This window comes from Xiphias gladius, chromosome 10 (assembly GCF_016859285.1).
Source record: "Xiphias gladius isolate SHS-SW01 ecotype Sanya breed wild chromosome 10, ASM1685928v1, whole genome shotgun sequence".
In the NCBI taxonomy this organism is placed as follows: domain Eukaryota; kingdom Metazoa; phylum Chordata; class Actinopteri; order Istiophoriformes; family Xiphiidae; genus Xiphias; species Xiphias gladius.
Window position 1 is genome coordinate 27,679,898 of NC_053409.1, and position 130,200 is coordinate 27,810,097.

General features: G+C 40.8%; 3 protein-coding genes across 6 annotated transcripts in view; 1 reads left to right on the forward strand and 2 right to left on the reverse strand.

Moving 5' to 3' along the window:
- The window catches only part of foxa1 (forkhead box A1), a 6,384-nt gene extending 2,108 nt beyond the window's left edge, over positions 1 to 4,276 (forward strand). Inside the window, exon 2 of the mRNA XM_040137843.1 lies at positions 3,110 to 4,276. Coding sequence (XP_039993777.1) covers positions 3,110 to 4,276 — 1,167 coding nt within the window. The remainder of the gene's footprint in view (positions 1 to 3,109) is intronic.
- A 20,639-nt stretch (positions 4,277 to 24,915) lies between these two features.
- mipol1 (mirror-image polydactyly 1) lies at positions 24,916 to 110,361 on the reverse strand. 4 transcript variants are annotated; one of them, XM_040137210.1, is made up of 16 exons: positions 110,014 to 110,361; positions 97,029 to 97,081; positions 92,164 to 92,255; positions 80,890 to 80,986; positions 79,633 to 79,676; positions 79,140 to 79,419; positions 72,003 to 72,108; positions 69,561 to 69,666; positions 69,161 to 69,214; positions 68,624 to 68,750; positions 61,837 to 61,870; positions 61,574 to 61,744; positions 50,896 to 50,949; positions 43,239 to 43,333; positions 30,036 to 30,233; positions 24,916 to 25,410 (listed from the first exon to the last, which is right to left on the reverse strand). In XM_040137210.1, exons 3-16 carry the CDS (start codon positions 92,207 to 92,209, stop codon positions 25,344 to 25,346), a joined length of 1,479 nt encoding a protein of 492 aa, XP_039993144.1. In that variant the 5' UTR covers positions 92,210 to 92,255; positions 97,029 to 97,081; positions 110,014 to 110,361; the 3' UTR covers positions 24,916 to 25,343. The 4 variants fall into 4 exon arrangements, with proteins under 4 accessions (XP_039993144.1, XP_039993145.1, XP_039993147.1 ...); XM_040137211.1 differs by lacking the exon at positions 97,029 to 97,081; XM_040137213.1 differs by lacking the exon at positions 69,161 to 69,214 and having other exon boundaries at positions 24,927 to 25,410; positions 68,624 to 68,747.
- A 2,659-nt stretch (positions 110,362 to 113,020) lies between these two features.
- Positions 113,021 to 129,180, reverse strand: traf3 (TNF receptor-associated factor 3). Its single transcript, XM_040137249.1, has 14 exons — positions 128,838 to 129,180; positions 119,128 to 119,290; positions 118,858 to 119,023; positions 118,072 to 118,123; positions 117,871 to 117,975; positions 117,479 to 117,643; positions 117,101 to 117,181; positions 116,894 to 116,968; positions 116,663 to 116,755; positions 116,408 to 116,548; positions 115,768 to 115,945; positions 115,308 to 115,651; positions 114,897 to 115,088; positions 113,021 to 114,775 (listed from the first exon to the last, which is right to left on the reverse strand). Exons 2-14 carry the CDS (start codon positions 119,285 to 119,287, stop codon positions 114,740 to 114,742), a joined length of 1,788 nt encoding a protein of 595 aa, XP_039993183.1. The 5' UTR covers positions 119,288 to 119,290; positions 128,838 to 129,180; the 3' UTR covers positions 113,021 to 114,739.
- Positions 129,181 to 130,200: the final 1,020 nt, after the last annotated feature.

Here is a 130,200-nt window from a genome sequence, read left to right on the forward strand (position 1 = left end):
TGAATTGAAGGGGTGAAGATTAAAGTAACCAAAGTCACTTCTTTCAAGCCATTTTGTTTTTACCTTAAAATGTAATTAATTTACCCGTTAATCCTGTTGTAATTCATTTATTTTAAACGGGATTTTAAAGGGATAATAAATGACATTATATGAAATTATTTTCCATGGGTTACAGCAACACATTAAAATGTACCAAATATATTAAAGCCACTTGTTAACTTAGAGCCTTTAAACAGGCCATGATATTGTAATTAAGTTAGTTCATGTGTTTTCAGGGTAAATTCAGGATTAGTTTAGGAGAAGTTTCTTGTGATCATTTAATAACAACTTCGACTGATAATTAGAGGGAAACTCATGAACCCTGTCAAATTTGCTTCATTCTTCAGTTATGTTCATTTAAAAACTCACCTTTAATTGATCATTGTTAGATAATTATCAGATGTTTCAAATTGTGTAAATTATAAGGATTAAAATTAAAATTTACTCCTTTAATTCTGACTTCATCTGTTATTTAAAGGATTTATTTTAAATGGTGTGTTCTCATTATTGCAACACCAAACACCATCATTTCCACAAAATGATTATTAGAATATATTATTTACACTCAGCGAACACTTTATTAGGAACACCTGTATACCTGCATCTTCAGGCCATGATCCAGTCAGCCGATCATGCGGCAGCAGTTCGCTGCATAAAATCCTGCAGATACAGGTCAGGGGGTGGAGGAACTACAACAGCAGACGACCATGTCTGGTTACAGTCCCGTCAGCCAAGAACAGAAATATGAGGCTACAGTGGACACAGACTCACCAACAGTGGACAGTTGAAGACTGGAAAGACGTAGCCTGGTCTGATGAATCTGGATTTCTGCTGAGGTAGCAGACTGTATGGTCAGAATTAGGCAACAACAGCATGAATCCATGGACCCAACCTGCCTGGTGGTCTAATGGTGTGGGGGATTTTTTCTTGGCTCCACTTTAGGCCCCTTAATACCAATCAATCATGGTTTGAATGACAGCGGCATAATGTACCATGTCACAAAGCAAAAGTCGTCTCAAACTGGTTTCATGAACATGACAATGAGTTGAGTGAACTTCAGGGGCCTCCCCAGTCACCAGATCTGGATCCAGTAGAACACCTTTGGGATGTGGTAGAACAGGAGAATGACAGCGTGAATGTGACGCTGACAAATCTGCAGAGATGATGTGATGCAATCATGTCAACACGGACCAGACTCTCAAAGGAAAGTTTCCAATATCTGGTGAATCCAGGCCACGAAGACCTGGGGCTGTTTTGGACCAGTTTCATCAGGACATCCTTGGTGAATTTTACTGTGTTTTTACTCCTTAAAAATTATTTGACTGAGCACAAAACCTTCATAAATAACTTAATATAAAGGATCAAGTATTAACTCTTGGTGTTGACGGGGATTTCTATCGGTGATGATCAATCTGTGTCTGTGACATGTTAAATGTGACATGTTTTCAGGATGTAAACGTGTTGCTGCACCACATTTCACTCACAGCTGAAATAATACGAATTCTACTGTGTGTAGTCAAATATTGATCCATGATCATGAAGGAAATATTGATCCTGAGGTTTGAAGTTGTTGTCGTGCTCTTTTACTGATCAATCAATCAATCAATCAATCAGATCTGCTTAATCAATAAACAAATACATAAATAAATAAATGTATAAAATATGACTTTATCAGTTTGATAACTCACTGTCAGCTGTAATGGTGCTTTCAGTCCACACCTTCTGGAGTCTGTAATCACAGGTCAGAGGTCAGAGGTAAAAAGACAAACCTGAAAGAACAAATAAAAACTAAAATCCATCAGCATCAAACTGCACAGACAAAAACTGAACCATTTCTGACAAATAAACAACAACAACCTCACCAGTTTAAAGACCAGACCAGTTTAAATCAATTCAGAATGATATTGGTCTGACTGGTTTTATTCCCATTTATGTGAGAAAGAAAACACATTAGGATGTCCTGGTGAAACTGGTCCAACTGTCTCTTTTTTTGTCTAACTGGTTCTGGGTTTGGTCTAATTGTTTTTAATCTGGACTAAATGTCTTTGGTCTGGTCTAAACTTTGGTCTAATTGGTTAGACTGCTCCAGAACCAGAAACAATTAGACATCTGATTTAACTGATCTGATCTAACTGGCGGTGGTCTAAGTGGCCTTGTCTAACTTTCTCTAATTTGGTCAAACTGGGCCTGGTCTAGTCTGATTACTTTTCGTCTTGCCCAACTGGTTCTAAACTGGTCTTAATGGTCCTGCTCTAACTTCTGGTTCCGCTCTGGCCTGGTCTAACTTGCTCTGGTTTTGGTCTAACTGGTACTCTCTTTAGATCTACTCTCCAATGGTGGATAGTTGGATAGGTTCTGGTTTCACTGATTCTGGTTCTAACTGGGTCTGTTCTAACTGTTTTTAATCTGGACTACCTATCTTTGGTCTGGTCTAAAGTCTGCTTTGGTGTATGTGATACTGGTTTTTGGAACTGTCTAACCAATTAGACCAGACCAGACCAGGTACAAATGGTTCTGGTTCTACTCTAAATTGTTCTGATCTGCTCTAAATGGTCTAGTTTAAATATCTGACTTGGTCTATCTGGTTCCTTAACTGGTTATGACTAATTCTGTGATCTGATTCAACTTGCTCTGCTTGGACTCACTGGTCTGGTCTAATTTGTTTTGACATTGTTCAGCTCTGGCCTAAGAAGTTCTGGTCCTGCTTTAACTTGCTCTAAACAGGTCTAACTGGTTCTGCTCCAACTGGTCTAACTAGTTCTGGTTTTGGTCTCTCTGCAGGTGTTCTTTGCAATGGTGGGCGGTGTGATGGGTTCGTGTCTAACTGGTTCTGGTCTAACTGGTTCTGCTTTTAGCTAAAATCTGGTCAAAGTGATTTTGGTCCATCTCTAACTGATTCTAACAGTCTCTGGTCTCTCTGCAGGTGTACTCTCCAATGGCGGGCGGTGGGATGGGTTCTGGTCTAACTGGTTCTGGATGAAAGTGGTTGTGGTTCTGACCTAATTGTTTCTGGGTCAGGTCTAATTGGTTCTGGTTTAACAGTTTCTAACTGGTTCTGGTCTCTCTGCAGGTGTACTCTCCAATGGCAGGCGGTGGGATGGGTTCTGGTCTTGGGATGGGCTCCATGTCTGGCTACATGTCAGGCAGCGGGACCACGTCGGGCTCCTTCAACATGTCATATGGCGGGACCGGTCTGAGTCCCACACCAGTGGGGGGGATGGGTGGTCCGACTCCAGCAGCCATGTCGGGTCTGGGCGGGGGCGTGGCCTCAATGGGTGGGGCCCTGAGCCCATCCAGTATGAGCTCGGTGTCGGCCCAGCAGGCCTCCATGGGCCTAAACCCATATGGGGGCATGAGTCCCACCATGAGCCCTGGTATGGCATACGGTGGCGGTGGACTGAACCGAGCCCGTGACAACAAGGCTTTCAGACGGAGCTACCCGCATGCCAAACCGCCCTACTCCTACATCTCGCTAATCACCATGGCGATCCAGCAGGCGCCCAGCAAGATGCTGACTCTGAGCGAGATCTACCAGTGGATCATGGACCTGTTCCCATACTACCGGCAGAACCAGCAGCGCTGGCAGAACTCCATTCGGCACTCGCTGTCCTTCAACGACTGCTTTGTCAAGGTTTCGCGCTCGCCGGACAAACCGGGGAAGGGCTCGTACTGGACCCTGCACCCAGACTCTGGGAACATGTTCGAGAACGGCTGCTACCTGCGTCGCCAGAAGAGGTTCAAGTGTGAGAAGAAGATGTCAGCGAAATCAGACGGGAGGAAGGAGCAGGGGGGAGGAGGCGGGGGAGGAGGATCATCTCCTGCCGGGGACTCCATAAAACCTCCAGGACTCCTGGACTCCTCCCTACCCTCCTCCAGCCAGGCAGCTTCGCCTCCTGGCCTGGACCTGCGGGGAGGTGTTGGCGGGGCATCGGACCTGAAGGTGTCCGGCTCCCAGCTCCTGTCACCCCTGACATTGCCCCCCCACTCCATGGCGCATGAGTCCCAGCTGCACATCAAAGGAGATCCTCACTACTCCTTCAACCATCCATTCTCCATCAACAACTTAATGTCGTCCTCAGAGCAGCAGCACAAACTGGACCTGAAGGCCTACGAGGCGCTGCAGTACTCCTCCTACAGCACTGGCGGGGCGTCCGGCCTCGGGGGGAGGACCATGGAGCCTCTGGAGGCCTCCTACTACCAGGGGGTCTATCCCAGACCGCTCCTCAACACCTCGTAGTACGCACTGCACATCTTGTTTGGACTCTGACTCTCTGCATGCAGCCGTCCTGGACTTCCTGTCTGACTGTGATGATGCTGAACCGGATCGACTGCTGCTGGTCTGCTGGTTTCTGAACTCCTGCACTGTGATCAAACCAGGACACAAACAGACATGTAAACTCTGATCCCAGGTCTGTTTTCTCCTTTTACACACTGAGTCACAAACAGCTAAAGTTCATGTTTTTAAGAGTCAGGATCTCAACAGGCCGATTACTGAATTACTTAAACACATTATCCTCAGATCAGACCAGGATCATCAATAAGTCCAGAATCCAGGAGGTTTGTTCATGCAGGTGGATTCTGCAGCTTATAATTTAGTGTTTCCTTTATGTCAGTGGTTCCCAACCTGGAAGTCCAGACCCCCGACGGGTCACAAGGGCTAATGAGATATTTAACAAGATGATAAATAAGAAAAAAAAAAACATTTCAGTGACAATCATGTTGATTTTTATGGCTTTTTGTCCAATATTTGCATCTTGTTGTCAGGCACAGGATAGTTTCTCTTCCACAGGCGTCTCAAATCTGAGTAGGGAGAGTCACTCTTTGGCTGAACTGCTCAGAGATCAGATATATGCAGCCTGCGACAAATACACAGCCAGGGTTCATCCAGATGTAGTGAACATTTCAAATTAATTTTCAGAAAATGTTCCAGATAAAACCTGAGTCCAGTCTCGCTTCGCTCCACTGCTGCTGTGTGAACGTGAGCTGATCGACAGCTGGTGGAGCCGATTCTCCGGTCGCTGCCGTTAAACCGCCACAGAAGAAGAGGACGCGGCGAGACCAGGTCACTAAAAGAGCTGCAGTCGAAGCTCAGACTCTGGGAAACCGTGTGGAGAACGTGATGGAACCTCACGTTTCTGTTGGTTCCATGTGTTGATGTGAGGAAGGTTCCAGTCTCCTCACGGCTCCTCACAGACCTGATGGTTTCCTCTCTTCATCAGCGTTTAGTCGCTCAGGCTGTTTTATCCACAGCTGCTGTTGCGCCGAACGCAACAGACACTTCTCACACTGGTTTTCGTGGGGTTTGCTCTCAGGTTTCGAAGACACACCGGCCTTTAGGGTTAGGGCAAGTACAACTTTTTGTTAACGCTAGGTAAGGATGGCGGTTACGCTTAATGAAACAAAGACTAACTGCAGCTGTGTGAACTCTCGGGCTCTGGTCTGCTGAATGAAAGTCAGACCTTCTCTCTTATAGTCCACTACGTCCTGTGCTGGTGCTGGACATTTGAACTGGAGGTAACTACCCGGTGATACTGAGCTGCACAGAAACATTTCTTACACTCGTGTGTAAGTGCAGTGTTGCAGTGGGTGTACTTACAGCGTGAAACACAGATCACAGACCCGCTCACCCGTTCAGAGAGTTTGTGTTGAGGTAACGGCTGATCACTGATCAGTGAGTCAGTGATCCCCGGATCTTTCTCACCATCTCCTTCTGGAAATTGTCTCCCTGCACCTCGTCATCGTGGAGCGGCACTTTGTGGTTTCTGGCGGTTTGATGAGCTTTGATGCGTTTGTTTTAAATTCGTAGCTCTGCACGATTAGCAAGCTGCTAATTATTTAAACCCTCTCATTTATTTTCTGCCCTTTAGGAGGCACGGCAGAATTTGTTCCCTGAGTTTATCCTTCAGACAACACTTCTCCCCAGGCTCAGTGTTCCAGGGTGATACACCTGTTGCCTTAAAGACCAAACTCAGGGATCAAAAGCTTCCCATATTCAGTGAGAGACTCTAACCTGAGTGGCTGCAGCTCGACCTTCAGGTCAGGCAGGTATAGATGCTGGTGATCAGACTGGTCTCACCTCTAAGCTTTCCAACAGTGAATCCACAGGACCCTTTAAACTGGTCTCAGAGCTACGGGCAGGTCCACCAGAAACACTCGTGTTTTCCTCTCACACTACCATCCGATATAGTAAGAGAAAAATCTGAAAGACCTAACGGTTTGAGCAGCATGTTGATGGTATTATTTCCTGTCTTGTCAATCACCTTGAGACCCCTCAGATTTATCCCGTAACCCCCCTGGGGGGTCCCAGCCCCCATTTTTGGAACCCCTTATCTAAGGTGAAGGAAGAAAAATCTTAGTTTAATGTTTAATGATCCAGAGGTTGTTATCTGTCCTGTTTGAGGCTTGATTCAGCAGGATGGGTTTTGTCTTGTAGAGGTCAAAGGTCATCTGGTAAGGACGATGACGTGGTTGCCATGGTGCCGCTGAGGAAGGAGCAGATGTTTGCAGAAACAAATTCAGCTTTGGATTATGAAGATTATAACTAATGTATTTGATCAGAGATTTGATGAGGATTTATACCTCCCACGACCCCGTCTGCCTCTCGGCTGACCTCGTGAGGTGTCGCGGCCCTCGGATTGAGGAACATAGATGAAAAGGCGTCTTATTTAAAGGGTCAGTTCACCCAAATGACTCAAGCACAGTTTTTCCCACCGCTCTGTGTGTCGTCTGTATCCGGGCGGATTTCTGATCAGCTTCCCAGCGTTCGGTCCACGCTCGTCTCTGTTTTCTGTCGTTTCTACTTTCAGTCTGTTTTTATCAGATTAGCTTGTTGACATTATAACACAAGTGAAAATCTTTTTTTTTTTTGTCTTTTGGATGGTGGAGTTAACTTTCATGGTATTTTTACTTGAATTTTGTCCATTTTTTGATATTTTGGTGAAGGATGAAAAACAAGTACAGATATTGATGTTCACTGACTGATCATCAGTTTTGGTCCCACATGTGTCTCCTCATTCTGATTTAAACAGGGAACTGTCTTAATCCGAGGTGAATCAGGAGAACTGGAACAGTCCACTGAAGGAGTCCGAAGACAAACTCTATAGGTAGAAATTCAAATAGCCGACTAACTCAGCTCGGCAGTGACTTTACTCCATCAGCCAACTCCTTCAGATGCAAAAAGATGTTTGAAATCGGGTGCATGAAGTAAATCAATAACTAATCATTTATTAATACAAAATATATTGATCATGTACTCTCTTAGGTAAACTCCCACTGCTGAAAGTTAAATGATGATATTAAAGACATTAACTTACTGATGGAGCGGTTTCAGCTTCAGATTATTAACAACAAAAAGGAAGAAGAAGGAAAAAACCTTTCTGCTGCACAAAATCCGGTTTGTTGTTTTTGATTTTAATCAAACCTCCGGACGGTTTAAGACCGACCTTCGGCTAAAACCTGTTCACATGAAACAATCGGAGCAGGAGGCTTCAGTGCTTGGTTGAGCTGCTCAGATTTAACCTGCGACACTGGAAACCAGCAGTCCACCGCGATTCCCTCCATCCTGTCTGAACCGATTAGAAACCGGACGACATGGCGATGACATGGTTTTGCAGCAGACACATGATCTGAACTGGTCTCTTTGTCCCGCAGGTTTGGGAATTCTCGTGCTCGGACCTGTCAACCACTTATCATTATTTTATCTGTTTAACTTTTCCTCTTACTTACTCACTGGTTTCCCGGAGCTTTCACACACAGCTTGTCAATACATATAAATTATGTCTGTTTTTTTTTTTGTTGTTGTTTTTTTTCACCAAATTATAATTTCTATTATTACAAATGATCTGAGCTGCTCCACAAACTTTCCATGTTCCCTCTGAAGCACAAATACTCCTGCTTGGAATCACTGATGTGAGCGATCTATAGCTGCAGATAATGATTATTAATATTATCGATTAATGTGTGGATTAATCATTTAATTTGTAAAATGTAATAAAACAGTAAAAATGCCTGATTGCCTGTAGACACTACTCAGGGCCCGATTACAGAGAAGACAGTAAAGAGGATACAGAGCAGTTTGTAGTAAAGATACAAATATAAAATTCTTGATTGTGTGTTTAAGACCCTGGCTGATTTTAAGTGCTTTAATAACACAGCATTTCTCATTTTTAACCACAACAAGCAGCTTTATTATCACTTGCTGGTTTGGATGTGTCGACTGGAACACTGACCACAGACCAGCTCACCTGCTCTCAGTACAACGCGTGTTGAGATCTGATCGCTGATCAATAACACCTTGTTGCTGCCGTCAGCATCGTCACTTTGTTTGATACAGATGAGCTGCTGATTATTTCAATGATCTCATTTACCCCAGGTCCCGACCCTGAGCCCCCCCCCCCAAAAAAAAGAAACACTGGAAACGTTCAACATCTGTAGGCCGGAACCACGGGACCTGAAAAGATTTTCACTTTAAAAAAAAAATCAAATGACTGATTCATCACTTGAGAAACGTATCGATTAATCGACTAATCGAGTTCTTCATTGATCCCGAGTATGCTTTTAAGGATCTTTGTTCGGTGACTCTCACTCTGTGTGTCAAAGGAGAAACCACTTCCTGTCTGCTTTCTGACTGTTGATGCGTCTGATGATAAAAATCCTCTCTGTGTATTTAAACTCTTCTGTCCACCACTGATTATTGATTATTGATTATTATGACCATGTGCATGAATGAAGTGGGAGGTCTTTTTCTTCTTCTTCTCTTTCCTGGAGAGAAACGAACACTGACACAGACGTCCTCCTCCTCTCAGCGTGAAAAGAAGGAAAGAAGGATGGAGGGATGGGAGGAGGATTAATGACCCCCCCAAAAAGACCCCCCCCCCGCTCGTCCTCGTTGTGTGTTTCTTCCTCGTTGGTTTTTGACTCTGCTGCATGTTCTTAACTTATTCTGTCATTTTCAAATAAAGCAAAGAAACACTGGACATTTATTGATTTATTGATTGGCTGTTTATTTTTGATAACTGTTTCCACACAGGCTCGCTGGTCTTTCTGCAGAATGGTCCGTTTATAGTTTATCATTGAATGTTTGGGGTTTTGAAGGCGGATTCCAATATTTTGGAAACACTTTCCAAAAAGTCACCTTTTACAAAGGAGCTGTAATTTATGGCATTATTAGTGATTAAGAATGACTTTTGTATTGGATCAGTTATAAGACGTTAATTATGAAAAAAAGACTTGCGATTTGATCAATTTAAATTCAATAGTTTCATTCGTTCGTTTGGTATTTTAACATTCTGTGGTTTTTAAAAAGCGGATTAAAATATTTTCAGGCGGCTTCCTGACAGGTCGCAGGTTTTCTAATGAGCCAACAACAAAAGTTAATGTTCCATCTGGAATAATAAATGTTCATCAGCGATTAATAAAGAGGAGCTTGCACTGACCACTGACCTACCAAGCTGCAAATATTGTTGTCATATTATTTAAATATGAGACAAGAGGTTGTTTGTGTTTGCGTCCCGATGAGCTGAAGTGACACTCAAATGAAATGTGATGCTGAGCAGAAGCAGCAGCAGCAGCAGCAGCCGTTGGTCCTGTGCCATAACTGACCTCTCTCGTTTTAATGAAGCGCAGAGGGAGTCACTGACCAACTCTGATGTTAAATTCACAAAGAAGTTTACAGCAGCTGAACCAATGAAACCAGCTCCGATCCTCGATTTTTATTATTATTAACAGACGTTGATCGTTACTGACGAGACGCAGACAGAAAACATCTGTTCAAAGACAAAAATCCCTTTTTGTTTCCTTGCATTAGATCTTCCTGTTTTTCACGTAAACCTCCTTTGACTGAGCGCAAGTATTTTCGGAGGTTTCATCTTCCGGCTCCTCGGGATCCCACAAACCCTTCACGTCAGTTGAGTAAATTCTACTTGCTCGTTGTCTCAGAACCTGACATCGTCACATTTGAGGGTGGAGATACGAGTTTTCCACCTGAAATCAGACGTTAAATGAGCAGATGTGATTAATAAATGACGCTGGCGCGAGTCTGATGGTTTTTACTTTCTGCTTGTTTGATGCTTTATTCGTGTTTTCACCGAAGCTTTTGGAGGAAAAACAGCAGCTGCTGATTCGAGCCCTACTTTCTGCTTCTTTCCCTCTTTTCATTTGTGCTTTCTCTCTCTCTCTCTCTCTCTCTCCTCGGGTCGTGGCCATGGTTCTCCTTCTTTTCCCGCCCCTGTTTTTTCCTGGCGTAGTGAAGTCGCTTTGGTCTTTTTGTTTTGTTCTTCTCTGTCGTCTTTTCATGGCGTTTTGTTCTTCTTGTCCTCCGCGCGGTTTTCTTCCTCGCCGTCTCCGCGCGTCGCCATCGAGGACTTTCTCTTGCCGCGCCAGTCTTGTCTCGGTCCGGATCTCTGTCGGTCTCAGTACTCGGATGCGGGACTTGGGTTCAGCCGGCGGCCGCGGGCTCTGCTGCGGCTCTGCCTCGGCCCTCCTCCTCCTCCTCCTCCTCCCCCGACACGCTGGAGAACAAGGCGAACACGGTGAACCTCCCGCGGCCTCAAAGCGCCGCCGCTGTAGCCGGATTTCGTGTGTCTTTGTGGGCCGTAACCTCCGCCGCCGCTCCGTGAACCTGAACACATCCCGACAGATTTCGCTTTGATCTGGAGCTTTTTCACACATTTTGGCCGCAGAGCCGCGAAATGTCTCTAATGATCCTGTAATTATCCGCTAATTACCCGCCAACGTGATCCCGAAGCGGCAGCGCGGAGACGCCGACACGGAGCCGAGAGGCGCCGAGCGGCTCCGAGAGGCGGCTGGATGTTTTTAATACCAATAAAATCAAATGTTCCGCTGAAATGACAGAAAAACACACAAACACTGCGAGAGGGAGACCAGTGGAAATAAAGGAGAACCCACAAAAGCCTCGTTCAATAATCGAAATCAAAATCAAAGGCTTCGAACGAAAACCGAGATATTTTATTTTAACGTTGTTTTTTCATGTAAACTAAAACGGAACATTGTTCCAATTTTTAGCCTTAAAACAACAACAATGACAATAAATACAAGATATTTCATTTTAAGTTTGCCTTTTGTTCATTAACGAAAATAAATACACGCATCCACTTCATTTTATTCGCAGCATTTTTCTATTTTTGTTCCCTGTAAGTTAAAAAAAAGAACATAAAAATCAACTAAAATACATTTCAGTACGGGTCCAGTTTGTTCTTCTTCCCAAACTTAAAAGAGGTTAAAAAAAAATCCAACAACGAATGAAGACGGCCCACTGTGTTTCCTGTTGAGACATCCAGTTCATTTGTTTTTTAATTAATTCAACCAAAAACCAAACACATTACCACATATTCAGACTCACCGGGTCTGGCTTGATTTTAAGTTGAACATGTTTATTTTTTCCCTGCTGAGGAAATTAAAATTGACCAGGATCGGTCAGAATATTTAAAGCAAAACAAAGAGAGTTGGATGGGTTCACTGACATTTGATAACAATAAATAATGACATTATGTGTAATATGAAAAGTGTGAAATGACATTTGATTTGTCTGCGGATCAGCTGCTCGTTGCCGTTTTACTGAATGTGACCTTCACGATTTAACCAAGCACAGAGAGGCTTTTATTGTGGAGGGTCAGAGCCGTCAGGCCTCTCATCACCGAAGAAAAAAAGACAGAAAAGAAACTGACCTCAGCTCAGTTTGTAGAAAAAAGCAAAACAAAACAGATTTAGCTTCGGTCAGTTTAAATGTTAAATATAAAATATAGTTGAATAGAAATGACCCAAGCAAATTTTGTGTTTGCATTGAAATATGTGTGTATAACACACACACACACGCACACACACACACACACACACACACACACACACACACACACACACACACACACACACACACACACACACAAGACCTTCTCATTTGTTTACTGTTGCAGTGAAAACCTTGTATCTCCATACAGAAGCTTGACTTTCTCGTCTCCGCAGGTCGAACCAGGATTTTACAAATAGTCAGGTCAGGAGTCCAAGTCCCCCTGTGAACCAGAACTTGTTTGTACAGGATACGGATCCCGCGCAAACTCCATAACAACCTGCGCAAAAAAGTCACAATAATTTGTGGAAACAAGAAATGTATCTTGAGTGAGCGAGGTGTTAACTAAAAATCTCATTTGAATAAAATAATAACGTGTGAACAAGATAATAACTTGCACGAACAAGTTAGATCCTGTGGATCGGGGTCATAACTTGTGCAAACAAATATAAAAAATATTAATACAAAAATATTGGACAAACAAAATCATAACTTATGCTGACGAAACACGGACCTTGCACCAGTGAGGCAACTTGTAAAGTATAAGACGTGGATGAAAATGATTTGTTTGAACAAGATAGAGATCTTGCGTGAACAAGATCATCACTTGTGTGAGCAGGATATAGATATTGTGTAAACACGACAATAATTTGTGCAAACAAAATATGGGTCTTGCACAAAGAGAGAACTTGTGTGAGCAAGATAACTTCTTCTTAAAAGAGGATGTGGACCTTGAACAAACAAGACAACCTGCGTGATCAGGATATAAATCGTGAGCGTACAAGACGATGAAGCCAAACAGGAACAGTAACAGAGTCACACAAAACAGAACCAACTGTGGAAAAAGGACTCAAATGTGAAAACGAGGAAAAATGTCGCTCAGCTCGGCTCGGAGCCGGATACATCTTTGAAAGCGACGCGGTTTAAACCGGCTCAAAACAAACGCGTCCGAACCAGAACTCAACATACTGGGAATCACCAAAAACCACTACAACAAACACACCAGCGGTTCGTCTGAACTGGAGCAGACGACCGTGTCGAGTCCTCGGAGCGCTACGATGCAGAGTTTGGAAATGTACCAAGTTTTATTTCACTCCTCACCCTCAAGTCTATAAGTTTGTGCCTTCTCTCTTCATCATCGACACACGAAGGCCTGTAGAGAAATCTCTCCTCGGCCGAAATAACTGACTCTTCTTTGTCTCTTTTTCCTCTCAAAGGTTTTTCTTTCTCTGAATCGAAGCTCGAGGGCAGAGAGGATCGTGTGTTGGACAGATTGTAAAAAAACAGCAACCAGAAAAGCTCCCGTAGTCATATTAACAACACAAGAGCGTTATTAACATGACCATTGTCTGGTTATCAGATTGTCAATATTACAGTGAGAGTGACCCTGAACATTTGTCACCTTAAATGATTTTAAACGTAAAGACTGAAAAGAGAATTTGGAAAATCCCATATAAATCTCTAAAATGCCACTTTTTGCGACGATGAATTTTATAGATAATAGTTATTAGGTTGAAGTTACAGGAGAATATCCCCAACTCCTATAGCAGCAGTTTATCTGAAAAATCCGTTTTTAGTTTTTTCAGGTGACATCATTTGAACACTTTGAGAAACTGAACGTTTCTGATGAATTCTGCAGGAAAAATATTACAGTTTGTGAGAAAAGGGCCGAGGCTCCGTCAGTTCTCTGAAATAATCCACCAACATTTCATCACTGGAGCCTTGGCCCACTGCAAATAAATCTGTTCATCTCATTATATCGCCAATGAGTGTGGATTAGGTTGTAATATATCTCTGTTTTATGTCTCATTTCCTTGTGTTTACTGAATCTGTTGTTCAGCCTGATGATGCGTTGATGTCAAGTTGTACAGTGTTGACTCTCTCTGTTTTTATTGTGTTTTTAATTCATGTTTATTGTGGGGAATCTTAATGTTTCTATCTGTTTAGATCTGAGATGATTGAAAGTAAATTAATCACCAACTATTATGATAATTTAATAATTATTTTAGGTTTTAAACTGTTGGTCGAACAAAACAAGATGTGAAGACATCACACTGGACTCTGAGAAACTGGGACCGACGTTTTCCTCTGTTTCATTTTACGATAAAACTGACAGATTTATATTTTTAATTCTCTTTTTTTTTTTTTAATCAATCGTGTACCAGGTAGATTCGAGTCACATCGGAAAATGATCCTGATCCAAAATCCATATTTTTCAAATCAAATACAAAAACAAATACCAGCTCCCAGGAAAACAAAATCCAAATCCAAGTGATGAAGTAAAACAAATACTTTACCTGAGAACAAATTTTACTTCTGATTTACTACATTTAATTAGGTTAATATTGTATTTTTTACTGCAGCACATTGATTTGACAGTTACAGTTACTTAACAATTTAAGATTCTACATATGAAACATATGATGAGTTTATAAAATATGATGCTTAAATTGATGCTTATTAAACTACGCAACTGGATCTAAAATAGATACAATAAACTCTACAACAGTAAATCACCGCATCAGTAATAAAGATCCAATAATAAAACCACACTCACAAGTCCTGTTTCTGGGCTCGGAGTACTTTTCCTTTTATGCTTGAAATACATTTTTGTGAAAATACTTCTGTACGTTTAGTAACATTTTCAATGCAGGCCCTTTACTTGGAACAGTGTGGTATTCATACTTTTACTTCAGTACAAGGAGTCTGAGAATTCTTGCATTAACACGATCTGCAGACTACTGCAGGAAATAATGGTCAGCTGCAGCCCGAACCTGGGTCTTCATTTAAAAAGAGGAGAATATTTCATATTTTGGTCCCAGTGTGTGTTAGAAGCGACAAACCGTGAACCTAACTGAACGGAAACCTAAAACAGGACGTGATATTTAAACGTCCGAGAATCTTTCTAGTCTAATAAATGTGAATTTTCCCTCTAACTGATCCCTCTGCCACCCAGTCTGCTGCTGTAATACGAGCCATATGTTCCCGGCGGGGCGGAGCGGGGCTGCTCAGGGCACTGTGGCGGTGACGGCGGCCCCGGGGCCCCCAGCATCATTTCACTAAAGCCCTCGGCCCCTTTTCTCTCTGCTCACGCCTTATGGAGGAAAATGTCGGCCACAATGCGACGGCCCTCGGCCCCTTTCTTCCCCTCGCCTTTCATTCTCCCCACTAGAAAGCCACGAACAGGGGCCCCGGGGCCACTAATGCCTTTTGATGGGGATTGGAATTAATTATCTCCAATAACACAATTGTGCTCGGCCAACGAAAAGAGCAAAGAAATCCCCTCCAGAATCAGAGAGAAGAAGAAGAAGAAGAAAAGGAGAGAGGGAGGAGGGCGATCAAAGGAGAGATAGAGAGGGCGAGAGACACAGAGAAAAGGAGAGAGAGAGCGAGAGAGCGAGCGAGCAGCTGCTTTTCCATTAAAAATGATACGGAGGAAGTTTATTAGAGCTTTGTGAGGTGGTAATATGGCTCAGCCGGGAGGTTGGTGGTCCTGGGGGGGGGCTTCATTACAGATCGTGGAGGGGTGGGGTGGGGGTGGGGGGGTGGGGGTAATTGGCAGAGATTTCATGGTTGTTGTGGTCAGACTGGTTCAGTGCAGTGAACGGAGAAGTTTAAAGCAGCTGAATTGATGTGATCTTCTCACACATCTCTGTGTTTATGTCAAAGAAAAGTTTCAGCTCATCAACAAACTCTGACTCCAACAAATACATTCACGCTGACGAATGTGCAGCCGTCAACACTTGTAGAGGGAAACATAACCCTGACTGGACAGATGCTCAGTCCAAGTTTAACCTGGTGATTTTAAAGGAAACTAGACCCTGAAGAAAATTGTTTATTTCTGGTGGTGTTCAGACTCTCCAGCTCTGTGTTCAGGTTCAGGAAAGATGGAGGTCTTTATGGTTCGACAAGTATGCTTACAGTGGCTTCAGAAAATATTCAGATCCCTTCACTTTATTGTGTCTTAGATTTAATAGTAAATGGACAAAACTGCCACACCCCCCGTCGGTCTCCACCCAATAACCAATAATGACAAAATTAAAACATGTTTTTAGACACGTTTGCAAGTTTATTAAAAATCAAAAACTGAAATCTCTCATGAATACTGAATGCTATTTGGAGCCACTGTAGATATATGTAGAGCCAGATCAGAAAGGCTGAATACGTCATGTAAAATGAAGAAGAAATAGTAAAGATTCTGCTCGATTTCTAGGTCAGCCATCAAATTTAAGCAAATTTAGCCCATCGAACAACTTAACTCCTTTGTACCAAAGGTCAGATTACTTTGAGTTGTATCCCTTCTATTGAAGCATGTGTTCGGATGAATTTGATCTACTCATCAGAGGCTCCTTCAGGTTACTCAACCAGCAGATCATTGCTTCTCAAGTAGCATTGTGATGGTGGGAAAAACGGCATCAGAACTAAGTGACGTTGTCAGAAGTCAAATTGTTATTCTAAGAAAAGAGGAGCTTTCTCAGCTTCAAATGATGTTCAGGCAAAAGGTTTCTTAGGGGGCAGTGCATGGAACTGGATCAGCTGTATCCAAAGCACGAGCAGGCAGACCAAAAGCCAACACCTTCGGAAGATCAGTACATCAAGTGTAGTTCCCTGAGAGATGGAAAAGCAACTTCATCACAGACACAGAATTTGCTAAATAAAAAAATGCAAGACTCAGCAAAAGAACTGTCGAGAGAAGGCTGTCTTGCAGTGGTCTCAGAGGACGAGTAGCAGTCTCTAAACCACCTCTCAGGAGGGGAAACAAGGCCAAACCCTTGGGGTGGGCTAAGAAACACCAGCACTTCACAGTGGATGACTGGAAAAAAGTCCTGTTTACTGATGAATCCAAGTGTGACGTTTTTGGCAGTAACAGAAGGTTGTATGTATGGAGACGAGGGAGGCCGAGGACTGGTGAGCATCAGAGCCACTGTCCAGGACGAAACAACCAACATGGCTCCCAAAGATGAACTGCTAAGTGAATAACTCAGGCAGCAGAAACCCGAGGGACATATCATGGAGGGACAAGCCTCTACACGGCACGTACCACCGACAGATAGAAGAAGTGGCTGATATCAAGAAATCCTACCTCCTAATCTTTTTTATTTTTATTTTATACATACATTTTATTTTGCTTGGTGCAGCAACGATTTGAAAAACTCAAGAAGATAAATGAAACACAAATTAAACAGACAGAAGAATAAATTGAAAAGAAAGAGGGAGAAGAGAATAATTTGAAATAATAATAATACATACCTGTGTATGTATAATAATACATGTACATGTACACACACCAGTCGTCATCGCGTTCATTCAGTGCTTTCTGACTCTCACTCCACACACACACACACACACACACACACACACACACACACACACACACACACACACACACACACACACACACACACACACACACACACACACACACACACACACACACACACACACACACACACACACACACAGAATGATGGTTAGGATAGTTTTTGTTCAGTGTCTGCGCAGTGAACAGAAACAACTTCATCTTCATCAATAAAAAACTGGACTGATGCCTATAAAACAAGTTACCTGGTTTTAATTGTAGCTCTGTGAGTCTCCTCCTGCTGCAGACTGAGAGCATCATGGACACCTGAGGTACTGTGGTAAAGTAACATAACCAGTAACCACCAGAAGCCAGACCACCATCCAGTCAGTCAGCTGTAACAACCTGGTCTCTAACCAGAACCACTGCAGTCACTGCAAGTGGATGTTGTGCTGTGTGATCAGATATTTTGGTGGAAAACAAACACGTTGTCTGTGAACATTGACTGACACCGTCAGTGTCAACATATCTGTGACTTGTCAGATACTTAAATTAACAAAATTCCCTCATTATGTCAACAGAAAACATAATGTGGTTGGGATTATGTTTCCTTCAGCTCCTGTCCTTTGCACCAAATCAGTCCTTTGACAGCTTCCAACAGCACTTGGGTTCCTTGGCTTCAAACTCAACATTGGTTTCCTGAAACCTCTGAGTCATTTTTGATCCCAATTCAACTTTCAGAAACATTTAAAATCAGTTGCTCAGTCATGCTATAAAGAAATACTCCCACACTGCGTCCCCTCTTATCCTTAGCTCGTCCACAGTTGCTCAAAAACTCTGTTGCAGACTTCACATCGTTGTCATATCACCCCCGTGCCGGTGTCATTAGACTGGCTTCCTGTTAACTTTAGGATTGATTTTAAACTCCTTTTAATTACTTTTAAGGCACTACACAGTTTGGGTGCACCATATATCAGTGAGCTGCTGATCCCTTACTGGTCCACCAGGCCTTTCAGGTCATCAGAACAAAGAGTCGTGGACTCGTGGGGACCGAGAATTTGCTGTCCCGGTTCCCAGACTTTGGATCAGTCTCCCTCTGGGGGTCAGATCAGCAAACTCTGCTGACTGTTTTAAGACTCTTCTCAAAACCTGTTTATTCTCAAAGGCCATTTCCTGGTTCTTATTTCAGTTTATAGCTTGTGTTTTTTGTATTTTGATTGTGTAATTTATCATTTTTTAGTGTCCCGGAAGCACTTTTTTAACCCTGGTATATGCTATACTGTATAAATAAAGTGTTCAGGCTGGGCAACAACTGTAAAACAGAAAGGTTCTCATGTTTTGACTTGATGTCTTTTTATTCTGATTATTTTATCCAAAAACAAAAACAAAACACTGACTCTACTCATGGATAATCGTCACTGAATGAGGGTCAAACAGTTTCTACGACAAAAAGGGTTTTTTAAGCTTTCTGATCCATTTCTTTTTAAAAAAAAAAAAGAAAATAAACTTTATTTTTGATTATTTACAGTCTCATAGGAAATAAATGTCTTCACATTCCCTGTCTTCCATTAATATTTATATAGAAATCAATAAAATCCATAAATTAAAAAATGGATACATTTAAATATGGGATTTAGAGGAATCTTAATCAAACCAAATCAAATGAAGTTGAGTTATGGCTAAGCTGCTAAACTAGTACGTTTTAGCAGGAGTTCTTCAAACTGATTCAATTATGCGATACAACAAACTGAATCCCAACATGTCAGCTTATCAAAACTGATATTTTTCATTACAGTAAAAATCAGTGAGTAAATATATGTAGTTTTAGCTCTAACTAAAGCTAGCGGTGCTAGTTCCGGTAACGTTTCAGCAGCTTCTTCACTTCACTGACTGCACTCTGGTTTTTAGCTCTGTCTGCACTTACTTCTAATTTAAAAAGCACATTTGTGCTGTAATAATTTTCTATTTAGTCAAACTCAGGCCAAGAAGTTTTGACCAAATATGTAGTCGCTCTGTTGAAAGTGCTGGGCAGTGTGGACGTCTTGCTCTAATTCTAAAACCTCAAACTTCAGCTGAATCATCACATACAGAGCTGATTCAGAAAAAACCTTTAACACGATTCACATGTTCATTAATATAGAGGGAGATGTCATTTTCTTCACTTATATAATCCGACCGTTCACTGGGATTTGGTATGGACTGGTTAAACTGATTCATTTCACTGTTTGTCAATAAAAAGTCTCTCTTTTACATCTTTCATTACCTCAATCATTAATTTCTTAGATGATGATGATAAAACAACATCATCTGCATACAAACGAATATTTATCATTTCACTATCAATATAAATGAAAACCACTGCTGCTCTGTTTAACACACTCAGTCTTTGTTAGTCTGGTGAAACAGTTTGTGGTTCGTAGTGCTCCTGTTACACTGTAAAGAGGAAGATGCATGTTACATCTAATACATGTCAAAACTAATAATACTTGTACACATACAGACGTGTGACAAATTAATATAGGAACCTGAACAATGGGAGGAGAAACAGGATGACAACTCCCCCGTCCACAGGGCAGGAGGGGTCACTGATTGGTTGGATGAGCATGAGGATGATGTGAATCACGTGCTGTGACCGTCGCAGTCACCGGATCTCAACCCAGTCGAACACCTGTGGGAGGTTCTGGACCCACGTGTTAGACAGCGCTCTCCGCCACCACCATCAAAACACCAGATGAGGGAACATCTTTGGGAAGAATGGAGTTCATCCCTCCAGTAGAGTTCCAGAGACTTGGAGGATCAATGATGAGGAGCACTGAAGCTGTTCTGGATCCTTTTGGTGGCCCAACACCTGACTGAGACACTTTATACTGGTAGTTCCTTTCATTTTTCACCTGTTTGCCCACAGTCAGAGTGGGAGACAACTACTACAACGTTCCTGAAATCAGAAAATCTTTTCACAAGTGTGTTGGATCAGAGGTTCTTTCTTTCTGCTGTGATCACAAGTATGATTTACAGAGAGCTGAAAGCCAATCAGAGAGCAGGATTTTCTGTTGTCGTGGTATAAATGTGTGTATAAACAACTAGACAAAGTGAATAAGAGTTCAGACTCTACTGAGACTCTAGTGGGAAGTTTCTCATGTAACCTGCAGACCAGACTCTGCTTTAACAAGATCAGAGAGATCAATACCACACGCACACACTCACAGACACTCACACAGACATGCACACACACTTTCTCTCACACACACACACACACACACACACACACACACACACACACACACACTCCCAGGTGGCGTCAGAAGTTGGAGCTCCAACAAACTGAGTCTTTCTTCAGAACAAGCAGATTAACGGCTGCAGGATTAAAACCAGGACACCCAAGTCGACCACGAGTGGTCTGCTGTAACCATGGTAACCTGGCCAGCAGGGTAGGTGGGGTGTGGGGGATGAACACACACACAAATATGTGTATATACCCTACAAATTACTGTTGTCAGGTGGAAACCTTGTATCTCGAAAAACATTGAAAAGTCTAATGTGGTTCAGTTGATGTGGCAGGATTTAAGTTTTCAGAGCCTGAATGGAGAATTCAACAGAAACATAAAATCCTTCATTAAAAAAAAATTGGAGATACAGGATTTTCAGAGGTTTCCCATCGAATGGCGATAAAAAAAAATTTGGAAAAAAAAAAACTGTAAGTCGATATCTTTAACAACCGCCTGTCTGACTGTTTTTAATCAGTCAGTTTTGTAAAGTTCTTCTTCTACTGTTTTCACACATCTCATACAAAGCTTAGTCTGAAGCTTTAAACCAGTATTTTATTTTGTTTAGAGGCTGGAAGAGGTACAACAAAATCAGCAAATGTCAGAAAAATTAACTCTATTTCATGGGTCTGTGATTTGGTACTTTGGAAATAGCTTAATTTAAATCAAAATAAATATTAATTTATTAATCATGTGTTATTGGAAAGTTTATTCTTCATATATTTTGGCTTATTTGTTTATATGTAGACTCATTCCACATCTGTTCATGTCCAGCTGACCTGCTGAGAAATGACTGGCTCACACAAACAAATAATGGGAATTAATTCATTGGACGTGTTTCTATTTTTTCCCTAATTATCACCAAATTACACAATTCTCTCCAGGAAACTTTCAATATAAATTAAATTAAAAAATATTTATTAATTAGAAACCAAACAACAGGTTGGGAACCATACCATTCAAGTCTTGTCATTTTATTCTCTGTTATTTTTTTCAGAAATTCTTGTTTCGTTTGCTTCCATATCAAAACATCATAAAGTTATAAAACATAAACTTTGTTTAAACTGTTCTGTAATCACAACAAGGATCAGCTGACAAACTGTAAATGATATTTTTTCTTTTATAACCCGCTCTTTAGCTTTACATTTGAATTAAAAAAAAACCTCGTGGTCCTTTTTACCCTCAGGCTGATCCTCTGGCAATAAAAACTGATTCTACTGTCTGATTCTCTGATTAGCTCTCACTTCAGTACATTTAAACATTTATTTGATGTGTTTAGTTTTGTCATGCTCTGATAACATATGGTGTAAATAGCGCTGTGCACTGTTCTACTATCACAGACTGTATACTGTATGTCTGAAGTCCTGTTTTTGCACATAGACTACATTGTGCACATAAAGAAGATTTATGTACACTGTCCTCAGGCCTTCTATAGTAAAAAACTTTCTATTTGATCCACTGAATACTTACCTCTACTTGCACTGTAACTGTGTATAGTTTTCATTTTATTTTGATTTATGGTGACTTTAATTTCTTATGCTCCCTTTTTCCGTTTCTGATGCTGCTGTAATTCCTTATTTCCACTGAGTCAATCAATAAAGTGTCATCTCATCTTACAATGACCCAGAATTCATTTAAAATATGTATGTATACAAAGCAAAAGCAGGCTAATACATTATTTTATTTAGTAAAAAAGAAAAAAATCCCTAACTGATCTTATTTGAGTTTAATTAATTTGTGTGTGTGTGTGTGTGTGTGTGTGTGTGTGTGTGTGTGTGTGTGTGTGTGGACTGCAGCAGAGGTCAACCAATCAGTTTGGTCCTCTTCATGTTTGGACAGTGTTAGTATGCAGCACAGAGTATGGTTTTTTGTGTGTGTGTGTGTGTGTGAGTGTGTGTGTTTGAATGTAAAGGGACTTTTTGTGAAACCTTGAGAAAACAGCAGCTTCAGCAGTTTGTTCAACATGGCCTCAGTCAAACACACATAAACACACGGCAGCAAAGTAACTCCAGTGCTGTACTTAGGTACAATTTGAGGTTCTCGTACTTTACTTGAGTATTTGCATTGTATCATTCATTATTCTTGTGCTGCACCACATTTATCTGAAAAATAAAGTTGTTAGTTACTTTTGAAATTATGACTTTACATACAAACAAACACTCACCAAGCACTTTATTAGGAACACCTGTACACCTGCATCTTCAGGCCATGATCCAGTCAGCCAATCATGCGGCAGCAGTTCGCTGCATGAAATCCTGCAGATACAGGTCAGGAGCTTCAGCTAATGGTTACTTCAAACATCAAAATGGGGATAAAATGTGATCTGTGACTTTGACCGTGACATGATTGTTGGTGCCACACTGGCTGGTTTGAGTGTTTCTGAAACTGCTGATCTCCTGGGACTTTCACACACAACAGTCTCTAGAGTTTTTACTCAGAATGGATCCAGAAACAAAAACCATCCAGTGAGCATCAGTTCATGTTGATGAGAAGGGTCAGAGGAGACTGGCCAGACTGGTTGGAGCTGACAGAAGAGCTACGGTAACTCAGAAAACCACTGTGGTGAGCAGAAAAGCAGCTCAGGATGAACAACACGTTGAACCTGGAGGTGGAGGAACTACAACAGCAGACGACCATGTCTGGTTACAGTCCCGTCAGCCAAGAACAGAAATATGAGGCTACAGTGGACACAGACTCACCAACAGTGGACAGTTGAAGACTGGAAAGACGTAGCCTGGTCTGATGAATCTGGATTTCTGCTGAGGTAGCAGACTGTATGGTCAGAATTAGGCAACAACAGCATGAATCCATGGACCCAACCTGCCTGGTGGTCTAATGGTGTGGGGGATTTTTTCTTGGCTCCACTTTAGGCCCCTTAATACCAATCAATCATGGTTTGAATGCCACAGCCTGTCTGAGTATTGCTGCCGACCATGTGCTTCCCTCTAAGGTCACAATTTAACCATCTTCTAATGGCTGCTTCCAGCAAGATAATGCTCCAAGTCACAAAGCAAAAGTCGTCTCTAACTCGTTTCATGAACATGACAATCAGTCCAGTGAACTTCAGGGGCCTCCCCAGTCTCCAGATCTGGACCTCTGAAATGTGGTAGAACAGGAGATTGACAGCGTGAATGTGCAGCTGTCATGTCAACATGGACCAGAAAGTTTCCAATATCTGGTGAATCCAGGCCACAAGGACCTGGGGCTGTTTGAGAGCAAAGGACGGCTCCACCCAGTATTAGTGTGGTGTTCCTAATAAAGCGCTCAGTGAGCGTATGATCAACAAAATATGTTCTGTTATCGATGAAAATGCCCTACAGTATATGAGGTAGTTAAAATTTTTTAGTTCAACCAGCTGTGACTTTAAAATGCTGTTTACTTGTTAAAGCATCAGTAATAATAATTTTCCAATAATATGATATATACTAGAATAAAACCAATTTTACTTGTGATGCAGGAAACAGCTCCTGACTTCTCACCATGTTTTTTGTTCTTTTCCTGTTTTAACCCTCTAACTGAACATTCGACATGATCTTATACCTGTTTGATTATCATCTGATCTCTGGGTACTTGAGCTGGACGAGTCTCTCCCCACTTTCAACTCGAGTTTTCGTTTTTGTTCGATGTTAAGTCTTCATTCCAATGTTTAGATTTCTGTGTTGGTGTTTAGTTGTTGCGTCTGGATTTACTCACTTGGTGTTTGGTTATGTTTGGTGTTGAGTTTTTGAGAAATCTGCTGAACAGACATGTTTCAGGGCAGAAACCAGACACCTGATGAAGCTACACCTGTTTCCTCTAAATCGACAGTTTGACCGAGTTATTCAAAGTTGTCAAAGTAAATTTTAATTTGAAGTTTTTAGGGAACATGAAGTCAGAGCGGCTTCCTCACATTTGTCACAGCGAACCTGTGAAATTAATCTGAGCAGCATTTCTGTTTAAAACAGGAGAGTTTAAGAGACGAACCTTAAATCAACAGACGAACTAAAAGGCAGACTGATCTTCAATTAGAGACATAGAGGAGGAGCGGGAGGAGGAGGGAGCCTTCACTGCTGAGACGCTGAAACGAGATGTAAACTGGGCTCAAAAAGAAGATTCATAATGTTCATCTTTTCTGTAACACAGAGTAAAACCTCTTCATTAAAACATTCATTATGTTGTAATATAATTAGATTTAGTTAACTGCAAATTCAGATGAGATTAAACCACATTTAACTCTTTTATTTTCTACTTTCTTACTGTAACAAAGCCACAACACTTCCAACTTCCAAAAACGCCGTCGGCAACAATGTCACTAAAACACATCGAACAGTTTTGTTCACTTTTGCTTGAATAAAACTCAGAAATCGTGCCAGATTCTGTTTCATGATTTGAGTCAACCAAAGTTACCATATCCACTCAGAAACCAACATGAACCGTGATTTGACAGGTGAGTTTTTTGTGTTGCAATATATGTAACTACAGAAATGAATGAAAATGATTAACATTTTATTTCAAGACCAAATAAAGAAAAAAATACATTTATCCATCAATTATACAATTGTGTTTAGTACAAAATATGATAAATGTACAGATAACAACAAAAAAACTAAGCAACAGCTGAGAATCAGTTCAATCATCTTATTAAAAATATTTCATGATTACACCTGAACCAAAAAAATTAACTAAAAATCAAAAACTTAAAACTTTAAGGCTGCAATTTTGTTTTTTTGGTTTTACAGTAGGTTAAGATACCAAACAAAAAAACCCATCAAAAGTCTTGGATAAAGAAATAAGGAGAAAATACTCTGTAGGCTTATAACAGTAGTGATATACATAACAGAGCTGCAGATCTTTTCACTAAAGAAAAACCTGAAGGAAGAAAATAAAAAAGAAAACTAGATAAAATAATCAGTGGTCAGTTTAGTGATATAAAAAGGATTAAAAGGATTAAGAAGACAGATCAGATGACGGCTCGGAGGCTTCCTGTCCCGACTTTCTTCCTCAAAACCTCGACCAGACGCTCCAACCTGAGGAGGAGGAAGAGGAGAAAAATGATTTCAGTCTGAAACTTCAGTGTCATAAACGCTAAGAAGACAAACTGAGCAAAAACCTGAACACATCAGGAGAATATAAGGAACGTCTGACGTTTACAGACAGATGCTTCTCCTGTCGTACAATATTATTCCACAGTGGGAATTAAACCAACAACCCTGCGGGACCTTTGTCAGTCTGTCTGAGGCCTGCGGTCTGATGGAGGGATGGGGGAGGAGGAGGAGGGAGGAGGGGTGAGAAAGCAGAGAAAGTAAACACACCGACAGGACAGTCGATTGTTGGAGTCGAGTGGCGGGAGGAAGAGGAGCGACATGAATATGTGAGGGGGGGCCAGAACACTCCCACAGTGTGGAGGTGCTAAATGTTTTTACAGGATAAAACCCATCAGTCCACGTCTGAACGTATGAACCGCCAGTCTCAGGTGGTCCGTCTGCAGTGCTGATGTTTAGACCTTGTCTCTGTCCACAGTGACCACACTTCTACCTACAGAGACCATGTTAAGCACGAGGATCTTCTACCTGCAGCGTAACTGCAGTGAATACACTTTAAGGTTTCTACTATGGCCACATTTCTGCCTGCAATAAGGATGCTTCTACCTACGTATCTACCTCCGCAGGTAGTTTCTACCTGCAGTGATGACATGAGATCATATTGCCACCTGCCGATGGCCCCTTTTCGGGGTTTCTGCAGTGACCACGTCTTTACCTGTGGTTATGTTCCTACCTGCAGTGCATTTCTACTAATGATGACACTACTTTTAACCCCAATGAACACATTTCTACCTCAAATGGCGACATTACTAGCTGCGCTTTGGCCATGGCGACATGCAGTGGCTACCTCTCTACGTTTCTACCTGCAGTGATGACGTTTAGACCACATTTCCGCCTGCGGAGGCTACTTCTCTAGGTTTTCAAATGCAGGGACTTATTTCCTACCTTGTCATGTTTCTAGTTGTTCCTGTTTTTACAAGTTGTTTTCCTACAGTGACCAGACATTTCTACATACTCTGAAATCAGTGAAGTTCTCTGGCTAACACAGAGAATATTTGACAGCTTGAGTGCAGAAAGAGAAGATGACAAAGCAGGAGACTGAAATGAAGCTGAAATGAAGAAGGGAGGAGTTGGAAAATTGACCCTGGATGACTTTCTAACACTCACTGAGGCTCACTCGCTCTCTCTCTCTCTCTCTCTCTCTCTCTCTCTCTCTGCAAACCAAATTAAACTTCCCGTCTCTAATAACCAGCAGATTTCTATCACCCCCCACCCCTCCAGAGAGCAAATATTCCTCTCTCCACTATTCAGAAACTTGGGTGGCTCTTCAGAGCCGGCCGCCCCCCCCGCTGGCAGCCAAATTAGAGCAGAAAGCTGCGGGTTTGAGCCCAGGAGGACGGCGCGGGACGCAGACGGACGACTTAAGCTGTTTTCATCATGAATCTCATCCCTTCATCTTCAGGCTGATGAGATGAGAAGCAGCAGAAGAAGAAGTCACGTTATTCAGCATCAGACCGTCATCCTGCATGAGCTGAAATCTGAAGGATTAATTCTTCCCGATCAACTCGCCGGCAGAGACACTCACACCGATGTCCGCTGAATATGAATCATCACAACCAAATCTCTTTAGTCCCACACGCTTAAACAGTCTTTGAACACACCCCAGAGTTTCTGGTGGCTGCTGTTAGATACAGCAACATGTTCCTGATGACAGGAAACGCCATCGATTCTCACGTATGTCGCTGATTTCCCAGGTTTTAAACCTGTTTGGTGTGTGACCTATATAACAGGTTGCGGCTAGTTGAGGACTCTTTAGAGGTCTGAGGTGCTCAAGTTATCCAGTAAGTCACAGGAAAAAAAGAACAATTACAAAAAAGTCTGAAACAAATAGACATAATCTTGTGTGGAAGAAAGGAGTTTAGTAAAATGTACCTTGTTTCTGCTGAATCCTTCATAAAAAACTTGAGTTGTGTTTTGGGAAGAACATTTTTTTGTGTCAGACTTGATTTGTAGAGTTTGAGAGACAAAGTTCTTTGTTTTGCAGTGTTTTGTCATATTTAAGCAGTTAAGTTATTTTTTAACAAATGCTTTACCACTGCAACAGTATATTTGGTGTCTAATAAGTCCACGTGGGTGGGACACTTGTATGTGAATGACTCAGTAAGCAACTACTGACTAACCATAAGTGTTTCGGTTTGGTAGGTCAGGGTGTTTGGAGGAACAAAGAGACATCACACAGTAAATAGGGTCTGTCTCATTATGGGCAAACTTTTTACTCATTACATAACTAACTGCCTACATCAGGAGAGGAGTGGACTGGACAAAACCAGAAAAGGTCAACCAGCCGGACAGCTACCGTCACCACTGGCTTTGTGGGACATACCCAGTCCAGTCTTGCAGCTACAGGTGAGTCAAACCTACCTATCCCAGGTATGACTCACCGGGGACAAACTTGCTCATTCTCTCGTCACACTGCAACATACGGGGCCATGCTGTGAGAGTGTGGGCACATTATGTGGAATTTAACCAGAAAAGAGTCGTACCTGTGGCATAAAACAACATATGATAGACCACAGAAAAGATGCCACAGAACAAGACCACATACTGATTTGTTTTTTCTCCTGCATATTCTGAATATTGTACACACTTTTATTACAAAAGAATTGCGAATATATTGCAGAAACGTAAACTAAAACAACCCGTATTACATGTCCTTAATGGGCTATGGTCCTGTTTGGACCAGCAACGGTCTTTTTCTGTACGCGGCAAGTTGATATTGGGCATTTTCTGTCATGTGATCTCCTGACTGTAAGAGGAGCTGTCATTTTTTTGTCTGTACATATTCAGCGTGTGTTTGTTCATAGATGTGCTGTCCACACGTCTGTGCCTAAAATCAAGAAACAAAGTAAATGGCACCTTAAACACCCCTCGAGCTGTCTGAGACCACAGAACGAAAGAGCGAGCTGCACTGGTCTTAACGAGACCAAGGTTTTACGCCAAAGTGTCTGTAGACAGAGGAGAGCACTGAGGTTCTGCAGCAATGATTTGAATTCAGAGTTCTTGCTGCAGAAAAACTCTTATGCTCAGTTCAGTGTAGTGTGGTCTTTAGGGACTGTTGGTAAAGGGGAAGGTGAAGTTTCAACATTGAATGTCAATTAGAAAATGCTCTGTTTGTTCATTACAGCACTTCCTGCTTCAGACGTTTGATGAGTCTGGTTTACTACTTTGGGCAATATAGCCAAAATATTAATTATTACCTCACTTTATTACCTCACCTTATTTTATTATCAATTTATCTACGGATCTTTTTCTAGATTAATGAATGATTCGATCAGTCTATAAACCATAAGATGACGATGAAAAATGTCAAATCACACAGTAAGTCCCTAGAGCCCATAGTGACTTCATTAAATGTCTTGTTTTGTCCAACCGACAGTCCAAAACCCAACAGTATTCAATGGAAGATGAGGAAAAGCAGAAAACTACTTAACATTTGAGAACGTTGAACCAACACCTGTTGAAAAACGACTTAAACCTTAAACCGATTATTAAAAGAGTTGCTGATTAGTTTTCGGACAATCGACTCGTCGATTAATCCATAACCCGATAACCAGACCCAAATGGCGGCGCACGCACGATGCGAGGCTCGGCATCTCTCCAGGTTCTGCGAATTAGTAGTTACCTGCCTATTTGTTTGAAGTCTTTTCACTCGGAACAGTCTTGCATGTGTCTCCTACAGCTGACAGAAACGTTTGAACGTCAGATCTTATAACCTGTGTCTTCCGGGCAGACAGAACAGCTGATGACTCCGGTAATACCGGAGGCGGGGATTGTGCATCTATGTGAACAAAGCTTGGTGCAAGGACACTACTACAATCGAGAGTCATTGCACACGGTAAAGTGTAGACCTTTCTATCTGCCCGGAGCGTTTACGTCGACTGTTAAAATTCCTACTTCCTGCCCAGTCCCGGGGGGGCGGGACTTAGCCTCAACGTATAAGGTCACCCCTGAACTAATAAGAGGTCTGGATCAGGCCCTTCTCTGCCTCTCCCTATGTTTGCTGCAGCATGTAGATCTGCATGTGATATTGCATATCTCCTTAAGTTGACTCTGCATCAGATGCATTATTTGAGTTATTGTTATTATTTATTACTCCTTTTTTACTGCCGGTTAGATGCATTTCGTTGTCTCAGTACTTGTGCTCTGTGCAATGAAAATAAATTTGAATCTAATCTAAAAAATCTAATCGCTGCAGCTCTAATTGTTCACATCAGATTTTTCTTTGGATTTCGTGTTCAGATCCACTGAAGCTACCGGTGACCTTTCCTTAAGTGGGAAAACCATTTTGCTATGAAGCTGTTTTGTGTCATGCTAAAACAGGAAAAGTCAAACACAAACTGCTGAAACAAAGCTGGAAGAAGATTATTCTCTGAAACATCACTGTATGCTGCAATTTTTAAATTTCACTTCACTAGAACCAAAGAGCCCAAACTAGAAGAAAACAGACCCAGAACAAAAGGACACTGATGGATGGAAATGACATATAAACCATATAAATGATTGTGTTAAAGTATAAAAAGCATGTTGACAGGTGTGAAGTACAATCTGACCTGCGGACTCTCTCACTGGCATCTCGCTCCGCCTCCTGACAGCGTTGAAGCTCTGCCTCCACGCTCTGCTTCTCCTTCGACAGCTGCTTGAGCTGGACCAGCAGGGGCGGGGCCGGACAGGACGGGACCTCCGATGAACTCCCTGGAGAGACACCGTCACCAGGCAACGAGGGAGAGGGGGCGAGAAGATCCTGAGAGCTGAGGGAGGATGAAGAGCAGAGGATGTTCATTACCACAAAAACATACTCTCTTTTCAAACCTGTTTGTCTGAAAATTGTTTAAACCCACAGAATCAGCAGCGTCTGTCAGTCTGTTTTACTGAAGCTGAGCCACTGAACTCGCATGTGACAGACTTCACCCTCTAAAGCAAATCCAACGCATCCTCTGCAGGAACATGTCGGTTGAAACTGTCAGCGATCTGTACACTGTTGTAAAATCCTAAAATACCATCAGAGCATCGTTGCCTCATCTAAGCTGCATCACAGAGTTATCACCGTGTCATCACAATACTATAATCTCCCGTAAACTGGTCCACAAACTCAACAACCTGGGATTTTCCACCTCACTCTTTTCATGGATTATGCACTTTCTCACTTACAGACCACAAAAGTAACCACACATCCTCAACCCTTATGCTGAAGACAGGTGTGCCACCGGGCTGCGTGCTCAGTCCAGCCCTCTTCACCCTCTTCAGCCCGTGATTGCACCCCCATTCACATCACTAACACTATAGTGAATCTTCCTGATGACACCACCATAGTGGGACTCAATGACGAGGAGGCATGCTAAAGAGAGGAGGTCCAACATTTGTCTGAGTGGTGTTTGCAAAATAATCTTTGGTCCTGAACACCACTAAAACCAAGGAGATTATTGTGGAGATCCAGGAAGACCACACACTCATCACTTCACATAAGCGGTGAATAGGTGGACATTGTTGACAACATCAAATTCCTCTGAATCCACATAACGAAAGACCTCACATAGTCCCTTAACACCACCTACCTGGTGAAGAAAGCCCAACAGAGGCTTTCCTTCCTCAGAAAACTCAAACAAGCGTGACTTCCCTCTCAGCTGCTGGTCAACTTCTGTAGAAGCAGCGTAGAAAGCATCCTCTGTCAATGTGTCACAGTATGGTATGTCAGCTGCACGGCAGAGAAGAGGAAGGACATGGCCCGGGTGGTAAAGACAGCACACAGGATTGTGTGAGCTGTGCTCCCAGACCCGGATGCTGTGTATGCTGGACTTCTACAAAGGAAAGCCAGCAACATCAGCAAAGACACAATCGACCAGGGACACCACCTGTTTGTCCCCTTGCAATCAGGGAAAAGATACCGCACCATCAAAAACCACACTGATAGACTGAGGAACATCTTTTTCCCCAGAGCTGGCCTCTTTTCCTTTGTTACGAATTTATTAAAAAGTAAAGCGTCCTAGAATGCACTGCACGCCAACCAGCGACAATGGCAAAGATTTTTAGCCAGGCTCAACGCTGTAACAATTTTCATCCTAGGACTGTTATTATATCACTTAAGTTTTAGTTTTGATTTTATTTTCAGCTGAGAAAGTAACCATTTAGATTTCGAATATGTGGTCAGTTTATCCAAATAATGCCTGTTTTTGAAACTTGCTCTGGCGTTTTCGGAGATTACCTCCTGAGATGACTAATCGGTCAATGTGCGCCGCCATCCCAGGGCTTGCAGACAGTTCTCCAGTCCTTGGGAGTCTAGAGTTTCTGAGTTGAACTTGCCAAGTTCGAACTCCAAAGTACAGGAGTCTGAACTTGGCGTACTCTGTATTGAGAGAGGCCTTATGACAGATGACTTGATCTGATCGGAAACACGGTGATTGGTGTCAGTATGTAGTAGATCGTCGCTGGTCCAACACACGCAGAGGAAACCTATGATCTGATCTGAGAGCAGCTCTGACCTCACTGTGACAGAGCTGATAGATGATCAATCAGCTGTGATATTGATAGGTGCTGGAGGGTATCCAGGTTAATTAAAGGTAAACAACGCAGACAGACAGCAGAGGACAGAACAAAGGACATAGTTCACCCAGTTCACTTCAGACCTGAGGAGACCGCTGAAGGTTCAGAACAAACGTCATTCCTTAATTTCTTCCCCATGTTAAGTACTTGAGCTTTTCAGAGGATTCTTGCTATGTGTGTGGACCATGACTCACTGATTCGCCAGTGGTTTCTCATGTTGTTACTCTCATTCACAAAAAATTAAGTTTAATGTCTCAGATTTTAGAAAGCAAAATAAATCCAGTCTGATTTTGCATGTTTTAAGCAGATAGAGTGATTTCCTGATGTAATGACTGACAACAGCTACAACAGGAGAACAGGTTTCCATGGATACATCAGAGTTTAATAATGCTGCCAACCTGCCAAATGTAGAGTTATCAAATGAGACCCACTGTCTCATTTTAAATGTGGGAAAAATTGAGGGGATGGTTCTTGACCCTAGGTCAGTGGGGGGTCATAGTCTAGTGGTTATACCTGATGAACCAATCAATCAGGTCTGCTCCTACAAGGACCTTGGCTTTCCCTTGGACAACACCTTTAGCTGGAAGGCCCGCGTTGAAAGTTTGTGTTCTCGTTTACGGCAGAGATCATCCTTCCTACACAGACTCGGGGTGTATGGGGTGGACCAGAGGATTGTGTTTTTATTCTACCAGGCTGTAGTAAAGAGCGTAGTCAGGTATGGGATGTCAGCATGGTACAGCAATCTCACTGTACAGTTTAAATCTAAGCTTGCTCGTCTGGTACAGCATACCATGAATGTCATGGGGAAGACTGAACACCGGTCCCTGCAGTCAATATATGAGCAGTCTGTTCTCAGGCAAGCGCAGAAAATATTGTCTGACCCGTCTCATGTTCTCCACCCTGAGTAAGAGCTCTGACCCTCTGGCAGATGACATAGAGTACCCCGATGTAAACTCAGCCATTTTAAAAACTCCTTTGTGCCTACCTCAATTAAAGTTTTAAATGATGTTGCTTGACGCTGCAGGGGTTTTGCGATAGCTTCATGGTCTTCTTATCACTTCTAATCACTGGTTGTGTAATATGTGCAATATGTGTCATTTGTGGCTGTGATTTGCTACAGTATGCGCTGCTTTGTTTATATGTTGTTATTTGTCATTTGTTTTTTATATAACTATGGAGGCGGTTACACGTGTGGAGCACTTGAGTCCAAGAAAAATCTCCCCATGGGGACAATAAAATGTATGGCATGTTATTGTATCATTTCATATTGTATCGTGTTGTACTTGGAATAAGACCAGTCAGGTGTCATAATCTGCATCTTTCTGATATGGACTGAAGTCTCAGGTTTGGACTGCTACATTTCCCAGGCACACTGTATCCTGATGTGTTATACAACCTCTGCTTTGCTCTGCGTCTGTTTGCCATCGACTGAATGAGATTCAAACAGAAACACTGTTTTAAACCATCAGCTACTGTTGTGTCAGTGAGGCAAATTGTGTGAAGATAAAAATAAAAAGAAGAAGAAAAAATGACCTAAATAAAACCAAACAAAGCTTCTGAATACTTCAGTTTCTTCTATTTATGGAAAGTGCCATTTCAGACTCTCGAATCCAAACATGCATCAGCATTAAATCAGGGACTAGACCCTGTACAGATCTGTTGTCAGAGAGAATCCATACTGACACATCTCTCCATCGTCCACTGACCATGTGTGTGGACCATTGTTGTCCTCTGAGCTCCTAAACCAACAGGCAGCAGGTCAGAGGTCAAAGGGGGGTCAATCTGTTCCTGACCTGCATCAATGAGGTTTCAGTCAGAAACAGATGTTTGATGTTAAAGAACCATCTGATCCACAGCTGTAAACCTGATGAGGGTCAGCTGAGATCCACTTGTAAACCATCAGACATCAGCTGAGATCCAGAGATCCACCTGTGACCAGGCAGATACTCGAGGATAGATTTAATCCAAATTGAAAATAGCAAAGGAGATCAGTTGAGATCCGGCACAGATCACCTTTCAACCACCAGAGATCCAGATCCACCAGAGATCAGCCGAGATCCTGCAGAGATCCAAACTAAATACAAAAAGATCCAGCTATAAACCTGCAAAGATCCAGCAGAGACCCAGTTGTTTATAAAACCACTGGGAAAGAGCAGGGGAGACCAGCTGAGATTCAGCAAAGATCAGCTGTAAGCCAGCAGCAATTTAGACAACCAGAGATGAGTTAAAATCCAGAAGAGACCTGCTGTATCCTAGCATAGATCCACCTAAGATCAACTGTGACCGGGCAGACACCAGAAGAGCATCTGTAAACCTGTAAAGATTCCAATAAAACCCAGAAGACATCCAGGTCCACCAAAGATCAGTCGAGATCCAGCAGAAATCAGAAATTTACGATCAGCTGTGACCAGGAAGAGATCCAGAAGAGATCAACTGAGATCCAGAAGAGATCCAGCTGTAAACCTGCGGAGATCTAAGATATCCACCAGATTTCTAGAAGAGCACCAGCAAAGATCCAGTAAAAACTACTTCCTGTCTGGAATTTGTTGACGGGAAGGGATGTGTTTTACATTTCTGGTTCGTTTGTCATCAACAGAATAAGAACAGTGGAGTTATTAAATTTGTACCAAACTCCAGTATGAATTTTCTAATTTATAGACGATCTGAATGTTCAACGAACATGTTGAAGATCTGCACAGGTCTGTAGTGTGTTTACCTTTAATTGTGGCAAAACAAAGATCAGTCAATAAATATGACTGAGTAGTGATTATGACAGATTGTATCAACAGAAATGATTCGAACCCCACAGTTACGGAGAATACAAACATTTTGGATTCAGCACAGAGTTCTTCTGATGACTTCACTGACCAGCTGCAGAAACTGACAGTCTTTGTGGTATCAAAAGAGAGAGAGAATGATGTTTATGTCCTGGTGTTTGTAAATAATAAATAATAATGGATAATAGATAAGAGTTTTAGAACCATGCGTGCGTGCGCACGCACACACGCACAAAAAGGGGTTATATGAAGTAAAATCTAACAAATCTCTTTGAAAAATGAAGAGAAATAACAGGAGAGAAGGAGACATGAGCTGTTATTCCCCAAAAAATGCTGAAATCAACCCCCCCCTCGTCTCTGCAGGCGTTCAGCATCAATCCGGATGATGTATGGAGACTCACAGTTTACACAGCACGACTCACTTGTTATCTTACCCAGTTCTGCTCTGTTTTATTCTTCCAGTTTGCGTCCCTACTGCAGGCCTCTCAACCTCTTTCACGCTAAAAATTGTTTGGTGTTCATTTTTGTGGGTAACTGCCAACCGAGATCAGGTTTTCTGCAGGTTCACCAAGTTCAATTTATGACTTTATACACAGAATGACATTTATACCTGTTTCTCAGTCATACCAGACAAAGTATGAAAAAAACCAGTGGGAATGATATGGATGAGAATTAGTTACCAAGTGCATTAATTTAATGACATTTGTATCACATTTCATAAGTACATCCCAGCTGTATATGGGTTTTGCTAAAATCACAAACAACATTTTATACCTATTGTTACAGCCTATGGCTAGAAAAAGAAACATTAAGACCTTTATAGAACCAACTTACAACTTTTCTACCTTTTACTGACTTTTTAGAGGAAAATTAAATCACTGCTTTTTAAGACTTTTCAAGACCTGCCGATATCCTGTGTAATTGTTCACATTGTTCGTTTGGTGTTTTTACTGCGTTTTTGTTTCACGTGTTTTTGTATTTCTGCCGCAAAAAGAATTTCCTTTTGTGGGAAAATAAAGATCTGAACTGAACTGAACAATATCTAGATCAGTATTCATAAACAGTTTTGCATTGATCATATGGTTAGCTGTGGGAGTGTAGTGGGTGGAATATGAGGCTTGTCCTTGGGTCCGATTTTCTAAGCTAATTGTGAAAGAGAAATTCCAGCAAAGACGTGCATATGAACAGTTTTATAAATCTGATTATTTTTTGGCGTAGCCCTTTTTTGGATCCAGCGCACGGATTTATAAATGAGGCCCCTGGACTGAGTCACCAGGTCATAGGTCAACAAGAGACACACACACACACACACACACACACACACACACACACACACACACACACACACACACAGTTTGTATTCTTACAGCTGTATGTTCAGTCTATGTTTACCTCTCTTTCTCCCTTTCACCTTATTGGTTTAAACTGAAGACAAAGGAGAGGAGGAGGAATCCTCTGAACAAACACACACACACACGTTTGTCTTTCTGTGTTTCAGGACCCTCAGAGACATAATGCATATCCTTCATAATGCATTCCCTAAGCTAAGGCTGTGTTCAGGCAGAGTTCAGGCCTGTGTGAAAAATGCAGCCCTCTCATTCACTTGGAGTCAGTCCATGGAGAAGGCGTAGGCGGCAACATAGGAGGCCTTGACAAAAGATCGCAGGGTCGTCTGGCACAAAAGTAGATCCTGACTCAGCTTTTGCTGGAACACGACATCATCCAGTAAGATGTCGCAGTGGACAGTCACATAGATGCAAACACACATTCCTGCTAGATAACTTTGTAACATGAAAACTGGATTTCTGCTGTTTATCTTGTGATTGTCAGGGTGAAAGATAAAATACTATAATAACTTTCCAGAGTTGAAAAATCCTGTCTGTGAGTTTTACAAACCTCCGTGAACGGTTCTGGTGTCTGATCATTTGACTGAACTTATATAGCGCTTTTCTAACCTTATCGACCACTCAAAGAGGGCTGGAGGAGACGGGGATCGAACCACCGACATTCTGGTTAGTGGATGACCTGCTCTACCTCCTGAGACGGAGCCGCCCTGTTTAACCTTTAAAGTCATGAATCTGTTACTCAAACTGGACAAACTGAATTAAATTTAATGTCTCACTGGTACCTTCAAAAACACAGCCCCCCGATGCTTTAATACAGGGCTGTTTTCCATCTGAATCCCCTGCATCCTAAGTTTAACCATCACATCCAATGCCTAACCCCAACCTAAACCTGATTCTGACCCAAACCTAAAACTAACACACTAACAGACATTTTGGCTGGTCATCAACGTGAAACGATGGTTTCTGACATTGTTCAACATCGAGATAGCAATGCAAGCACATGCGCACACACACACTTGTCTTACATTAGTTGTGAGGACACTAATTGACATAATGCATTCCCTAGCCCCTCACCATAACCCTAACCTAAACCTCGTTCTAACTTGAACCCAAAACCAGGTCTGAAGCCTAAAACGGCCCTTTGAAGGTGTAAGGACCAGTCAAAATGTCCTCGCAATACACAACCAGAAGTCTTCAGAGTTTAACAGCAGCTGAATATATTCAGATTCTCAGTTTGTTTACCTGCTCACAGGTCACATAGAAATCTCAGGTTACAATCTGACAACACCTTTACTTGCCCGGTAGTAACCTGGTTACTGTAAATCTGTTCACCTGTAGCAGCTCTGTAATCACATTTATCTTCGTCATGTTATTTCGGGAGCACTGCTGACTGATTTTACTGTATTTATTGATACAAGATTTTTATTTTATTTTATTGTCAGATTATTTTTCTGATGTCGCAGTGAAGTGAGAGGACATGAGGTCGTGAGTCCACACCACCACGCTCAGAAAATACTGACCAGAGACCATCCCTAAAATGTTTCAATTATTTGGAAATGTCCCCCTTTTTAAATATTTACTAAACTCTTCAAATGTATTTTCTTTAAATGGTATTTCCTAACATGAAAGTCTAAATTGTTAATTTTCTACACAACAGGAATAAACAGTCTGCATTACCGTTCTTTTTTGACTAAAGTAGTCAAAGATAGATCTATATTCCAACAATGAAGTACTAATATCAACGTACATTTTTTACAGTCTCATACTTACCTCCAGTTGCTAAGTTACGTTATGTTAATTTAACCCTGTCTCCTGGATATTACATTCGAATAACACTAAACTAATTTCTCAATTTCCATTGTGGTGGCAATCTCTAGCTGGATTATGTTCAGACGCAGCTCTTTTTTTTTGAATGAATGAATGAATGCATGGTAAGGTCTACAATTTTCTACGTGATGAGGGAACCCAACCGCCTTTTGGGAGACACCAGATCACTAACCAATCTGACAGTGACCTCCTTGGTGATTCTGCCTCCTCCTGAAACTACCATCATCCAACAGGGAGATGACACCAGTCGAAAAATGACCAACGAGGCAGACAAAGGGTAAAAAGGGGCGTGGAAAGGAGAAATCCGGATGCCAGGAACAGACCAAACACCTGCTAGCAGGCGAAAGCCCGGTGATTGACCTCTCAAGCAAGGTACTCACTACAGGTCAACTATCTCCCTTATCTAGAGGGTTAAGTTTTGTTCCTACTGCAGTTGCCTCTTTTGAAATCAAAATGGACTAATTCCTTTTTTTTTCAGAAAGATTAAACTGAAACATGTTTGGTAATTTTGAAACACAAGAGTCTAACAAACCTGTGTTTAAAATAGAAGTAAATTCAGTCCCTTTTGTTTGAATCCTTCCAACCAAACTTTCTGCAGAGTGGTTGAGAAAGAAATCCTGGACAAAGGCAAGACAAATTTCTCCCACTTGAACATGAATCACAATGAGAGATTGGCCATACAAGAACTCCCCAGAGACCCTGACATTATTATTAAACCTGCTGAGTCAGTGAGTCAAACTGGTGTCAGTGTTGTAATGTTCCAGTCCTGTGCAGCAGCGTGATGTTGGTGCCCGGTGCTCGGTGCCCTTGCATCCACCTTTTGTACAGAAGAATGGCCACTCACCGTAGCTGCTGGACCCGCAGTGCCGGCGTGCGTGGAGGCCAGCCAGGGAAGGGTGGCCGCAGAAGTACTAAAGTTTTCAGTCCACACACACAGCCATTATAGCTGAATTTAGTCCAGAATAACTCACAAAAACAACACGGTTGTAAAAAAGGAAGAAGTTGGGAGGTTTTTACCCGGGCCCAAATTTTCCACAGAGGTCTCCTCCACTCCAAAATAACAAAACCCGTAATTAAAACTGGTAAAAACACTTAACAATAAAAGTCACGTTAAAAGTCAGTGTTTGTCTGATGCTGTTCAGGGAGTGGCTACAAGCCGGGCTGCCAATCGCTTCAGATGTGTATGAGCTTCTAACTTTTTCTCTGACTGATCATTTTACAGGTAAATACACCTGAAATCACAGCACAGCCGTCGTCTTTAACTAATGTGTCTGGTGATTCTGTCAGACGACGTCGTGGTTGTAAAATCAGGATTTTAGCAGCAGAGCAGCAGCTTGAAGTGGCTGATGCTTAACATGAAGTTTTAATGGGCCAAGTTTCATACTTGTTCCGTCGTCTGACGACAGAAACGGTAAAACATGTAGATGAAAACAGCTTTTTTGGGAATTCCGCTGGATTCAATTACTGTATATGTGAGCACAGAGAGTGGGAGAGAAGTAAACAGATAAAAGGCTGAAACTGGCCGACACCAGGCAGACTGCAAATACGACACGATGATGTCATGAATAAGCTAATTAGTGTATTATGTCATCTAGCAACATTTAGCTACTTTTTGAGCAGGGTTTAGCTAATTTCCATTGAAGGTACTTGTTTACGGCGGTTTCACAACAGTTTTTAAACTACGTCCTCAATATCGCACGTTGACCATACACGGTCCAGACATAAACTAGGTTTAGAACTACTCTTGTTTTCAGAGTAGCACTGCTGAGGATCTGTAACAGCCTTTATGACATTGTTGGTGTGAACACACTTTGTAGAGAGCTGGAACAAGTTTGGCTGCTGTTGACGTGAACTGGCTGACTCGTATTGTAAAAGGCATCACAACAGAGTGAGTGGACTTCTCTCTAATTGTAGTGATTATGTCTGCAATTCATGTCTTTTACCAGAGCAAGAAAGGTCAGTTAACAGAAATTACATGAAAACATTATTCTCTCACTTCCCTCTAATCTGTCAAATTGAGTTTTGGTTTTATGTTTCAAGAGATATCTGTCTGTTTACCTTAGTCTGAAACCGAGTATATACCTGGGTGCTATGTCGAACGATCTGAAAGGGCGACAGCAGTTGGGTATTTGTACCTTTGGCTAGGAAAAATTAAGAGGAAAGTTCTGTTTAGCTGCCAACATCCCACTAAACTAGGACCCAATCGCCCTCATAAACATCACTGACCACTTTAACGATGCACGGCTACCAACTGGACAGTCTCTTGAAGACACACTTAGAGATCATAAAGTGTACCAAGGTACCAGCGTGGTTGTAGCCAAACTCTTACGTCCTGAACATACAGAGTTAAGGGTTATGTCTTTTAGACTCATTGATCCACAACAGCAATGGTTCGTTCTAATCTACTCTCCTCTCCCCATGTGGAATATCCCACAGATATCCCTCCAATATCCTTCAAATTATTCAGAGAAATGCTCTTCCATATTGGAGTGATTATACCTTTGTGTTTACAGTTGTATACGACCTGCCCAAACATACAAACAGAAACAGCCACAGTGCGCTGCTGGATGAAGAGCAGCAGATGACACACTCGTACGCCAGTAAACTCCCTTCGCCATTCACACCACGCCTTGCGTTGTTTGAATGGCATTTCACGGCTCAGCTCAGCAAGAGCACCCCCATCCCCAACCCCACCCCTCAATGCCGACAATGTTCCGGACATCCGCTGGTTTCCATTTATTTTCTGTTTGACTTCTGAAACCGGCTCGAGTTCTGTGATCCATCGCAGTGGAGATAAAACATGAGATCTATTTATAAGTGATGTAAAAAGAAAAACTCAGAGCAGCAGAGTGCTGAGTGTGACATCACTCTGTTTCTGTGCTGATCACATTTGTATTGTGGACATTACAATTAATTTACAATGATAAACAGCTACAGGTAATAATTTTTATTATTTGTTCAAGCAGACCACACCTAGAATTAAATACAAAAAAAAGAGGTGGCATTATTTAGAAATCAAGAACTTTTTTGGGCTATTTATTTCTTATATCTTATATCGGTAAATCTGAGTTTATATTTGGACATGAGAGGTGGTTTTTACTTGGAAAGGGTTGGTGCCCGGTGCATATAACGTAAAATAATAGAATATCTAAAAGGTCAGTCTGGGAAAAAGGAACTAAACAGGTGTGTCCCTTCACACCTCTGCTTTTACAGCTACTGTGACACTCAAAACATACACAGGAGTTCATCTGTATACACAGATGAACTCCTGTTGTATTTAACTCATTGATATATTGTGATATTTTAGAGACTAAATTCTAATCATCTGACACACACAAGTTACAATAATAACTTACATAATTTCATCTCTACTCGTGCCATGCGGCTACTGCATTTATTCTAATTGTCTACCGTATGTTAAAGGGTTATGCGTGTGATTCAGACGATCCTTTCACACATGCAGGTTTTCCCTCGCAACACTGCATAACACTGCATATGTTTAACTATAGCATAGTTTTATAAGCACATTTTTCAGATCTGAAGATTACACATACTTTTACTGTCCAGTTTTAAGGCTTTAACCCAGTAGTGGAAAAGGTTTCATGTTCCAAATAAAAACAGTAAATTTCAATCCAGTATTTGTTTAATCTGAATTCTTCAATAATATATTTAGTTTGATTTATTTGAAGCATGTAAAAAGAGTAAACTGTCTGAATGGAGAAGACCAGAGATCCCCCTGGTTTGTGTCAGTCAGTGAGCCTTTACATTTGTAATCTTGCACTAACAAACATAATAAAATCAAATGCTGTCAGTGATTTAAAAAGTGATGTGTGAAGGTTATATATGTTTTTGTCATGTTAGCCAGCCTTACGCAGTAGAAGCGTTTGATAATTGTGGCTGGGGGGTAGCTTAATTAGTAACAGCAGGGGCAAAAAGAGCAGATATAAAAAAGAAATAAATAACTAAATTTAACAAAAATAATTATGATATGTGAGTTGAGACTATGATGTGAGTTTTACTGCCATAGAAGGAGGATCTGGTGTTTCCCTTCTGAAGGCTCTGTGGTTTGTTTGTCTGCAGTAAAGAGACACTGACACTTCTGAGTATCTTTTCATATTTTCATATTTCTGATCTGATAGACTCATCACACTGCGGCTCCTGCATCTGCCTCACTGACTAAGAGGATACAGTGATGAGGTCAGAGGTGACAACGGCCCACGTAAATGACAATAATTCTTTATATCTGTAGGTGTTTTCTTGGCAGTTTTTGATCTGAGGTGCCAGAGTCAAGTCCGACAAAATTATGCAATCTGAACTTATCTGAGATTCACATAAGTCAAACCATGCAAATAACTATGCATAAACAATACATAATACTCAAGGTTGCAAGAAAGCACAATCATTTCTCAATCATCTCAACTAGAATTATTGAGACATGACTGGAAAATCGGTGGGAATGGAGAAAAGTGGGTACGAGGAACATAATTCAATGTGTGGACCTGTATAACTTTATATAGTCCAAACAGTCCAACACCAAACACCTGAGCCACCAATTCAGTTAAGTTCTCAATCAAAGATAAAAAAACTCAAAACTCCACTTTGGCTTTTATCACCAGTTTAAGCAAAGGAAGGGAAGAAAAAAACAGGAAACATTCAGTAAAACAAGCACTTATGAGTGAGGGTGGCCCTATTCTGACCACATTGCAGCCGAGTTATCATTGATGTCCATTGGTAGCTGTAGTTACAAAATAATCAGTTACTCTTTGATATTGTTATTAATAACCATCGTGTTGCTCTCAAGTGCAACACACACTAACACTGAGGGGTGTCATTTCATGCACCTCGATTTCCACCGTTAGCACATGCCCTAAACTGATAAACTAGACATGTAGACTTCTGAATGAATCTTTGGATGTGTCTGAAATGTCAAACACTAATCCCTGTGGACACTTACACTTTACTAAATAGTGAGCAGTACATTGAGATTTCAGACACTCACTAATTATCCTCACTCGTGTCATCACTGACGGCTCCAGGGTCACATGACTGTTAATTACACATTTATAAAATGTGACATATAGCACTGATTGTTAAAAGAATGGAATTTCTGAGAGCACTATATACAGCAATAATTTACATCAGAGTCCAGACGCTCAAATAAAATTAGTGAACTGTGACCTCACCACAGAGGAGAGAGAGCGTGACTTGGGATCTTATCTTCAACAAACACCAAGGCTGAGGTTTTGCTGCTTTTCAGTAGTCTGACCTGTGATTGGCTCGTAGTGCCAATAGCTCGGCCTCTAGCTGTCGCCTGTCGTCCAGAGCTCCATCTCTCTCTCTCTGAAGCCTCAGCAGCTCCTCCTGATCAGAAAAAACACAGGTCAATCACATTCACCCTCTGACTCTAAACACGTTTAACTCCGCATCCACAGTGTTACAGGCTGGCAGCAGACAGAGTAAATGACCTGTGTGAATGATGATGATGATAAAAGAAAGAGAGACACACTGTAAGGTCAGGCTGATGTTTTTCCACACAACATTCTTGAATTAGTTTGACTAATTTAAACAGAACAAGCTGTCTGTTGTCACAGCGTGTAAAGCTCCACTCTTATTGGTTATAAATCCTGTCAATCATAAACTTAAATATAATCCCTGATTCAACGTTAAGATCTAAAAACATTAAACTCAGACATTCTTAATTCCACTTGCATTTTTCAGCGCTGAGTTAATTGGCCATTGTGTTTGTTAATTGTGTCTGAACTGTGTTTGTTCTTTTGCTGTACATGTGCACAGGTCTCTACTGAAAAAGAGATCAAGATCTTGATCTCAGTGAGACTGCCTGTTTAAATAAAGGACTAATTAACTAATTGACTAATTAACTAATATGAGTGTCAACACACTTGATAATGAGGATTTGATTTTTATCAGCGTGTATTTAACTCCTGATTTATTAAGGCAGCAGCTCATTACACACCCAGCTCCTGGACTGAACCTGAGAATGAAACTCCAGGTGCATTCTGGGAATAAAAGGGCGCTCAGTGTAGTTCAGTGGTGGGATTTCTAAGTTTGTAAAATGAATAATACATTACAGTAAATTAATGATAATGCAGTGATATTTATTACAAAACATCTTTTGGCAGCGGTTCTTCTCCACTGGAGAAGATTTATAGACAATTTTGTCTAAAAACGTATTCAGTGGTAGGCACTGAACATTGTCATGGGATGTGAGAAGGAGATGGAGTGAAAAATGAAGAATAAAAGACACAAAATAAACACAACACAACTCAATGCAAACAGTGGAGAGCGAGAGGAAATGAGCAGCAGGTAGAGGTGGATATGGTGTTAATACGGAGGTCAATGCAGGACTACACTAACTGTAAAGGTCTTATTGAATGAGAGTAGTCATTACCCTGTAGTGAGCTAACTGACAGTTCAAACTCAAGTTAAACGAAAACAATCCACAGCACCTTATCAATTGTTAACTGGTAAGGTTAATAATCACCCCGACTGATAGCTGTTACAGAACAATACATTGTTGTGTTCATTAATAACTACCTCCCACCCACTGTTAGCTTGTATAAAACAGTCAGATATTGTGTTCATTGTTCAACATTCCAGTCTTATCACCAATATTAATGGTTATAAAGCAATCACATATTGTTTTCGATAATAATCTTCTCCATCTGTTGTTGTGGATATAATTGCATATTGTGGTCAATAATAACCATCCTTGTCCATACGGTCTCTCTTCCAGGTACCCATAAGGAGTCTGGCAGCGGCATTATGGACCAGAACTTGCAGGCGGGATAGAGACGACTGACTAATCCCAGTGTACAGAGAATTGAAATAGTCTAAGCCGGCGGAAATGAAAGCACGGATGTCTTTCTCAAGGTCTTTGAATGAGAGAAAAATAAACTTGATTTTGGCAATAGTAGGAAGCCGGAAAAAGCTTACTTTTACTAAATTTAACCTGCTTGTCAAACTTTAGGGCGGAATCAAGTACCACTACAAGGTTTTTAACCTAGGAATTAGCAAGGTTGGACAGGTTGACTAGGCTGCTGGTAACCGATTTGATAGAGTCAGAGGGGCCAAACAGGACAATTTCAGTCTTGCTTTCATTCAACTGCAGGAAAATTTTGTGCCCTCCAACGCTTAATGTCTTCAAGGCAATCCATACGACTGAATAGATTGCACTGGTTAGGTTTCGAGGAAGATACAACTAGGTGTCATCTGAAAAGTAGTGGAAGGAAATGTTATACTTCTGTTATTCCTCGACCAGGGAGCAGCATGTAGACAGAGAACAGAGATGATGATGGAACCATGTGAGACTCCACAGGAGACACTAGAGGAAAAATTGCCTATGTTGACAAAGAAACTTCTATTTCTGAGGCAGGACGTGAACCAGTTTAAGGCAGTGCCATTAACACCAACCCCGTACTGGAGACAATTGATTAAAATGTCATGGTCTACTGTATCAAATGCCGAACTGTGGTCAAGGAGGATTAGGACGGGACAATTGCTGCAGTTGACAGAGAGGATCAGGTCATTGAACACTCTCAGCAAGGTAGAGTCTGTGCTATGGTGGGCCCAAAAACCTGACTGGAATTTTTCCAAGCTGTTATTTTGGTGTACGCAGGGGAGGAATTGACAGAGAACTACCTTTTCAAGGATTTTTGACAAGAATGGGAGTTTAGAGCTTGGTCTGTAGTTACTAGGGTGGGGTCTATGTTGGGTTTTTGCAGGAGGGGCTAGACCACTACGTGCTTGAGACAGGTTGGATCAGTACCAGTGGCAAGAGAGCTATTGGTTATGGAGAGGATGCTGGGACCGATTATGTCACAGACATCTTTTAAGAGAGAAGTGGGAACAATAAAAAGGGGGCAGGTTGCAGATTTCAAGGTGGAAACATCTTTTTGAGGGACGGTAACGAGGTGGGTTGAAAGCTTTCCAAGGTGCACGAGCAGACCAGTGAGACAGCAAGGTCATGGATGGAGGGGGAAATGTTCACACACTTAGTTGGGGACACATCCAAGCTGGTACTGGGGGCGTGATAGAAGAAAGAGTTAATTGTTTTAGTTAGTGATGAGGTCAGAAAAGTATTTTGTTCTCGCTGCCTTTACTGCATCCTGATAACTCTTAGGCCAAGGCAAGCTTTCAGGGTTTAGGCTATTTGGACTTAAGGGGGGGGGGGCAACAGAGTCCAGAACAAAAAGGCAGGCGGTGTTTAATAAAGAAATAAGATCCTGAGGAGAAGCCTCAATACTGCAGGTACTCGGAGCAGCCATAACATCTTTTCGTTACAAAGCAGTAATATAATGCCTTCATAACTAAATTTACCAGTACACTGTAAGCGGTTACAAAATAATCACAGATGTAATAGTAATAAATACTGGCCCACTTTTCTCCTCATAAGAACAGTTTTTTAGTCATCTATAAGTCGATATTTCATTCAAATTTCTTTTCTCACCACAACCTCGCTAATGACTCGTATATATCCTATCTGCATTATTTTTGAATTTGTTTTTCAAAGCCTAACAAATTTTGTGCCTTACAGTCCTGGTTGAAATTATCGGCACTCCTGAATTTTAAGTACAGAATGTAGAAAATCTTCAGAAATAAATGCAAATTAACCTATTTTGAGATGGACTCCTAAAATACCTCCCATATCCAGACATATCTCCTGTCCCCTCACCTCCTATCACCTCCTGCCTCCCCCCTGCTCAGAGAGGTACTGGTACTGCTGCAGGGATTGAACCTGTGGGTTGACACTTACAGGACAGTGTATCTCAGTGTCTTTGGTCAAACTGTGCGGAGGCTAACTCCAGCAGGGATTACAGACCTGATCCTGACCTCCTCCTCTTCCTCCTCCTCTATGCTAATTAAAGCCCTCAAGGTCCCTGAGTTTAAAGTGAGACATCAAAAGAGAAACCAAACCCAGAGAGTCAATATGTGTCTTCTCCAGCCGGGCCGGAGGAGACGCTTCAAAAGAACCGCCCGAGTTATTAATCAGAATAATTTCCAAATGAGATGATCAGTAAGCAGGAGCGACGCCGAGGTGACCTTTAACATGAGGATTTAAGGTCAACGAAAGAGGAGGAGGGGGAGGAGCGGGGGTCGTTCAGGATGTGGCGGTGGGGAGAGTGTTGGTGACGAGTATGAGCAGAGGAAGAAATGAGGAGAAGCTTAAATTAGCAAAGGAGAGGAACAGGATGATGGGAGAGGACAGGAGGTGTCCTCTAAGGAGGAGTAAATGAAAGGAACCTAATCGGACCTTTTAACATCAGCAGTAAAAGTCAGCGGAGGAGCGAGAGGTCGAGGACGAGGACGCCGAGGAGGCGGCGGGTTACAAATGGTGGGTTAGGATGTGTGGATGGGAGTGGCAGAGGGGTAAGGCTGAGGAGGACAGGAGGAAATGATGGGGACCTTTAATTAATACAGAAGAGGAACAGGGCAATGGGGGAATAGAGGAGGTGTCCTTTAGGTGGAGGTGAGAGTAGCAGAAGGGTGAGGAGGACAGGAGGACAGGAGGAGAGGAGGAGTAAATGAAAGGAACCTCCTCTGACCTTTAACATGAGCAGTTAAAGGGGCAGTTCACAACAAATTAGCACCCAAACTCAGCCCCCTAGTCAGCTTCAGTCTATTGAAGTTGGTGTTTGATCATGTTCCTCAGACTGTTTCACTCATTTAACTAATCCATACAGTTTTCAACGCAGCGTACCGCGTAGCCCTTATTTTAACATTTCTGAAAAAACATTTTGACCAATCAGATGGTACTACTGCTGTTTCAAACTACTACTCACAGTACTAACAGTACTATGTGACAACCACTACTGCTGTTAGTCCTACAGCTGCTGCTACAACCACTGATATTACTACCCGACTCCTATCACTACTGCTACTACTGCTTTTACCACTACCTCTAATACTTCTGACAATCAACAACTTGTAGTGCTTATTGTCCAGCTGGAACTTAACCTCCTTTAAGAGTTACACGTTAATTGAAACTCCAACTTCCACTGATATTTCAGACTCATTTTAGCACTTAAACTTGATACTTTGCCTTCAGAGCTTACACTTCAGGTCGTCCTGCAGCGTACACTTCGGTACACTTCAACTCTTCTCATTGCTTACATTACAGAGCAACACCTTTCACTTTTTACATTTGCAGACACTTGAAGACACACCAATCCGTTATCGGACTTAAGTGTAAACTTACTTGCACTCCAGCTGGTACTTCAGCTTCACTCAGTATTTATAGTTAAACTCAGACTTCAACTTAACTCAGGCTTCCAGCACTTTGATTTTGAAGGATTTTTAAAACCCTTTCAGTAATTCTGTTTCATCAGTTCTTCAACTACAGGTACCAAGGCATTTATTTTAATCTGTTCACTTTCAAACATCGCTGCAACACAAAGACATTTCAAAAGTTCCAAAGAATCAAAATCTCAGGACACGGAAACTGTTTCAAATATTTTAACGGTGAGCAGATGTGGATCTGGGGAAGTTTTAACAGTATTTTGGTTTGGTGTTATGGTTTGGTTAAAAGTTCTGGTTTAAAGTTCTTGTTCAACGGTCTGGTCTAAAGGTCTGGTTTCAGCTCGGGGGTTTTCGGTAGCTCTCTGACTGTCTCTCAGTTAATTTAATGGCAGCTGTTGGTGTTTCTGTGTGAAATTAAAAACCTCTCCAGGCTGTAATCCCCCTGGAGCCCTCCAGCCTAATTAACAGACTTCACGTAGAAAAGAAGAGTGAGAGTGCTACATTAATAACAAAATTTAATATATTTCAGCAGAAGAAAACAGATGCAGTCAGAGCTGCAGGAGGAAGGCAGAGAGGACGGAGAACAAAACAACTGATTCCGCTGAGGATCTGATATCCTGCTGAATCTGTCAGCATCAGTCAATAATAGAATTATTGACAGAAGGAATAAATGATAACTGAATAAAACATTCATGTATCAATTAATGATGGACCATCTAATGAAAGAAGTAACAATCTATCAATAGATTAATTAATATTGGACCAACTAGGGTTGAATGCCGGGAACTGACGTACAGGTATTTCTCTGGACTTCTGATTCTGTTTTCTGTATTTTTATTATGTGTGAGCTCCACAAGAGCATCGTGGAACAAAGACGTCTTCTCCAAACCTCATTAACACAGACTGACTGAAAACTGCAGTTATTGCACTGAAATATCAGATCAACTTTTCACATTAAAAAACACTATAAAGTTCAGCTGTGTGGTGAGATATTTTTAGAACAAGTGTTTCATTTGTCTATCAAACACTGGTTGCTGACATGGTGTGTGTGTTGTACTGCTGTGTGTAACTTTGCATTATGTGTCCTGTCCTGTTTAAAGTTGTTCTTTCTCTGTGCATGTGTTTTATTTGAACTGCCAACAGACTGTTGAACAAAATCCTCGAGTAGTCAAAGCATCACAGTAAAGGTACTTCCTGTAGTTCCAGTATCACAGTAAAAGTACTTCCTGTAGTTCCAGTATCACAGTAAAAGTACTTCATATCGTTAAAGCATCACAGTAAAAGTACTTCCTGTAGTTCCAGTATCACAGTAAAAGTACTTCCTGTATCACAGTAAAGGTACTTCCTGTAGTTCCAGTATCACAGTAAAAGTACTTCCTGTATCACAGTAAAGGTACTTCCTGTAGTTCCAGTATCACAGTAAAAGTACTTCCTGTATCACAGTAAAGGTACTTCCTGTAGTTCCAGTATCACAGTAAAAGTACCTCCTGTAGTCCCAGTATCACAGTAAAAGTACTCCATTGTGCAGTGACCTCTCTCCTGTGACTGGCCTCTGATTCTCAGATCATTGATCCTGAGTCACGGAGGCTTCGGCTGCGTTTTACTGGTGGAGCTGCTTTTAACTACGTCACAGACAGGGAGAGAGTTCAGTCCACTGGTTCCCAACCTGGGGGTCGGGCCCCTCCAGAGGGTCACCAAGTGAACCTGAGAGGTCATCGGATGATTCACGGGAGAAGACAGAAGAAGAAACAAGGTTCTGATACACACACAGTAACACACCGAAACATGTTGGTCTTTCAATAGTAGTGAGGACACTGTAACCTAAACCTGATTCTAACCTGAACCAGCAGAACAACGATGGTTTCAAACCAACATTTGTCCACACAGGTACACACACACGCACGCACGCACGCACGCACGCACCACACACACACACACACACACACACACACACACACACACACACACACACACACACACACACACACACACACACACACACACACACACACACACAAACACACACACACACACACACACACACACACACACACACACACACACACACACACACACACACACACACACACACACACACACACACACACACACACACACACACACACATACACACACACGCACGCACACACACACGTTGATCTCTATCACTTTTGGAGACATTACATAGACTTACATTAATTTCCTGGAGTCCTACCATAACCCTGACCTTAACCACTAACCCAAAAATCAGCTCTTTCCCAAATGGGGACATGACTTTTGTCCCCAAATTGGACAAGCCGTCCCGTCCCCAATTAACTAGTCTTTAATCTGAAATTTGTCCCAAAAAGTAGCCCATGACAGAGACACGCACACACACACACACACACACAGTAACAACATGCACACACGCGCGCACGAAAAAAACACACACACGCACACACACACACACACAAAGTAACAACACACACACGCGCGCACGTAAAAACACACACACGCACATGCACACGCGCACACAGCGAGTCTGTTAGAATAACAAGTTGTTGGCAAACAAATGCCGCAGTGTCTCCACGGCAGGTTGCCATGACGATGGAGAAGACATCCCACCATCACCATTCAACACAGAGATACCAGTTACTATGCAAGAGAAAGAGAGTGTGTGTGTTTACCTGGGTCACCCTCTGCTCTCTCTCCTGTATCAGATCCTGTTCCAGAGATTTACACTGCAGAGAAACACAATCAGGATTATTGAGCCGATTAGTTTGATCAGCAGAACGTAAACCATATATCTCCCACGCGTTTACACACACGATGACCTGCAGAGTGACGACGGGAAGTCACACCTGCTGACAGGACTGATGATGTCATCACCACAGGGGAAACACCTGAAATCGGCTGTTTAGTGCAAAGATTCTACATTAAAGATAAAATATATAAATACAATACATTTTATATGGCAACAGTTAGTGCAGCTGTGATCATAATTCAGCGTTTATTAATGTCTTCGTTAACAACTCTAATTCCTCCTGTGGACACACATCAGTGGAGGCTAGAGCATGTGTGTGTGTGTGTGAATGTGATGTATGAATGTGTGTGAGAATGGGGGAATGTGGCGTGTAGTGTAAAGCGCTTTGAGTGGTTAATAAGACTAGAAAAATGCCATATAAGTGCAGTCCATTTACTTTACATAACTAGAAACTGTAATAACTCAATTGTCATGATGAAAGATATTTAACACATCGTGAAAAATTCAAATGCAAATGAATGAAATCAATTGAATCGCTCAGCCCCAGAGGAAGCTGACTGAACTGGGTGTAGTGTAGTGGGTTTTCAGAGAGAGCTCTGGCTCTGTAGATGTTAATGAGGCTGCTTTACTTTTTGTTAAGCAAGTTGTGTAGAACAACATGAACATGCTACACAGACACACACCACAGGACACTTCACGTCTGTTTTCTTCTGCTTTCTAACAATAGCGCTCAGATGGCCTACGCTTAACCCTCTTCCTGAACGCATCCTGCTTGACACCGACAGACGGCTAATGCTCCTGTCATTACACTGTCTGAATAAACATGCAGGTTTGAGAAGCTGCTGCAGGTCTGGATTCAGGTCTGTTCTGGACTCAGCAGGTCTGAGGGGAGTGATGAGGGAGAGATGGAAGAGAGTGATGGAGGGAGTCAACCACTGGAACATGTTTTACTTTACAAATGACTGATATGTAACTGTCTTTTCTGCTCTTTTTTTGTGTGCGTGATTGTCTTTTCATGAGGTCTCCCTGCACTGGAAGCACTTTATGCTCCTTGCTAGAAACATGGTATACAAATAAAATTATGATGCTGCTTATCTTTGTTTATAGGATCCAAAAGTGAAACCCTCTGCAGAGCAGTCTAAGGCAGTTAGGAGCTGGTCCAGCTCAAGCAGTGGAGAAGAATCAAAACTGAAGACAAAGCTTGCAGCACACCACAAAAGCTCAGCTCTGTACCAGCTGAAATATCATTCAAGTATTTTCTTCAAGCGGGAGAGTGAGCAACATGCCAGTGGTCTGCCTCACCAGACCCCATGTGTTTATAAATAATGCATTCATTCTTTTATTATGTTAATGTGACACAGTGAGTATCAGTGTGTGTTTATTTGTTCTATGAATATTATGTCACACACACTTTCGTATACATTTCAGTTTGAGTATGAAAGGTGAAGCACGAGGATGCTTGAAGGTAACTTTCCGGTCCCTGAAGAGGTGGGCTCGTGCTGCTGCTTCAGTTGGCAGTTGTCTAGCCACTGAGGGCCAGCCAGCGCATCATTTTTCATTCATTCTTTCAGGTGGGAAAAGTCGAAAAGCACTTCACCTCTTACTAATTTAGTCGTAATGTCTGTGTAGATCTGCTCCGTATGTAGTCAGGTTGTATTGTTACGGTTAGTCTACGTTAATCGTCGTAAGATAAGACAAGTAACAGCACTCTCCCTAGTCCTAGTGAAAAAGCACCAAACCAATAGGAACAGGACTTTCCCAGGACTGTGGCTTAGGCTCCTAAGCATTTCCCAGACTGATGCTTGTGTTACATCTTGGAATCCATCAGAACGAGTTAACAGTTCACAAATATTTTTTTGTATTTGAGGAAGGTTTTTTATATTTACAGATTACAAATTTACAACCAGATTGTCGATGTGTTCACACAATTAATACTGATACAAATCTACGCCCATAGAGGCCTCCCTCTGCTGGAGTTGTTGAACCACAGAAATGAGTTAATTCCCTGTGGAGATTACGGTCTTGAATGACTGAACCTAACTGTTGACCTCGGTCATTAACACTAGAATCTGAATTTGAAATTAATTCATGAGTTTGTGGTTGTGTGAACAATTTTGTACATTCCTGTTTTTAGTTTTTATTTAATATCAGTAAAATTAATGACAAAATAAAGATGAATCTATAGAAATTACTCGCAAACTACGGAATCTGTGAATTTTAGTGTTACAGTTGTCCAGCTGTGTCTGTCCCCTCAGAAAATTAACTCAAATGTGTCTAGAAACAGCAGGATGGTCCTTTAACAGGGTTTCTGCAAACTCACCAAATTGAATTTAAGACTTTTTAATTTGACACAGCATGTAATTCAACACCTTCTCACAGTCATACCAATTGAAGAATGACAGAAAATAAACAATAAGGTCTACAGTTATTATTGATTAAGTGCATGAATTTGTTGACATCTATGTCATGTTTTCATTATGTATACAGCAATAATTCACAGTGATGTAATTTATTCATTAACGTGACCTCATAATCCATCTATGCCTGGACCCAAATAAGAGGCAGAAAACTGATGGACCAATTAACCAATTAACAAATAAATAATTAAATTGGTGACTGTTTTTGTCCATTCTGAGTGGATAAGCTTCCTAACAACTGTCTCTTGACAGTAAAAGTCAGAGAGCAGATCTCCACCATGGCCAATGTAAAACAACATACCCCAGACTTCAGAGAAAAAATTTCAAATTCATAGTAAATGATCTGGATCCCCCCTCCGAAATGTAATGGGTTCTTCCCTGGTCCAGGCCCCATCCCTCCACCAAGTTCGGTGCAAATCGGTTCAGTAGTTTTTTGTTTGATCCTGCTCACAAATAAAACAAACAAATCAACAGACAGACACGGGTGAAAACATCACCCCCTTGGCAGCAGTAACTAATGTTACTGTCGACAGCAGGAGAGAAAATACATCATGTAGATGAAATTTTACAGGACCTGTAGACACCCTGTTTAAAGAGGTACCTGCCTGTGGGAATCAAACCGACAACCTCCCTGTGAGCGCTGCCTTAAGAGTGCATGGAGTCAGGCTGGTCCAGGGGAGCTTTAATAACCTGTAATTACCTTAAATTAACTCAATAAAAAGCAAAAACCTGCAGCTTTCATATGAGATGGCCAGAGACAGAGAGAGGGAGAGAGACGTAGAGAATGACCAGGAGACATCCCCCCTTTTCTAATATTTCCCAGAAGTCCCAGCTGTGGCGGGAGATAATCCCTGAGAGATGAGGAGAGGGAGTGAGGGATCGTTGAGCGGCGGGTGGGGGGGTGGAATTCTCCAGCGTGGAGTGCTCTCTCTCTTCTCCTTCTCCTCCGAGGATTACAGCGGCATTTGAAACATATTTCAGCGCAGCGCAGCGGCAGAGCGAGGGCGGGATTAAGGTGTTATCGTGGAGGGGTGGTGTTAACGCAGAGGGGCGGGGTGTTAAAAGATGGAGGAGCAGCAATATTGGTGGGGGTTAGTGACAGAGGGCTGGGTGATACTGAATAGATACGAATACAGCTGTGAGGATGGAGGGGTTAATGGGGGGGGGTTACAGGGGCAGGGGCATTGGAGGAGAGGGGGGTGGGTTCGTGTTGCAGGGAGGGTGGGAGGGGAGAAAACGTACGGCTGGAGGTGTGTTAGACTCATGCAGGTATCATCACCTCAAGTATTGCTTCATCACTGCAGGCACTGCTTGTCTTTATCGCAGGTACGATTTTGAATTTACAAGCACTGCTTCATCACCTGTACAGGTACCACTTCTTGCAGAGTTACAGCTGCACTTGTAAAGTGCCATTACATTCCTCCTCCTCTGCTTCTCTAACTACTGTTGCTGTGGTTACCAGTGTTCAGTCGTGCTGCTGCAGGTCTGTTGCCATGGTGACAGCAGTATGTCAGTCACAGTTAGGGACCAGATAAGAGGTTTCTGATCTGATCTGATGGTTTTTTTTTCCCATCAGGAGGAGGAGGAGCTTCTGAGCCTGCCACCTGCCGCAAAGCATGCTGGGAGCTCCACCCTCTCTTTCTCTGTCATCCCTCCATCAGTCAGATCTCTCATCTTTTTTCATTTCTACTCGTTCTGCTCTCTCAGGCCATCCCCCCATCCTCCCACAGAGAGCGGTATATGAATCCAGACGAATTGTGGGTAATAAATCCAGCACTCTGCAGGTTCTTGTAATAAACTCTGTGAACTGAACTTCGATAATAATCAGCCTCCAGAGGAGAGACAGGGAGAGGAAAGTCTGGATTTTCTTCTTCAGACTTAAACTTTTTAATAAGCCCCTGAATCTTCTTCACTTACTGATTATTTATTTGACACTTTATCCTGCTTCTGGTTTTTATCAAAGACTCAAATCAGACGAAAACAGTTTCAACCAAAGAGACCTGGAAGAAAATTTCTGCTCTATAAATCGAGGCTGACTGATAAAACACGAGAGCATATCATGTAGAAAATGGTCAAAGAACGTATAAAAAAAACTATTTATCAACAGGACACCATCAGCATATTAACACACAAAAGTGGTTCAAAGCATTAATTTAAAATAATCAATTTTAACAGTCAATAGGTTTTTCTTTCTTTCAAAGGAATGAATCTCCGGTCTCATCTCTTAAGCCAATGTGGATGAAAAGTTCTTAAGAGTGCTCAGAAAAATGAAAACTTGAGCATTTACAATTCAGTAACAACTGTGCAACACTCTGTTGATGAAGACCATGTGATATGATCCAAAGCTCAAGAACAACAACAGCGTGGACCTGATTTTGCATGTATCGCTCAATTGATAAGGAGCAAGAAACTGCTGTAAAGAAATGCCAAAGAACTATGTTGAAAGGATGTCAAAAATTGATATGATGTTTATTTATGTTGATATTTTTTGTCCTGTATAGATCTGTTTAGTTTTTAAAACTACAGGCTGCATTTTAAATATATTTTAAATATTTTTCTTTTTTGTAGTTTAATAGGTTTTTTTTAGAATTTGTGTTTGTTCATAGTTCTTTGTGATACAAATTTATTTCCATTAATTTATGCTACATTCACTGTTGTATTTGCTGTTAGTGGTGTTATGTTATTGACAAGTTTATCTCTCAACTGTAGCACGTCCTGATCAATGTCTCATTCACCACTGGATCACATGAAGGCCCAGCTGGAACTGAAAGCATTTAATAAAACCCATTCTGTCTGAATACATTTCTGCTCTTGAGTCAGTGTGCAGGTTTTACCCTTTTAACTGATGTTTTGTAATTACCTCACATCCACTTACCTGTCGTAACTGTAACTACACTACTGCTTGATATCTGCTGCTCAGCTCTTTCTTTTAAGTTAAGAGGTCTTTCTCTAAAATGTTATGCTCTGTGTTTGTATTTAAATGAACATCAGCTGATATTGTTAACGGATTTCCTTTTAATCTTTCATATGAAAATGTTCAGCAGTGGGACTGCCCTAGGGGCCTACAGGTTTAAGGCGTCTAGTCCCTGAGTCCAGCCAGAGGCTTAAAATGCCCAAAAAATCCTTGGCCAGGTAAGACAAATAAAAGATCAGGCGTCAGTCAGGCTGTATCTGAACCATTTTCCAACCCCATTTATCTGACCCTTCAGGTGATGTCGTCCAGGTGGAACAAAGAGGCTGTTTCTCTGATCAGGAAACACACCTGCAGAGTATCTGTCTGTCTGTCTGATTTAAATATCTGTGTGTCCATGAGCAGCTCCTCTGTCTCCATATGCAAATATTCAGCAGAGAGATTACATTCAAATAACACACACACATAGAGGCAGTATGAGTACTGCACACACACACACAGGTGTGAGCAGACAAATAGGTGTATAAACAGCGGGTGTTCAACAAACATCAGCCTCCATGTCAGCTTTGTCAGGTCGACTCAATATTTGTCTCCACACCACTTTGTTTTCACACCATTCAAAATATTCATGTTCAGATTGAAACCGCAAATATTTGAGGTTTGGGCTGCCGGGGCTGCCGTAACCCAGCCGCCACAGCGAGCGCTGCGCTGCGCTGCACAAGCCGGGTTAAACAGACGACTTAGAGACGGGGTTTCCTGCAGACAGACTGAACTCTGAGGTTCAGACTGACTGCAGGAATAACACAACAGGACTGATGTCAGATATTAAACTAACTCAATAAAAACTATATCATCAGACTGTGCTGAGATCTCAGGGACAACGGAAGAAACCATAAAGACAGGAGTCCCTCTAGAATTCAAGAACCAGCTCCTGTATTTATCCTGATTGTACCAACAGCTCAGATGCTTCAGATAACTTTTACACTTCTTCTTACTTCTTTGGGGCTTCAAGACTTCTAGTTTTTGTCCTAGTCACAAGGTTCTGAAAGCTACAGTAGTAGTGAACTAGTGGAGCAGCATACTGATCAGATACTGAACAGACTTCATAGAGCAGCAGACAGCTGGCCTCTGTATGTCCTCAGATACATGAGGAGGAGGCCACACTCATCTTCGATGAAATTTAAGAATTTCCCAAACTGTAAAACATCTGAGGAAGTCTGTGTGGGTCTGCGTCTTTTTATGTTCTTTGTTTGTTTTTTTGTTTCTCCTGGACCTCACGAAACAGTTGCTTTTTGTCGGTCCTTGCTGTTTTCTGAGAAGCTCTCTGTCACTGAGCTTTGTCAATTGAAATTATCCATTTCATTCAGTTCATTTTTCAAACTGGCAAGGATTGCTGAAAAATGTCTAAACTTATTTAAAGACAAACTTTACTGAGTGGCGAGACAAGTGTTCATTAGTGAAACTCGCTAACGTCACCATTTGGTGACACGAGCGGCGACCTGCAGCAGGTGTTTGTGTACCTGATGTTTTTCGGCGTCTTTATTATTTTTAGCATACCGCACATTTTAGCTGCTGGGTTCATCCAACCATCATCTCTGAGAACTCTGGGAGCAGTGGAGCTTCTTCAATATGTTTGGTGATTTTTGTAACTTGGCCCTGAGTGAACTCTTGAGGCTTAAGTTTCAACTTGGACTTCAGTTTTATGACTCAGTTTTGGACAATAAAATAGACAATGTGGCTGAGTGCTGACTGCATCATCCTGAACGCAACCAGTTTCATGATCATGCTGAATACCAGGGAGCAGCTGTCAAAGGTACTGAGGAAAACCAAGGGATGAGGGGTATGCCTGGACATAAACCAAAGACTGTGTATGAATGTCTCAGTATGGGAGATTCTTTGTTTACGTAACAATGAACTTCTTTCTGTCTCTTTGAGGGCTTTCTATCTTCCAAGAGAGTATCTACAGTTAAAGACTGCTATTGACAATACTGTCAGTATAGTTTATAACTTGCAATCATTCAGGTGCCCAATATAATTTTGGAAAGATCTGAATCAGTCCCTTATGTCTCAGTTTAGAGACTGAGCAGTTTTTATCAGCTGTCTTGTAACAACTAATGTAACTTGTTAAACTTGACGGAATAAAATCCTTCCTCACTGCTATGGATCCATTAAAGACAATTCATAATATTGTGTACAAGTGATCACCGTCGTGCCAACTAGTTGTTTTAGTAGTAAAGGAGTTGACTGGTCAGTGTAATCTGGTGAAACCTCTATATATTATCCAGTAGTTTTCTCTGGGCTCCTGCCTAAGCTGACCATTGATGACAAATAGCCGCATGTTATCATTCAACCTCTGGCTGTCAAGGTGGTGTCCAGCAAACAACGTGGGCTTTGTAGATAACTGGCGGACTTTCTGGGGAAGACCTTGTCTGATCAGGAGAGACGGCATAGATCCCACTTTGGATGGAGCAGCTCTCATATCTAGAAATCTGACTGAGTTTATTAGTAGAACAAAACCATGACAACCCAGACCTGAGACCAGGAGGCAGAGTTGCAGTCCTACACGCTTCTCTGTGCTTCCATTACAGCAGACACCCACCCAAACCCCCATACAGACTGTTTCTGCCCGGCGACCACCTAAATTAATTAACTCAGAAATAAAACAGAAGAGGAGGAGTACAACAAAAAACCTGGCTGTGTCATGATCAGTATGGTAGCCTAAATGAATCCACTCCCCCGAGTCATATCAATACTCACATTTTTCCAGGCACTGGCTGAGGAGGTGGAGTTGCAGCCATTTTCAAATTAAGCCTAATAATCAAGCCTAAACCTAAACTCATTATAACTCATTAGAAAGTCTGGTTCTTAGTCTATCACATCCGTCATGGAAAACTTTAAAGCCTGTTCTGTTGTTATAGTCTACCACACCCTGGACCTCGTTCTGACTTATGGCATCGAAATTGAACATTTAATAGTCTTTCCACAGAATCCTCTTTTATCGGACCGTTGTTTGGTAACTTTTCTGGAAGAATCCCGCTCAGCCTGGCATTATAGTCTTAAAACATATAAGAAGGCGTCTGTAATGCCGGAGCAGTCTATTACTCATCTCTAATACAGGGAAAATAAAAACAACCCTCGGTTTCTTTCCAGCACTGTAGCCAGGCTGACAGAGAGTCATAGCTCCATTGATCCATGTATTCCTATAGCTCTCAGTAGTGAAGATTTCAAGAGCTTCTAACTATTAGAGTCAAAATCACCACCCCCTGCCCTCAACAGGCACCGATTTATCTTCAAAAACAGGAACCTTAGAAACAGCTGTAAAACCTGATTTATATTTACAGTTTCTCTCCCATCGACCTTCGCCAACTAACTTCAACAATATCTTCATCTAAACCATCATCTTGTCTCTTAGACCCCATCCCAACTAGGCTGCTTAAGGAAGTTTTATCCTTAGTTAGCACCTCTCTACTAGAAATATTCAATATGTCTTTATTAACAGGCTATGCACCACAATCGTTTAAAACAGCTGTAATTAAACCTCTTCTTAAAAAGCCTACTCTTAATCCAGATGTTTTAGCCGACTATAGACCCATGTCAAACCTCCCCTTTCTCTCTAAGATCCTTGAGAAACCCGACTGAGGATTTTCATTCACGATTTAGAGCTCATCATAGGACAGAGACAGCACTGGTAAAAGTTACAAATGACCTAAGTGGCTTAAGTCCTATTTAACAAATCGATTTCAGTTTGTGCACGTTAACGATAAATTCTCCATATACTCAATCGTTAGTCACGGAGTTCCACAAGGTTCTGTGCTTGGACCAGTTCTATTCACCTTATATAGGCTTTCTTTAGGAAGAAATATTAGGTAACACTCCATAAACTTCAATTGTTATGCTGATGATACCCAATTGTACTTGTCAATGAAGCTTGGTGAAACCAATCAGTTGGCTAAACTTCAAGCATTCCTTGAGGAAATAAAGACCTGGATGACCAGCAACTTTCTGCTCTTAAACTCAGACAAAACTGAAGTTATGCTGCTTGGCCCGCAACACCTCAGAAACACAATATCTAATGATATAGTTACTCTAAATGGCTCTGCCCTGGCCTCCAGCACCACTGTTAGGAATGTGGGAGTTCTCTTTGATCAGGATATGTCCTTTAATTCCCAGACAAAACAAACTTCAAGGCCTACCTTTTTTCACCTACGTAACACTGCAAAAATCAAGCACATCCTGTGTCAAAACGATGAAGAAAAAAATAGTCCATGCTTTTGTTACCTTTAGACTGGATTATTGTAATTCCTTATTATCAGGTTGTCCCAGCAAGTCTCTAAATACTCTACTGTGGAACCATCTTCCAGTTTAGGTCCGGGAGGCAGACACCCTCTCCACATTTAAGAGTAGGCTTAAAACTTTCCTTTTTGATAAAACTTATAGTCAGGACTGGTAAAATAGGTTTGAATTTAATTGAATTTTCTCACCTGATACTGATACATCAGTGACAAGAAAAAAATTAGTGGGTAATGTCCCGTCAATTTGGCTACAGACTTTCAGGAATCAGGCTGCTTTATAAAGATTTTCACTGATCCAGGTTGTAACATTTGTTTTTACATTAAATTAATAAAGGCAATTCTAGGGCGGCCCCCAACCCCACACCACTCTCCTATACATGACTCTCATGTTTTACCTCAAAACTCCTGTTTTGTTCATTATGTAGGATGTAAAAACATCACATTTACACGCAGTCAGAGAAAGTAGAAGTTTGCATCTTTGTCACAGCTCATTTATGAAATCCTACCACACTGCAGAGTGTCTCACCTGTCGGGCTGCTGACAGCACCATCAGCCAGACACTGGAGCTGAGAGTATCGGAGCAGCTGACGGACGCCAGTAGCCCTGCCTCATGCTGTCCAGCATCATGCTGCCGTTTATTTCCATCACCCTTCTCTACTTCCATCACAGTTAGTTTGTGGTTTGGCCATTTAAGACAAGACTCGGTTTGTAAATTTTACAGCTTGCCACACCGTTGCTCCTGCACTGCTCTGTGTACTGTGAGTTGACACAAAGTGCGGCTTGACTCAAGGTCTTCTCGACTGATACAACGACTAAGGGGACAGCCCCATCAAAAACATCTCGCTTCCATATCCAAAACCCACATATTTAGTAAAAACAGTACTACTTCATGTCAGAGTATTAATGACGTGTCCCAAGTGAATACACTTACAGTATGTCCTGGACAGGTGAAAAGACAGTTAGACAGGTAAGTGGACTCACCTTGGCAACAGAGCCATCTCTCTCCTCCATCACAGCCTTCATCTCCTGAGCAGTGATGTCATTCCGTCGTTGCCATGCCAACCGCAGACGCTGAACCAGAACTGAACCAAACTGTTCAACTTCTTGGACAGAGTCGGTGTCACAGACACACTGAAGGAGCTCATCCACATCCTGATAATAAAAAACAGGGAAGTGATCAGATTATTATTACTATAACCTCTAAAACTGCTAACTACAACAAAACACTGTATAGATGTTTTTACCATGTCAGTGTCCTCCAGGCTAATGTTCTCCAAACTGAAAACAGACAAATACAGACAGTTTGTCAGATAGTGTTGTCGGTAAGACACAGTATGTGTTTGTATATATGTGTGCGTTTATATTAACATGTCTTATTGATTCTCTACTTACTATCGGCAGGAAAACAACAATTAAACACCACAAACAGATCTAAACCAGTAGTGACAGCCCCAACTAAAACCACCCACATCCCCGACTGAAAACTAATTACTTCTCGGACTGAAAACTACCTACATCTTGACTGAGAATCACCTACATTCTGACTGAAAACTACCAACATTCAAACTGAAAACAAACTATATCCCAGATGAAAATGAACTATATCCTGAATGAAAATTACCTACATCCCAGATGAAAACTACCTCCATCCCCAGAAACTTTCCATAGAGAAAACTAACCACATCCCAAATTGTAAACTACCTACTCCCAAGAGTGAAAAGTACCTACATCTCGACTGAAAACCACCTACATCCCCAATGAAAACTAACTATATCCCAACTGAAAACTACCTTCATCTTGACTTAAAACCACCAACATCCCAACTGAAAACCATCTACATTCTGACTGAAAACTACCAATATCCAAACTGAAAACTACCAACATCCCAAACTGAAAACTAATTATATCCAAAACTGTAAACTACCTACATCTCGACTGAAAACTACCAACATACCGAACTGAAAACTACCTACTTCTCAGATTGAAAACTACCTACATCCAATTTACTATATCCTGACTGAAAACTAACTACATCCCCAAATGGAGCCCTGTGTCAAATACAATTTCAATACATAAAAATCCGACTGAAAACTACCAACATACCAAACTGAAAACTACCTACTTCCCAGATTGAAAACCACCTACATTCCAATTAAAAACTACCTACTCCCCAGAGTGAAGAGTACCTACATCTCAACTGAAAACCACCAACATTCCGACTGAAAACTACCAACATCCAAACTGAAAACTACCAACATCCCAAACTGAAAACTAACTATATCCCAAACTGTAAACTACCTACATCCCAGATGAAAACTAACTATATCCCAACTGAAAACTACCTTCATTATGACTGAAAACCACCAACATGCCAACTGAAAACTACCGACATCCCAAATTAAAACCACCTACATCCCCGACTGAAAATGACCAACATACCGAACTGAAAACTACCTACTTCCCAGATTGAAAACAACCTACATCCAATTTACTTTATCCTGACTGAAAACTAACTACATCCCCAAATGGAGCCCTGTGTCAAATACCATTTCAATACATAAAAATCTAAATGAAAACAATTTTAAAGGATCCCGCTCAGTGTGTGATCAATAACACAAACATCTGTGGTTTTTTTCTTTCTGACTATAGGTTCATCTTACAGTTTTCCTTTGTTTTGCAGTTTACATTGTATAAAGAGTCTTTTTTGCTTTTTCAACCGCTTAATATATAAATTTTAGATTTTCGGTTGATATTATGTTTACATGGTTCATTTTATTTAAAAAAGGTGCATTTATAAATTGGGGACCACGGGGTCAGGAGGGTGAATCAGAGACTCCTATATTTTAATCCAGTCATGCTCAGACCCCCTCCCCCCAATGTTCCTGTTGCTGACCAAATTAAACCAGGACCTCTGCAGCAGCCTGTTAGATGACCTGAGCGTCGCGGCTCGAGCAGCTGTGTAGTAATTTTGTCCTGCAGTCCCTTAAGTCCACCTGAAACTCTTCATCATTTTAAAACCATTATAAAACTGTGAGGGCGTTGCCCGAGTGGACTCCTCTCTGTTCAGGAGTTTATTTCTCCTTCTGACAGCAGTTATAATGGTGGACGTGGAGCTGGTAACTAGCTGATCTCCTGCCTCTCCTCCTGGGAAGCTCTTTTCATTTAGCCTGCTGCTGTTTTGCTGTAATAAACTGTAATAAGGTGGCCGAGGCGGCTCCGCTCTGCAGGGAACAGCAGGTAATGAAAGACCGGCCGCCTCCAATAAAGCTCCTCTAACACCCTGCTTACAACCCATCCAGCCCGGCTCAGCTAAGCTCAGCTCGGCTCGGCTCACTCCACAGCAATCATTAACACTCCCACTCACAACTCGTCTCAACAGAAACTCCGCTGCCACATGCCATTAGTGGGATCAAATGATCTGAATGAGAATAAAATCTTCATTCATCGTTTCTGAATAGTTTCCCATTAGACTGAATATTTCACATCTGAAGTCGACAAACTTCATGATAAAGTCTTGATGATAAATGTACAGAGATGAGACATGCCCGCAGCACTGATTTTTTCTTTTTGACTTAATTTATTCTCAAGATTCCAGATATAACTGTTTTAAACAATTCTTGACACTGGGCACAGAGTTACCAGAAAAAACCTCGGCATAGAGACAAAAAAGGTACGACGTCCTTTTAGAGCAGTGGTTGCCAACCTGAGAGTTAGGATCACTGCAATGGGTCATTAGATTAATCTGAGGGGTCACAGGATGATTATTAGGATAGAACAGAAGAAAAAAACACTGGTCCGCTGCACAAAGTTGAATTGATTTTTGCAGTTATTTGCTTTTTTGGAAAATAATGGATAGCTAGACTTCTTCACGCATCTAATAAATAGGTTTTGAGTGGGGGAAAAAAAAAAAAAAAAAAAATCACTGGTGGATAAATACAGGCTGTGACAAAGGACAGACACTGCTTCATTTTAAGCAGCTGTAACAGGTTTAGAGTCGCTGTTTTAGAGACCTTGGCTATATTAAAGAAAAGAGAGAAAAAAACATTACTGGGGATAAAAAAGAAGAACAGTGAGGAGTAAAAATATTCATGAGAAGCATTAAAGACTGCAAAAACTAAAATAAGATCCATTGCATGTCCAAAAGTGTGTGGACAGCTGAACATATGAGAAGTTCATTAATTAGCTGCTCTAACAGCAGCTGGTTTCCCTTGTGGTTTCTGTCTTTCAACCAGATGCTGAACCTGCTGCCTGGATCTGAACCCATTCAGACTCCAGAACATCAGTTAGGTCCAACACTGATGTGGCTCACAGTCAGTGCTCCAGTTAATCCCAAAGCTGAACTATATGTCTTCACAGGTCTACTCAGTTTCGAGGAACTGAGACCCAACACAGGACCTGGGTCAATCTGGGTCCAAATGATAATCTAATCTAACCAGGTCTGTTTGTTGTTGTCTGTATTGCTGCAGGTCACATGTCTCTAATACCTGAGAGGATCCAAGTTGACTCTCTCTATCAGCACATGGTCGTCATCATCATCATCATCATTACCACTACCACAGGAGAAAATGTGATGTTTGAGGCAGACAGAGTGTGAACTATGAAGATCAGGAAAAATGTTCAGGTCGAACACATTCTGGATCAGCGCTAATTAAAATCAGGTCTATTTCAGATTAGGTCTCTTTTGTCTGAAATTAATTGATGCAGGTTTGGTTAGCGTACGTTTTCTACAGGTTAGTTTCAGATGAGGTCTAACATTTTGGATCCGTGAAGACCTCCAGTGTTAAGTTTCTTTATGAAGCTGCTTTGTGCACGAGGGTATTGTCAAGTTGAAAGAGGAAAGAAACCATCACAATCTGCCGACGGGAGGTTGATAGAGCACTATGGTCTAAAATCTCATTGTATATTAAGATTTCCCTTCATTGGAACTTGAGAGGCGTAAACCAGGAAAGACAGAACTGAAAAAAGTACACTAAAATCTGTGGAGATGGCTGCAGATCAGGACCAGGTGTCAAAGTCCTATTGTTGGTTTAGACACTAAAATTTTAGTTTGGTGGATATGTTGAAATTGCAGTCCAGAAAGCATCACATTTCTATGAAAAGTATTTCTGTTGCAAGGAGACATATAAACAAGGCTCTAGCAGACAGGGTTGGAATATTCATGCAAAGCATTATAGACTGAAATAATTAAAACAAAACAAATTTCATGAATTTGAGAGTTAAAATGAAAAACTGCTAACAAAAACCGCAAACTGACAACAAATGAGTCTGTTTCAAGCTGGATTCACATCTGTGTTCACATCAACTTAAGAAACAAGTCTGTAGTGGAAATGATTGATGGACTGAAAATCGACCACAATTTTGATAATTTAACTATTGATGGAAGAATCTCTGTCTGTCTGTCCGTCCTTTGATTTTCTCATCAACCGCTCCTCCGACCGACTTCAAACTTCAAGTGTGTATTGTTGAAGACCCAAGGAAGTGCAGTGTCGACTGTGAAGATTTTTGAATGAGCAGTTCTTGAGAAACATGAAAACAGAAACATTAAACGACAGTAGCAGCGACTCATCCATGAAGCCGACGTCATCGATAACGACAACGGCGCATTGCAGAGATATCTCTGCCCGGTCAAAGCGTGGATTCCCCAGGAAACAAGCTGCAGGTACAAAACCAGGATCATCTAAAGTGTGGGACTACTCTAGACAGAGACCCAAGCAATGCAAACTAAATGGCTCATGACAGCAGAACAACTGCTATGCATGGTCACTTGAGGCAAAAGCATCCCGGAGTGCTTTGTTTAAGACGCTGCGACAGCAAGACAGCACCGTTCTGTTTGATTTTAATCCCCACCCAAGCATGATACATTAGGATTATTAACAGGAGGAACAAGTCATTTATGCACTGCTGCTGTTATGGTGACGTAACGTTACACCATGCGTCATCTAATGATGTTATTCGGCCGTTGTATATTTTCTATGTTTCCTGTTTCCTCTGTTTTCCAAGATTCCCTTCCTCAAACATTTGAAGATGTCACCTTGTACTCTAAGAAATTGTAACAGGCATTTTCCCCTTTTTTATGAAAATTTATAGACCAATCACTTGATTAATGGAGAAAATAATTGGCAAATTATTTGATAAAGAAAATAATTATTACTTGCAGCACTAAAGCACATTTCAACGTGGCTGATTCTTTCATTGTAAATAAGTGAACTCTCTGACCAAAAAGAAAATGAAAATGATAACGTCACTTTTTAATATGAGTAAAGATAACGAGTTTTACGGACAAAACAATGAATCGATCAATTGAGGAAAGAATCACCAGATTAATTGATTAAGTAATTGTTAAATGCAGTGTTAAATGTCCCTGTTTGATGAAAGTAGATCTTTGCTGTTTGATGAATAAAATGTCGATAAGGAGAGAAAAACAAACAGTAACAGCAGCAGCCTCACATTATTCATACACACACTTCAGCCGAAAACATACAAAAACACACACATTTACAGAGGTATTACAGGCCGCTCTTTCCATTAGGAAAACACACACACACACACACACACACACACACACACACACACACACACACACACACACACACACACACACACACACACTCTCAGTCCTGACAGATGGAACATGGTCTTCCATATTCTGTACCTCATAAAAAGAATTGTGGCCGCCAATATCAATTACCCTCTCATCCTAGTGTGTGTGTGTGTGTGTGTGTGTGTGTGTGTGTGTGTGTGGGGTTGGTTGGTTGGTGGGAGGGAGTATTATCTCTAATTAGATTTTCTGGTCTATTTGGCGGCTCCTCGAAGAGGCCGAGAGCTCGTTTCACAGCTCTTAACGAGACTGAGGAAGTGAATAATGAAGAGGGAGGAGGGGAGGAGGAGGAGAGGAGAGAAGGGGAGGAGAGGAGGAGTAGTGTGTTGTTTTCCTCCTCCAGGTAAACACAGTTAACATCTTTCACATGTAAATAAGTGAATAAACATGTCATTGGTTTCAGTTTCTCTCAGAGGAAACAACAAACTCACCCTGTTTATACAACAAACAAACAAACAACCTGTTGCCTCCTCAACATGAACCTGCAGCTCATCTCAACAGTCCTCCACAGTTTTACCATCTCACTCCTGTCACACCGTCAGACTCATGATGGACACTTACTAAATAAGGATGAAAATCGCTTTCATTCCGTTCTTCTCTGGGCAAAACCTGCCTCCTACATTACCCACAATGCACCTGGACCTCTTACAGTTTAGTGTTATGCTAGTAGGTGCTTATGAGCAGCTGATATGGGGGGGGGGGGTCTCTGGGCCAGGGCCCCAGTTTGAACTAAGTGATTGATTTCATGACAAAAAGAGACACAAAATCTCCACAAAATTGATCAAGCCAATACGGGGCTCTTTGTCAGTTCACAGTATGTGCTTCTTCGCAGCATAGGCTACGAACAGGGTCCAATCAGGATCCAAGAGTCCACATCCCAAGCTTCTCCAGGATGTGGGAGAAGTTCCTCCCTCAGATGGAAACCAGTCCAACCTCACTACATGTTTCAGGCCTACCGGTCCTGTCAGGTTCAGGTAGGTTTTCCACGGGCCGGTTTTCGGATCAGGTCTAAAATGTCAGTTTAAGAGCAGCTGCTCCAACCGACCTTTCTCAGTCCTCTTTGCAATCGGACTCAGAGTAGATGTGCTCAGTGATGTAGTTATGATACGCTCACAGCTGCTGCTGACAGACCGGATTTCACACTACAGCAGAGTTCAGCGTGTGAATGCAGCCACGGTGACAGCTGTGTACCTCTGTGTTACTTATTCTGTTGTATGAAAAGATGGCAGACACTCTGTAGATCAAAGGTCAGCAGTAACGATCAATATAATTATTGATCATCAATCTGTCTGCAGCAAAAACAATATATTTAACATCTCATCCTCTAATACTGATGTTGTCCTGTCTGGACCAATCAGAGGCCAGTGTGTATGTGTGCCTGTGTGTGTGTGCGCGTGTGTGTGTGTGTGTGCGTGCGTGCGTGCGAGACGTACTCGGCGGCCTGCTGCAGTCGGCGTACGCGAAGCAGGGCCTCGTCTCTCTCCTCATTGGCCAGCAGGAGTCGTGACATCATAGCCTGATCTCTGTCCTTCTGAGCCGCCAACACCTCCTCCAACACTGCTGAAGAGAGAAGGGGACAGGGAGAGGAGGAGAGGAGGAGGTAGAGGAGAGGAGAGGCTTTGGGTTCTTAACGTCGCTCGTTTCATTCGAGAACAGATTTTCTTCGCTCGCTCCAACTAGTGACTAAGCAGCAGGTGTGATAGTGCGACTGGTTCTTACATCACATCTCTGTTAATGCAGCTGTGGTCACGTGATCAGTCAGTTTTTCATATTTCAGTTATAGCTTTTATATGCACATCACTGACTATTACTGGACTAGATTCATTTAATTTCCCCACCAGATCGATAAAGTTAATCCGATTTTATCAGTTCACCAACTTCTGCGCCTCAGACAATATAATTTAATATTTAAGTTTTTTGTCTTCACTTCTGTTGTTTTTATTCAGGTTTTTATAGAAACAAAATCAAACCGAAGTTAAATGGATGGAGATTTTCTGTTTCCGTGATAATCCTGTAGGATAAAACTGACACGCGCACACACACACACACACACACACACACACACACACACACACACACACACACACACAGCTCAGTTAAATCAATATTACAGCTGAGTGTGATTACTGGGTTAAACACACACACATACACACACTGTTCTGTTAAACTAACAGTTGCCTTGTTAACTGTCACCTCTTTACCACTGCTGTTGTTTTAATTACAGTGTGTGTGTGTGTCTGTCTGTCTGTTGGTATTACACAGTGTGCATGAAAAATATTCAAATATTTAAGAAGTTGAGGTTGAACCAGATCTGATTAAGAGGAGAGTAAACTCTAACATACACCTCCTCCTCCTTCTCACCCTCCTCACCTGCAGGTCTCTCCCAGCCTCGGGCCTCCCTCTGCTCCTCCCTCAGCTCCTCCTCTATCTCCCTCCTCTGCAGCTCCTTCTCCTTCTGAACCAGCTGGTCTTGCAGCTGAAACACAGTCAGGTGTTAGTATACCTTTGAGGACCTCCCTCGTGGTCCTGCTGCCGGTCTCTACTGCGGGAACCTGTAATCGGAACCTGAACCTTTAAGAACGTCCTGAGTTGTTGTTACAGGGTTCTTCTTGTGTTTTACAACACAGGATGCCTCACACATACTGTACGTCACGGAGGAGATGACAGTGGAACAGACGTCATCATGAAGGTGTGTGAGACAACAAAGGAAGAAGCAGCCAGATTTGTCACCAGTGTTGTGTCAAAGTCTGTTTAAGAGCTTCAAGTAACAATTATATCCATTATCAAATACTCCGCTGAGCTTATTACCAATTAACAGACTAAATCTTTAGTTTATAAAATGTCAGAAAAAAGTGGAAAATGCCTGATGCTGTTTCTCAGACTCTAGTGTGACGTCTGCAAATGTCTTGTTTTATCTGAACAACAAGAGACTCAGTTTACTCTCACATAAGACCAAGAAAAACATCAAATATTCACATTAGAGAAACTGGAATCTGAGAATCGATAGCATTTATGCTTAAACTGATTTAAATGATTCATCTTTAATTGATATAGTTGCTGATTATTTTTTTACTGATCAATTAGTTCACTAATCTTTCAGCTCGTGTGTTTTGCGGAACGGTTACACAAACACAGTTACATACAGAGACTGTTTCGTCGTTCAGGTGGATGATGAAGTTTGACTAGTGTGTATGATTTGTACGTGTTATTTTTTTAGCAAGATGAAGATACAAAATACAGATCTGGAAAAACCCAACAATGGATCTCAGAAAAAGACAACAAAGACACACAGCAGTCTGCAGCTGTAGGAACAAACAGAACATAGATACAGGTCTATAAGTATTTGGACAGTGACGCAGTTTCTGTAATTTTGCCCCTTTACTCTACCACAGTGGATTTGAAACGAAGCCATCAAGATGTGATTGAAGTGCAGACTTTCAGCTTTAATTCAAGGGGTTTAACAAAAATATTGCATTTTTATTCATAGTACATCATTTTCAAAGGCTCAAAAGTAATTGGACAGTTGACTGACAATCAGTTTCATGGCCAGGTGTGGCTTGCTCCATTGTTATTTCATGACAAATTAAGCAGATAAAAGGTCTGGAGTTGATTCCAAGTGTTGAATTTGCATTTGGTAGTTGTTCATGGGAACTCTCGATATCTGGTCCAAAGACATGTCGATGCAAATGAAGGAGGCCATCATTAGGCTGAAAACACAAAACAAACCTATCAGACCGATAGCAGAAAGTTTGGTAGTGACCAAATGTACAATTTGGTTCATTCTTAAAAAGAAGGAATGCACTGGTGAGCTCAGCAACACCAAAAGACCTAGAAGACCACAGAAGACAACTAAAGTGGATGATCGCAGAATTATTTCCTTGGTGAAGAAGAACCCTTCACAACATCCAACCAGGTCAAGAGCACTCTGGAGGAGGAAGGCGTATCATTGTCAAAGTCTACAATCAAGAGACGCCTTCATGAATGTAAATACAGAGGGTTTAACACAAGGTGCAAACCCTTAGTAACTCTCAAGAAAAGAGAGAGAGAAACCAAGATCAACTCTTACCAGAATGATGGGGAGAGAAGAGTATGGAGAAGGAAAGAAACGGCTCATGATCCAAAGCCAACACATCCCGTCAAACATGGTGGAGGCAGCGTTATAGCATGGGCATGTCTGGCTGCCAATGGAACTGGGTCACTGGTGTTTATTGATGGTGTAACTGCTGATAGAAGTGTCAGGGTTGAATACTGATGTGTATAGTTCTATACTATCTGCTCAGATTCAGCCAAATGCTGCAAAACTGATAGGACAGAGCTTCACATTACAACGGGATTATGACCTAAATATACTGCGAAAGTAACCCTAGAGCTTCTCAAGGCAAAGAAATGGGATATTCTTCAATGGCTAAGTCAGTCACATGACCTCAACCGAACTGAGCATGCGTCTCACTTCCTGAAGACAAAACTGAGGCCAGAAAGACCCACAAACACACAGCAACTGAAGGCATTGACTGCAAAGGATTTTCGAAAAAATAATCCTCATGTTTATAATTATGTTGTTTTGTCCAATTACTTTTCAGCCTCTGAAAATGAGGGACTATGTATAAAAATGGCTGTAAACAGTTAGTGATATTTTTGTTAAACCCCTTGAATTAAAGCTGAAAGTCTGCACTTCAATCATATCTTGATGGCTTCATTTCAAATGCATCCTGGTGATGTAAAGAGGCAAAATTACAAAAATTGTGTCACTGTCCAAATACTTATGGATGTAAGTGTATTTGTGTGTGTCTACATATGTGTATGTATATTTACCTTCTTGTTGATTTCTCTCAGGGCATCGAGCTCCTTCAGTAGAAACGAGACGTTTTTGTCTCGATCAAAAGTCTTTACTCGACCAAATGAGACGTCCTGATGAAAACTGAGGAGACGACAGGATCCAGTTAGAAACCAGACTAAAGCTGGATTTATAGTCGACACGAAAGTCCCTCTGAAGATACCTACAGTGTAGCTTTTCATTTCCAGCTGAAAGTTAGATTTCACCACCACAACACTACACACGTGTATCCTACATGATCACGCCGCATTGACTTTTAATTCTGTTCTGTATTCTATCCACCAGGTTTCACTGTTGTAATGCTATCTTATCTGGTCTAAACAAAACAAGTTATAAATCAGTTCCAGCTGATCCAGAGTACAGACCAGGACCAGAAGGAGAGAACAACATCACATACATACATTACCGATCAGTTTTATGTGCTCATTGTAAAATTATTTGACTTGTTTTTAAGCTCTTCAGGTCTGTTAGCCTTTTTGTCTGACATGTTGTTAATGTGTGAACCTGGACCCTCAGGCTCTCTGTCTATTTTATTTATTTAATTATTGGATTATTTAACAGGGAGAGTGCATATTAATAAACATCTGTTTTTCATCTGAAGTCTCTGGACAGATGTTATGCAGTCACTTTAAAAACAGAATATTAAGAATGTACGCTTGAAAGTAGAAAAGGCAATAATAAAAAATGAATATTAATGTTAGTAGTAAACATCATACAGGACACTGTTATAATACAGTCAACTGTCAGGTACTAATTAAAACATACCACAGAAGCTCCGAATAAAAGACAAACAAAGCAACGAAATGTTGAATATCAACGTTACTAAAGTTAGGTACGTAAGTATTTGGACAGTGACACAATTTCATAATTTTGCCTCTTTATTCCACCACAGTAGATTTGAAATGAAGCCATCAAGATATGATTGAAGTGCAGACTTTCAGCTTTAATTCAAGGGGTTTAACAAAAATATCAATAACTGTTTACAGCCATTTTTATACATAGTCCCTCATTTTCAGAGGCTGAAAAGTAATTGGACAAAACAACATATTTATAAACATGAGGATTATTTTTTTGAAAATCCTTTGCTGTCAATGACTGGCTGAAGTCTGGAACCCGTGGACGTCACAAAATGCTGAGTTTCCTCCCTTGAGATGCTTTGCCAGGCCTCTGCTGCAGCTGCCTTAGGTTGCTTTGTGTTTGTGGGTCTTTCTGGCCTCAGTTTTTGTCTTCACACCATCAATAAACACCAGTGACCCAGTTCCATTGGCAGCCAGACATGCCCATGCTATAACGCTGCCTCCACCATGTTTGACGGGATGTGTTGGCTTTGGATCATGAGCCGTTTCTTTCCTTCTCTATACTCTTCTCTTCCCATCATTCTGGTACAAGTTCTTGTTCCAGAACTGGGCAGGTGTTTTTAGATGTTCTCTGGCAAAGTCTGGTCTGGCCTCTCTTGAGAGTTACTAAGGGTTTGCACCTTGTGTTAAACCCTCTGTATTTACATTCATGAAGGCGTCTCTTGATTGTAGACTTTGACAATGATACGCCTTCCTCCTCCAGAGTGCTCTTGACCTGGTTGGATGTTGTGAAGGGTTCTTCTTCACCAAGGAAATAATTCTGCGATCATCCACTTTAGTTGTCTTCTGTGGTCTTCTAGGTCTTTTGGTGTTGCTGAGCTCACCAGTGCATTCCTTCCATTCCTTTCAAGAATGAACCAAATTGTTGATTTGGTCACTCCTAAAGTTTCTGCCATCTGTTTTGATAGGTTTGTTTTGTGTTTTCAGCCTAATGATGGCCTCCTTCATTTGCATCGACATGTCTTTGGCCCAGATATCGAGAGTTCCCATGAACAACTACCAAATGCAAATTCAACACTTGGAATCAACTCCAAACCTTTTTAACTGCTTAATTTGTTACAAAATAACAATGGAGCAGGCCACACCTGGCCATGAAACTGATTGTCAGTCAACTGTCCAATTACTTTTGAGCCTTTGAAAATTACGGACTATGTATAAAAATGGCTGTAATGTGATATTTAAACCCCTTGTATTAAAGCTGAAACTCTGCACTTCAATCACATCTTGATGGCTTTGTTTCAAATCCACTGTGGTAGAGTAAAGAGGCAAAATTACAGAAACTGCGTCACTGTCCAAATACTTATGGACCTAACTGTACATACAAGCACACGAAAGCACTTTTGCTGTTTTTTTTTTGTTTGTACAATTTGACACTAAAATCAATTTAAAGTCCACCAGAGCTGCAACACTCAGTCAATTAATCATTTGTCATTTTTCCAAAGCATAAATGTCAAAAACATTCTCTGGTTTCATCTTCTCAGATGTGAGGATTTGTTAATTTCTCTGTAATATACGCCGGTTAAATTTGAACAAGCTTACCGACTACATCGCAGTGGGCAAAACATTTTATAGACCGAACGATTTATTGAGAAATTAATCGGCAGATTAATGGATAATTAAAATAATTATTAGTCCCAGCCCTAAAGTCAATTATCAGTAATTACAGACATTTCTATAGATTGATAGTGTATCTCAGACTTGTGCAGTTGAATTAATCCGTGCATGAACTGAGGTTCTGTACAAGGGATTTTTAACTGCAGAAACTGTTGGTTGTGACAGAAACAATTCACTTCTGGTTTAAAAGCTGCATTTTCCCTCTCGCTGTGTTGTTATGGAGAGAGCATTCTGTCTTTTCCATCCCACACAAGTTCTGTCAAAAATGAGTTAATGTTTGCCAGAACAGTATCTTTTACTGAGCTCAAAGTGATCAATGAACACCTCTTTCCCCAGAACATCTCAGTGTGACCTCCATCTGCAGCTCAGATAAACTTAACTGTTACATGATTTTACTTCTAGTCCTAAAAGTAGAACCAAACATTTGTTACCCTGAGAAGCTTTGTTTTAAACTAAAGCTGAACTGAGGATCATTGATGTCCTGCTCTATGACGACTTTAGTGTCCGTTAACATATGAACTGTGTTTCAAAATCGACTTTTTACCACGTATCTTGCCTGCAGCTGTACTGAAGTAAGGAACAGATTTTAAGATTCTTGTTTTTAAAGTTCTACATGAACTGACACCAGGTTACATCTCTGACCTCATCAGCTCTACTGACCAATCACTGCTCTTCGCTCCAGCTCCCAGGTAAAATCCAAAGGTGACTGGTCATTTTTTGTTGTGGAACAGTTTGGCTCTCACCATTAGACCTTCCTCTTCCACTGACATCTTTAAAACTCCTCTCTTTTCTTCAGTCTTTTAAAATTCCTCATGAAGACATGACTGTGCACATTCTGTTTCTTATTTGTGTTTTATTCATTTGATCTCTATCCAGATGTGCTGTAATTTTATTCATTTACTTATGTCATAATTATGTGTTTTCTGGGATTTCATCATCTCATCTCTTGGTAAACACTTCAGTGTTTGTTGTTTTTTATTGAGCTCTATATAGAAACTAACTTAACTAAAGAATGTCACAAAAATGAGAGGCTGCCTGTCCAAATGGGACCTGGAGTGTAGTTTTAATGCTTTTATAAGCCTTAACATTAACAGCTGTAATGTCCTGCTCTCTGGTCTCAGTAAACTGTGGTGCTGCAGTCATTCAGAAAGAGCACATCAAACTTCCAACCACTACACTGGCTCTGTCTGAATGCTCCTACAGTGTGTTGGTTTAAAAGCTCTGACCCAGTCAGACCTCTCAGATCATCTGGTTCTAATGTTCCTTCTGCACAAAGAGTCAGTTCACAGTCCGGTGAAACTGCTCTTAGTTTTGGACCAGCTGAGATCTGCTCAGTCTCTCATTTCTCTCTGAAAATTCTTCTTTTTACTGTTGTCTTTCAGTAATGTGGACTACACCCCTTGTATGTGAATAATCTACATGGGAGTCCTCCTGTATACTTGCTGTCAATGTTTGCTATCGTTATTATTACTGTTGGTATTGACATCATCTGAATAATAAGTATTTTTCTTCTTGTTTTAATTCTCTCTTCTTGTCCCTTCTCTTTCTTTTCTTCTTAATCTTCATGTAAAGCTCATTATGTTTCCCCTGTCATGAAATGTGATAAAACATTTTAAAATCATTTAGAAAAACAAAGGAATTGCCCTTGCTCACACTCACTTAAAGTGACAGGCAGTTACAGTGGAGCCCGAATGAGAATCAGGTCAGGTCCAGTCTACCACAGATCATGTCCTGAGTCTTTTGGGGGCATTTATAAACCTGTCAGTATAAGGTGTGGACATATGCCAGGATAATATTCACTAGCTAATTTTTATTTTTAAATTTGGGTCTCACATCCTGTGTATTTGGAAAATTTTTTTAGAAATAATATAAAGTCAGTGTCTATGTCCTACAAACATGATGAATGATATCTGCAGCAGGTGAGCAGGTGGTCAGTGAGGCTGTGATTGGTTAGGACTCCTGTGACATCATCTCAGTGTTTGTTTCATTAGAGTTTCACCTGTGTGTAGTCAGGTCAGGTGTTTTAACCTGAGGTTGTGGCCTCACATTATCAGATATGAGGCACAGAAATGAAGGCAGCAGATTATGAGGCGTTGCTTTAATAAGCACTGAGTGATGTTTGCCTGTAATTCTCTCATATCACCTTAAAGGTCAGGCTGCTTCTTAGCGTAATAAAGCGAGTAAATAAGACACTGGAATAAGGCTGACACTTACTTCTGTAATTGAGTGTTTCTCACTTCATATTATCAACTGCTTCTAATCAACTTCTCTCTCTTCCCAACTCGATTTCTTTTACTATCTTTCTATTCCTGTCCCGCTCTCTAACACTTCCACTAATCAAATCAAATCTAAATTTAATAGGTCACATTTCAAACAGTGATGCAACTCAATCTTCTCCACAAATCTCATTTGAAAATACATCAAGAGATGAAAGAAGCAGAAAAAACACACAAATTACAGAATCTAAAGAAAGCTGAGGAAGTTTAATGAAAAGCAATAAACTTTTTAATAAATCTGCTCACTGTAGACAAGCTCCAAACATATCAGATTAAACATTTCAAAAAACACTCAAAAACAGTATGGAATATCCAATATCAATAGTAAGATTATTATTTAAATGTGTAATAATCTATAGCTCTGATACATCATGTCTTTGTTCTTTGTCATTTATTTTGGAAACATTAAAGTCAGTAAAACTTCCACAGCTGAGACGTTGAATTCTTTAAGTATCAGAGAGTGACAGACTTTAAACATTGCAGATCTAATTTAAAAAACTGTCACTCAGCTGACTTACGCTGATTCTGTTGGTCAGCATTAACACTACTGAGTCTGTTTGATTAATTATAACACTGATGAATTATTTGTTATTAATGATCTTTACGCCACTGATGTTATACTCTCTAGTTGTGAACCAGTGTGTCTGTTTTATTCCGACTGTAATATTGATGTTTGATCATCTTTGTTATAAAGGTGAAATGTTTAATTCAACTCAAACGTTAAATTTTCTTACTGTGTCAGCCTGTTCATCATTGTCAACCTCCACCCAGAGACTACAGAGGAAAACAAACTTTCCGCTTTATCTGGTACGGCAAATATCATGTGCTTTGTCTCTGTTAAATAACATAAAATAAACATTTAAACAAACATTGAATTAATCTTTAAAATAATGACATGAACTTTTGCACTATATGAGGCACTATATGAACATATTTATGTGTATGTTTTGGTTTAATTTTATAATAAAGATTTTTTTAAAGTGCTAAATAAATAAACATTATCACTGTTTCTACTCCAGTTTTCATTTTGTTTGTTTGTTTGTTTTTTTGAAAAACATAGTTTACACACCCTGACTAAGAAAACGGCTAACTAAGTATTACTAGGTTTGTTATGATGAAGATTCATAATAATAGTAGTAATAGTAATAATAATAATAATAATAATACACAAACACAGAGTAAACCTCAGAAACTGTCCAGAAAACAATAGCTGCTACCCAAGAACTACTTTCACTTTTTGAGTCTGTACAGTGCATACACCCCTACTGACCCTTCAGCTTCAGACACTTCATTACCTTTCAGCACTTTAACATTAGCACTTTCAACCAACCCTTGAATTGCCTTTAGCACTGTAACATTTTATGTCCTTTCACTGCTTCCATAACTGCAGACTCGTCATATCTTTACAGTACCTGCACTTCAAATGACGCTTCAACCTCTTTTAGAACTCATACTTGAACTGACATTAACTTCAGTGATTCCACCTCTATGGACGCTGCAATTTCTTTCAGCGCTTGCAGCTAAACTAACACTTCAACTCCTTAAAGTACTTCCACTTCAAATGACATGTCAAGTAATTTGAGCATTTTTTCCTCAACTGACATTTCAGCTCCTTTCAGTGCTTCCAACTCTGTGGACACTTTGAACCCTTTCACCACTTTCATTTAAAATGACAATTCAACTCCTTTCATAACTTTCACTTGAACTGACATGGACTCTTTTTACTACTTACACTTCAACAAACTTAATTTTTTCCTCAGTGCTACCACCTCAACTGATATGCCAACTCCTTTCACTATTTTTACTTCAACTGACCCTTTAACTCCTTTCAGTGCTTCCACCTCTATGGACACTTAAATTCATTTAAGCACTTTTACTTCAGCTATCACTTTCACTGCTTTCAGCTCATTCACTGTGACCGACACTTTAGCTCCTTTCAGTACCTACACCTGAAAGGACATGTCAACTCATTTGACCACTTTAACTTCCACTCACATTACAGCTCTTTTCAGTGTTTCCATCTCTGTGGACACTTGAATTCCTTTTAGTACATTCACTTTCAACTCCTTCCATCACTTACCTCTGACTCTTCATCTCTCTCTTTCACTTCAGCTGACATTTCCATTCCTGTTAGTGCTTCCCCCTCGACCTACCGACACTTCAGCTCCTTTCATTACTTTAAATTCATTTGCCACTTCAGTTTTCACAGCTTCAGATAGTACTCCTATGCAAATACATTTCAAAAGCTCCAAATAATCTAAACTTTTTAAGACATTTAGGTACATTTTCTCCAGGACATTATTACTAATACTTATTTTAGAATTAGTAACAGTAGTAGTAGCAGTAGTAGTAGTATCCCCTTTCTCACCTGTCGACAGCAGGGACCAACTGTCTTCCAAGGGCGGGACTTCCAGGACCTCTGGGTGCTCCTTCTCCATCATGGTCATCTCCGCAGCTCTCCACCTGGGGAGAAGGACCTCTGCTGGGGGAAAGGTCCATCTCCATTTCCCCTGCACCTCCTGGAGGCCTGGAAGACAATGGAGAGACAGACCTCCTGTGGAAGAGGGGCGAGACAGGAGAGCAAGACCTCCTGTGAGACAGAGGGGAGGGGGAGCAGGAGCTCGAAGGCTCCTGGAGGTGCTGAGGGCCTGAGAAACACACAGACAGACACTAGTCAATGTGGCTGCAGAGAAAATATTTAATTTGCAGATAAATATGACGGATATTTCAGTGGAGATTTGTACTAAAAACAAGATCAGCTAGGGATGCTTCAAACACTTGCTATTGAGAGATCATGACTTATTGGACAGATGAATGAGTGAGTGAGTGGATGGATGGGTGGATGGATGGATGGATCTTACCCTGAGGCAACTCGATGTGGTCCAGGCTCAGAATGGTTCCTGATCTGTAAAACACAACAGAAACAAACAGGAACTGAAAGAAAAACTGGAATCACAGGCGACTGAGAGATCATAGACTGAAGTTAACCAGACTCTAAGAAACTAAACGGGACACATTTCTGTCCCATTAGAGGCAGAGCCTAACGAGGGAGGTGTCTGTCTATCTTGAAAACATGATGATTCTCAGCCAAGTTCTGCACCCTCTTTTTTCTCTGATTTATAAGTGGATTTCTGTCTGGTAAGATCTGAGTAATGCCTGAGAAGAAGGAGTGCGATTTGATGGAGGAACACATGAAATTTTGTCACCGCTAACAGTGGACATGGTGTTACGAGTTGAGCTTGTTAAGTTTGAATCTGAACTTCATGTTCACTGAACTGTGCAATCACAACAGTGTTTAACACCACCTCACCTCCGGCTGCCGGTTCATTAAACTAAAAATACTATTGAAGAGACTGTACTATAGTAATTAGTACAGTCTCCTATTAGACATTTTTTCTGATGAAGAGTTTACCTGTAGTTACAGTAAATGTCGTAGAGGCGAGGTAATTTATTTTCTGAACTTAATGATCTCTGATTAATGCCACCTCTGAAAGTCACCTGTCTCACTCCCGGAACACACCTGGAGTTTCAGTCCATTTGGATTTGACTGCATAAAGAGCTGCATTCTCAGTAAACCAGGGGCTTTGTGCTCAACGTTAGATACCTATCTGGACGGAGCCTTCAGTCCACACTTTGCATTCATTTCACCTATATTTGTGCACAGTTTCTTAAAGTTTATGGATACGGACAGAATGGAGCAGTACCCCCGGAAATCGTGGGGGTAGTGTAGCCAATAGTTCTCGACGAGACAAGACCTTAGGACATGACAAAGAAATTTTAAAAATGGCAGAGCTTTTTGAAGAGTGGTAATGCGTTATATATATGTTATGTTACTTTGTCCGGGCACAGGGACTAACAGGTACAGTATTGTTGTTGTGAGAAATTTTTTATTCTGAGCTGCCCTCTAGTGGATGTATTTTTTAACATCCATGCCAAGTACAGGAAGCATGTAAGTATGTGGGCAGTGAAGGTTACATTGTTTGAAATGGACGTATCTATTTTCGTAAGTAAAGGGAGCATAAATGAGCCTTAACACTTTCATAATGTAGCTGCAATGAACACTGCAGCCTGTAGGGGGCACTAATAGGGCGTCAGACAGTTGGAGGCGATGTTCATACCTGTCGGGGATGCTGAGTTGCTGTGTTGCGTCGCTGAGTTGCTGTCTGGCAGGTGAGGGCAGACGCTGTCGCAGCTCCACGTTCACTCTGGGATTAGCTGAAAAACAGAAAAACAGATTCAGCTGAAACAAACTGTTACCCCAGTGTTTACAGAACTTCACTGTCTGTCTCTCACCTGTCTCTCTCTCTTTGTCTGTATCAGTCTTTAATGAGCAGTAAACCAGTCTGTCAAATTCAAATGTGCTTTGGCATTAAAGTTCCAAAACAACAATGTTGCCATCGCATCTAAACATAATTGTCTCTCTCTCCGTCTGTGTCGGTCTTCAATGAGCAGTAATCCTGTCTGTCTCTCTACAACACACAGTAACACACATGCTGTCTGTTTAATTGCTATGGGTGTGAATGATCTGTGTGTTTTGTTGCTTACTTTTGACTTAACAGCCGTTTATCATGAGATCTGCCACCGTTTTAATTACACCTGAAGAACTGCAATCTGATTGGTGGCTTCTATAACGAGAGCCATTAACTGTCCTTAATAAGGCCTTAACGAAATACTGAGACTGTGTTTGCTCTGGTGATGAGCTGCAAGTATTTAGAAAGCTCAAGATGAAGGCAGGATTACTGCTCGTTAAGGACTGATACAGACGGAGAGAGAGAGACAGGTGAGAGACAGACAGGTGAGCAGCAGTTACTGTCGTGACCTAAAAAAAAAAATCACTAAATCAGAGGTTTAAAAGACTTCACCATTTACAGACTTACGTTGACTTAGTTAGAACTGAACATCTGTATTTTTCCAGACAGAGACTGAAAGCATGTTTGAAGAGAGAGGAGGTGAACCTGAGGCCTCATAACAAGCTCCACCACACATTCCAGAGGCAAGAAACTGTAGAAATATTGGCAAAAAATATTGGGTGATTGATAGGTGATTGACAGGTGATTGGCAGGCGATTAGAGCCAGTGTCATTCATACATTACCAGTTTGCTTTTGAATTGCTCCACCTCATAATAGTTTGAGCAGAACAGAAAAAAAAACTGTCTTAGTTGAATCAATTAAAAGTCTTGGTGCTGAAACGGTTGATTACTGATTATTGTTGAATGTCTAACAAATCCTCTGGATGGAGTCTTGGGTGTTCGGTGAAGCAGAGAAACAAAATAAAGGAATTACTGTCACAGGTCCACTCTCAGGTCAACTTCTTTTCCAGACAAATACAGAAACATTCGTCTTCAGTAACAACAGTAACTGATCATCCACAGTGAAATCATACACCTGTCGTCAGGTGAACATACATAGTCTAAAGAACAGATCACAGAACAGTTTTGACTAGCAAATATTCTTACATGTAACTTTCTTGGTGTCCTGACCGCTCTACACTTTTACACTTTGTGGTAACCTGATCAAACGTTCACACCTCTGACTGACTTCTTCTCCACAGTAACAGCATGTGAGGCGCATGGGTATAGCAGTATTTTCCAAGAGCCAGAAAGATCCTGATCTGAACTGTTGTCAGAACATAAAGAACATTTGGGAACATTCGAAGCTCCTCACAATTCATGACTATTTGCTTTGTCTCAAGATTTTTATTTCCTGTCACATTCTTCTCTCTTCACCAATAATATCTAATTTTTATTCTAAAATTTAATCTAAAAATCAAAGCAATTGCAGTTTTCCTCATGGTTTGCTATGATAATGTGCACGTGTCTTCCCATAATAATTTGTCTGGATTAATCTGTTGTGGCACAAGGTTTAGACAGGATCCAGGATCCAACTTGGATGAATTACTAAATGTCCATTGCAACTTTCGAACCAGCAGCAGCAGTTTAGGTCTCATCGTGATGCCGGCAACGTTTTCCTCCTAATGACTAAAGAACATTTCTTGAAACTTCAAGTCTGTTCAGTTGATCAATGAGGTCCCATGTCAGAAAAATAGAGTCTGGTCCTGGTTCTGGTTCTAAGATGGAGTTCTGTTGTGTGCTCAGTGAACAGGTTTCAATCATGTATATGGGCGTTACCTCTATCACTGAGTCTGGTGTCCGGTTTTTAAAATACATCCATGAAATTCACTACATGTACGTTACTGGTCCTGGTGCAGCTGGTTGTGTGTCCACTGTTAAAGACCGGACTGTCGTCCATGTTGGGGGTAAACACATCTGATGTATATCGCCCTTTTAAGTTGTAAAGGACAAACCTGTCAGCCAACAGCTGCTTATTGACATTTCTCACACGTCTCAGGGAGGACAGTGGTCGTAGAAAATTCAAAATCAGATTGAACCAGTTTACATCCTTTAATGATCAGAGTCTCACCTGTTGATTGTTTTAGCAACTAAAACACTGGTTCAAGTTAGTAAAAGGTGATTTTGGTTAATAAAGTCAACACATCCTGACTTGTGACTTTTTTAATAATGAAGAATAAAGATGTCAATCTGTCCTCTACCTGTACCACAACCAGAAAAAAACAGTTTCATCAGGGTTTAGCTGCTGCTGTATTCTACTGTCAGGAAAACAAATGAAACATGTCAGTGAACATTTTACTGTTCAGATTAACATTTGTCTGACAAGTTAATTAGCAACATTTCCTCATCATGCTCTTAAAACCTCTGCAAAGCATCTGTTGTTGCAGATTAGTTTTATATAAATATGCTGTCAAGGAGAAAGAGCTGTTCATCAAGACGATGACAGACAGAGTCCAGGTCAGAAACAGTGTCTGGTCCTGGTTCTGGTTGTGCTGTTTTACAGTTACTGAATAATTTCCTCTTTGAGCATTTTCACTTTGAAACTTTTCTCATTTCCTGTCGTCCTCTGCCTCCCCCCGTCCTCCCCCCTGTCTCTGATCTTCTTGTGGACTCAGAGCTAATTGAGCACGGCGGCGCTCCTTATTATTCATGTACAATTACAGATGTGATAATGTGCTTAAATCCTTCTAAATGACCGTTCATGCCTCGCGCTCACTTTGAAGTCTAGTCAAAGATGGAAAAATCTGCAGAAAAAAGGGAAAACACAAAGGCCAATCAGAGGACCAATCTACGTTAACCAATGAAGAGAGGAGGGGGGAGGCGGGGGAGGCGTGCCCCTCCTCTTCCCCCCTTCTTCTTCATGTAATATAAACTAAAGTCCATTAATTTTTTAAGCTGTATTTAATACATTTTGTGCAGAAAGTTTGGTGCAGTGAGTGTGGGGGGTTCCAGCTGACTACATGAATATTAATGACGGTGTTACGATGATTAAAGAGGCTTCAGCTCAAATCCAACACAATCCGCCTGTGATCCGGTCCGCCGACACCACGCCGCCACCACGCCGCACATGAATTTAGATACCGACATTAAGCCGAGGAGAGACGCAACTTATACAGGACACACACACACAGATTATATATTAATACAGAGGGACGTACAGTAAATACTGATGTACAACATACATCTACACAAACAGTCCCGCACCACAGAGGACAGTCAATCTAAGCTTTTATGAAACAGGTTTCACCCACATAAAGTTGGTTTTATTAAAGCAGAACGATTAATCAGGAGCTATTTTGATTTAACTGATTAATTGTTTGAGCCAAAATCTGACTGGTCCCAGCCTCTAAAATTTGACAATTTACTAATTTTCTTTATTATATGCAACAGTAAACTGAATGTGTTTAGATTTTGAAGTGTTGTTCAGACAAGCTTTAGGACATTAGAACTTTTTCTTCCTTATTTTCTGGTATTTTAAAGACCAAACAACTAGAAGTTTTTTACAGTTTTGACACACAAAGTGGAGTGGACACTCAGGTATACAGAGTGTACACACCTGTGGTCAGGAGGATTCGCTGTAAGTCATCATTTCTTATACAGTCAAAATATCTTTGCTCATCTAAAACCAAGTTATAGGCCTGTTTAGGAACCACAATGACAAAAAAAAGCTCATCACATGGTCTGTTTCTAATGTCACCTACAGGATGGTGCTGCTGTTGTGTTTTCAGACCTGTATTTTTTAGTTGTCTTAGTTTCCATTTAGTCAAACTGTCTCCATTAAAAGGTGCTGTCCGGATGGATGGATTGATGCAAAGCTGTTTGCTGTGTAGCCACGGATGTACAGACAACTACCACTGGATCACTGTGATATTGAAGTAAACTTAAAAAAACAAGAAGATTCTGAATGAAGTTCTGCAGCCTCTTTTTCCTCTGGTTTCTAAGTGGATTTCTGGAGCTTTATTCTGGAGGGACATCAGAGATGATGATAGCCTCAGGAAGTGGACGTCACACCTAATCATATCAACACGTGTTTCATGTCTGCGTTCAGATCTGACTCAGTCAGGACTCTGAGAACGAGGACGTTTTTTTTTTTTCTAACTCAACTCACACAGTATCTATGCCCCCCCTTTCAGCTCTGCAGCGCCCCCCCCCAGGGGATGCTTTAGTGTTTCTGTTTATCTTTGTCTCGCCGAATGTCCAAGTCTGTTACACACCAGATCCTGTCATTTCACCAGGGTTAAAATGTCATCCAGCACCATGAGTTAAATTACTGAGGAACCCCCGCATGATGTTCATCCTGTCTAAATGGAGCTGAAACCTGTTTCCATCTCCACCAACTTTTACACCTCAGACAACAGGAAACACTTTTTACACCGATTTTGACTTTTGATTTTCCACTCAGATTTTTTTATGTGCAAAGTGAAAATGTTGATTAAAAACATGTGGAAACACAGTTAGAAATGGTAAAAGTTCTGGTCTGTTCAATCAGTGTGCAGCAGAAACTAACCAGAACCAACCACATTTAGACGTCTGCAGAACACACACATGTAGCTGCTGCAGAGAACACACAAACTAACACACATTCCTACACAGAGACATGAATAGCAGCTACTTCAGTCTGTTCAAACAAACCAGAGTCTGCAGCCCACCCTCAACAGTGTGTGTGTGTGTGTGTGTGTGTATGTGTGTAGACCACCCACTCTGCAGATTAAACACAGTTCACACGACTGCCTCCTCCCCCTCTCTCTCTCCTCATTCACTCTCAGCCTCACTCTGCCTTTGTCTTCTTCATCTGTCTTTAGATTAATCTACTGACCACAGTGTGCGTGTGCGTGTGTGTATGTGTGTGTGTTTTTGTTACCTCTTTGGGAACTTTTCCGGTATAAGAACTACTGGTCCTGATTAGGTCGGGACCAGTAGTCCAGTAGTTAAAGATGGAAAATAGTCCTGGAGACCAAAGCCCGGTCCTAATGTGGCAAAACGTTTCTGAGGTCGTGGTTAAGGTTTGGGTTAGGCTGTCCAAAGTGAATGGAAGTCAATGAAATGTCCTAACAAGGATAGCTGTGCAAAACAGTGTGTGAACGTGTGTCTGTGTGCAGCAGCTGCTCAGCGATCAGTTACTGTTTGTTTAGATAAAACTTCGATCAGTGACTCTATATCAATAAAGTTTATTCAGTTATTTAAAAGATAATTCCAGTTTTATTCTAATTCTGGTTTTATTTGCTTTTCAGGAAAGACTGAAAGTTATTCTAAAAAACAAGTGGAACTACATGTAAAAACATGCTTCTATGTTACTGTGTCCTCTTTATCAAGCACACCTGTACAGTCTGATACAACCCAATACAATAGCTCTGCCAGAACATCTGTATTTACAAAGTTTATGATGTTCAGTGTTTATTGTTGATTGACTTCAGCGTTTTATCAGTCATGGTATTGTAGTGCACTGCTTTATATTCATGAGGTGTTCCTGATATTCTGACTCCTCAGGTGTGTGAACAGAAACAATAGCAGCTTTAAAAGTGGCAATTGACAGTTCTTCTGCTTTACTTATCATTGTGAATTAACTGTTGATTGTACAAATGTTATAGGTTTAGGATGGCTTCTAGATTGGTTCCCCATAAGCCTCGTTTTCACTATGCCATTCTGTCTGCCACCAGGTACGAAATCCCCTGAGAAAATGAAGGTTTGATTTACGGCACAAAACAAGTGTGTCTGCCATTGCACAACCAAAACAGAAAGAGGATAGCGCTTTTGTTTTTCCCAGTAGGTATGAGTAGCTTTCCCGTGGTAGCGGAAATGGCGGACGGTGGAACAACCAGAGTAACTGTGAAAGCTTTGCCCGGCAAAAGAAAAAGAGCCCCATTGTCGGAGGAGGCGAGGAAGGTGAAGACGGAGAGGGAAAGAAACTGAGGTAAAACAAGAGTGAACCTCGGACAGGCATTGACTCGATGGAGAGAGCTCCGAGACTTGAGAGGGTTCAAGACGGACATTCAGTTGGCATTATTATCAGTAAGTAACAAAACCTGCCAACTTATTAATACAACCGGGTGTTTTACTTTGCCTTTATCATAACACCGCCATAGTTACTTGTTTGCGCGCAGTAATACTCAAACTATGTTATTACTCTATATAAAATTATGACAATTTCACTTTACCTCTTCAGTGAACATGCTTTTTTCTTCTCTCTTATTTCCAAAGTGGCGTTGATCGATTCACGTCCTATGTTGTTGGTAGTTATTAGGCTCTGAGGAAAATAGAAAGCGCCACCAGTAATACCACTTGGAAGCAAGGGGGGGGGGGGAGTTGTCTACTGCCACTTTAAACTTTAAAAAACAGGTGTTGTGTTGGACAGTATCAGACTGTACAGGTGTACCCAATACAGTTGTACCTGATAAAGTGGACACTGAGTGTATTTTGGTAGTATTGTCCATCATTTGTCTGTAACAACAGCCCTGACCAAAATCTTAAAAATGTTCCATGTTTCAAAGGTTAGAAGATGTTGAATTCATATTAAACGAGAAACGTAAACTGTTGTCAGTGTGTTTGTGACGAGCACAAATTTATTTTAAAGAGTGAGGAGAGAATCTAAACAAATTACTGATAAGAACTTCAACTGGGAAAAAATTGATTTTGTTTGTGAACTCAGTTTGAATCAGAGTGTATTGTTTATTAACAATCAGATTTATCACTGTTTGATTAATAGTCATGTTGTTTAGGTTGATACAAACTCCTCTGATCTCATGAACTTCAAGTACTGAGAAAACTGATTCCTAAGATTCACAGAGGTTCTGATCAGAAACCTTCTCTTTGTATGTGTCTGCTTTTTATATAAATATACGTTCATAACTCTTTCTCTCCATTATCTTTCAGTAACTTCTTCAAATGTGATTCTCTAATTTAGTCTGATAAAAGCAGACAGGTCGACGTCTTCGTCTTTGTTTTAATGAAACCAAACCCGTTCAGTGTTGCCTTAGATATCATCACATACATGTTTACACGGTATCAACAGCTCTCTGTGTTTTCCACATTTTAAACAGAAATGATCATGATGTCCAATTACTTCTTGATGAAGCCCAGCTCTTTTTTTTCTGTACTTAGATATCTTTTGTTTGATTATTATCAGCTGATTTGAACTCTTCTGTTCGTTTCGTTTTTCTTATTGTTGTTTGTTTTCTGTCTATTTTGTTAAATCATGTTTTATTTATTAGTTTACTATTTTTCCCTTTTATTCTTAAGTTGAGCCGGGTTGTTATATAAGTCTGATATATTTCTGTTTAGAGCTGCATTGTAAAACAATACTTATAATCAAATAATCATTATATTTTAAGCAAAAATGCCAAAAATGTGCTGCTTCCAGTTTCTCAAATGTAAGGATTTGATGCTATCCTTCGACATACATGACATAAAGCTGAATCTCTGGGTTTGAACTGCTGATCGAATAAAACAAGACATTCGAAGACATCACCTTGAAATCACCTTGGATTTCGTATTTTTCATCAGCAGATTAAAGGAGGATAAAAACAATGGTTAGCTGCAGCTCTAGGTCAGCTAGCTGGTTTTTATAATGTTGTGTATGTGTGCTAATATAAAAACTAAACTAAAAAACTTAGTCCATTTTTACGAGACACAGTGTATGGCACCTGACTATACATACATATGTGCACATTTGTGCACATATGTGTCATTTGTATAAACTGAGAGCTCCCTGCGCTCATCTGCGGACAGACTGAATTCATTTTAATTCTCAGAGGAAATAGGGTTTTAAAATTTACTTAGAGCAGAAAAATGTGTCGTGTCCGTACACATCAATCAAGATGTTCAGGTACATTTCTTATGTTGCACAAAATATATGATGTTTCATGGTGTTGTAGAGCTGCTCTGACTGTTTCTGACGCCGGCCGACTGTGTGCTGGAAGTATCAGTGTAGTAGAACTGTAGTACTATGTCGTAACATGACACATTATTCCTGAATATCCAAGTAGTTCTGACACTGACAGGACCACAGCAGAGTTTCTACTTGTCTTCCGGAGGATAAAAAGAGGAGACACTGGCACCACAGAAAAAGAGAGACAGAAATAAACAGAGGACACATGGGAGTCATCTGAGTCTGGCTCTGCTGACTGAGAAACTGAATACTGTGTTTCCTTCACAACTGTTTCATATGGTGTGTTTGATCTTGGCGAGAGACACCGACAGATGATGGATTATCACTGAGGCGAGAGAGAGAGACAGACAAATTAATAAAAAACTGTTAATTCAATTTCTTCTACTGTCACACGAACTGCAGTTTTTGGAGATTCAGGGGGAGATTCTCAGGGGGTAAAAAAAAATAGAGAGGTGGGCAGATCCCCAAAGTATCAGTATTTCAAATACTAGTCTGGTTTTAGGTATCAGGACAAGGATCTATAGGATAAACACTTTAACAATGGATCCAGCAGATCACATTGTGGGAATATGAAGAGTGCTGCTGTTGTTTTCAGTGAACACCCCCCACCCCTACCCACTCCCTTTTCAGAAGTAGTCACTTAGTGATTCATTCAGCTGATAAATCAAGGCTCATTTGCACACCCTGCATGATGTTACGAGAGCTGCTTTTAATAATGAAATGATCAATATCAGTAACAATATCATTGATTCTGGCTCCTGGTATTTCTTGGTATCAGATCAAATCTCATTTTGTGGTATCACCGACCCCCAGTGACAAATCGCCATTCGGGATTAATTTTTCATGTTCAATTTCAAACTGTGCATCTTTCAGGATCAGAGCGAGTCTCACCTTCAGCTCAGAAGTTAAAAAACACAGAGCGGATAACCGCCACCAGAAAAAGGAAATAAAACCTCTGATATGATACAGTTTCAAACACACGACACTCGATTGAAAAATAAACCAGAAACCTCCTCAGGTGTCCTGGTGGTCTGGTTTGCATCTCACAGGGACCTTTGTTCCATGTTGTTTACCTCATTTCCTGCCATCTCTCTACTGTCAGCCATTTAAGGGAGGCATGAACACCAAAGAATAATTTACAACCGTAGGACTGTACCACTGTAGGGAGGGACCGCTCCCTTACTGCCAAGCTTGGTCAGGATCCAGTGAATCAGAGCGCGCTCACCTTTCAGCTCAGCCTGCAGCAAGGTTCAGATTTATCAGACCACGCTGGCCTACTGGGATATCTCCCAGTATTCCTAGTTGCCAATACATCCCTGGAGGATTTAAGAGATAGAAAGAACAAACTCAGAAGTAGGTTAGGCCTGGCCTTTTCAGTTCGTGTTCAAACTGACAGCAACACAAATGGCAGCCTCCACCTTTACTTCAACCAAACCTCAGAGTCAAAGCAGGGTCCTAACTCAAAGGCTGCTACAAAATAATGTCCGACGACGTTACAGATGCAAAACAAAGTGAGTGCATCCAATTCGTAACGTGTAACCCTAACCCAATCAGACATACAGTATATGAGATCGTATTCCTGACAGATGACTGTATAAAATGACCGTGTAACTCTACTGTTTACCTGTATATTGTAGAAACAAGATAAAATGACTGTTGCTATGGTAACTAATAATAATCATGTCTGTCATTGATCTCCAGCAGGTTTCATCCTCTGTGTTAACATCCAGCCTCTCAGCTTGACGTTTCACTGCAAACATGTTTAATGAAGCAGAAAGTCAAACTCCAAATATACCGATGTCCTCCAGACGGATTTACACAGCAGATTACAGAGGACGCACTCCGCCATGGTGGAGGACCCAGTATCATCAGATTACTATCAGAAGACAGACGCTCGTTCACACCTGTTTAACTGTTTAACCAAGGGAACTGTTCATATCTGTGTAACTGAGGGAACTGTTCACACGTTTAAATGAAGGAACTGACTGACTTTTTCTTCTCCACAGGGACCTGCCCCATCACCCTTCAGCCAATAACATTTGATTATTTATTACTGATAATTAATGTTTGTGTAGTGTTATAGTGTTGTATTTATCAGTTCGGTTCGGGTTCGTACTTTCATTTTTCAGTGTGATTAATAAATAAAAGTGTATTATTATCGGAGAACTAAAAAATGTTATACTTAAAATGTAAAAAATATATTCACCTGTACTAAACCTGATTTATTTAATGCCTTCTGTTTAGTTCAAGGATACTAGAACACAAATGATCATTCAGATAGTTTAATTATTTCATTTTCAAGGGCAGACACTAGACTTATTATCATTAGTAGAAGTAGTATTCCTGTGTGTGAGCTGTGACCTTTGACCTCCTCTCCATGCTTCTGTTGATCAGTGTTAATCTGTGTGTTGGATCATAGCTCCACCTGGTGGACAAAGCAACTCATTACACCTCCTCACTGATATTGTGATTTTGTGATTAAACTGATGATCACGTGGGGGAAAATAGTTTGAAATGTTACAGCCCACTTGATGTTAGCCCACTTACTCTAAATCTAACTACTGTTTCAACATAGAACTTATTCCTTTTTAACCTCTAAACACAAAGCTCAGGTCTGCGTTTAAAGGTTGAACAGTTCAAAGACCAGATGACATCTTGTCTATATCATTCATTTTATTCAGCAAAGACTTCATCTTCCTTCAATTCCCCAGAGTGAAAATCCTTTTTCTGATGTTTTTCCTTGAAAAAGTCCATCGAGTTTTTATCCAAGGTATCACTGATAGTATGGATTAACACAGACCGAAGGATAAAGACATTAGGTTCATGTCTCGGTAACTTGATGGTGCAGCAGATGTTTGAGTTTATCAGCAGAGCAGACTTGGTGTTTTCTGTGACAGTAATCACAGACCTGATGGTGACATCAGTATGTTTCAGTACAGTTTCCAGTAAAACCCCCAAAACCTGCACATCCTCACTCCCTAACAAAAGAATGATGTCTTTGTGACTGTGTAGTAGTATTCACCACTGTGGGTGTAGTTGCATTTCCCTCTGTACATGTGTTCTTGTAGTAGTAGTAGTAGTAGTAAAAGTAATATTTGTAGTAGTAGTATTTAACACTGTACTTGTATTGTAGTAGTAGCAGTAGTAATAGTATTTACCTCTGTACATGTCCACCAGAGAGTCACTGAGCTCCTTGCTGGGCATCCATGTTGACAGACTTGTCTCCCCTGGACTCTCTGAACTGGTTTCCCTGGAAATATGAAACACGTCAGAAACAGTCATCCTGGATCAGTTTATTAAACACACAGAACACCGGGAGGATTCAGACCTCTTCATCCACACAGACCTCATAATCAGCATCATCATCATCGGAGTGACAGATATACAGAAGAATAAATCCAGTAAAATAGATAAAGGACAGATTGAAGACAGTTGTAGATGTTGCAGAACAGCACAGGGCTGCTGGAGACCAGAACAGTTTTGAAGAATCAGTCAAACTCACTTGATCTCTGGGCAGTCTATACATCTGATCACATGACCTGCAGGTCACATGGTTCCTGCATCTTATTGGCTGTTTAATCTGTAGCACACTGTGCTTTCAGTACAGACCTGATTTCAGTACAGACCACTTTCTGTCATGGTCAACTCCAAACCACATACCTTGACACACAAACAAAAAAAAGAAATTGAGAGAGAGTTCTTTCTTGATACAGACCACCATTGAGCTTTTTACGTTGTGAAATAACTTTCTCTTCTCGATGATGATATGATAATCTGAAAAATCAATTCATTCATTCATACACACACATAATATCAAAGTCTGATGGTTAAAGGTGAAATGGCTGATATAACAACAGAGACTAACCAGTCAGCAAATCAGTCCATCAACCAGTCAGCCAGCAAACCAGTCCAGCAGTCAGCAAACCAGCAAGTACACCAGTCAGTAAGTAAACCAGTCACCAAATCCTCTGAACAGAGTCAGAATCAGTGAAACTCCATCAGTCTGATTTTCTCCACAAAAACAAACTGTTCTGATTCCCGCTGAAGTTTCGGCTGGACTCAGTTTCCCAGCATGCTCAGGTAGACTCAGTTTCCCAGTATGCATAGTTGGACCCTGATCCACTGATAAATCCTCCAGACTCATGAAGCTGATCAGCTTCTCTCCCAGCAGCCACTTTGTTTTATCTTCAGCTGAACCTGAAGTCTTTCAGAGTTCACTTCAGATCTGTAACACACTGGATCCTCCAGCTGGACTGGAATGACTACACTCAGTCAGGGTTAGTTAAGTTTAGTTAGTCAGAGCAGTTAGTCAGTGTTAGTTAGTCATAGAGTGAACATAAATTCCCTCCTTCCTTCTCCTCAGTCCTGGATTTGAATAAACTGTGATGTAGACAGATCTCAGATCAGCACAGCCAATCAAATTTGAGATTTTTCTCTTTCTCGCTTGTTTATCAGCAGCTGCTGCAGATCTCAGATCAGCACTGGCACGTTACTTTACAGATTCATCAGTCAGAGCTAATTAACAGTTAACAGCAGGTCTAACATCCTCACTGACGAGTCAGTTAAAGAATGTGTTAGAGAAACTGGACCCGTTTCAAATTCTCGAGGTTTCACCTCTCATCCTGAGGGCTTTGTCACTTAATTTAACAACATCTTCAATAGGGACTTGCAGTTAGCTGATGGAGTGTTAGATGCATAATTAAACCATGCTCCCGGATCTATCACAATTTCCCCACCGATACCTTGAAAACTCAACATTTATCAATGAAAGGGATAGATGAGTGGACAAGAAACACCAAGGGCCATAAAGGAGAAGAAAAAATGCCAAAAACTCAAGATAAAAACACCTCGGTGGCAAAAGCTAGCAATATCAAAGCAGACCAAGCTAACAATCCAAGTACAGCTGCTAAAAGCCAGAGAAGCTGTGGAACAAGCATAGTTTAGCACTCTGGCCTTGTATTGATCACCATGTGCCTACGAGAGGCAGGTTTTTTTTTTTGTCATTTCTGAAAGTGAAGGAATTTTAGTCTGTGTTTGAGATTGAAACACAATTCTACACTTCTCTCTATACACTTCATACAACATGTACAAAAAGACAGAAATCCCACAGGTCAAAAGACCTCAATATGTTAATTAAAGAGACAGGTATGTACGATGTTTGGAGGAACCTCCTCCACTTCAAAACCTTTACTCACTATTCAGCTACTCATCTGGTGCACTCCAGAATAGACTATTTCCTAAAAGGAACAGCAGATGTATCAGATCAAAATGCAATTTAATTATACACTTGAATAACAGACCAAAGAGTTCATAATGGAGACTAAATATCTGTATCTAAACAATGAGACGGTTGTAAAGGAGATCAAGAAAGAAATTAGAGATAACAAAAATGGCCAAGTAGACCCAACCTTTGTATGGGACACAGTTAAAAGCAATAATGAGAGGGAGACTAATCTCAAGAATGGCACACTTAAATAAGATGAAGAGGACAAAATACCATGAATCAGAGAAAACATTGAGAAAACTAGAGAAACAACAAAAAGATGAGTACAAAGGATTGACAAACCAGATAAAAGAACTAAAAAACCAAACAGAGAGAATGTTCAATGACGAATTGGAAAAGAAACAGATTCACAAAAAAAACCTTTTATATAATCGAGCACGAAAGCAAAAAAATTTTTTAGCAAGACACCTCAGGACACAAGTTATAAAGTCAATACACAAGATCCCAGACCATTTCACTAATTAAATAGCCTGCAGGAAGAAATTCACAACATCTTCAAAGACTACTATGAATTCTTGTACTCAGCCTGACATTGTCAATGAGGATATCATTTAACAATATTTGTTATTGTTAGACGTTCCCTCCACAAGAAAAATACAAAATGACCAATTAACAGCCCCATCGCAAAAAAGAATTGGACACAGCCATTAGTAAATTGAAAACAAATAAATACCCAAGGACTGACCGTTTGCCCAATCAATGGTATAAAATCTTTAAAATAGATCTTTGCCCCTGTATTTTTAGAATCCTTAAATTGGACACTCAAGAAAGCTGTAGTCTTGACTAATCAGTCTTGATGCGGAAAAGGCTTTTTATAGAGTTAGCTGTTCTTTTCTGTACAGAGTGCTAGAGAGGCTCAGTTTTAATAACCATTTTGTTAGGTGCAAACAATCTTTATATTGAGTCCCAATTGATAAAATAGAGATCAATGACCGTCTGACGGGCAGTTTTAAGCTGGTTAAAGGCACTCACCAGGGCTGCTTCCTTAGCCCCTCCCTTTTTCTAGTTACTCTTAGAGCCTTTAACTCAAGCTATCAGACAAAAAGAGCCGAAGGGAGTCAATATAGCACAAGAGGAAATCAATATGATAGGACTTTTTGCAGATGATATTAATATCTATCTCCAAAATACAAATAGAACATTCTCCAAACTTATGATGATTCTGGCCCGATGTCGGGTTACAAACTGAGCATCACAATAACACAGGTAGTCTCTCTTAACTACATACCAAGTAAGGCAATCAAGCCGAAATATAAACTGAAGTGGGAAGCCGAATCAATAAAATACATGGGAGTGTCAATTATTCAGGAACTGAATAAAATATATGAAACAAATTACAACATAATGAATAATAGGATACAGAAAGATATAAAAAAAAATGGTCAAGACTAGTAGGATCTGTTCAGATATTCACAGATAAATATATATGATAAAGAAGTTTAAAACAATGTACTGGCTCTATAAAATGGAGGGAAATTGGATGGAAGAATTTAATCCGCTTTTTTTTACTACACATCGCATGAAACAAACTATTGGGTAAACAGCAGCAATACTGCAGACAGTGTGAGCAGATGAATGTCAGTCTCACATATTTTTTGGTCGTGTATAAAAATACAAACTTTCTGGGACATGTTTATTCAGATCCTTGAGAAGATTTTATGTTAAAAGATTGTGTACGCGGGACTGACACCTGGGGACATAACTGAAAGGAGGACATCTATCTCTTTAAAATCCTGATACTTGCGTGTAAAAAGGCCACAAGGAGATGGTTGAAATGTGACCCTCTAAGACCAGGAAAGGGGCTGGACATTGAAGAGGAAATATATTCCATGAAAAGATTGATCCATTATCTTAGGACCAAAGCAGGAACCCATGAACAGCGCTGGGGGATATGGACTGAATACAAGAGAGAAGATGGGTCTTGTTCACAGCTGGTCTGAAAAAAAAAAATGGATCAAAGAGAGAGTAGTGCCCTCCTCTTATTTTTTTTCAGTTATATTTATGTTTTTTATATTTATATATATTTTAATTTGCTATAAATATTGTTTTTGTTGTGGGTTTTTTTCAGTGTAATAGTTACTGAAAAACAAAAAAACAAAAAAAACCCCATCTTGAATAAGTTAGAAACTTTCTGATGTTTCAGATGTCTCTTACTTGTTGCTCAGTTGCTGCTGCAGACTGCTGATCTTCCTCTTCGCTCTCTGCAGAGCAATCTGAACATTTACAGCTCTGCTGCTGCTGCTGCTGCTGCTGCTGCTGAAGCTGCCGGACGCCATCAACACACCTCCACCTGACTGAACACACACTTGGCCGTCTCTATGACAACCACCACACTCTGTGCCACCTCACTACACTTCCAGGTCACATGGGTGGAGGAGGGCTTTGATTGGCTGAGAGTCGGAGACTGAACCTTCAGCAGGTTATATATTGATGAGCTCACAGGATCAGGTGCCGCAGGTGAGTCAGGTGTCATTTTCAGGATTAAGAATAAAACATGAATTCGGTTTTTCAGATCCAAAATCTGTTTTTCTTTCCCTATGCGATTTCACTAAATATGACACACGACAGGTAGAACCAACCACCTCATCCCAGACACCTCCCTCTCACTGTCCTTGTGTGCAGACTGAAGTGCAACCTACATTAACAGACTAAAACTGTACACTGTTACTTTTCACTGGAACAGAGGTGACAGATGTTTCTCACATCACTAATGTTACGTTCACATCATGTTGCACTTACTTCAATGATCAGTTCCTTACATCAGTGAGTCCTACAGTGGGGCATTAAGGCCACTGTGAAGAAAAAACAGAATAAAGTGGAAACATTTAGGGAAAATTCTTGATATTTCAAAAATAAAAAAGACATTTTACTACTCATGTGTAGTTAAGATTTGAGAGACTGTCAGTATGTTTCTCCTATAAACACCTGGTTAACAGAGACCTTCAGATGTCAGATCCTTTACTTTAGTAAAATCAATACTGCAGTAAAAATACTCCATTACAAGTGAAAGTCCTGCATTCACACTTCTACGTCAGTAGAAGTACAGAAGTATTATCAGCAAAATGTATTTAGGCTAAAAGTACAACTGACTCTTGTCAGTGTTATATTATATAGTGTATTATGTTATTATTACAGATACAATAACATAAGCAGCATTTCAACTTTGTGTCAGGTCAACGGAGAACTAGTTTTAAATACTTTCTGGGTAGTTTCGTCTCAAAGAAAGATGAAGGAAATAAGTTCCAACACCTACATCGTCCATGTGAAAAAGTAATAAGCCCCTAAACTTAACAGCTGGTTGTCCCATCTTTAGCAGCAACAACTGCAACCAAACACTTGGATAACTTGAGATCAGTCTTCCACATCACTGTGGAGAACTGCTTTAATTCAGCCACACTGGAGGGTTTTCCAGCAGGAACCGTCCTAACACAGCATCTCCATAGGATTCAAGTCAAGCCACACCAAAACCCTCATTTTGTTTCTTTTAAGCCTTTCAGACGTAGACTTGCTCTCATGCTTTGGATCATTGTCTTGCTGCATAACCCATCTGCTCTTCAGCTTCAAATTACAGAGTGATGACCCGACATTCTCCCTCAGAATTATGGTTAATCACCCAGGCCCTGAAGAAGCAGAGCATCCATCGTGCCGCCACTACCATGCTGGACCATAGCTATGGTGTTCTCATTGTGGAATGTATTTAGTTTCCGGCAGATGGAACGGACCCCTGTCTGTTGACTCATCCGTCCATAGAACATTCTCCCAAAAGCTTTGAGGGTCATCAAGATATGTTTTGGTAAAACTGAGCCTTCATGTTCCTCCAAGTTAGCAGTGGTTTTCACCTCTCCGGTCACCCATGGAAGCCATTTTCTATGGTCAGAGTCCTGAAAGCTGACCTAGATAGAGGTACGAGAGGCCTTGGATGTTTTCCTTGGCTATTCTATGACCTCCTGGATGAGTCGTCGCTGTGCTCTTGGAAGAATATTGGGAGGTCAGACACAGCTGTGGAGGTTCACTAATGTGCCAAGTTTTTCTCCAATTGGAAATAATGGTTCTCACTGAGATTCTTTTGAGTCCCGGAGTCTTAGAAATAGCTTTTTAACCTTTCAAATATTTCATTCGTCTTCTTACTGATCTTTGATCGTGGCACAGTGTGCTGCTTGTTGAGACCTCTTAGTCAACATCACACTGCTCTGTTTAAGTTATGTGTAGATTGAACAGGGCTGTTTAGTGCAGCTTAACCCAACTGTCAATGAAGTTTGGCAGATTAGTGGATTTAGTCATTACAGGGGCAAATATTTTTTCACACAGGCCCAGTAGGTGTTGGATAACTTATCAGCATAAATAAATAAAATCATCATTTAAAAACTTCTTTTATGTTTACTCAGGTTTTATTCTACTTTGTTTCATTTTAAATTCAATTTGAAGATCTGAAGCCATTTAGTATGACATATATATACAAAAACAGAAGAAATCAGGAGGGAGACAAATATGATTACAAAGTACTGTTACATTTTTCCTGTTTCAGTATTAGTAGTATTTATACAGGCTAGTGTGCAGTGTTGGAAGGAGTATTAAGAACTTTACTTCAGTAAAAGGAGCAATACCACAGCACTAACATACTCCATTACAAGTCCCAGGTTGAAAATTCCACTTAAGTACTATCAAGCAAAATGTACTTAAAATATAAAAAACAAAAGCATTCATCATGCAAAATTTTATCAGAACAGTATTACTGTTGCATTAGTGTGCAAGCATAAACGTAATGTCAAGGAGCCCCTAGATTTTAACAACTTTATCTACTGTTTGTAATTTAATCTGTAAGAATGTGTTATTTTGTATAATCTCTTTATATGTTTTGGTCGTAAAATCGGAATCTGTAAAGGAACCACAGCTGTCCCATAAATGTAATGTAGTAAAAAGTACAATATTTTACTCTGAAATTTGGGGGAGTAAAGAATAAGTACCTCAAAACTTTAGTTAGGTATAGTACTTGAGTCAATACAGTATATATTTATAATTTTCTTAGTTAAGAAAATACGTAAAGACCCTTATTGGGTCGTATATTGTAATATTATTTGTAGTATATTTGAGGTTATATAGTGTTGTGAAATGAAATGTAAAATCTCCCAGTTTACACTTTTAACAAACAGTATCAAGTGGGGTTACACTCCAGATTGATCTCTGACACACTTTAGTCTGAACGCATCAGATATTCTTGCTAGATTGTTTCACTGGAAAATGGTTGAAGTGGAGTTTCTGACTCGACTTTCAGAGCAAACATGCAGGAGTGAAAAGTTTGTGTGAGGTTGAGCGCAGAATGAAGAGCAGACCATAATCCTCAAAGCAGCCAACCAGGACGCTACAGGCCACATCTGAATGTCAATCATCACAATATTAATGTTCTAACATGGTACCATTGTCCTCTCTGATATTTTCTAACAGTCCCAGGAGGTTCATTCTGCAGACTCTGAGATTAATCTGTTACCACCATAATTTCCTCCTGTTAATCCAACAGTGCCACTGTGTGGATGTTGTGAAGGTCAGCTGATTCAGTTCAGTTCGGTTTGATACTAGCAGTGGAACCAGGTGGAAAAATCACAGTAAAAATCTATTATCATGGAAACCTCAGTGTTTTAAAACTTCACGTTAAATTTCATAATTTTCTGCACTTATGAGAGCAGATTGAGGGGCTGCTCTAATTGGTTTAATTGAATGAGGCAACGAGTGACAGTGAAATCCCCCCGGTTTTAATTAATAAAATATCTTTAACAAAGACACATCGATTAGTTGGTATTATTTATTATTGGATCTACATTCTGATTATTAATAATTATCACATCAGTAAAATTTCATGTTTTGCGTGTCTCGGCATCCTGCAGCAGTTTGTCCAGCAGGACGACGTCCACTCGATGCTTCATTGCAAAGTGTCCGTTCAGGTGAAACACGGGTATGTCCAACCTGTACCTTTCCAACCACACCCTGTTCTCTGGAAGACTGATATCCACCTGCTGCAGGACAAACTGTAGGACAGACAGAGAGAAAGTGAGGGACAGCGTCTCTGTGACTTCAGACATTAAACCTGAGCCCTCGTCTCTGAGTCGATGTTTTCGCTAAGTTTTATCAAACACGTAAAAAACTACTCATCATCAGGTTGTCATGTGGACGTTGGTCTGCAGACTTCCTGTCTCAACTAGAGCCGATAACACCATTCATCTGTTCATGACAACTGCACCCGGATCAGTAATTGGATGGAGAGTCCCTGCAGTAGCCTCAGTTAACAGCCGCAGACATCACTGCTTTACCCCATCAGTTGTCATGAAAACAGACAAAACAACAAAACTGACACCATTTCAGCTCCCTAGGCCTGAACCACGAAGCAGGATTTGTGGTTAGTGAGGTAACTTCCGGTTTAACGCAGGGTTTTCAGGGTTACGACGGTGGTCCGCTTCTTACTTGGGTACATCACCATGGTAACTTAAAGACTGCACACCTGACCTGCTCTGGAGCAGTTTATGTTCAGGATAACAGATCATTGCGTATAAAAGCCCCGTCGACTGACCAGTGGGATCTCTTAGAAGATGGCGTCACCATTTGAGGGCCAGCTCCTCAGCAGGAGTGTTCTCCTGTGCAGGAGTCCCTTTTTCCTGTCATTGTGCGTTTGTCTACCGATCTCATCCTACAAGTACAAGCCTTGTACTTGTTGTCCTTATAAGATATGAAACTAAGCCTACTTGCTGTTTTGAATTATGGTTTTATATTTAGTTTAGGAGTTTATTGTTAAGTCCGTTTGACACCGCCGGGGCTGCAGCTGAAACAATGAGGCTAAAACTGTCATAGACGCCATAAGAAGACGTTAATTTAACGGAATACACACATGTAATAATAGTCAGATCTACTTGAGTCCTAATGATGGGCAGTGATTTCATGAGTCTTAACTTACACATTCACACGGGGGGGGGGGGGGGTTCCAGCTGTTCTTCCTGCATTTGGCAGCTGCAGCTGTTGCTTTTAGCCTGGATCATGTGTTCAACTTCTTCATATTTGTCTAATATTATCGTTTGCTCTTCGTCTGTAAAATATGCCGCGCTGCTGCCAGTAGACATGTCCATGTTTTCTGATTGGTCATATGCTGTAAACACTGCCCCTTATATGTGAACACACTCACGAAAACCTGGGTCGATTGATAACCAACGTCATGTTACCACTTAGCGTGATTACGGATGTGAGGCTCAGTGAAGCCAGGTAACAAGAAGAAATCCTGGGTGTGTTGAGCTTGATTTGTAGTACAGGCCCCTGGGGCCCGAACCACGAAGCAAGATGATCCAGTTCTCTTTGGGTTTAAAGAGGGTGGATCACCATGGTAACATTTGGTAACAACTGCAGGTTAACTTCAGAGGATCCGATTAAAACCTGTCAACTTCCCAACTACTTACCAATAAGATCACTGGAAATTATGAGTCATCATTCCTACAGGATCCTGACGGGGCCAAAAGAGTTTACAATATAGTAACATACTGAAGAGCAATAGATATTTTCAAAGATCAGTCCAGTAACTTTGCTGTTCCATGTGTACACTCTGGATTTTTAAACAGAGGGAGAGTTTATCACTAAATACAAAATGATGATTAAAGCTGCATTTTAATAAAGATTCTTGACAGTGACAGTGTTAATACTTTTACACTGATTCCATCACTGCAGCTCCGAACAACATGAGGAGACTTTGTGGTAATAATTGGAAATAAAAACAAAAGCCTCTGTTGTCTTTTATTAGAAAAATAATACACAACCTGTTAAATATTCCCGAGGATTAAAAATGCAGAACTACTTCTCTCCTCTGATTCATCATTAGAAACAGTCTGACATTACTTTCACTCAGATGGTTCACATGTTCAGAACAGTTTATTCATCATCAGATAAAAAGACATATATAAAATTCCTGCTCTCTCTTTACTCTGCAACTCCTATTCTGTTCTAGTTCTGTGATCATGTTCTTTACATTTCACCTTGCTGAATAAAACGTTCTGCTTTGCTGTAACTGGATTTACCTGCATTCACTTGAAGCCAGATAATTAAAGCCAAAGTTAACAAAGCCAGGTGATACAGGTGATCAAGGACGGTCAATGTCAGACTCAGTGAAACTAGGTAACCCCAAGAAAGCCAGACTAAGATGAACTTGCTTCGTGGTCCAGGATCTTGTTCTTCAAATGTGGTTTAACTGATCCAAACCAACTTGCTGATATCAGGTTAAATAATCCTGTTAATTTTCATCCGGATAATTTGGTTGTTTGAACACAGTCGGAGGACTGATTTGTTGAACCTGGATGGAGTTATCTTGTGCTCTTATTTTGAAATAAAGGAGAAATTATGTTTTTTTTCCTAAACTGAGCAACCAAGGCACGTTTTTCCCGTACAATTGACAGGCAGAAACAAGAAAAGGTTTTTTTCTATTTGTCATTTTTTCAAGTTTTGGGCCTGAAAACAAAACAAAAATTCAGCTCAATTTCTTGTTTCCATACTTACTGACAAATTTACCATTCAGCGTTTTGTTTTCATTGGTGATTGGCTAGTGTGCTCTATCAGTTATGTATTGTGTGGTACTCACCAAAATAAAGGTTCTACCTCTTTGCCTTTAGACAATGCAATGTCAACACAACAAGACCAGGTCAAAACCTGGTCTGTGGCTGGACTCTACCTTTATCTGTTTGCTTCTCTCCTTCTCTCTGTGCTCACGTATACAGTAATTGAATCCAGCTGAATTCCCAATGAAACTGCTCTCGTTTACATATTTTTCTGTTTCTGTTGTCAGACAACGAACAAGTATGAAACAGTGACTGAAACGTGGCCCATTAAGACGACATGTTAACCAACAGTCACTTCCAAGTCATTTCCAAGCTGCAGCTCTGCTGCTAAAATCCTGATTTTATAACCACGGCGTCGCCTGACAGAATCACCAGATACATAAGTTAAAGACGACGGCTGTGCTGTGATTTTAGCTGTATTTACCTATAAAATGATCACTGCTAGAGAAAGTGAGAAGCTCATTCATGTCTGTGTCAGCTGCCGTGCGGTCAGTTGAATGAAGCATACAGGTGAGCTTGCAGAGGGAAAACCCGACCTCGTGCTCGCGGGGCAACACTGCCTACTCCCTTCTACGTAAAGTAGCTCAGGTTTTTCCAAAAAGTCGCTAGATTTGTAGCTATGTGCTTTTGTGACGAGAAACCGCTGAAAAGTCGGTAAATCTAATGACAAAGGCGTTAAGTTGGCAACACCACCCGTAAGGGCTCCCCTGTGCGCCAATTCATTTTGAAAGACCATCAGCCAATAGTGTAATGTTAGCACACAGTCACGCAGCATTTGGCTGACCTATGGTGTAACTTTATCACTCAGTAAGTAACGAACATTATCGTCTATAGGACTGGCCTTGCTGTTGCGATCTAGCTAAAAATATATTTTGCGACTGACAAACAGAAAGACAACCTATGATGCCCTTTAGCCTTCAATAATTGATTATAATTGAATTTTAAACCTATTCTGCTGTTACTGAGAGGTGCCATACATGATTTTGTTTTATGATCTACAATGACAATAAAAATGTTTTTTGTGTCAAATGAACGTGTTGTCTTTCATTTTCTAATTTTCTGTTGGTGCATGGATTATAAAGTAATACAACACCGTTTTATTGTATTGCCTGTTCATGTGCAGCTGAGTAACCAGAACATATCGTGTCTGTTTTGAAAATGAAAGCACTTTAATAAAGTTTTCTGCAGGATATACTGTGTACCGACAGTAAAGTCGGTTCTCAATAATTAGAGAAGATCAATGGCATAGGACCAACAGCAAGCACGCCAAATGTAGGTACAAAAAAAATGACCAACAGGTGCCACACTGTGCAAATCTCCTCATCAAAAGGTTTTTACACTCATTGTCTCAAAGAGTAAATACAAATTTGTATATGTTGACAGGTAGACAAAATTAAAAAGATATATCTATAGATATTTGCATTTATGCAGTGAATAATCTACATGCAGCAAGCATCATATGAAGCTTCAAATAATGTGCAGTAAATCTGTTTGGGACATCTCCTCTATGTAGTATCAGAATCAAGCTCTCACTGGACAGTAGCCTCCATCAGCTGTTATCACTTGAAGCCACTTGATAACTGGCAAAACACACTCAATGTAATTCTGCAGACTGGTTAGAGATTCATCCTTCCTGATATGGTAAAAACAACTTCCTAGTTTTAATTTCTACTCAGGCAGACTGCCAACATTTGTACTTAGCCAAATCCCTGAGTAAGAAACAGAGGGGCATTAGGCTTTTGCAGCCCATATATTATCATTTTTCTCTATTATGTCTGTAGCTGCTATCCATTCATAACTTACCTGACGTGATTGTGAAATTCAGCAAAGAAACAATATGTAGGTATGTGTATAGAATAAAATTGAGTGTCTGTATGTTGCCTGTGTTTTAAAATGTATTTAAATACACAATTGACATGCATATTTAAACAGTATTTTTATTCTATTCAAAAGGGAACATACACACAGAACACTGAGCATCAAACAGGTTTAAAAAAATAAATAAATAAATAAATAAATAAATAAATAAATAAAAATAATAATAATAATAATAATAATAATAATACATGTAAATCAGAAATCTGTCGAAAATTATTGTTTGAGACCAGACCAAGCAGACCAAAGTGTGAGTCCATGTAAAACTCAGAATGCATCATACATGCTCATCTGGAGCCTGACAGATGTGGGATTGATTGATTGATTTATGTAAAGTGAGGGGAAATCAATAAGCTCAAAAACAATGATTTTTTACAGAACAAGTGTTACTCTACATAGAAATCTTTCAGAAGTGTTACATTTGCAGCCAGTGCCGCGGCTCATCTCCAGGAGCATCATCTGAGTTCTAGTCCAACACAGAACAATGAGCATACAGCACCTGTGCGCAATTGTGATGTGCCTCGGGTGTGTCTTAAACAACAGACGGCTATCTTTTTTTTTTTTTGTGCTGACATTCCATTGTCTAACGGCAAAGAGACAGAATGTCTACTTTGATGAGTACAGCGCAAACATAATTGATAGAGCACACTACTCAATCAGAAGCAAGGGGGCGCTGAAGGCCCACTCATGGATAAACAAAATATTGCTTTGTCAGTAAGAACGGAAAACAAGAAATCGAGCTGAATTTGTGTTTTGTTTGCCCCAAATTTAAAATAAGAAAGACGACCTGTTTCTTGTTTCTGCCTGTGTCAATTGTACGGGGAAAAAAAAAGCAATTGTTCAAACGTACCTGGGTCCTGAGCTCCGCGGAGTTTCCAGAGTTTGACACTAATCAGTGTTAAACATCAGATACGAGCAGTGAGTTTGTTCAGACCAAAGTGATGTTGGGGACAGTTTAATGAGCTTCCCTCTGATGGACGTACAGAGACTTTTCACTGATAGTCAGAAATCTGCTGTGAAAATGAAACCTCACTAAGATCTCTTAAAAGCAGCTTTAACTGCAGCCACTTTTCGGGAAAGCGGTTCAAACGATAAACTCCCATTTTAATGTCAGATTTAACACCACATGTTCCGGCTCCATTTGCCTTAAACAGTTAGAATCTATTAGTTGAGTTTCTGTCTTGTTGCTCAAAAGTTTCTCAAACTACACTTGGTTCGTTTTCAGTGTTCAACCTTTTATTTTGTTTTAGATTTGCTCAAGTATAAGTGAAGGTAATTAAATTGTGATAATGACACAGACAGATCATAATGATTTCTCAAGCCTTTTGTTGGACATGTTGAACATGCAGATGGACATGTTGCATGTGTTGTTGGACGTGTGCCAGACTCTCACTCTGTGTTTGAACGGTTCCAGCACTTCTTTAGCTTCATCGCAGAGAGGACAGGGATCCTACAGAGAAAAACATCAGTTTTTATTAGTCTTTATGACTGCGCGCAATTAGTCAACTTAATGATTAAATGTTGCTACCCACACTAGCCGGAACCAGAAATACTAGTTGGTTAAACTAATTATTATCTTGTTCATGTACAACACCAGTTAACTGTCGCATCTAAGAGGTCACGCAGCCGCCCACCACTAGTTGGGGCTGCAGCTTCGGCAGACAGCAGTCCCCCTCTTCCCCCCCTAATGCCTGTATGTCGTAAACCAGCAAGGTGGAGGATGGGACAGAAGACATCCTGCAAGCCCGGTTAGGCGGTATTTTGATCGAGAAAATGAGAGTAAAGGCTGTATCTAGGCTGTGCAAGGAAAGAAGGCTGCTGGTGCTAGCAACAGCACGTTAGCCACACTAGGCAAACCTATATGACAACTTTTACCCGCAGACACTGTGATCCTGCTCGGTCTGAAAAGATAATGCAGCTCATCACAGCAATTTCATGAGTGTTTTCTTACTTATAGGACTAGTCAACTAGTCTGAATTTAAATTTCCAGACAGGAAAATTAGTCATTAGGAACATACCTATTATATACACATATGTATACAGTGGCGTCCAAAAGTGAGTCTCCAGTCTCCCACTGCGTACATGTTAGTTTGCATTCATCTGAGCTTAACTTTCTGAAAAAGTGAGTTATGCTGAGAATTTACATTGACAGACAGAAAGGCAGGACTGATGACTGTGGTGCATTTTACTCCACTAAGTGACATCTGTGGACTGAAGCATTTTTAAGACAGGAAAATGTAAATTAAGCATGGTCCCGATCAGCTCATGATTTAAACAAAGTCCATTCTCAGTAAATCAGGATTGAACCTGCTTCAATCACTTTACTGATCCTGTCCACTTTACTGAACAGTCTGTGATGTTACGGTCATTTGAAACCCTCGTATGTTGTGTCAGATATGAGGTTACCTTAGTAAAGAGAGTGAGAGTGGGTAAAGTGTTGGTAGAAAACAGTCTGAGAAGCTGCAGAGCTGCAGGTTCACACAGACGAAAAGTCTTCAGGAAAAACATTTAATCTGAGAACAAAAACACAAACAAACTGTTACTGACCTCAACAATGATTATCCTCAGAGACAGCAGCTGACCAATCACAGAGCAGCAGGAGGGGCTTCAATCACGAGGATAAGGAGCACCATCGCGTTTTTCAAAAGTCACGCTCCAGAACTCGACAACACAGTGCTGGTTTCGGTTCCACTTCATTTTAATTTGGCACAAAGTAACAAATGTTCTTTACGTGGACAGGAACGTACGACTGTTAAATGAACCAAACCCCGTTACGAATAATCTGATCACTACATCAAACAGCTTCAACAGTTTCACAGGACAAGTTTTCAAACGCATTTCAGGCTGTAAAGAGATGAAACCAGCTGCTGCTGTTTAATGATCACACCCGACACATCAAACAACTCACCTGTATTGTCTCTGCCTCCAACTGATGTTTCTCCAGTTTGATCAGAATGCTGCATTCAAGTTATATCAGAGTTGCTGTAATCACCAGTTTCTGACTTGTAAACAATGTCACTGACCTGAGGCTTTTACTATGAAGCCAGTTCAACATACCCAGGATATCTTTTCGTTATCTGGCTTCACTGAGCCTAACATTGGCCAGCCTGGATAACCTGTATCAGGAAGCTGGTTATCAACTGGCTCAGTTAACTCTGGGTTTTCCCATCCCACTTTGAGAGATTTCATGTGAAAGAGGCGGAGATGTTAGTCCCAAACAACACCGTCAGAACCATGAATAAGGCACTTTATCAAATATGAGAAGAAACGGTGACACCTGCAGTTAAATTCAGTTGTAGCAGCAGCCAAAGTGATATTCAACGAGGTGAAATGTAAAGAATGTGATCACATAACTGGACTAGAAAAGAAACACTAGAAATATTTTCCAATTATTAAACTCAGGCTAAGGATAAACTGTAAATAAATACAGGAATTATTCAGTTTCTTACTGAAAGTTAAAAAAATGCCAGACTGTTTCTGCTGCCAAAGCAGAGAGAAGAAAAGTAGTTCATGTCTGATGAGGTCAATCTGACTGGCATGTTGATTTATAATCATGGAAAATATTTAACGGTGTGTGGACAATTTTCCTAAAAAAAAGAGAGAAAGATGAGAGTTTTTCTTTCCAATTCTCATCACCGATTCTCCTCATGTTATTCTAAGCTGCAGTGAGAGAATATGTTTAAAGTCATCGACGCTGTCAGGAACCCGGTTCGGGAATCATAGTTACCTCGCTAACCACAAATCCTGCTACCTAGTTCAGGCCTCAGGAGCTGAATGATACAGAAGAACATGAAAAACAAACATGAATGCATCGTCAGACAAAGATCCGCGTAATTAACCCCAATTTTTATGTATATTTGGTTTTATTCTCTGTGTTCAGTATTTTAATCCCCACAAAACTAGAGCGACTAGAGCACAGAACATTATTTTAAATTTGCAGAGTTCCATTTAAATAAAGATTTTGTCTCTGAAATGGTGATTTTAATGTAAAAACAAATATATTTTAGTTTTCTTACAAACTGAAGATGACCTCTGTAAAACAGTAAATATCTGCTGAGGAAAAAGTAAAAATAGTTCAGAAAAACAGGGTTTAGTGTAAAATCACTTGATGGTTTATTTGGTCTTTCAACTTTTTATTTTTCAATCAGTGTTTTATTCTGAAAACACATTTTTAATTATTTTCCATAAAAAACAGGACGCGAAGGAGCTGAACTGCTCTCATTTAACAGGTGTCATTCCTGGAGCCCGTACCACGAAGCAGGACTTGTGCTTAGTGAGGTAACTTCGGGTTTAACGGACCAAGCGGACCACAGGGTTACGGCGGTGGTCCGCTTCTTACCGGGGTACATCGCCATGGTAACTCACGCTGCATACCTGACCTGCTCTGGAGCAGTTAAAATCCGAGATAACGAATAATCCTGTATAAAAGCCCCGTCGACTGACCAATGGGATCTCTTGGAAAATGGCGTCGCCATTCGAGGTCCAGCTTCTCAGTAGGAGTTATCTGTGCAGGACCTGGTCCTCACCTGTCTTCTTCATCTCATTCTGTTCCTGTCATCGTGCGTTTGTCTACCGATCTCATCCTACACGAGACTGGCTGAAGCTCTGAAGCCATGTACTTGTTGTCCTTATAAGATATGAAACTAAGCCTACTTGCTGTTTTGAATTATGGTTTTATATTTAGTTTAGAGTTTATTGTTAAGTCCGTTTGACACCGCCGGGGCTGCAGCTGAAACAATGAGGCTAAAACTGTCATAGACGCCATAAGAAGACGTTAATTTAACGGAATACACACATGTACTAATAGTCAGATCTACTTGAGTCCTAATGATGGGCAGTGATTTCATGAGTCTTAACTTACACATTCACACAGGGGGGGATTTTTTTTCCAGCTGTTCTTCCTGCATTTGGCAGCTGCAGCTGTTGCTTTTAGACTGGATCATGTGTTCACCTTCTTCGTATTTGTCTAATATCACAGTTTTGCTCTTCGTCTGTAAAATATGCCGCTCTGCTGCCAGTAGACGTGTCCATGTCTGGGATTGGTCTTATGCTGCAAACGTGTGACCGGCCATCAGGCTCACTGAAGCCAGGCAACGAGACATCCTGGGTTTGTTGAACTGGCTTCGTAAGACAGAGCTCTGGGTTCAGGCCGTTTAACAGAGACCTGGTAGCCTGTTAGCCTGGTAGCCTGTTAGCCTGTTAGCTGAGTCGCAGGCCTACAGTAAATAACGGCTCCGGTTCTACGGACCGAAACCGGCCGGTAAACTCACCGAGTCGCGCTGAACAGTCTCGGGTCTGTCCCGGGGTAAAAACCTGGTTCCGGTGGTTTGAAGAAAGTTACTGTTGAAGTTTGGAGCTAACATGCAAACACACCACTGCTCGTCTTCTTCCTCTACTACTCCTGCCTCCGCCGCCTCTTGTTCTTCTGTTTAATAATGGCGGGTCACAAATCACCGTTTCAGGTGAATCCCGCCACCTGCTGTACTGGAATGCGATGTAAGTAGCACACCTGTATTGTCCAGGTGTTTCTTTCCGAAACAGGCTGAATAGATCATGTTTAACAGAAACTTGCTGCTGATCACTTTACTGATAATCATCAGTACTGAGGTTGAGCTGCCTCGTGGACAGAGGCATTTTAGAAATACTGACGTCGTGAATCCTAAATTTGTGACATGCCCCCCTCCGGGACTTGTACGCCACCATAGTCAGGAATCATCAGCGCAGGCCCTCAAACTTCAGACCCTGAACTCAGCCTTGTACAGACCTGTGCACAGTTTCTGTAAAAACACCCACTCTACCAAGCGGGCTGTATAGACTGTACACAACCAACCACTGTTCATTTCAGCACTGTCTGCACTGTTGTATTCTTGTTTATAACTTACACAAACAATTTGACATTAGATGATGTTCATCGCTATGTACACTCACCAAGCACTTTATTAGGAACACCTGTACACCTGTATCTTCAGGCCATGATCCAGTCAGCCAATCATGCGGCAGCAGTTCGCTGCATGAAATCCTGCAGATGCAGGTCAGGAGCTTCAGCTAATGGTTACTTCAAACATCAAAATGGGGATAAAATGTGATCTGTGACTTTGACCGTGACATGATTGTTGGTGCCACACTGGCTGGTTTGAGTGTTTCTGAAACTGCTGATCTCCTGGGACTTTCACACACAACAGTCTCTAGAGTTTTTAATCAGAATGGATCCAGAAACAAAAACCATCCAGCGAGCATCAGTTCATGTTGATGAGAGAGGTCAGAGGAGACTGGCCAGACTGGTTGGAGCTGACAGAAGAGCTACGGTAACTCAGAAAACCACTGTGGTGAGCAGAAAAGCAGCTCAGGATGAACAACACGTTGAACCTGGAGGTGGAGGAACTACAACAGCAGACGACCATGTCTGGTTACAGTCCCGTCAGCCAAGAACAGAAATATGAGGCTACAGTGGACACAGACTCACCAACAGTGGACAGTTGAAGACTGGAAAGACGTAGCCTGGTCTGATGAATCTGGATTTCTGCTGAGGTAGCAGACTGTATGGTCAGAATTAGGCAACAACAGCATGAATCCATGGACCCAACCTGCCTGGTGGTCTAATGGTGTGGGGGATTTTTTCTTGGCTCCACTTTAGGCCCCTTAATACCAATCAATCATGGTTTGAATGACAGCGGCATAATGTACAATGTCACAAAGCAAAAGTCGTCTCAAACTGGTTTCATGAACATGACAATGAGTTGAGTGAACTTCAGGGGCCTCCCCAGTCACCAGATCTGGATCCAGTAGAACACCTTTGGGATGTGGTAGAACAGGAGAATGACAGCGTGAATGTGACGCTGACAAATCTGCAGAGATGATGTGATGCAATCATGTCAACACGGACCAGACTCTCAAAGGAAAGTTTCCAATATCTGGTGAATCCAGGCCACGAAGACCTGGGGCTGTTTGAGAGCAAAGGACGGCTCCACCCAGTATTAGTATGGTGTTCCTAATAAAGTGCTCAGTGTACATATATTTATTCAGAGGCATCTATTTTTTCACCTGCTTGCTAAGTCTTATGTTCGTTTTCTTACTTTGTTGTCCTTGTGTATGATGTATCTCCATGTGGATCTTCCTGAACACTGTTCCTGGTACTGTGTGTAAATATACTGAGCCACTAGAAACCAGAGTCAGATTCCTTGGTAGTATAAACACATAGTTGACCAATAAAGCTGATTGTGATTCTAAATGAGATGTTTAAAAAAAATATATAAATAAAAAAAAAAATCTATATATATATATATATATATATACACACGTATTTATATATATATATATATACATATATATACTTATATATACATATATATACACTTATATATATATATATATATATATATAAGTATATATATATAAGTATATATAAGTATATATCTATATATCTATCTCTATCTCTATCTCTATCTATCTCTATCTATCTATATATCTATCTATATATCTATATCTATATGTATGTAAGTATATTAATAATATATTTTCTGTATATAAGTACTTATTGACCTGTTTGGTAACACATTTACCCTTGTATTTTACTGTTTGATCATTTTCAGATACATTGTTTTAAAAAGTGATCAAACATCTTGTTTATTATTTAAATGTTGAAAATATGTGAGCAGCACATCAATGCTGGATTAACCTTTAAGGGGCCCCCGTCTAAAAGTTTACTGATGGACCCGTATGGACTCCCCTCAGCTGTGGTCCTGATCGCATGGTCAGCTGCCAGTGTCACTGGTTTTTACTTCCAGCAAAATCAACCTGCAGGTAAACTATCTGTCCAAAAGTATGTGGGAAGCCATGTGTTCCTGCTGCAAGTGTGTTCCACTGAACAGAAATCTTAACATTACAACAAACATAGAAAACAGTCCTTCAACCTTTATTAAACTGAATCCCTTCATTTACCCATTAGTAAAAATGTAATTAAGGTATTTAAAGATTAATGCATAAATTAATTAACTATTAAAATGTATTAATACCCAACTATCTCTTATCATCTCTGCACGGTTAAAGGGGTAAAACCTCTTTAAAACTGAGCTAAACATTTCTTTATTAGGGTGAAAACTCATGAATGGGTCCAAGACTGTTTGGTAAAAGGTTTTTACTGAAAATTTACACAATTTGTTGTGTTTTTGCCTTTTTAAAACCCCTTATAATTCCAATAGCATCTTAAAAATGCCATTCATGGAGTTGTACATAAATATTACTTTAGTTACAAAGGGCTGTTATAAGAAGCTTTGTTTTAGTCTCATCAAATTAACAGAGTATTTAAGGAATCTCTGGTGTTTGGTTTGTAAAAAACTTTATAATTCACCAAATAACAAAAGCCATCAATAACTTTATTCTTTAAAAGGGTTTTAATTTTTCAGTGAAAGTGAAAACTCGGTGACAGCTTTAAGGTTATTTAGTATATGTTAAGATGTAACAAATTAATGTGTTTTTAGGAGTTTAATTTTTCTATTTAAGAAATGTCTATATACCTTAATAACACCTCAGATTGAAAATTAATGGATTCTTTTTTAAATAAATGTTTAAATTAAAGGGAAAATCATAATTTTCTCTTTTAGCAAAATAAAAGCAGATTCTTTGTGTTTTCTGTCTTTTCTATTTTTATTGTCACACGTTAACAAACATTCAAACTGTGCAAATGAATCAATGAGTCAGATGAATTCTGTCAACGCTGAGAAACTCAGCGGCCACAGAGGAACTCCAGCAGCTGACTGGACTCTACTGGTTTCTACTGCTCTGGAATCCAGACCTGAATGATTTCCTAACTCATTTCCTGACTTTCTGCTCATTCAGGTTTTCACCAGGTCAGTTTCAGATCCCCTTAACACTAAGTGGAGGAAAAATAAACTTTTTTTAAAAGTAAAATTCAGCTGTAATCCACTCTGAAGCTGCAGCTCTAGTGTTTATCCTGCTTCACACTTATTTTTTATAGATATTTTAATATTTATGTTGAAATTTGTGTTTGTTTACTCTGAGGTTAGTGACTAGCTCTTTCACCACTAAATATTTCTACCTGCTGACACCAGGTGAGCTGTTGACTGAACTAACCTGTTTCGTTCTGACCTGTTTACAAATAATGAAGAAAATATGTTCGACTCGTCTGAACAGACAGCGGATCCGTAATGTTTCTACTGTTTGTTTCTACAGTTTTTACTCACAACAGGAGGGACAACTTCACGCACACACACTGAAGATTTATCAACAGCTGCCACATAAACACCCACTGCTGAAAACATCTATAGTCCATAACCAATAATTTCCCTCCCTTCAAAGTGACTCTTTTCCTGATTAAGACTTTTCACTGGATCCTACTCGTCTTTAGTGGTTTCTACTGGTTTTTAAAAGTTCTTGCTGTTTTTTTATTCATTTTAACTGGCCCAGGTCTTTACTGATTTGCACTGGACCCTGTGTGTGACTCTCCAGATCTTTACTGGAAATAGTAATAGATTTTACTGGTTTGTAATAGTTTGTACTGGGTCCTACTGCTTGGTTCTGGTCTGTTCTGGTTTGCTGTGCTCCTCTGTGGCTGTGGTGCATTTCCCAGCATGCCTTAGTAAACAAGTAATAAACAGGAAGTAAAGCTCGATGCACGGCATCAATAATGAGCAGCAACAACGTCCTGGCTGCGGTGGCCATGTTGGCTCTGAGTGATGTCACCACGGTGATGTCATGGCAACACTGATCCATTCACACGTGCGCACGCGCGCACACACACACACACGCACGCACACACACACTTCTGCAGTCCATCAGCCAATCAGAAGAGGACCCACCCTCCAGTCTGTGTAGAGTTCACTCTGATTGGCTGCTTCCTGTCTGACTCTTCTTCTGTTCTGTCGGCATCGCTCTCAGCTGGACCATCACTGATCCTTCCCATCATCCTTGGCCCTGCTGGGCGTGGACAGGTGAGCTGATCTCAGACCAGCGAGGTCACAGGTCAGAGGGTTCACAACATCAAGGGTCAGGGAGGTCAGAAGTATCCACGGTAACCTGTTGATCAAACCAGTCAATACAGCTAACAATCAGACTGTCAATTAATCAATAAGTAATCAACTAGTCCCCAGACCCCTACAACTACTCCTCAGTTGCAGGAAGTGTTGCATGTTCCCACCTTGATAAAGATGGTGTCGTCTTTGATGTAGCTACCAGTCTCCAGGACGCTCTGAGACACAAACAGAGGACAGCCAGAGGCAATGTTCATCTCTGCTGCAGGACGTCTGAAGCTGCTGCTGTTGGGATCAGGTTTAAAAGCATCACCCAGGTGTTTCCTGGACGGCCCCTGGTCCATCAGCATCAGAGTCACCTAACAGAGACAGACACAGGCAAACAAAAGGACAGTCAAACAGACGGGTCTGTCAACATTAGTTTGGCTCAACAACAACAACAACAACAACAACAGAAAGGACCCAGAAGATTCAGCAATACAGTATCCTTCACTTCCAAAACACCTGGTTAGAGCCTAGCCAGTAACCAGTTGGTAACCAGTCTGTAACCTAGGCAGTAACCGGTCAGTAAGTGATACCTTCTGTTTGAAGGGCCAGGGCAGCAGGGCGTCATACTCGCCCCTCATCACCACAAAGAACAGCGACAGGTGCGTTCCCTTGCCCATGCCGTCTCCGTTCAGGTAAACTCGGGCGCACATCTTGTATCCAAAGTATCCGGTGTAGAACGGCTGTGAATATAGTGACAGTGTCTTTGCCGCCACCGCTTCCTGTTTCCGTCTCTTGTAGTCGCGGATCTTCCAGATCAGAGTCCCGTTGTAGCTCGCTGTCTCCAGCACCTGGAAGCGCAGGTCCATGTCGGCCAGTCGGATCTCATGGACACTTAGCATATCGTCGTGTCGATTCAGCTGAGTCTCCAGGGGTGCTGCAGAGAGGTGGATATTCATTGCTGTTATTGATTGACTGTGTGTGTGTCCAGACCTCTGCAACTAGTCCCCAGACCTCTACAACTAGTCCCCAGACTTCTGTGTGTGCTCTGACCCAGAGTGTGTGTTGTGGATCCGGTTCCGCTGCGTCCCCCTTGTTCCAGAGCATTAAGCCTTGTCCGTACGTTCTCCAGCGTTCCTCTCAGGTTCTCCACCTCGTCTCTGAGCAGACGGAGAGAACGAAGCTCCAGCTCGACCTCCAGAAGCTTCTCTGAGTGAGAGCTCATTAGTTTCTATAGGAGGAGAGAGATGATTGGCTGTACAGGTTTAGAGGAAGGATTGACTGACAGTCTAGTTGATGCTGACAAGGCCAAACCCCAAGTCTTTGGCTTCATTTGTGTCATTTGTTTGAACCCCCATCCCCTCTTTAAGCTCCACCCTAACAGTTTTTATAGTTCCCCCCCCACATCAAAAACTGTATACTGTAAACCTGAATGTACAGTTGCATGCTACATACATCACATCATTCCTTTAACTATTTGTTGATTTAATTTAAACGTTTCAGTTGTGTGGGCAATTGTTATTTAATGCAATTTTAACCCATTCAAGTGAATTGGAAAGTGGTCTCAGACTTTTGGACCCCACTGTACACACCGATCAGCCAACACACTAAAACCAGTTACCGGTTTTAATATTTTGGCTGAATGGTGTATATAAAGATACTACCATCACAAGTTGTAATGCAGTAAGAGTACCTGCATGGTGGCCAGTTTCTGTTCCATCTGACGGTTCTTGTCTCTCAGCTCGTCATTCTGGTTCTCTAGTTCAGACAGACGACTGCTGAGAGCAGGAAGCACCTTATACCTCTCCAACAATTCACCTTTAACATCCTCCACCTGGAAATAAACACAAAGATCAGTCTGGTAAATTCACACAGGACCTTCTACAACTTTTAACTGCACAGCTTTAATATGTTGCTGAGGTTACCTCGCTCCGATTGCTATGGTTACCTTGTTCTCTAAGGAGGAGTTTCTGTTGGCCATCATTCTCAGGTGATCAGCTGCAAACGTGGACTCATGTTGCCTTATTTCCTGATTCAAACCCTGAAACACAGAGAAACACAGTACATTTAGTATACACGGTATTCACAGTATATACATTAATCAAGTATGTATGTTACACAAAGGACAAACAGGGATTTTCACCCTCAGATGAAGGTAAACAAAATGACTAGGAGTTACCTTGAAGGTGCAGCCATAGCGGTGGAACTGACAGCTCACCTGAGCTTTGGGACAGTCGTGCTGGTGACTGGACAGCTGAAACACGAAATCAGTCAATCAATATCATCAATACTGCGGCTGCAAGGCAAAACAGGTGAAACACCAGTACAGAATTAAACTAAACCACATTCTTCTGACTGGACAGTGGAGGATAAAGGAGGTCAGTACCTCACTTCGGGGCAGGGAGGAGAAGGAGCAGTGGTTTGGACAGGACACTGGGAACGCTGGACACACCGTCTCTTTGTGTTTCTGAAAAAAAAACCTACAATTTATATCTAAAACTGTTTCCTGTCCTCTCGGGTCAATTGTGTTTCTGGGACAGCAAAGACCTTCAGTCTGAAGAGCCAGTAGGACAGCAGAGGATGTCAAGGCACCTCCTCAAGTTTAATCTGGACTTAGACTGGACTGAGACTGAGCTTCTTTTCCTAGTCCTCAGCAACTAGTCCCCTGACCTCAGCAACTATTCCCCAGACATCTACAACTAGTCCACTGGAACTATTCTGCAGGTCGCTTAGGAGTGATGTCGGCAGTGATGTCATAGGCTACCTGCAGGTCGGTCAGAGGCATCTTGGTCATGCAGAACTTGCAGGTGGTCTCTCTGTGTTTACATTTCCAGCTCAGGTGGTCGGGAATCTCTTTCCTCATCATTCGCTCCTTACATTTACCCAACGGACAGGGGACCTCAAAGAACGGACAAACATTCAGGTGGTCCTACAGAGGGAAAGACAGGCAGACAGGTGAGAAACAGAGAGACTTGCGGTTTTCTCGAAATCGTAAATCCTAGTTATCATCCCTACACCTGAGAGTCTGTCATTGTTTCTGTTGACCTGAACTGTGTTTGAGGTGTCCACCTATCGGCTTTACATAGGACACCCTAGAGCCAATCAGTGAGCAGGATTCTCTGTCGCCATGTTATCAGTGTGTGGACATGCTCTCACAGGTATCTGGTGTAGACTCATCTGCTCCTGACAGCCGTTGGCTTCACTGCGACAGTAAACCTTCAGAGCCATGATCTCTCGATGGCAGCAGACATCTCTGAAGATCTTAAACACAAACCATAGGGTGTTCAATATCTGATCCATACTCAATGAATAATTAATGATAACATGATCTGAATTGTAATGTCATTTCCGGCCCACCTTGTCTTTGAACAGCGGCTCCATGTCAGCTGGACACACCGGGTTTGGCTGACTGCCAAAGGACAGAGGACATAAAGATACTGGGTCAACTGGAGACAAACACCTGGCATCTGCTGGTCAGATGAGGAACTGCATCCTCCTCCTGCTACATCACATGTCCAAAGCGACTTACAATCAGTGCTTTCAAACCGCACAGGAGCAGGAGCTGGTTATCATCCAACACTGAGTGTCTCCCTTTAAACAAACAACTAAAATCATGTTCAGAGCCGCAGCACAAGAGCTTAAAGATGTTTTTTTTTTTTTAAATGTGACATAACTAATTGTTAGCAAGGGCTATTGAGCTGTACAGTGTAAAGGTGTTTTTTTATCCTCCAGTAGAAGACAGTCAGAGACTCTGCTGTCCTGACTTTAGTTCAGTTCTCTGAGGATCTGGTACAGAGAAGTCTCTGACCTAGATGAGGGACCACATGGTCCTCTGAGTGATGGGACGGCTAAACGTCCAGTAGCAGAGGAGGCAGTGGTCGGGTTGGGTTTAGGGTTACGCCATAACCCTAAACCAGTGGAGGTAAGAAGGATCAGGTCCCTCATTACCATGTAGACCAGCTCCAGAGTCTGAACTGAATGAAGCAGCAACAGAAGGCAGTGTAGCGAACAGAGGAGAGCAGTGTTGTGGGAAAACATAGGAAGGTTGAAAACCAGGTGCGCAGCAGGAATCTGCCTCTGCTGCAGTTACTCCTTTCAGCACTCTTGTCTGTCCGGCTGTTCATCTCTACCTGTGAATCTCACCTGAGGATGTTGTTGATGCAGCTCTGACAGAAGCGGTGCCCACACTCAGTCTGGCGGGGCTGACACAGGACCAACCTGCAAACTTCGCAGCAGTATTTGGCTTCTGGAGTTTCTACAAAGTGATCTCTGAATCCTCCATGAAGAGGCAGGAAACCTGCAGGGACACCTGGATAAAAAGACACACCTGAGTTTAGTCACCTGAGGGAACCTGCTGCAGCTTTAGTTTTTTTTTTTAGTGTTTCTTTTTCACCATTCTGAAACTCTGTTTACCTTGTGAAGCGGCGGGTTCGCTGGGAGACCAGGGGTTGGCTGGGCGGTGAGAGGGGGGGGTGATGGAAGGGGCCACAGAGAGGGAAGCAGCCAAGGAGGGCGCCACCTGCTGGAGGGGAATCTGCACCTCCCTCCCTTCAGCACTCCTCCCCGCTGACATGACCTGGGGGGAGGGCAGATAAACAGTTAACTAACAAACTGAGACAAACTGATTCCAAACGTCAACAAGTTTTGACCCAGTTCGCACATGGTCAGTGGAGTCCAGCAGAGCGTCATGACCGACACATTGTCCAGGTCACATGTTAAACCAGTCACTTAACTAGAAAAATACATCAATATTTGATCAATATCAATATGATCAATATTTACTTACTTAAATGTCAGAAAGTGTAGATTCTTCCCATATTGCTATGTGAGCACTTAATGTTGCTAAAGAGTAGCCATCCAAACACACTCATCACACTTACTTTGTAAAAACAGTTGAAAAACGTTGAATATTTCAAGAAAGCATTAAATATATTAACAATTTGAACACAATAAAAAAAAATTCATAAAGCAGCTGCACATTAACACAATGAAGGACAAAAATCATCCAAAGAGGAAGAATAAACCTGAAGTGAGCACATTAATGACCTTGAAAACACAAAGATATGTTACCTTTGACCTTTATACTGATCAGCTGTTTTGTACACACCAGACACGACACAGACACACACACACCAGACACACACCAGACACACGCACACACACACACACACACGCACACACGCACACACGCACACACACACAAAAACACTAAACAGAAACACATCACTTCCTGTCAGGGCTCAGTTGTGGGGATGCTAGGGGCTTTTCCACTGACTGCATCATTAACTCACACTCATACACGCACGTGCGCGCACAGTTATTCCAAATTTCAAAATAAAAGCCCTGAATGATTCACTGAACATCAGATATCATCAGAATTGATAAATAGGATTTTTGGAGGTACTTACCGGGTGTCAGTCAGCGACCAGAGGAGATAACATGGTTCAACTCTATTTCTAAGGAGCAAAAACAACAACTCAGCCTCTGAACTCTTCAAGTTAACCGTTAATTAACTGATTGGACAAAGATTAATCTGACAGATCTGTAAACACAGCATCTGAATCAGGATGATAACCTGGGCCTGGCATTTTGTAGATCACTCTGGACAGAAGCAACTGAAAGAAAAGAAAAGTAGCGGCACACTGAGAGACGTGATGAAAGACTGCAGCAGAGTGGCCGTTGTTCACAGAAACAGAAACTAAGTGGAATCACAGCAGCAGACAGGGTTTTCCTCACTGCACAGCAGCTGATTTTGGTTTAGAAACAGCTGAAGAACAGTGTTAAATCTTCAGTGTGATGCTCTGATGTGGACAAGCATCACCTGAACTTTTCATTTAAATTGCTAACCAGCTGCAGGGGACTGTGGGATACCGAGGACCAAAGGTACTGGTCATGCATTCATTTCTATCTGACAGAGTTTCCGTTACAACCACTGAGGGGAACGTGAGATTGTTAAGAATCTGGTTTTATACAGCCATCAGCTGATGCAAATACAACCACAAGAGCATCAGCTGCAGCAACAAGAACAATGTCAACAACAGGATCAGCAGCCACAATAGCAACAGATGTTAGGGCTGTTACTCTTAAATTAAAATTCAAACTTTAGTTTGAAAATGGGAAAAAATGAAACAATCAAACAGTAATGAGCTGTTTGAATTAAAAATGTTCAGGGTCCGAACTAGTTCACCCTGTGGTCCAGCAGAGGGTGCTCTGAAAACTCACTATCAGCTTGACCTATTGCTCTATCAGTAAACTGAGCTGATCAATAAAACAGTATTGGTCAGAAAATCAGCAATCTGAAGCCTCAAAGAAGCAGAGTTTGGAATATTCTGGGTTCTTGGCTGTAGATGGTAAATTATCAACAAAGATAACTTTTCTACTTTTCACTACACTCATCCTAAGGATTACGTTTGTGAACAGAACATCGGCCAGAAGAGACAGATTCATACAAAGGAGATGAGGCCGGTGGGCTTTGTTTTAGTATCATAAGCCAACAGATAAAACTTTGTCTGCAGACCCAGTACAGCTGTTTGACTCCACACAAGGAAATAGAACGATATACTGGGGAGGGCAGGGGGTCTCCTTCTTACGGAAGGTGATGGGTGGGTGCAGATTTAGGGGCTTGGTTTGGTACATTTGAATTAATTTAGTCAGATTTTGTCTGAATTTGACTTTTCGAAAAAAGTGACCACGGATAGCTCAAGCTGTCACTTTTCACTAAGTACCGTTCCAATGAATTCAAACTAACATGTCATTCAGTGAGTTTAACACTGGATCACACCAGTCATAATAATACTGTGTCTGACGTAAATGTGTCATGATATCAACAGTGTGTTTCTGTATTTACTTCATGATGAGCAAAAACAAGAAAAATAAAAACTGAACAACCATGGTAACTTAACATTGTAACATGAGCGTCAAAAAAAACTTTCACCAACAAACCATTGTAATAAACATGTATATGAGCTTTTCTGGTTCATTTGCACTGAAATCATCTTATACTAAACAACATGTGATGAAGGTCACATGACTGTGCTTCATTTTAAAGGGTCAAATGCCAGAAAGTATTGATCTGCTAAGTGTGTCTGTGTGTGAGTGTGGAAAAACCCTGTAAATTCTCTGAACTTTGTCTCTTGTTTTTCAGTCAGAGTGAAACCTCACCTGCTTTCACTTCAGTGTTAACACTTGACTCAGTCAGGTGATTACAGACATGTTCAGGTTCAACACAACGAACCTTCTGAAGGAGAACACGTGGAACTATCGGGATCTTTTCAAGTGTTGATCGGAGATGTTTTATTAGAGTCTGTTTCAGTGAAATATAAACAGACATTCACAGCTTCTCTGCTGCAACTAACCATTATTTTAATTACTGATTCATCTACTGATTATTTTCTTGATTAATCAATTAATCAATTAGTTAATAAAATGCCGGAGAGCAGTGAAACGTGTTCAAACTTCCTTTTTTCTTAAATTTTACATTTAAACATTACATTACATTAAACATTAATTATCAAGAAACTGCTGATGAATTTTCTGTTGATCAATTAATTGTTGTAGAGTGTTTACACTTGTAGACCTCTGACAGGCATCTATCTGAGCCCCTTCCGTCCCTTGAACAGACGAATAGTTTATCCTCTGACCTCGGATCAGAAACATATGATGTGATCACATGATTGGTCAGAACAGCCAATCAGTGATATAGATCGACCCTATACCTGCCATGTACATTCTTTTAAAAAATCCTACAGTTTATTCAGTGGTTCGTTAGTATGCGAGAATAAAATGAACTGTCATTTTTGAAGAGTTATATATTATTTGTGTGAAATATTTAAATTTCCTGGAATAATTAAAAACAAACTAATATTATTAATGTATAAATATAGCACCAGGGATGAAATAACAGGAAACTGTCAAAAATGGAAACTAAATTCTGCTGCGAGACGTTCTGCTGTTGGTGGGCAAGGTTCATTAGAGAAATTTGATATTGAGGAGAATTTCCACTCTGACAAGAGCAGACAGTGAAGATGTTCAGCAACTGTAAATCACATTACTGTCAGATTTGTTTGTTTGCAATCTGACAATTGACCTAATAGCTGGAAATAATGTGCAAGTATTTTCCCAGGAAACATGAACCCAATCGGCCTGATGGTGGTGCTGTAAATTAAGGCCCAGAAATGCCATTTTCGAAAGGCCATGCCCCTCACACCATAAGTCTGATTGACTTGAAATTTGATACACAAGTTCAACTCAATATACTCTACAAAAAGGCCTCCAGAACCATAGAAATCCATCGTGGTGGATTTTCCGTGGATTTCTTTACTTAGTTTTCAAGATATTGAGCAATAAACTTCACAAGGGGGCAGGGCTTAGCAGGAAATTGTCCCTACCTCATTAACAATTTGTCCAATCATCAGAAATCTTGGTGCATATCTCCACGCCGTGTTTAGGAATAGACCCACAAAAGCATTTTGAGCACGACCCATTGGGGGAGCCACAAATATAGACCTGATGGACAGAATCTCACCAAAATTGGTGAACAAATCTGGAGGCAAAATTTAACCAATATCTTAACTGACGTATTGATTGGTGCATATAGGCGTGGCCTTTTCATCATTATGTGACATCTTATGCCTTTGGTCAATTTGCTGTGAGCTGAAACAAGGCAGAGACACGAAATTTTGTACCATAACTGGAAATGATGCCCTAATGCTTCCCATGAAATATGATTACAATTGGCCCGGTGGCGGCGCTATAATTAACAGTCAAAAAAGTGAAAAATTCGAAAGGCTGGCGCCCCCACACCGTGAGTCCTATCTACTTCAAATTTGACTCAAATCTATAACTCAATATACTCTACAAAAAAGTCTCTTGGACCGCAAAAGACCACCATGATGGATTGTCCACCATTTTTAATTTATTAAAAAACACATTTTTGACATCTCCTCCTAAACTGTAGATCAGATTGCTACCGAATTGTCTGTAGATCATCATTAGTCCAAGTTTTATAAAAACTTGCATAAAGCTTGCTGGTATCTTATTTAGTGTTCAAGATATTAACCAATTAACTTCAAAGGGACGGGGTTCAGCAGGAATATGGCCATAACTCATCAACGATTTGTCCGGTCTTCATAAATCTGGGTACATATCTTCAGGCATGTTTGGGAATACATTGGCAGGCAAACATTTGGGTACTCCGGTCAAAATTTCTGTTACTGTGAATAGCTAAGCTAGAAGAAGATGAACTGATTTCCAAAAGGCATAAAGGTAAAGTTGAAATATTTCTTTGATATTTAAAGCAATATTACTTTTAATTTCCATCTTTTACTGTTTCAAAATAACAAAAAAGGACAAGGGCCTGAAACAAAAGTTTGAGCACCCTAAGTCAGTACTTAGTAACGCCCCCTTTGGCCAGGTATCACAAGTATCACAGCTTGTGAATGCTTTTTGTAACAGCTAAGAGTCTTTCAGGTCTTGTTTGAGGAATTTTCACCCATTCTTCCTGCAAAACGCTTCTAGTTCTGTGAGATTCTTTGGCCGTCTTGCATGCACTGCCTCTTGAGGTAGTCCACAGTGGATTTTGAGGTGTGTTTAGGATCATTAGCCTGTTGTACAATGATGTTTGCTTCCAAAATTTGTTGGTATTAAATTGAATCTATTCTTTGCTCTACCACTGAAATGTTCCCTGTGCCACTGGCTGCAACACAAGCCCAAAGCCTGATCGATCAGCACCCGTAAACAGTTGGACACGTGTTCCTTTCATGAAATCCTGCACCCTTTTTTCCCCTTTGCTCTTGCAGCCAAAAAGTTCTATTCTAACTTCATCAGTCCACAGGACTTGTTACCAAAATGCATCAGGCTTGTTGAGATGTTCCTTTGCAAACTTCTGAATTTAGTGGTGACGATGCAGGAAAGGTTTTCTTCTGATGACTCTTCCATGAAGGTCATTTTTGTGCACAGTAAAACAGTCCAGCACCACTCCAGAGTCTGCTGAATTTTCCTGAGGTTCTTTTGCAGTCAAACGGGGGTTTTGATTTGCCTGTCTAACAATCCGATGAGCAGTTCTCTCTGAAAGATTTAATGGTCTTCCAGACCTCAAATTGACTTCCATTGTTCCTGTTAACGGCCATTTCTTAATTACATGAGGAACTGAGGAAACAGCTACCTGAAGACACTTGTCACAATGATTGTGAACAAGCCATAGCCCTAACAAGCTAATTAAGGTCTGAGACCTCTGTAAAAGTTATCTGAGAACTAAAATCCCTCAGGGTGCCCAGACTTTTGTATGGTGCTTTCCTTTCCTTTTTTCACTCTAATATTGTACAAAACAAAAATAATACATTAGTTTTGCTTTGAATGTTGAAAAGAATGTGTCATTTTTAACTACATACCTTTTAGAGATCAGTTTATCTTGTACTCACCTAACTATTCACAGTAACAGAAATTCTGACCAGGGGTGTCAAAACTTTTGCAAGCCACTGTAGGTCTTCTAAAGCATTTCAAGCCCAACTCAAAGGGCCGTCACAAATACCAAAAACCCAGTGGACATAATTTCACCAATTTAGGTGTGCATGCTCTGGGGGAAAGTATTAACCAAAATTTAAAGTACCATATTAATTTGTGCAAGTGGGCATGGCCTATCATATATTTTTTCATAACTCAAGATGCCTTTGAGCAATCCCGATCAAACTCACTGGAGACGCCCTGCACTATCTCCTGAATATACACACCAAGTTTAATTCAAATCCAATGAAGAGGGAACAAAAGGCGGAATATTGAGTGAGTGTGTGATTATTGAAATGCTGTGTGTGATTGGTCTCATTCCCTCTTTAAACAGAATCAAACTGGCTGAAGTGACTTTGATCGGCTTTGTGAAGCCCGACAATATCTTGTTATTGCTTGCGGCTTTAATTTTGGTCAATTGAGCTGCTTCCTTCTGTTGAGTGCAAAAAGGCTTGAACCCAGAATCACCACTTGCGACAATATTTTTTATTTTTATTCTTATTATTACTATCTCCGCCAAGGAAAATACAGGTGAAAACCTCCTTCTGTCTTTTTAAGACTGTACCAATTGTTGATTTGGTCAATCCTAAAGTTTCTGCCATCTGTCTGATGTTTGTTTTGTTATTTCAGTCTACTGAGGGACTCCTTCAATTGCATCGACATCTCTTTGGACCAGATACTGAGAGTTCCCACAAAATGCTATCAAAAACTAATTCAACACTTGGCATCAACTCCAGACCTTCTATTTGCTTAGTTATTAATTACTTTTGAGCCTCTGAACATGAGGGACTCTGTATAAAAATAACTCTAATTCCTAAACACTTAATGCAATATTTTTGTTAAACCCTTCAACTTAAAGCTGAAACTCAACACTTCAATATCATCTTGATGGCTTAATTTCAAATCCATTGTGGTGGTGAACAGAGGCAAAATTACAGAACTTGTGTCACTGTCCAAATACTTATGGACCTAACTGTACATATACTTATGACAATGTCATATTTCAGTTTTTGTAGACTGTAGAGTGTAGATTGATGAGGAAAAAATGAATTTAAACAATTTTAGTATAACGCTGCAACATAACTATATATTTATGTATATAAATATATACATACACACACACACACACACACACACACACACACACACACACAATATATATATATATATACTGTATGTTTCTTTTGCAGTAATTCTCGAGTCCAGTTTCTAGACTGATGCCAGATCTGTTTCTGGGATTGAGCTTTACGCCATTTGAATAAAGAGAAACTGTGTCCTCCTCCTTCAGGATGAGGAAAATATTCAGCTGGGACTTTTCAGACCAACATGATTTAAACAGATTATTTTCTATGAATGAACCTGAAGGCCTGAAGCTGTGGTCAACATGGTACTGAACATGTACGACTGTACTAAAAACAAAAGTGTCTTGTTTCCACACGAGCAGAATCAGATTAAATAAAGCAGCTGTTTTTTGTTTCATCCTCCACAGTTCAACCCAGAACAGACAACGACTCGGTTGCTAAACATTCGTTAAGAGATTACAGCGATGGTTTACTGGACACGACTCAGTAATATTCAAATATAATCAGGAGATTCCAAATGTTGCTCTGTGTCTGTGTAACAGCTGTGTCGTTGGTTATTTCTGCTAGTTTTAGCCAAGGCTTTTTTATTTCATTAAACAAAGTCACATTGATGATGTTTTGACTGTTTTCAGCTCTTACAGACTGATTCCCAATAACCATCAGTCCATGAATCAATGAGCCAATCAGGACAAAATAAATCACAAACTATTCTGATTATTTATAATCAGAAATGCCACTCCCAAAACCAAAAATCTGAAGACATCACTTTGAAATTGTGGGAAATGATAAACATTTTCATTTTCTGACATTTTATAGACAAAACAGTTCACCGATTAGTAAGAAAATAATCATCAGATGGATCAATAATGAAAACAACCTTATTCACATGTCTGAATCCTGGAGGATTGAAGCAGAACTTTTAAGGTGACGAAGTAAAATCAAGATATAATGAGTTTCAGAGTTCACCTTTAGATTCAGACGACTCTGCTCACCTGTCTGTCTGAAAGTGACCTGAAGTCAGCTGCAGATCAGTCACATTGTGTTAGGGCTGTGATGTGAACAGATACGCAGAGTAAAACCAGATTATTATCCGTTTCCGTTTGTCTCTGATTCAGGGTCAGTGTTCATTAACATCTACACTCTCTGACTTTGACCATTTCTGTACGTTTTCAATCAAATCACTGATCTTATGATTTGAAAATCACTCTCTTTCAAATTATGATTTGTTATTTTTTGATAGAAAAAGATAATCTGACCAACCCTGAGATCACACCTGAACCAAAACAAAACTTGATCTGCAAACAAACATGTCAACCTGAAAACAGACAAGGGCTGCAACTAATCAGTTAATATGGTGATTATTTTCTGAAAAAACTAATTGATCATTTAGTCTTTAACAAGTCAGAAAACGTGAAAAACATCAGCTTCTCTGAATTCAAGGCAACGTCTTCAAAAAAAAAAAAAAAAAAGACAGACAAGTCAGTGAGCATCAGATTCGTTGCTGATAAATTTTCTCTTGTTCGTCGAATTGATTTTAATTGTTTGGTTGATTAGTTGTATCAGGTGTAAAACAGACAGTTACATTTACTGTGTTAACTGATCTGACAGATTTCTGATAAATTATCATCAGACAGAATCACCTGACCAGATCTGGATCAGGATCAGGACTGGATAGATGGACAGATGAATTACTGAATGAATTATCTTCATTATCATTTAAACTTTGATTTTCTTCTTAATAAATGGATGCATTGTTTGTCTATAAAATATAAAAGGTGCCTGATAAAAGTGAGCACAACCCAGGCTGATGTTTTCATGGTGCTGGTTTTATTTGATCAACTGTCCAGAACCCGGGGACAGATCCATTTACTGTCATGTACAACAAAGAAAAGCAGCAGATCCTCTATCTGAGAGGCTGTAATCTGAAAACATTTGGCTTTTTTTTCTTGAAAATTGACAGAAACTATTGATTGATTATCAGCATAGTTGCCAATTATTTTTCGGTTGCTCGGCTAATTGATTAATCAACTAATCGTTTAAGCAGTAGTGTCTATGATCCACTGATAATATGAATGATAATTTACAATGTCAATAAAGAATGTAAAGAAACAGATTAAGATTAACAACAGTAAATTTTATAATGTGGTAGTGGATATGAGCTTTAGGTGATTTTATGGTTTTAATTTCATTTTCTGCTCTGAGGTTGATTGCTCAGGTCTGACTGTAGTTTTTCTCTCTGTCAAAATAAACCGGTGTATTTAATCGTTTATTCATCGTGTCCGCGCTGTCTAACCCTCGAAGCTTGTCTGAGACCCTATCTGTGACACTGTCTGTGACCCTGTCTGTGACTCTGAGTGAGTGAGCTGATGTCTGATGTAAACACTAACTGATGCTAACTGACTGTTAGCTTCTTTAGCTCCGCGTTTCTCTGGCTGGATTTACAAACCGCTAACATACCGCTAATATGTTCTACCACGTTCTACCAGGTTCTGCCAGGTTCGACTGATGTTCTACTGTGTCTCTACTGTCCATGGGACTCACATGAATCTCCTCCGAAGGCCACAGCTCAGCTCAGCAGTTCCTCGGCTCGGTGGATTCTCTGGATTCAAACCGTCAACCCGCCGCTGCCGCTGTCTCGGAGCCTCCAGGCCTCAGGAGAACTCCTCATGGTCCGGGTTTAGGTTCGGGATTCTGGTTCAGGGTTCTTTGGGTTCTGTGTGTCCTGAGCCTGTGTGTGAGAGAGAAGTCACTGGGATCCTGTTCAGAGATCCAGCGGGAGGACTGGGCTGATCACACTGGAAACCCCCTCCGCAGCTTCCGCCCAGGAAATCCCCCAGATGCCCGTGGACGGAACCAGACCACCGGGTGGCGCTGTTTGTTGCAGGCTACAGGGACAGAACCAGACCACTGGGGACGTTGTTTAACACAATGAATAATGTGAACTACTTCACACGGAATATTCAGAAAGGAAAAGTGAATGTCGGTTCAGTTGTTTAAAAACTGACCCAAATTAAAACTTTATACGTCTGGTACTACTGTCTGATAAGGCTCCAGTGATAACTGGACTATGTACGTTTGGCTTTGGTTCATGTTATATACTTGTCCCTCTAAATGACCATTTAGTAAATTGGTTTCCTGTCATTGAAGTGTTTTTTCTGTTTCTGTGTTTGAATATAAACAGTATCTGAGTCTCAGTTTCAGATGGATCTTTAAACCAAACTGTCTGAATCTCTGAGATTTGACTCATAACTGGAGCTTTATCATAAAAATCATTGGAGCAGCAGGTAGATTAATTTTCTTAAATTGGAGTTTAATTTAAACTCTGTTTTGAAGTTTCACTGGTATTTATTTTTTTAAAGGCTTCTATGAATGTCATTCCAAAGTCTAATTTTTCCATTTCTAACAATTATTTTGTTGTTTTATGTTTTATTGATTTATTCTCTTTAGCATATTTTCGTTAAGTATTTTATTTCATTGTCTTTGCTTTTATTCGTCTGATTTTACTGAATTACTTTAGTGTCTGAATCTTGTTCCTTTTCCGTATAAATCACTCTAACTTTTTAAACGTGCTGGTTAAAAGAAAATTATTATTAAATTATGGAAGACTTTCTGAATGATGCTAACAACGTGCTGTAAATCATTGGTTGAAAGTAACTAAGTACATTTACTGAAGAATTGTACCTAAATACAAAATTGAAGTATTTGTGTGTCACTATATACTTTAACCCCACATTAATCCAATGCAGTTACTTTACAGACTAAAATTTTACACCCAAAAACCTTATCGGCCAATAAAATACGATTAATTTTCATAGATTAAGCTATCTACCTGGATATATAAAGTAGCTAAAAGCAGCTCCACCTGGAGCAACTCCAACAATAAAATGCTGCTGAAGCTTTCATG

Coding starts and splice junctions, on each gene's coding strand:
- mipol1 (XM_040137211.1), bottom strand. CDS start 92,209: ATGCCCAGCAAGGAGCTCAGTGACTCTCTGGTGGACATGTACAGAG. Junction 68,751..69,160: donor TCTCCATCCATTTAACTTCG/GTTTGATTTTGT, acceptor TTCTCTCTTCAG/CAGTGTTGGAGGAGGTGTTG. Junction 61,745..61,836: donor GCCTGGAGGACACTGACATG/GTAAAAACATCT, acceptor TTTTATTATCAG/GATGTGGATGAGCTCCTTCA.
- traf3 (XM_040137249.1), bottom strand. CDS start 119,287: ATGTCAGCGGGGAGGAGTGCTGAAGGGAGGGAGGTGCAGATTCCCCTC. Junction 115,652..115,767: donor ATCCACAACACACACTCTGG/GTCAGAGCACAC, acceptor ACCTCTCTGCAG/CACCCCTGGAGACTCAGCTG. Junction 115,089..115,307: donor CCTGGCCCTTCAAACAGAAG/GTATCACTTACT, acceptor TGTCTCTGTTAG/GTGACTCTGATGCTGATGGA.